At 51.7% G+C, this 127,485-nt stretch overlaps 1 protein-coding gene across 3 annotated transcripts; it reads right to left on the minus strand.

The window, feature by feature from the left end:
- Positions 1-17,218: 17,218 nt before the first annotated feature.
- Positions 17,219-103,737, minus strand: NKD1 (NKD inhibitor of WNT signaling pathway 1). 3 transcript variants are annotated; one of them, XR_009006105.1, is made up of 11 exons: positions 103,559-103,737; positions 103,410-103,442; positions 102,595-102,728; positions 47,244-47,310; positions 31,942-32,048; positions 28,035-28,130; positions 21,857-22,004; positions 21,257-21,341; positions 19,790-19,917; positions 17,943-18,973; positions 17,219-17,691 (listed from the first exon to the last, which is right to left on the minus strand). XR_009006105.1 is itself a non-coding variant. In XM_057534402.1 (10 exons), exons 1-10 carry the CDS (start codon positions 103,581-103,583, stop codon positions 18,381-18,383), a joined length of 1,416 nt encoding a protein of 471 aa, XP_057390385.1. In that variant the 5' UTR covers positions 103,584-103,737; the 3' UTR covers positions 17,219-18,380. The 3 variants fall into 3 exon arrangements, 2 of the variants coding, with proteins under 2 accessions (XP_057390385.1, XP_057390386.1); XM_057534402.1 differs by having other exon boundaries at positions 17,219-18,973; XM_057534403.1 differs by lacking the exon at positions 103,410-103,442 and having other exon boundaries at positions 17,219-18,973.
- Between the last annotated feature and the right edge of the window lie 23,748 nt (positions 103,738-127,485).

Raw genomic sequence — 127,485 nt, forward strand, 5'->3', positions numbered from 1 at the left:
CATGGAGAGCTCCTGGGATGGGTCACACCTCCGGGGTTGTCTCTGCCTGGGTATCTTCCCACCCAAGAGACAGCCCAGAGGAATGGATCAAAGCCCAGGGACTCCTGCAACTCACGCTCCTTGAACATGACAGTCCCATTTTCCAGATTCAGGGACTGAGGCAGCCAGGACCAGGAACGTCTGACACTCCTATTCTCATCTCTTCATCTTGACACACACTCAGCACTTAACCCTCCACCTTGCAGCTAGGAGAGAAGGAGAATAAACGCTGACGTTGACTGTGCCCCTGGATTCAGCCATGCCCGAAGGCCCTAGATATACCTCTTGGATCTTTCAAAGGCCAATAAATCCTTTTTAGGCTAAACCAGGTTAATCTGGGATTTGGTCACTTGTAACCAAAAGAGTCCTGATTATACAGCTGCCTTCAAATATTTGAGGGGCTGTGTGTCATGGGACAAAGGGAACAGCTATATCCAGCCAGCCCCAGAGGTCAGGAGGAAGACCTGTCACAGGAAGCTCACCTTTCTTGGGCCTCCCTAGTTATCTAGGTGGGGTAGAGCCCCTGGAAGCAGTGGGAGGGAAGGCTGGCAGTGTGGGGACATGATGGAGACCAGGATGCATAGGAAACCACAAATGCCAGCGCAAGGTGCCCCTGAGAGAGGGGCTGGTCTTCCAAGAACTGGGGCCATAGATGCCCCAGACCAATGGTTCTCAAAGTGTGGCCTCCGGACCAGCAGCAGCAGCAGCAGCTGGGAATAACAAATGCAAATTCTCAGGCCCCGCCTCAGACCTACTAAATCAGAAACTGGGTTTGAGGCCAGCAATCTGTGTTTTAAAAAGACTTCCAGGGGGTTCTCATGCTGAAGAAAGCTTGAGCACCACTGGTTTAGACATTTCAATAAATTAAATGTGCTCAGTGAAGAGAGCAAATTATTTACTATTGAGAAGAGATGCGGGGAGCCCAGAGCCCAGCTATTGAGTTTTCCGGTTCACAAGCGTCTTGGGGACACTTAGCAGTTATAGATGCCAGTACAGTGGTCCCATGCCTCTCCTAAAGGCTTGCACCAAGCAAGGTGGCAAGGCAAGGGATGGCCACCACCTCCAAATCCCTCCAAGCCCATTTGCCTCAGCCTCCTCCTGGGGGCCCTCCTCCACTGAAGAAACCCCATGAAGCATCCTGCCAGGCCCAGCATATGGAGAGGAGGGCACGGCCCAGAGGGTGTGAGCACAGGGCCGTGGTTGACCAGATGACCCACAGCCAGACCAGCTAGGAGCAGATGCCAGCCAGATCCCTGACCGCAGCCCTCCCTCTGTCCCCAACTCCTTTTCAGTAACTCCACCTCATATTAGTTAGGATAAGGCTGAGTTATCCTGGCAGTAACACACTAACCTGACCTCTCAGTGGCTTTGTACATCGCATATTACTTTCTTCCTCTTGCAAAGTCCAGAGCAAGTCAGGTGACTTTCAAGGATAGTTTTCTTCCTGCAACGTCATCTTAGCAAACCAGACTGCTTTGCTCTTGCAGCTCTGCCATCTCAATATAAGGCTCTAGGGGCAGGGAGGGCTGGGGGGATGGGCACAAGCTCTTAAATCCTTCCACCCGGGTCACTTCCACTGGCAGTCCATCAACCAGAACCAGCCTGTGGCCCCAGGTAGCTGCGAAGGGGCTGGGACACACGGGGGAAGCTGTCGGACACCCCCAGCTGTGGTCCACTCTGCCACCTCCCTGGAATCACTCATTCCTTCACCAAACACCTATTGAGGAATGACTTAGAACCTGCCCGGTGCATAGCATGGGGTCCACCACCATGAATGGGACAGACTTGGTCCCAGTCCTTAAGGAGCTCATGGGGGGTGGAGTGGGAAGATCAAGCAGACCCTCATCGAAGTTTCCCAGGACCCCATTTCTGTGCCCCCTTTGTTACAGCTCACCCTCCTTCCTGACATTAGTCAGTTTTCATCCCTTGACTGAGCCTCAGTTTTCTCATCTGTATAATGGGGATAAAAAGAGAGTAACAGAAGTCATACAATTACAATGAGAAAAGTAAGTCACAGACCGGGGAAGCCTCACAGCCCTGGGTGGTGGAGCCGGAATTCAGACACCATCAGTCTGATTCCATGGTTCAAGCCTCTTCAGTGGCTCTGGTCTCTTCAGACCTCCTTGGGTGAATGACCCCTGCAGAGTTTCCCTCAACCTTTTAAACTTTCTATAGGGAGGGGATTTGACAGCTCAGCCTCCTGGCCAAAGCCAAGGTTGGCCATGCCTAGCCTCTAGCCAACTTGGCTCCCCAAAGGTAACTTGAGGCAACCCAGCCTGACCTCCGAGGCATCCCTGAAACCGGCTGCTGGCTCAGGTCACTCCAGAAGGGCCATGGCAGCTCTCCCACCCGCCAGGCCATGGACAAGGTCAGCTCCAAGCCCCTCACCCCCACTGCTCTTTCTCCAGACTTAGATGCAATTGAAAAGCTTACCACGGGACCAGCAAGGCCACCACTGCCACCATTAGAAACCTGATCCCCAGTTGCTGATTAAAACCAGGAGGGGGTTTTAATCAGCCGGGGCCATATGCTATTTAACTGAAGATGAAAGTACAAATGATAAGCATCATCTCGGAAAGGATGTCGTTAAAGGAAGAGCAGAACAGCAAGTGGCATCTTTTATCATTACAGCAGCCCGTCGCAAAGCTCTCGTTAGGGGCTTTGAGGACCATCTGGGCCCTATCTTCATTATGCAGCGCTCACAGTGTCATTGTGTTTGACAACGGCTCCCGAGCCCACACCACACTAAACTTCTAAATATACAATTAATGCCCATTAATTATAGTTTTCAAACCAGCAAAATGATCCTTCATTAACTTAATCGCCTCTTCTATTTTATCAGGAAATTGTATTCTCTCTTCTCATAATCCCCGCATCTGAAGCCACCCGTTGGCGGCGGCACATGACGCTTGGCCGACTGTTTATGGGACAGCCTTCCTGGCTGTCCCTGGCCATCTCGACCCCCCCGGGCCCGCCCTCCACCGTGAGACGGGAAGCTACCGCGGGGCTCCAGAGCATTCCTACAGGTTGTCCGAGCAGGCGTGGGGTCCAGAGAATGGTGGTGGAAGTGAGGCTGGGGCGGATGCCACCCCCCGGCACCTGGTCAAGCTGGACCCCAGGTCAGATCGAACCGGATTTAAATCAGTGTGTGTGGGGTGGCGGGGTGGGGGGCGATGTGGAGAGGAAACTGTGTGGAGCCCACCCTCCCGGTCACACTAGCCAGCCACTTATGGTATTATTAACCCCATTGCATGAGTGGGAAAACTAAGGCTCACAAAGGGGAAATGATTTCCTCAAGACTGCAGAGCAAGTCGGCAGCCAGGCTGGGACTCAGACGCAGGTTGTCTAACCCCCCAGGAGTGGCCTCACCCTATGTGCAGGCATGATAGCTGGCACTATTGTCCAGCAGATTTCCCTCCCCCTCACCCCCTTAGCGCGGAGGGTGTTCTCCTGCCCCATTGCCTTTGGCTTGGCCCCTGTGACCTGCTTTGGCCAATGGGATGGGAGCAGATGTGATGCCCACCACAGCCCCTGCATCTTGGATGGTCAGGAGATGCTCAGGGAAAAAAAGGGAGGCGGGAGGGCAAGGAAAAGAGAGAGAGAATATCACAGAACACAAGCTTTGCAACCTGATTGGGTCAAATGGCCTAGAGAAATTGTATAACCTCATAGCCTTACATTTTCCATCTGTAAAACGGACATGATAGAAAACCTACCTTATAAAGGGAGGATTAAATGGACAGTGCTTTACCTCTGGTGGGATTTGGATACCGTGGCACCTCAGAGCGCCTAGAGGAAGTGGTTGCTTCCTCACCCCAACTCCGTGGGTCCCCGAGCCCGTCTAGATTCTGTTAAAGCTCTATTACAGTGTTCTATAAATTTAAAGGATCTCTACAGTTCCTTCCCTCTGCTCCAACTTTGTTTCCACAGTCTGCTTTTAAGCCCTATCACCGCATCTCATTTATGCCTTAGTTTACAGACAAGCAGTTGTGATGTGGGGGGAGCGTGGGCGGCTCGGGAGGGGCACATGCCTCAGCCTTGGGGGTCAAGGGGGGCTTGCTAGAGGAGCCAGGTCTCGAAGGGGGAGTGGGGCAGATGCACCACAGACCCAAGGCCACCTGCAACTTCAGCTGCAGCTCTGAGGGACAGCCCAGCAAGCACAGACTCCCGTTGCCCCGGCAGGCTTGCACCCCTGCAAATTTCTGGGGCCCCCTCCAGTCCCCCAGGAGTCTGCTTGCAAGCACACAGCCCAGAAGTGAGGAGGCATCACCCCGAGACACAGTCTGGGACCAGTGAACACATGCTCCAGCCTTTCGTCCTGCAGGTGGACATGCCGGGAGCGCTCCGTACACCTCCCAGAGGTCCACCACCTCCACAGTAAAGTTCTGAGGTAGGATGATGAGTTCCTTCAGGGGCATGTAGCTGGAACTCCTTGTCAACAGCCTAGAGATGGTCATCAAGGCCATGGCAGTGGATGAGATCCCAGAAAGTGAGTCCATGGAGAAGACAAGGAGGCCAAAACTGAGATTGAAGCAATGCCACTATTTTTTAAACTTTTTATTTTGAAATACTTACAGATTCTGCAAAGATAGTACAGAGAGGTCCCATGTACCCAGTTTCAAGGCTGCAATTTTTAAAGGAGGATTAGGCAAAGCCGACTGCTAAAAGCAGCTCAGAGAGGCTGGAGAAAATCCAAAAGGGCTTGATGTCAGGGAAGCAATTTCACTTAGGATTCAGTCTGGTTACAAGGACGAGTGGTTTAAACAAGTGAGAAGTTGATTTCTTCCTCATTTAATAGTCTAAGTGTAGATTCCAGGTCTGGAATAAAAGCCCCGTTCCTCTAAACCCTTAGGGACACAGGTTTCTGCCAGCCACTCCACCATCTCTGGGGTGTTGTTCTTGTCTGAAATGGTCCGAAATGGTGGCTAGAATTCCAGTCATCACATCTGCTTTCCAGGAAGCAGAATGGAAGAAGGAAAGGAGAATAAAAGGGATGATAGGAATAAACAAGCCAGCTCTTAAGGCAGATTTCCAGGAACTGCCACATAAAACTGACTAGAATTTAGTCACAAAATTTAGTGACAAAATAGTCTGAAAACTGTCATCTTTATTCTTGAACTCAAAACCAGAGATCCTATTACCAAGAACAAAGGGAGAATGGATACAGGGGAGCAACTAGCATCCTGTGCACAGAACCCAAGGGTGGAGGGTGTCCTGAAATGAAGGATATGGTCACCATCATGAAACACAGCCAAGAAGTCAAGAAAGGTAGCTACTGTAATTCCCATTGGATTTAGGACAAAAAAATCAGTGGCAACTTGGTGGGGATAATTATAATTGTCCATCTGACCCCAGAGCTCTTGATCCTGAGCGCTTTACTTTTTCCAGAGTTGGCTTTTGTCAGATGGATGGGGCAGAAAGACAGAGGTGATGGAGTTGAGGGTATTGGACAGAGAGTGGTGGAAACCCAGACCACAGGCTATGGGAGAGGAAGCAGGAAGTGAAGATGAGGGAGTGAAAGGGAGCTAGTGTGTTGGGAAGAACGAAGAGCGACCGTGAGAAGGACAGGAGTGAGGACAGAGGGAGGTAACAGTTTTCGTGGCTTCCAGGGTGGGGCACTTCTGGGTCCACAGTGGGACTCAGGAGTGGGTGGCTTAAGACAAGAAAAAAAAGGAGGTTGTTTCCGGGAGGGGGTTGGTTTACAAAATTTAGAGATTGGATCTAGGTGAGTGCTGAAATCCCCTAAGATGCTGGCTGGATGTCAGGTAAAGGCAGATGCCGAGATCCCTTAGAGAAGATCCAGGCACCTTCAACACCACCCCCCCGCCCCAAGTCTTTAATGTTCTCATGGTCCTCATGACATGGCCCCAAACCTTGAACGTTTGCCCATGGATGCCCAGGAAAATGTTCAAACCCCTCACCTTTTCCTGTGAGGCCCTCCATGATCACCTGGCATTGATGAAGATGCTGTCAGCACAGAAACCCCAAGGAACAGACAATGCCAGTGCCTGGCCCTGAGTCCCCCGCGTGAAGCATTTCTGTGTCTGCTAGCCCACCTCCCAACTGCCAGCACCTGTGACGTTTTGTGGAAGGCTCTGTCTGGCCCCCGGAGCTCCCCCTGCCTGTGGTGGGAGCAGCCCTCAACTAATGACTGGCGGAAATGGGTGGATAAATACCCCAGCTTCCTGGCTCTGAGCATAGGTAACTCTGATGGGCGTTCCCCATGGGTTCCCAGCAGAATCAAGCTCTAGTTGTCTTTCCTGCCCTGTCTCCTTCCTCACTCCCTTACCAGCACTTCCCAGGATTGCCCCAAAATAAACAACTTGCTCTCAAAGCCTCATCTCACGATCTTCTCCTGAGAAAAGCCAAACAACTGGAGTGCAGATGCTGAATAGCCACCAGTTACTGTACAAGTGGTAGCTCAGTGACATCCTCTCGGGCCCGGGCTCTCCCCGTGCCTGCTCTGTGGTCCTCAGGCTGGCGGCCAGACGGCTGTCACCATGACGCCTTACAGGCCCCTCAACAGACTTTCCTTCAGGTCTCATTGGCCAGAACAGGGTCACGTGACCTCTCCTGAACCCATCACTGGCAAAGGGGATGATGGCTTTACCAAGACTGGCCGAGACCAACAATACGATTCATAGAAAAGGCTTCCTACTTCTGTGAATTTATTGAAGAAGAAGGAGGAGGAGGAAGAGGAAGAGGAGGAATGGGAGGGGGGCAGTAGAGAGAGAAGAAAAGAAGATCAGAAAAGAGAAGATAAAGAACTCAAATGTATAATGCCAAAAGAACAACTTTACAAGCTCAAAAATTCATATTTGGTTATGTTCTAAATATTAGAACCAAAATGTAGTTTAAAAAAAAAGACTGGCTTAGACTAATTACCTAGGGGCAGAAAGAATATTGGGGTCAATCACAAGGACCAAAGCACGCCCCCATCTTCCCTTCCAGTCTGAGTCTTCCACCATAGATGTGAAGTACTGAAAAGATGGAGCTGGTTGACTCGGAATGCCATTCATTCACTGATTCGTTCATTCAACCAGCGTATATTACTTACCATGTCCCTGCCCTCAAGGAGCGCACAGGCTACTTGCTGGGGGCAGAGGTATGGAGACAAGAAAGGCACAGAGGGCTGAGCGTGATGGGGGCTGGGTGGCCGAGGCATAACCCAGGGGTCCCCTGATTCAGATGCTTCGCCATCTAGAATCCCACCCCCCACACCCCCCCACAGCCCCATCATGCCTGCCTCCTCCAGGAAGCCTTTCCTGACTTTCCCAGGCCCCCAGGCTCTACCCTGCCCCAAAGCCCCCTTGGACTTGGGATGGATCAGGCCCTGGGCTGACATTGCCTTGGATGGCTCTGAAGTGTCCTTGTGTCCGTTTGTCTCGTCTTCCCCATTAAGAGTGAGGGCTCCTAGAGGGAGGGGTCGTGTGTCGCCTGGGCCAACCCACAGCCTAGGCCAGCCTGCCTGGTCCCAGTCTCAGCCCCCATACCTGCCTCGTGGCCTCCGCCTCCTCACCCTATCTTTCCCATCAATTTCTTTTTTCATAAAAATCAATTTCTGTCCCGTTTTTGCCATCTACATAAAAGACTGTGGCATCAATTAGCCTTCGTTCTCTCTCTCTCCGTCTCTTTTTTTGCTTCCTCGTCTTTTTTGGAAACCTCTTTGTAGGGAAAATCTCATATTTCAGCAATTTGCATTATCCACACACTCAGCTTTGAAGTTCTAAGTTATGGTAAGAAAAGGACCCACTTATCTGCCCATAAAAAATGTTCAAAGCTTATAAATTCCCTGAAACAGATGTACATTATCATTGGATTTGCCTTTCTTTTTGCTAGAGCATGCCTAATAGAGTTTCGGCCGCCCCCTGGCCCCCTTCCCCCGCCCCTGTTAGCATCTTGTCTCCACAGAAGCCTGCTCCCCACTGGGCCAGACCGACTTCAAAGGTCCCAGGCTGTCTGTTAGAAGCAAAGCACAAAGTGGGAACATAGGGGCCTTTTAAATCCCCCATGTTTAAGTCAATATCATGCCTCCCTTCTTTCCCCTCTCCTGGCAGAGGGGCATAAGTCAGCCATTCCTTTTCTGCCTTCACAAGCGCCAATTCAGCAATTTGAGGCTTCTGTCTGTCTCTGTCTTTGCCCTCTTGTTCTTCCCAACTTTACTTTTTGTTCCTTCTCACACTTAACGACGTTGTTCAACAGCAGGGAAGGTATTGCTGAACCCAGGTGTAGACAAAAAAGTGGATCCCTAGCACTTTTATGGGTGAGAATGTCATAAGCAACTTGTATGCACCCGGCTGCCCTGTGTCCTATGATGAGGGCTTCCTCTCCAGGCTACTGTTTCCAGTTCCTTCTCCACTAAGCGGCCAGATGGTCATATTCTGTGCCCACCTCCTAACCTATTGTTGACCCTCCCACTTCTTTTTTTTTTTTTTAATTTATTAATTAATTTATTTATTTATGGCTGTGTTGGGTCTCCGTTTCTGTGCGAGGGCTTTCTCTAGTTGTGGCAAGCGGGGGCCACTCTTCATCGCAATGCGCGGGCCTCTCACTATTGCGGCCTCTCTTGTTGCAGAGCATAGGCTCCAGACGCGTAGGTTCAGTAGTTGTGGCTCACGGGCCTAGTTGCTCCGCGGCACGTGGGATCTTCCCAGACCAGGGCTCGAACCCGTGTCCCCTGCATTGACAGGCAGATTCTCAACCACTGCGCCACCAGGGAAGCCCCCTCCTCCTTCTTGATGTTTCTTCAGAGTCATGAGCAAACTCTCCACCGTGGCCCCCCAGACCCTGCCCACCCTGGGCTTCCCTCTTGTCTGTGCTCAGCCTCTCTGGCCTCCATCCATGTGTCCAATGGCCTACCCTCTCTTGCACCTCAGGGCCTTTGTACAAGCTGTATTCCTCTAGCTTTCACCAGACTAATTCCTCCTCATTGCTGAGGTCTCCACCTAAATGTGGCTTCCTGGAGAGGCCCTCTCCAAGCCCCAATCTCAATCAGGCCCCCTCTGCTATTCCCTCACATGTCTCCCCAAAAGTTATCACAGGTGATAACAATATAATTTTGGTGTGACAGCTGTCTCCTGAGGAGACTGAAAGCTCTGAACGGAGGGAGGAAGGAGGCCTGTTTTATTTCGTGCTGAGCATGGTCTTGACACGTAGCAGTTGATCAGTAAGTAACTGAGAGTATGAATGGATAGGGGAATCTGGCGATGAACTTGAGACAGGTGTGGTCCAGGGAAAGGCCACCTGGACCTGAGAAGGACCTCTCTGAGCAGTGAATACCAAGTTTGGGTCACCCTTTGCTCTGACCAGGCTTGATTTTGGCTGCTCCTTGTCACCACAGGGGTGGTCTGACCCCAGACTGACTTGCAGTCACCAAACGGCAAAGCAAGACTGAGTGGGGTACTCAAATGCCGGATCCTTTCTCCACAACAAAAGAAGGAAGGAGGGGAGGGAGGGAGGCAGGAGGAAGGAAAAAAAAAGTCATATGGACCACACTAGAATATTCTGGCATTCTGGCTAGGAATTTCTGAACAAATCACAATCAGATGCTGCTTTTTGAGACTAGAGCCAGAGGAAATGGAATGGGGTGACCTCTGTTAAGATGGCCAAGTACACTGTCCATCAGGAGAGGATCTGGCCTGGGGACAGAGCCACTCAAAGTCACCTGGGACCCATGTCCCTGGTCTGTGCTGGGCGCCCACTGGCTAAGCCCAGGGAGGCTGCCCTCAGCTCTGCACCACCCAGGGCATCCCTGGTACATCCCTGGGTTTCAGTCTGTCCAAAGGCTGCTACCCCTTCCTGGAGGCTGAACCAGCATGAGCAGGACCCCGTGAGAGGGTGTCCCCTGCCTAGTCGTCCTCATGAATCCAATCAACAGAGATGTGCTGAGTGCCGAGAGCCGGCCATATGCTGGATCTGGCTTGGGGCCGGGTGGGCAGGCCAGGAACGTGCTATCGTTCAGGAGCTCAGCAGATATTTAACAAGCACCTATCTTTGCTGGGCCTTTGGGATTACAAAATAATCTTTGGTGAACAAGATAGTACTTCAGTGGAAACAGATGTTAACCAAATAATCAGAGGCACAAACAAGCTTATACAGTCGATCCTGATTACTCGCAGACTCTTTGTGAATTCACCTACTCACAAAAATTTATTTGTAACCTCAAAATCAATAGTCGTGGCGCTTTCATGGTCCTTCGTGGTCATGCGCAGAGCACCAAAAAATTTGAGCCACTAGTCGTGTGCGTTCTCAGCTGACATCAGACAAGGCAACACTCTGCCTTTCCGTTTCAGCTCTCATACTATAAACGTGTTCTTTCCGTGGCCTATTCAGCACTGCGCTGTTTGCATTTTTTGTGCTTTGTGTTAGTCGTGGCTGAAGGGCTGTCTAGTGTTCCTACGAGCAAGAAGGCTGTGGTGTGCCTTACGGAGAAAATATGAATATGTGTGCTAGACAAGCTTCATTCAGGCATGGGTTACTGTAGCTGATGGCCTTGAGTTCAGTGTTAACCAATCAACATTGTAGAATAAACCAGGTGTCTTTAAACAAAAACACAAAACAAAGTTGATGGAAACATTGTGACCAGAGGCTCGCAGGAACCTAACCCTATGTTTCCCCTAAGACCTGGCTAAATCAGTGTTGGCAATAACTTTATAGAGAGTAGACACCGTGAGTAACGAGGCTCTGCTGTAATTACAAACGGGATCAGCGCTGTGAATGAAGGGGACCGGCAGGGCACCCTGACAGCGTGGGCACCTCTTGGCTGCCGCTGGGGCCTTGAGCCAGGCCAGCAGCCCTACCTCCCAGACCTTCCTTTCACTCACATGTCCCTGGACTTGACTGGGGTGATGGCAGAGGAGGGGTAGGACTGGTCTTTGCTAATCTTTGCCAGTGCCCACAGGTTTCTGGCAAGCGAGGGTTGAGTGACTTACAGCTTGTCCCCAGGGACAGGTGTCACACTGTGTTTAACACATTAACGGTAACCTTGCTAAGTCATTTAGCTCGACTGTAACTCAGTTTCCTCCTTTGTTTCCTCACAAGGCTATTCTAAGGATGTCAGCAAATGCAGACTGAACGTACAATGAGGGCTCCGTGAGTGATAGATATGGCGATTTAGATTTCTCTGCAGTCCTAGGGCTCAGGGCCTGGTCCCAGGGGCTGGGCCAGATTCCTGGAGGACAAGGAGAGGCCCAGATGCAGGACAGCCAAGGACTGTTCCTGGGGCTCCCCCCCACCCCCGCCACCCGGGGGAAGGAGCTGCTGGGCACAGCTTTTAGGTTGCCGGTCCAACCACTCACTGCCCCATCCTTTTAGGGCACAGAGCTGCCTCCCCAAGGCCCAGCTTGTCAGAGCCAAGGGCAATCTCATTATGCAAATTCGGGATTTAAGGCCCAGAGTTGGCTGGGTCTTGCCCAAGTTCACACTGCAGGTCGGGTCTGGAAGGAATGGAGTGAACTCATCGAGTGTGGAAGGGAAAAGCAACAAGGCAGGTGGGGAGGTGGCACGAAGCAACAAGGCAGGTGGGGGGGTGGCACGCTGCAGCCGCTGATCAGGGGCTCTGCACCCTTCATCAGTCCGGACTCTACCTCCTTCCCCACAAGCCCGGCGGGGCCAGATTCTCATAACAGTAGCAGCCACGTCCTGAAGGCCTGCTCTGCCTGGCTCTGAGCTGAACGCTTCAGGCCCAAGAGATCATTTAATCTGATCCTCACAACAGCCTAACAGTGAGCTGGATACTCTGATTAGTCCCATGTTACAGAGAAGGAAACGGAGGCACAGAGAGGCCGGGTCCTTTGTCCAAGGTGGCACAGCTAGGAAGCAGCAGGACCAGGACTCACTTCAGGTCTGCCTGATTCCAGTGTCCATACTCTCAACCATGGGCGGTTCTGCCCTTCTGAGCCGAGGCCCCCAGCCTGCGTTCTGTGGTCTGGCTACTGGATCCGGTCACCTCCTCAAACTCCATCCACCAAGCCAAAGCAGGCCTGAGTAGGGGCTCGGCAGGGCGCCTGTAGGCTTGCGAACCAAGCGCTGGTCTGTAGCGCAGCAAAGCAGCACGGCTAGGTGGTTGCACGGAGCCCCTCTTCCCCAAGGCTGGCTTTGACCAGCTGCACAAGTACCTCCCCAGGGAGCAAGGGCCTCAAAGCAAGGCAGGAAGACTGGGAAGGGCCCACTGGCATTTCCCTAAAGAGCCGAGGGAGGAAGGACAGCACGTGATCCCCACACCAGGGCTCACTGTGGACCCGCCCTCGTTGGAGCACAGGCCTTGAGTCCCGCTAGATCCGTCTCTTTGGCGCCTGTAGCTTTATGAGGGGAGGGTGGTAGATTATTGAGGGCCCAGGAGGCAGGGCAGCTAGGAAAAGACCTGCGCTCACCCCCGGAGGGCTGTTACTGAAGTCTCTGCCCTGTCCTCTGGCGTGGTCATGGCCACTTGTCCCAACATCGTGAGGCTTTTTGGAGGTTTCCGGGGGTTGGGACAGGGGCTTGGGGAGCTCCCTCTGTCTCGCTTATACCTCAGTGCACATACTCCCTAAGGCCGGGCCACCGGGGTCCCACCCTGCTTGTGACGAGGCCCTGGGTTTCTCACACTGTGCTCTATGGGCCCAGCTGCAGCATCATTTCCTGGGGTGACAGCATGTTCAAAGCACTGATCCCTGCTCCCACCCCCAGGCCCATGCAATCTCAGTCTCTGGGGGTGGGCCTGAGTCTCTGCATTTAACATGCTCCCTGGGAGATTCTTACGTGCCCTGAAGTTAGGCATTGCCCTCACAGGAGCCCTCTGAGGTCATCTGGGTTCTTAGCCTGGCCACACAGGAGCTTGGAACATCTTGGTGCCCAGGCCAGGGAATCAGCACCATCAGAGGTGGGACCCGGGCACCGGTATTTTAAAAATCTCCCCAGGTGATTCTGAAGCACTCGTAGGACGAGAATTACTGGTTGTGCGCATTCCATCCTGCCCGCCCCCAGCTCCCACCCACAGGCTGTCCTATGCCAAAGTCAAGTCTGGAGGGTCTCGGTCGACGTGGAGATCCTCTTGTCTCTGTCAGGCTCACGGACTGGATGCACCACAGTTCTACTTTATGGAGGGAACGCGGAGGGGAGAGGAAACCCCTTGCGGGGGTGGGCGGTGCTCGGTGGGAGACAGGGAGTCTAGGCCAGCCTCTGCTACTTCCTCCCCTTCTGAGGTCACCTTCTGCTGCTAGGAGATGGACCTCACTCCCATCCCCCCTTCTCATGCTAAAGGAAGATGCTGGGTGCAGAAAGCCCTTGGCAGGGACATGCATTAACCAGTAAAATTATTCAAGGGTGTGAGCCCCCGAGAAGAGGGGGCAGGTTCAGAGGTCTGCTGGTGTGGGAGAAAGTGACAAGATCAAGAGCCAGATCAGAGCCCCCAAATAAGAGGCATGACTGTAGGAAGTGATGAAGCCTTAATGATCGGAGAAGGGTGCCCTTGCACAGCATTTAGGAGTCAATGCACAGCTTTTAGGGGCTGTAAGGCATTTGGCTGAACCGCCTGTATCGGTTCTGCAAAACACAGCCATATGCACACGTAGGGAGCAGGGGTGAGGCTGGGGCTACACCCACGGGCCTTGGGGAGCAAAGGCAGGGGCTGGGAGGGCGGATTCTGGGGCTGGCTGGACCAGGGGCGAGGCCGCCTTGGGGTCTCTGGGGCCTGCAGTCTCCTGTACGTGCTGGTGAAGCCCTACCTTCAGCGAGGAGGCGAGGACGGTAGGGGTGGGATGCCACAGCCCGCTGGCACTGAGCACAGCTCCGGGGCCCCCTTTCATTCCCAGGAGCGCTGACAGGTCTCACAGAAGCCGGGTTATTAGGGCAGGCAGTCCTCCCCTCCTCCTGTCACCTGCAAGGTTGCCTTCCTTCTGGCTCAGTAATGATTTGACATCTAAACACTGAGAATAAAGTGGGGCTGGGTGGGGGAGAGTAAAAGAAACTGCTCCTGGCTGCTTCCCTTGCCAAAAAGTGTAATTGGCATGGCTGGGTGTGAAGTGCACAGCCCCCCGGGGCTCCCCGATCCCCAGCGCACCCTGGGTGATGAGAGCCTCGGCCCAGCTGGCTGCCTTAACCAGACGTCCACAGTGCCAGTGACAGATCAGCAGAACTGGGCATCCTAGCGACCAGCCAGTGCTTTGTGCAAGTGTGCGTGAGGCCGGCAGAGCCGCAAGTGAGGGAGCCCCGGTGCTCAGAGCTCAGGTCCTGGGGAAGCGGGAGCGGGTCCTGCGCAGTGGGTGTCAGATTTGCACACAAGACAAAACTCACCCCCACCAGCCTGCAGGAAAATGTGCTCAAAACCTCACCGAGAAGCATGGTTGACCGTTCGTTCGTTCCATCCTTCCTTCCTCTCTCCCGCCCTCCCTTCCTTCCCTCCCTCCCTCCTTCCCTCTTTCCCCCCTCTCTCCTTCCTTCTCTTCCTTTTCTCTCTCTTCTTCCTTCAACTTCCAATGACTTGGTACAACTTCTTATAGAGCTCATTTACAACCGATCAACATTGAAATCATGCATGGTCTTGAACTCAGCTGTTCCGCATGGGCAGTCCGTTGCCACTGCTCTGGCTTGTGGGCACTGAGACAAGCCAGGCACAAGGATGTACCACGGCCTAGGATGAGACCCACCTGCCTGCAGGAGGGGATGGGCAAGCCCGCGACAGCGCCTTGGACCAAGAGAGGGTTGAGCAGTTGTTAGAGAGGAGGGGGCAGAGCTCTGTGATGGACGCGGGGAGCTCTTCAAATACATTAGGTCACAGAGAAAAAGGGCCTAAGTATGAATACTATGCTACTCCTTGGGTAAAAATAAAAGGGTGTGGTGGGAAGAGGATTAAGCAGTAACTGCAATGTTTTCTTTCTTAAAAATAGATCTGAAAGAAGTACTGCAAAATGTCAGCATTTGTAAAACCTGGGTGGTGAGTTTCACGGTTACACGGTTTTCTGTTTCAAACTTTGAAATATTTTTGGAAATAAAATTGGGGGTGGGGGAGAGGTGAATAAGCAGAGCATGGAGCGTTTTTAGGGCAGTGACAATACTCTGTACGATATTATAGTTATGGATACACATCATTATACATTTGTCCAAACCCATTGAATGTACGACAGCAAGTGTGAGCCCCGAGGTAAACTGTGGACTTTGGGTGATTATGATGTGTTGATATAGGTCCTTCCTTGGTAAAAACTGTACTATCTGTTAAGTGATGTTGACAATGGGGTAGGCAATGCATGCAGAGGTCAGAGGGTATATGGGAAATCTCAGCACCTTCCTCTCAATTCTGCTGCAAATCTAAGCCTGCTCTGAAAAAAAATAAAGTCTTTTAAAAAAATCAACAGAATTTAAATGGGGAGATATCTCATTTAAATGTATTTATTCTTATAACAAAAATGGCAGTGACACTTTCATAGTGCTCCTGTGGGCCAGGCACCGTTTTAACTCACTGAATTCTCACAACAACCCTGTGGGGTAGGTCTCTTCTGATCCCCCTTATAAAGGGGAAGCTGAGGCTTGAGAAGTACACAGAGCTACTAAGGGAAGGAGTCAGGATTTGAACTAGGCGGCTGGGCACCAACATCTGTGCTCACACCACCACGCCACATCCAAAAGGCCCCGGGAAGCTGAGGTCAGGGAAGTCAGAGGGATGTGTACTTCTTCCTGTACACCTTTGTGTACTATTTGAATATTCTACATGTGCACATTACTACTTTTTAAAGTTAGGTAAATTCCAGGTACCAAGAAATAACAGAACCCTGACAGGTGTGGGGCTGGGAGAGATGGCAGGGACCTCTTCTCAGAGGCTGAGGAAACGCTCTCAGCCCACCAGGCCACAGAGAGGCTCCCTGCGTGGACCCAATGCCTGGCTCGTCTCCATGGTTGCAGCAATTCTGGGCCTGGGGCGCCATCTGCTCTGGTCTGCTCAGCACCCCTCCTCTTCCTTCTTCTGGCACAGGCCCCTCCCCCTCTCCACAGGCTGGGCGTGTGACTCCAGGGGAGCCACAGTGATTGGTCCAGGGATGGGTACTGGATCCAAGCCCAGCCAATTAGAATCCTTCCCTGGGCTTGCCCTAGTGGAAAATCCTTTTCCATCGGGTTGTGCGGCCCAAAGCACCAGCAGTCCCCACACCACGACAAAGCATGTCGGTGGAGAAGTAGAAATCCAGAAAGGGAGCCGTAAGAACCAGCGAGTCTCAGCTTCGTTCACATCCTGTCATCTCAGAGCCAGCTCCCTCCCTGCCTTCCCTGGGTTGGTTACTTTCCTCTCCGTTTGAGTTGGTTCCTGACAGACAGAAGCCCATAGCCCTAACCAAGGGAGGCCCAAATCCACTGGTTAAGGGATCCTGGGATAGACTAGAATCCCACTTCTGCCACCTGCTGTGTGGTCTCAAGAGAGTTACTCAACCTCCCTGAGCCTGTTGTGCTCCCTGAGCTTCCACTGGCTGCCTCAGGGTTGTCATAAGGATTAACTGTACTAATCCAGTCCCAGGCACACCAGTAACTAATAAAATTAATACAGTGACAACAACTCAGCACGCTATCTTCAAAAAATAACTCCTTACCAACCACGGTAAACCAACACCAGAGGCTCTGGAAAAGGGGGTGCCAGCTGGGAGAGCAAGTAGCAGACAGGCAGGCAGCTGGACCCACTTTTTCTTCCTGTGTCCCTCCAGATTCACCCTCCACTCTCCTCTTCCCCGGCAGAATGCCTGTGTGACCCCCATCAATAGCTCCCTCGCTCTCTGGCTCCTGGTGGCTTCAGCCAACGGTGCCTCAGCAGGATACAGGCGGGCAGGAGAGTGAGGTCAGGAAGTCGTTTCCCTGTAGGGTCCCCACAGGCTGGCTGCATCCTTCCAGCGAAGGTCACGGCTCCTTCAGGTGCCCCCACCCCTCTGTGTCTGCTGAGGATGACTCTCTCCCATGCCCTCCACTCCAGGGGTAGGAGTGGCACCCACAGTGCCAGCGCAGGATCTTTTTACTCTTTTAGGAGACTTTGCCCACACTATGTAAATATTCCCTTTATTAAGCTCACCCCATTACCCAATTAGAGTGTGTGTGTCATCAGTTTTTCACGGGGTCCCTGACTAGTTGACAGGTGTCCTTTCCCTGGCCTCCCCGGGTCTCAATCAAACAAAATTCTGCTCTACAGAGGACATTGCTCCAGGGTCCCAACTCTGGCCACTGTCTCCATTTCCCTCCACGCTTCTGTACTCCAACAGTCCTCTCCAAAATCTGCCAGGTCCCAAACCTCGAGAAAGGATCCCTGATGAAAGGCAAGTGGCCATTGGCATCTAATGAACAGCGCCCCAACAGGAGGCACACAGGGTCATGTCTGGGCCCTGGATGTGTCTTGAGAAGCAAAGCACGGACTTCTGCACACCAGAAAAGGTACCTGAGAGTGTATATTTATAGAAAGATACATAGAAATGGACAGATGGCATCTATCTACAGATACAGAAAGCTCTGTTAGAGAACCACGTAGGTACGTATATATTTGCCAATGGTAGGACGCCAGGTTTCCACATCTTCGGTCACAACCAACAACACACAATTGCCTGATCTTGGAAAACCACACTTGTTTATGTGGTTGGTTCCCTCTCCGGAGGTTTCCAAAATGAGAAGGCTGGTTTCAGGGGCAGTCTTTAAATATGGGTGTGTATCTTTCTAAAGAAGAGAGGAGGAGGAGAGAAAAAAGAGACATGTATTTTCATGTTGCGCATGACAGAAAAGATGGGACTGGTTTGGGGCAGGGGCGCGATCCCACTGGAAAGGTGTGAAAGATAACTCCAGAAAGGACAGCTAAGCTTTCTAGGTTGGGACATAAAAACACAACAGCTGGGAAGGTCGCGCAGTCCGCCGAAATCCCTTGTAGCACATTACAATCCGTTAAGGGCAAAATAAAATCAGAATCATACTAAGAGGTAGCAGCTGTTTATCTTCTCGGAGATTTCAAGGGTCTCTGGAAGCCGGGCCAGGGAAGGGTGTTCTCCTGGAAGAGACTGGGATGGGGCAGAGTTCTGGCCGAGGGCTTGCCCGGGGCTGGGAAGGGTGTGGAATGGCCTGCGTGGACACCGCAGCTCCGGAGCCCCAGGGAGCCTCTGCCACTACAGGCCACTTCCAAACCCAGAGTCATTTCTTGGGTAAGTTATGCAGTCCCCACGACATATAAATAAAAGTTTAGTTCTGTGTTTCCATATATCTTCTACATGGAGGCTAGCTGAATATTAGTGGAGTAACAATAATTATTAATAAACAATAATCATCATAATAACAATAATTAATAGAATAATAATGCCTTGGGGGCAGGGGGCGGGGGGTCCTTCATATGGTGGGGCAAGGGTGGGGGCGGGGCTCTAGGTCTGGTAGAAGTGGTGGTAATGGTGGTGGTGTTCGTGGTGGTGGTGATGCTCGTGTCTCTGGACCGCCTGGCCGGCCTGGCTCTCATACACCACCACCGCGGGCAGCTCCCTGACGTGGTCCCGCCCCACGACGGTGCCGCCCACGGCTAGGGGCGCCTGCAGGCCCCGGCACCCCTGATGGCTCTCCTTGGCGCGGTGCTTGTGCTTCTTGTGCCCGAGGGGTGCCAGAGTGGGGAGGAGGGCCGGGCTGGCGGCCAGGTGGGCGGATGGGGACACCGCAGGGACAGCAGGTCCCATGGGGGGTTTGCTTCTTGCCCCTCTGGCCACATGGCCCACACCCACGCTCTTGCCCTGGGCCTTGGGGGACCTCACAAAGTGCTTGCTCCCGTCCTGGGTACCACCCCGGAGCCGCTGCTGGACCTCCGAGACCTTGGCGAATGGGGCGTCAAGAAAGTGGAAGGAGCCGGGGTCCACGCCTGGGGGCTTTCGGTGTGGGACGTGGATGGCTTCTGGCTCGTGGGAGCGAGATCGAGCGGGGTTGGAGGTGCGGGGTGGCAGTTCTGACTTCTGGGCCACTGACGGGGAGCCTAGGAACCAATTCAACAAATGTTTAATGAGCACCTACTGTGTGCTGGTGTCACACGGTGCCCTGGAAACCACTCCGCCCCCAGTTCTCCCAGGCTGATAGAGGCAGCTGGTCCTTATCACAGCTAACCCCGACGCCCCGACTCCCCGCCCACTGACTGCTCTCCTCCCTCTGCCTTGGAGGAAACTTTTCTGGAATGGAACTTTGCCATCTGCTAAGTGGGAAAAACTGTTTCTGTGTTAGGTCTTTAAAGATAATTAATTCTCCTTCTGAGAGCTTGGAAAGAGAGGAGACAGGGACATTGTTAAAACTGTCTAAGGTCACTGGAGCACAAAGGAAATCTACAAGCATGTTCCTTAACGTATAGAGGTAACTCAGAGAGGAATTAAACACAGGGGGAAGGGGAGAAGGACGTTGTGGGGAGTGAAATTAAGTGGACTGTGTCTTCATCTATCTTATTAGCAAGAGCTGAGATGTCAAGGGCTGATGAAGACAGAGCACTGTTTTGCTTAACGAAGCCCAGGGTCCTCACTGGAAGAGAGGGGTGGGTCGGGGTGCAGCACCGAACTGTTGTTTTCATTGAATTATAAGCCCTCGGATACTATTTGATTTTGTTCGACTTTGTGCACGTTTTACTTTAATGTTTTAAACGTTTTGAATGCCATCTCCTCCAAGAAGACTCTATACTCTGTCCAGTAAAAGCTAGGCCTTCCCCCTGCCCAAGGGGGCCAGCGAACACCCACTCGCCCACCAGCGCCCCTGCCCGCCCAGCCACGCCCTGCCCTGGCCGCCCTCACCGGTGAAGGAGCTCCCTTACCAGGCCCAAACTGGGACGTGTAGTTTTCTATCCCAGCGAGATCTAAGTAGTGGTTTCTCCTCTCAATGTTCTCATCCACGCAATGGTGGTAGCAGCCGGATTGCTCCAGACGGCTGTCACCCTGGAACCTATCAGGGAAGGCAAGCGAGAGGGTGGGCCCTGGCCTCGCGGTGGGAGCGGTCCCACGAGCTCCTGGGAAGCCACCAGGACAAACCCTTCTGGACCCTCTGTTAATTTCTGTCTGGGTCTTGGGAGCAGGGGAGGGAGGGAGGGAAGGAGTGACCACGTCAGCACTCTGTCCCTCCTTTTCCTCCCCTGCCTGGCCTCCCTGGGCCTTCCGGGAGGACTGGATAGGGACTAAGCTTTGAACAGGCCCAAAGCAAAGGAGAAGGTAACTGGTCAAAACTTCAGGATGCTCCAGAGCCAGGCTTCAAACCATGTGTTTCCTAACGTCTACCTGGCTCCCCACGGGGTGGGGAGAACAGAAGCCCCCAGGCCATTGGAGTTGAGGCTGGAAGACTCCACAACCTGCCCAAAGCTCAGAATGGGCCTTCCCACGGTGGTGTAAGGTGCGAGGAGGGGCGGGTGGGGGAGGGAGGTGACCTTTCTCCCACTGCGGGATTCTGGGCTCCCTGCCCCTCCCCTTCAAGGGCCTCTGTGATCTGCCCACACTAGCTTGCCTGCTCCCCCAGGGCAGCCCCCCTACATCTGTAGCCAGCCTGGGCACCCCCAATTCCTAGCCCTCTCCCCACACCATGCTGTGTCCCTGCTTGGACCACCTTCTCTCTTTCCCCTATGCTAGCGCTTCTCAAGTCCCAGCCATTACCTCTCCGTGTTCACAGTAGATACTGTCCCACATTACTGTTACTTTATATTACTGTTTACTCAGACCTTTTCTTTACCCAGTCTCTCTCTTTCCTTCCCTCCCTCTCTTCACTTCCTTCCTTGCAGTTAAATAACAACAGGTGAAAGATAACTGCAACCTTACAACCCCTTATCCACAATTCTGAAGTCCAAAACACCTGAAAGCAAAGATTTTTCCACAACCCATTTGGCAGCCAAGCTTGCTCTAAACAGATGTGAAGGTAGCTACGGTCTTTCTCTCACTTAGCATGAATATTTATATGTGTCCCTGCAGAAATATCTATGTGCTAAATCCTGGGGTGCTGTGCAGATCCCAGATAGAAATACACTGGGAGCACCTTTCTAAAACTCAACAAATGCATTTGAGTTACCCCAAAGCATTCTGGATGAAGCAACGTGGACCTACATTTAGCTCTTTTGGACAACTGAGTTTGATTTGTGAACCTGCCCTCTGAAATCACTGCCCACCCCCCTACGCCCTGCCCCCCGCGAGGAGAATGTAGACTGCAGCCTCCTGCCTGGAATCCCTTAGAGGCAGGTCCACAGCCGGTGCTCAATCCGTGCTCAGAGGCACTGGGCCGGCTCTGCCCGCGCTCGCCCTACCTGAGGAGGGCCCGCTGCTTCTTCTCCCAGCTTCGCAGCTCCTCGGCGGGCTTGGTCTCCGCTCTGGGCCTGGTGCTCTGCAGGTCTGAGTCCCACCAGAGAAAGAGCCCAGTGAGCAGCTTGTTCCTGCCCCCGTCGGCCTCCCGGCCCTGCCCAGGCTATCTAGCACACAGCCCTTGAAACTGGCCCACAGCAGCTTCGCAATGGCTCTGCGGGGAGGCTTCTCCCAGCCAGGACTAAATAGAGGGGTCTCGCAGCTACCTGCGCTGCCTGATGCCTCCCCCAGACTCACCTCCTCCCCAGACTCCTTAGTCTGCCTTCGAGGCCCCGCCCACCTACCCTCCCCATCACAGAAGCCCTTACTGGGGCTGCTTGCCACGCCCAGGCCCACCTCCGGCGCTTTGCTTATGCAGGGCCTTCCATCTGGAATTCCTTCCCTATCCAACCTTCAAAGACCCGCTCAAATCCCACCTGCCCACAGAGCAGCTCGCAGGAGAGGCCCCAGGACTCCCTCCCACTCCTCCCAGGTGGGGCTCTGACCCTCCCTGAGAGCTGGGAGTGGACCGACTCCCGTGGCCAGCACGGCCCTCCAGCCCTCACCGGGGTGATTGAGAAGGATGCTCTTCTTGCTCTGGCTCCCATCGGGGGCCACGGTGAGCTTCACCCGCAGCGTCTTGCTCGACGTCGGGGAGTGGTTGACGGAGGAATCGACCACCTCGTAGATGGTGTGCAGCAGGCTGGTGATGTCCTGGATGGCAAGGGAAGCAGAGACCCACATGCATTTAAAACAAAGGAATCGGAGGGCCTCCGGAATCTGAAAGGCCGAAACCTCCCTGGTTCCCCCAAGGCCCAGCCTCAGGCAAACACTAGGATGTCAGAGGTCCACAAGGAGGGGAAGCAAGAATGAGGGAGAGGGAGAGTGAATGACCTGAAAGCACAGGAAGGGCCGTGGGCAGCGGGGTTCGGTGACACCGGGGACCTCGGAGGGACTGTGTGCAAGCTGCTTCAGAATACTCTCATCCCAAAGGGAAGCCTCCTGCACTGTGGGTGGGAATGTAAATTGATACAGCCACTATGGAGAACAGTATGGAGGTTCCTTAAAATACTAAAAATAGAATTACCATATGACCCAGCAATCCCACTACTGGGCATATACCCAGAGAAAACCATAATTCAGAAAGAGTCATGTACCACAATGTTCATTGCAGCTCTATTTACAATAGCCAGGACATGGGAGCAACCTAAGTGTCCATCGACAGATGAATGGATAAAGAAGATGTGGCACATATATACAATGGGATGTTACTCAGCCATAAAAAGAAACAAAATTGAGTTATTTGTAGTGAGGTGGATGGACCTAGAGTCTGTCATACAGAGTGAAGTAAGTCAGAAAGAGAAAAACAAATACTGTATGCTAACACATATATAAGGAATCTAAAAAAAAAAAAAAAATGGTTCTGATGAACCTAAGGGCAGGACAGGAATAAAGAGGCAGACGTAGAGAATGGACTTGAGGACATGGGGAGGGGGAAGGGTAAGCTGGGACGAAGTGAGAGAGTAGCATTGACATATACACACTACCAAATATGAAATAGATAGCTAGTGGGAAGCAGCTGCATAGCACAGGGAGATCAGCTCGGTGCTTTGCGACCACCTAGAAGGGCAGGATAAGGAGGGTGGGAGGGAGACGCAAGAGGGAGGGGATATGGGGATATATGTATGCATACAGCTGATTCACTTTGTTATACAGCAGAAACTAACACAACACTGTAAAGCAATTATACTCCAATAAAGACGGTAAAAAAAAAAAAAATGCTATCATCCCTCACGGGTAGAGAATTGCCCCAGGGATGCTATGGGTGCAGAGTTGCACCAGGGACGCTACATCCCCCAGACTTCCAGGCTGTACTGAAAAGCCTAAGCCATCTCCCAGGCACCAGAGAAAGCTCTTATGCTGGGCACCAACAGGTAAACTTGGAGGAGGGCCTCGGATACTGTGGGCGTGGGCGTCAACAGCATCTACTTCTGGTCTGATGAGCACCTCCTGCATGAAAAAAGGAAAAGTGGAAGCGTCCACAAAGATGAACTATTCTGTGAGAACGTGACCAAATCTCATCTTCTCTCTGGGCCTCAGTTACCCCCTTAACCAGAACAGTGCTCTCCAATCCTGATTGGGTGACGGAGGGGGAAGCAGGTTCCCCTCACTAGGTCTCCCTTTGTTGCGGGCACCTGCTAAGGTCCTTGGTCTGAGGGGAGGCTTTCTGCTTTAAATGATGTTGGAAACCTCTGGAAAAGGTATTTGCCCTCTATAGGTCAGGCTCACAGATGGTCGATTATCTGCCCAGAGACTCTTCATGACCACGGACAGACTCAGCCCCCTTTTGCCCCCTCACCCATAAGCCCTTAGGCAGAGGTGACACCAAGCACTGCCATGGCCATGCAGGTAGATGGATGGATGACCAGGAGTGCTGGGGCCAACTGGGGTACTGTCCCCACCCACAGGAGGTGACAGCCACCCAGCTCAGCTGACTTGTAATGTGGCAGTGCAGGCTGAGGGTCATTCCAGAGAAGCCAGAAACCCAGAATCTCTTGTTAAATCTTCAGAATCTTTGATACTGGCAACTAATTAATTTTTTTCAACTCATTCCCCTCTGCCCCCAGCCACGGGCAGCCCCCATTTTATTTCTGTCTCTATGAATTTGACTACCTCTAGGAACCTCATAGATAACCTCTAGGAATCATACAGCATTTGTCTTTTTGTAACTGGCTTCTTTCACGTAGCGTAATGCCCTCAAGGTTCATCCATGTTGTAGCATGTGTCAGAATTTCCTTCCTTTTTAAGGCTAAATAATATTCCATTGTATGGATATGTCACATTTTGCCTGTCCATTCACCCATCAGTGGACACTTGGGTTGCTTCCACCTTTTGGCTATTGTGAATAATGCTGCTATGAACATGGCTGTATAAGTATCTCTTAAAGAATCTGCTTTCACTTCCTTGGGGTATACTCCCAGAAGTGGAATTTCTGGGTCAGATGGTAATTCTACATTTAATTTTTTGAGGAACCTCCATACTATTTTCCATAATGGTTGAACCAATTTACAATCCCATCAACAGTGCGCAAGGGTTCTGTTTTCTCCACATCCTCACCAACACTCATTTTTTTGTCCTTTTGATAACAGCCATTCTGACAGTGTGAGGTACTATCTCATTGTGGTTTTGATCTGCATTTCCCTGATGATTAGTGATGTTGAACATCTTTTCATGTGCTTATTGCCTATCTGTGTATCTTCTTTGGAGAAATATCTAGTTAGTCTTTGCCCATTTTTTAATCGAGTTGTTTGTTTCGTTGTTGAGTTGTAGGAGCTCTTTATATATTCTAGACATTAATCCCTTCTCAGACACATGATTTGCAGATATTTTCTCCTATTCCATAGGTTGCCTTTCACTCTGCTGATTGTGTCCTTTGACGCACAGAAGTTTTTAATTTTGATGTAGTCCAATTCATCTATTTTTGCTTTTGTTGCCTGTGCTGGGCCAGAACATCTGGGGGCTAGCCTGGGACAGTGGGGCTGCCAGTTTGAGACTTGGGCTCCAGCCACTCACTTGCTGGCTCCCTGGGGATCCCAGCTCTTCTGGCAAGGCCCACGGAGGACCCCTCTTCCCCCTTCTCTTTCCCTTGAGCTGCTCTGCACCACCATGATTGCCCACTCTTTCTCATCATCTTAGGAAGCCTGTGAAGGAGGTGTCATTATTTTACAGGTGAGGAAAGTGAGATCCACCAAGATCATCACCTAAGCATCATATACCAGGCCTGGGGCGCTGGTGTGTGATCCCCGAGGGTTCCAGCTGATTCAGGGTCTAGGAACAAGTGTGCTTTTTCTATCCCAGCTGGAAAATCAGCCCTGTTGACTGCACAGGGTCCGGCACGGAGAGGAGTAGGTGCCTGTAAATACTGTACAAGTGAACACCTGAAGGATGAACAGGTTCTTGCTTCTGAGTTGGGAGGCTGTAGCCTGTGGTTTCAGGGAGGCGGGAGCCCGTCTGCCCCAGCACACAGGAACATGCCTGCTGATGGCCAGAGGGTGTGGAGGGGAACGGTATTTATAGCCAGATTTGAGGAGTGGCTTTGGGGCTAAAAATAGACCAGGGGAAACACCAGGCTGGGTCTTCCCTGGACGGGAAGCCAACCTCCTTGCTGCTGGGCAGGAGAAAGAAACCAGTGAAGGCTCTCCCCAGGGGCCGGGCTGGGGCACCCTCCTTGGAAAGCCTCACTTCCTTACGATTCGTCTTGTTAGCAAGGGGTGAAGGAAAGCAGAATGAAGAATCAGAAAGCAGTGTCTGCCTGCAAGGTTTCTGTAAGGTCTCCGAGGTGGGGGGCAAACCCTTTTACGGTCCGCTCCTGAGGGTCCCTCGGCCTCTTCTGAGCTAGAAGGGAAGAGGACGGCTACCAGAGGCTGAGTCGTCTGAGCCATCGCGTGTGTTAGAAGAGGGGAGAGGCCACCACACCTCTGAGAAGCCCAGCCTGGCTGCCTCCTATTGCCACCCCAATTCAGTTCTGTTACGTGGGCTTCAAGCCTGTCATGTGTTCCCCTGTGAAGATAAGGACTCCATTCCCTAACAGGCGGGGGCGGGGGGTGTGGGAAACAGGAGCTCCTCGCTCTGGAAAAATAATAACCCCCAACAAAAAGCATCACAGCTGGAGGGCACTTGGGGGTCTCACCTAAACCATCCCCCATCTCCCCAGGGTCCTAAACCAGGAAGGGTCTCCGCTGCTTCCCAAACACCCAGGTCCCTCTGGGGGCTTTGCCTGCCTAGAATCCGTTCTCTCTTCCCCTAATAACAGCACCCTGATTTTATTTTGTGAGCCAAATCCATCCCCCCTCCCATTTTCAGTCTATGTGACTCACGGGTCAAATAACTTTCCCCTGACTCCAGAATGAGCACATGGACCCAGAGCTGGCCATTAAAAGCATCACAAACTTATGGCAAAAATGACTGGTTCAGGACCAGACATGTGACTCAATCAAAGCCAGTCAGATTCGGTTCTGGAACTCCAGTTGACATTCTGAATTTGGGAGGGTTGCAAACAGCATGGGATATAGACTGAAACTATCAGCCGTTATCTCGCTACTGCCAAGGGGAGAGCCGGCCTGATAATAAAGGAACACAGAGGAAAGAGAACCATGAAGAACAGCTAGTCCTGAAGACACTGAGCCTCTGGATCCAGCCATGCCTGAAGTCAGTACCCGTGGACTGAAGTTTCAGTTACATGAGCCAATAGAGTCCTCTTTTTTTTTTTCTTACTGTAGTTTGTGCTGGGATTCTGTCACTGATGCCCCAAAGAGTCCTGAATGATTAAAATTCACTCACAGCTTCTTCCTCCGACCTGTTCTAACATCCCCTAAACCGCAGCCTGAGGAAGAGGTGGGCTTTTTTTCACCCAGGTCTCCCCTCTGGCAGCTTTTCCTGCACTATCTGCAGAGAAGAAAATACTGAGCCCTGAACCGTGACAGGGAGATAAGAGAGCAAAGCTTCAATTCTCCCTGGGAACACCCTGAGGCCCTCTCGTGCTGGGCGAGAGGTGGGCGAGGAGCCAGCCATGCTCATCTCAGACCTCTCTCCATGCAGATCTGTTACAGGTAGCGCACCTGAACACCAGGGCCTCCTGGGGAGGGAGAGGATGTCAGAGAGAAACAGAACAGAAAAGGCAATAAGGAGGCAGAAGGGATGATACCAAGACCCAGGCAAAAGAGAGGCAGCAACAGTCAGCAATAATGCAGATCAGATCACTCGCCAGCTTAAACCAGCCCTCCCCCGGCTTCCCTTAACACCTGGAATCAAAGTCAGGGTGCTGGCTGGAGCCTGTGAAGCCCGGCGTGAGCTGTCCTGCCGGCTCCCGGCTGCAGCCCTGCCTCTCTGGATACACAGCCACCGCACCAGTCTCCTCTGGCTCCTTAAATGCCCTGAGCGCTCTCACTCTCCCCGGCCCAGGGCTCTGCCCAGCTCAGCGCCCACGTCACCTCCTCCAAGAGGCTTCCCTGGACGCTCCTGCCCATCTCGCTCATACCGCTCTGTTTATTTCCGTCACTGAACACGTCACAGCTTACAACGATCCCGTGACTGTTCGGGCTCTGCTTCCCTCAGCAGACAGTCGGAGCTACACGGCTAGAAACTGCGTCTGTGCTGTTGCCCACTGCGCACCCAGTACATAGGAGGTGCACACAGCAGGTAAGCCATATGCAGACTCAGGTATGTAGCGAGGGCGCGAGGAACCGAGGGAGGAAAGAGACGTGGGGGAGATTTGAGGGCAGAGAGAGACACAGGCATGTAGGCGGAGGGGAGGGGGAGGAGGAACGGGCTCGTGAACAGAGCTGCTGGCCGGGCCCTTGGGGCTGCTCATTCCTGCATCAGTGGGGGTAGGCACTGCCCAGCCCACCCCAGCTCCTGGGCAGACTGGCCGAGGTGGGAAGTGGCCTGGGGTGATCTCAGAGCTCCAGGACCAGAGAGAGAAGGAGGCAGGACAGGACTCTAGGGAGGCCTGGGCTCAGCGCCTGCCTCTTGCCCCTTCTGCAGCAGGAATGGCGCCTCGGCCAAGAGCAGCCCGGCAGCCCTTCCTCTCCCCGTTCACAGGTCTCCGTGACGCTCCCAGCAGCCTCGCTCCTGCCCTCCCCACCTACCCTTAGGAGAAGGGGAAGGGGCAGCTGTGGCGGGCTCATGATGAACGCCCTGCGCCCGAGGGCGTGGCCTGGCGGGAGGCCAGGCGGGTGCACTCACCTCACGGGTGACCTTGCCATTGTTGTCAAAGTCATACAGAGTGAAGGTCCACTCCTGCCGGCTGTCCTCCTCCACAGACACGTCACACTGCAGCTCCTGGACACAAACAGACAACAGACGGACGTGGCTGATCACGCGGTGGCTGGAACACCCGTAGGCCACGTCATGGGGCTGCCACCTCCCCCTGTCCTCCCCAGACTCTGTGTGAAGAAGAGGGTGATGACTACTGAGCCCGCGAGCCACAACTACTGAGCCCGCGAGCCACAACTACTGAGCCCGCGTGCCACAACTACTGAAGCCCGTGCACCTAGAGGCCTTGCTCTGCAGCAAGAGAAGCCACCACAATAAGAAGCCCGCGCACTGCAACGAAGAGTAGCCCCCGCTCGCCGCAACTAGAGAAAGCCCGTGCGCAGCAACAAAGACCCAAAACAGCCAAACATTTTTTTAAAGAAAATAAATTTATTAAATAAATAAATAAATTTATTAAAAAAAAAAAAAAAAAAAAAGAAGAGTGTGATGACCAAGACGTGACGGGCCCGGGAGAGAGGCCAAGCCGGGCGGGGGAGCTTGGGTCTGGGGAGAGGTGCCCGCCGGGTGCAGACAGTCTCTGGGTCTTCAAAGGCCAAGGAAACACAAGGGGGGCTCTGGGAGGAGGCTCTGTGGCCTCAGGAGGAATGCACTTGCACCCAGGGCTAGACGCTACTGGAAGACGCAGGGGTGACTCAGGGAGCCGTGACGGGACACCCAGGGGGGCCACCTGACCTGGAAGGTAGGACAGGAGGGGCATTAAGAGTTAAAGAGTCTGCCCCAGGTGCCAGCCCGGGCTTGGCCCTCTGCAGCTGCGTGACCTTGGACATGGCCCTGCTCTGCTCTGTGCCTCAGTTTCCCCTCACATAAATTATGGAAAATGATGGTATCGACCTCAGAAGGTTGTTGGGAGCATTAACTGCCCTGTCCCACGTCCCCTTGGCCCCCTCCACATTCCCCTGTAGCTGCGGTGGGCAGTCCCTGACCTCCCACCTCAGGCGCCCGGCTTCCCTGTCCGAAGCCAGCCCCAAGGAGTCAAGGATTGAATGCCCAGCAACAACCTGAACAAGGGAGGGGCCGGGCCGGGGGACACACCTGAGCGCGTTCGGAGTGGCTCTCCGAGGGGTCCCAGCGGACAGAGCCCAGCTGCCCGTGACCCGCTCATCAACCCCCCCAATCACGGGCGCCCCTCCTTCCCTGCTGCTCCCTGGGATCACCTCCCAAGTCCTGTCTCAGGGTCTGCTTTAGGAGAACTGGAAACAAGTGCGTATGCCTCTTGGCACAGAGAAAAGCCTAATTAATGGTGGTAGCTGCTATTGTGTTTGCTGGAATGATTAATATAGCGATGACGTCATCGTCATCACTCCCACAACCCGAGGTGTCCAACCACAGGGACTTGGAGCTGGGAAGCAGGAGCTCCGTCACTGGCGGCACATACGCTGGGGCCGGCGGAACCCCAGACAAAGAGATCCAGAAAGGATGGCCGTTTGGGGAAAGAGAATCCACAAGCCTTAATCTTAAAGGCTTAAATGGCCTTTAAGATCCACAGTTCTATGAAAACAAGCAACGACACCCCCAGACACCATCCTGTTCCACGTCTTGCCTCGGCCCACCTCTCCTTCTGCGTGAGGACAGGCTAAGCCCCCAGAGAGCGGAGGTGCCCGGCCTCCCAAGGCTGGTGGGAGTGAGCCCCAGCACGGCATCCCTGCCCCTGGCTTCCACAGCTCAGAGCCGGCTCCCTCCAGCAGTTCTTGGGCGGCCCACGCTGAGTTCAAAGTCGGCCTTCCCTCAGTTGTGACATGCTTGTCTGATACCTGCCAAGTGCCCACTCTGCTCTCTGAGGCACCGCGTCGTGCAGCACAGCAATCGGCCCACACACATGCCTGTACACGGGTGCGTGCTTGAGAGCACACACACACGGACACGTATACGTATGCATATACACCCCCACACATACATACACATACTCACACATACATACATATACACGTGCACACACACACATTCATACATACATGCACACACATACACACACCTACGCGCGCGCGCACACACACACACACACACACACACAGTGTTTACCTGCTTCCCTCTCCCAGCCCCTCCACGTGGCTCCAAAGACAGCTCAGGTTAGAAGTTCAGGAACACGGGTTAAGTAACTACCCCCACCTCCCGTGACCTCTGTCATGTGCACCTTCCTGTCCCCCCAGCCCCGGACCTCTCAGGTGAGTCTTCCTCTGGGACCATGGATGAGTCACAGGCAACAGCCGGCCCCACTCCGGAAGCAGACCCACTTGGGCTTCCTGGGAAGACGTCTGGGTCTGGGCCTTCCCTCTGCCGCTGGGCTTGGCATTGGCTTTGCCAAGCACCCCCAGAAGACCTGCAGGGACCCGGGGTCGGGGAGCTCAGGAAGAAGCTCAGCACCCACAGCTTCTCAACTAGATGTCGCCTGACCCCTCAGCTCCTGCATTCAGGGCCCTTGGCGACCTGTCTTACCCACACTCCTGAGATATCCCCCCGACTCCCTGCACAATGCAGCTTGCTAGCCCCGCACAGCCCGCCGGCACTGCCAAGCCTCCAGGCCTCTGCTCCTCCTCTTGCCTCCACCAGAAGTGTCCTCCTGAGCCCAAAGGCTACCCCCGTGCATCACCTCTCCCAACTCCTGCTCCTACGCCCAGAGGCTCAGCATAGACACTCGCCCCCTCCCACCTCTGCCTGCAGCCGCGGCTGCCTCCTCCGGGCACTGCACCGAGTGTCTGGATTGCCAAAATGCCCATCACTCCGCAGCCCTCCGGCCTCACTTAGGTGACCTCCCTGTCCCCTTCCGTGCTCCCAGATCCCCATCACGTCACCAACTGTGCAGTTACTGGGCCTGGGTCACTCATCTGTCCCCCTTGCCATGCTGTGCTCCATGAGGGCAGGAACCATGTCCAGTTCACTGCCGGGTTCCCTGGTACCTGCAGTTGTCAATCAACACTGGTTGGAAGGAGGAAAGAAAGTACTCATTCTGAACTGAACACCCTTTTAAGCACTTGAGATGCCTTAACTCAGCATGCTTCTGACATCCCAATAAGATAGACATCGCCATTTCACGGGGCGGGGGGGCAAGTGAGGCGGCGGCAGAGCTGGGAACTGTCCCCCATCTGCTGGCCCCAGAGCTATGCCCTAGTGATCTCATGAAGGAAACAGAGGAGGAAGGAGGGAGGGTAAAAGGAAGGCGGGGAGAAGCCGGTAAGCTCCCTGAGGGCAGGTCTAGGTCTTGCTCTCAGCACCTGGCCCTGTGCTTGGTACACAGAAGGAGCTTAATATTCCATTTGGGGAGGCAGGACAGACAGACTGTGGGCTCTGGGCGGGCATGTCCCCTTTGGTGTTGACCACCTGAGTCCCAGACAGAGTCAGGGACCTGCCCCAGGTCTCCTGGTCGTCCACCCCACCTGAGAGTCCCCACATGCTCCCCAGAACAGCCTTGGGAGCTAGAAGCAAAGATTTCTTTCATCAATGAGGAAACTGAGGCCCAGAGAAGAGGGTGGTCACCCAGGCAGTAACAGCAGCACCAGGGCCAGGGTGCCGTCTCCCCCATTCACTCTCCTGTCCTTCCCCCAGGCCACCAGGCCACAGCCCAGGGGCATCCTCTGGCCACCACCCCATGTTGAGAGGGGCCCCAAGCTGAGAGGGGAGGGCAGAGGTGAGTCCCCAGGGCCTGAGCTGAGCTGGGGCGGCCCCAGATGTAGCAGGAGAAACCTCTCCCAGAGGGCGGCTATTCACCCAGGAGGGGAGGGGCCTTCACATCTGGATGGGCCTCAGCTTCCCTCCTCGAAAAGCAGCACCGAGAAGAGAAAACCCTTCCATCCAGGGCCCAGCACCAGGAAAGGAAACTTACTTCGAATTTCAGCTGCTTCTTGGAGCCCGGGCAGGGTTCGCCTGTCTTCTCCATCTTCTTCTCATCTCCACTGGCCAGCCCGTCCGTCTTCTCAGGAGGCAGGGCCACTGCAGGGAGAGGCGAGGGAGAAAGCGTGAGGAGGTGGGTCCCGAGCCTCCCAAGCCCAGGTGCCGGGCTGCGGGGCCACCGGCTCCCTGTGGCTTTGTCCCGAGGATGTCCTCACCACGGCGCGGGGCCCATTCTGCCCTGCCGGTTTGCTGGAGTCCAACTGCTCTGTCCTCTGGCCCTGTTAATGCCCAGGGCTGTCCCAGGGGAGACCCTCTTCCCAGGGTGTCTCTTTGCCCGCTGCTCAGGTCACCCCAGTGGGCCTCTCAGGCCTCTGTTCTCGGTAGCCCAGATAAGCAGCCTGAGGCCACCCAGGGCAGTGTTGGGCCAAAGGGCAAGTGAATGAAGGCAGAGAGGTGCTTTTGGAGCCCCCAGGGGGAGGTCTGGACCACAGCCACTTTCTGCAGTCTCTGCCTTCCAGGAGGACATTGTGGTGTCCTCAAAGATGCCACCTGCCTGGGCACACTGCATGCTACCTGCATGTGGCACACTGGTGGGTGGTCAGGAAGAGGGATAGAAATGGGGAGTGATAGAAATGGAGTTCATTGGGGTAGGTGAAGGGCATATACACGAGCACACACGCACGCACAGACACGCAGGCATGCACACCATGGTATCTTCAGGAGCCAGCTCACCCTGGGCCTTTCATTCTGCCTCTGCTCACCTAGAGGGTCCTCCCTCTGCCAAAGGTATTAAGCAGAGGGTTCTATGGTCCTTGTGTGTCCTCCCAGGAGCAGTGGGAAGGTGGGCACGGAAGCCCGGGGCCGGTGGACAGCATTTTCCCGTGAATACCCCTAAGAGGTGCCAGGGGAGCAGCCGTCATCTCTGAGCTAGGACCCAGCCCAAGAGGTTCCCTCAAATCTTGAAAGTCCCACAAGACCCCTTCAGCCCCTCCTGTCTCTGCCTGATAAAGGGGACTCAAGTTTGCTCAAAAATGTGCTTTCCAAAACAGCCTCACAGCACCTCTCTTTAGATTCCCTCAGCTGCCCTGGGGCAGGGATTCTGTTGTCCTGTTTTACAGGGGAGCAAACGGAGCCTGGCTCCCACTTGAGGAACTGTCCCCTTATGCCTGACTCAGGGTGGCCCAGGAGGGCCATGTAAGGAGCTGAGATGACTGGGCAGTGGCCCCAACCATGGGTGGACTTTCTTGGGAAGTCAGGAGCCTGGAGAAATGCAGCCACCAGGCCAGGAAACTAGGTGGGGGGCTTTACCTCCCCCCCCCAACCCCTGTCCTCACACCGCACTCACACACCCTTGCATACCAGGACCCAGGAGTGGCTGCTGGGGAAGTTCCCCAGCTCTCCTGCTTCGCTTCTGCCCTGTGGGCCCAGCAGTTATCCGAAGCACTTCCCGTGGGGCCCCGCACAGCTTGGTGGCCTCCGTGCATAAAGATGAGGCAGTGACCTCACACTGTGCTGACCGCACTGTTCATCGACTCACTCGGTCCCCACAGCAACCCTGTGAGGCAGTTACTACTATCAGCTCCACTTTCCAGATGGGAAAACTGAGGCACAGAGAGGCTAAGTGCTTTGCTACTAATTGACGGGGCTGGGATTTGAACCCAAGCGACCTGGCTCGTGCTCTCGACCACTCCATGCCATTCCTGGCTCGGTTCAGGAGGCTTGGTGCCAGCCCAGGGAGAGGTTAGTCTCTGCTTGGGTTCTGATGCTCCCGACACTGTGTGTGGCCCTGGGCAGGTCACATAACTTCTCTAGACATCTCAGTTTCCCCACCTGTAAAATGGGGATGAAAACATTCCCCTCCCCAGAGGATTCCTGTGTGGATTCAAGGAGCTATGACTGAAAGGGCTAAGACCCAGCCAGGGCCAGCACACGGGGTCGAGCCATTAGTAGTAATAGTCTGGGGAATGACATCCCGACACATTTAATCTTTTAGGAATCATGAAGTGGGCGGCTAAGCTTTTTAAAAACTGAGGCTTTTGGATACAAACAGACACAAAGCGTCGTATCAGCCTGGGTGGGGAGCAGGACAGGGAGGAAGGAGATAAAGATAAAGATGCTGCAGTCACAGGCCAGACAGGCGGGGACAGGAAGGCCATGGCGGCCAGTGGCTGACCTGGCTCCATCGCAGCTCCCCTCTCGGCTGGGCCTGGGGGCCGAGGCAGCCGCTGCCGGGTGTCCCCGTCCTTCTCTTCACACCCAGCGGGATGCAGGGAGCCCCCAGCTCTGCACGTCCCCGCAGCAAGGCAACAACTCCCTAGAGCTGTCAGGGGGCTCTGGCTAGAGATCACAGACCCTGGCTCCTCCCTGGTCATTTCACAGAATGAGGCCAATGAGAATAAACCTAAAAGATCCGGCTCCTCCGGGGTGGGGGCACTTGGCATCCTCATCACTGGGGTGGTTGTAAGGGGAAGGTCACTGGTGCTGACCGCTCCTGGGGTAGTGGATGAAACCAAGTCCAGCGCTCCCTGCTCCTCCAAAGCAAACACCTCCACGGCCAGGAGCTGTCCCGCTCTGGTGTGACGCCGAGCCCCAGGGAAGTCAGGTGGGAGATTGGCCAGTGACCCAAGGACAGCCAAGCATACAGCCTGCGCCACCCTGACCCCTCCATCTCAAATCTATCGGTGCACTGCTGGGCCAGAGCTGCCACCATCATGGGAAGAAGAAAAAGAAAAAGAAGAAAGAAAAACAAAGGCCAGCTCCATCTTCAAAGCTGCTGCCTCCCTCTGCCGAGGTCCTGGCTGGAGATGCAAGCCGGCCAGCCTTATCGAAACCAAACTTCAAGTTCAAAGGGAAGTTATCAGAAAACCACCTTCAGGTTCAATGTTGCCTTTCAAGTTCCACTTGATAAAACCCAAAGAAAAGAAACCTCTGTCCCTGCTCTCTCCTTCTCCGGACCACCCCTCCCCGACACCCAAACAGCCCGGTCCTTCCTCAGGTCCTCCCCTCCCGCCTTCCTTTCTCCTCTCCCAGGGAGGAGGGGGACATCCCCCTCCATCCCTTATCCTCATCGTACGTCTTCTCCAAAGACCAGGGCTTTGTCCTTTCTTCACCAGGGGGTCCAATCCCTCATCCCACCCTAGCTCAGAAAACCACCTGGACACCCACCCGGGGCCCCTTCCCAGCATGGGGACAGGTACAGGCGGGTAGTAGGACTGGAGCCATCTGCCCTGGGGCCTGGGGGCCAGGAACAGTCAGTGCCCCTTTGTCCCCACCAAAGAAAGTCTTTCTCCCTTTCACTCTCCCCTGCCCAGTGGCCAGAAGAGGTGGCAGATAACCAATCAGAAAGCCATGCAGACCCCAATGCCAGAGGCCTGGGCTGGGACTCAGGGGCCCTGCTTCTCCATCCACATAACCCACTGAAACCAAACAACGAAAAACCGCCACCTGCCCCAGCCACCCCTGTGCAGAACAAATCGCCCTCCCTCCGTGCATCCGTCCTCGGGCACATGGGCAGGTGGGAGAAGGGTGAATGGGGTTCGTCACAGGTTGCCTGGGTCCAATCAACTGGAGATATTTTTGTCAAGAGGGGTTTTAGCACCAGAGCCCAAGCGCATTCCCTGTCTCTTACTCCTGTTCAGCCCAGCAGTTTTTTTTCCCCCCAGAGGTGATCTTTTGTGGGGCATAGTTTCAGGGAGACTCTGATCACTCTTCAGTTGCAACAGTAACAACACTGCTAATTTGAAAGCAGAAAGGAAAGCCGTGGAAGGGGTAGGAGAAAAGGAAAGGGAAGGGACAGAGTGAGGAGGAAGCAAAGCCTTTCACTTGCCTATGAAGTACCCTTGGTGACCTAGAGCAGGGGTTGGCAAACTACAGCCCGAGAGGCAAGCCAACCCACCGCCTGTTTTTGTAAATAAAGTTTTACTGGGACACAGAGACACTCACGTCCATTGTCTATGGTGAAGCAGAGTTGAGTAGCTGTAACAGAGGCTCTAATGCCCACAACACCTAAAACATGTACTTTCCCAGCCCTTTACAGTAAAGCATGTGGACTGTGCCTTAGGTAAGTGCAGCTCTGCACACCTACGAGGATACATCCTTGATAGGCAGGGTGCAGGCTTCACCTGCTGCTCACCTGCTTGACTGGAAATCCTTGTGCAGTCCACAACCTGCCCAACCATACACAGTAGCCATGGAAGAAAGAAAACGTCAACTCTGCTTTCTTAAAACCAGGTCTCAGCTCAAACAAGTCTGGGGCAGCGTGTGGAGCGCCTTCTCTTTGGAAGCTGTTCCCTATCCCTCCTCTCACCACGGCCACGGCCACGAGGAGCCAGCCGGCCGTCTGTGTTTACCAGATGATGGCTCTGTCCCACATTAGCTCCCAACCTGGCATCTCTCCACCCCTAGCAACTGCCAGATTAAATGCATTACTTGACCATCTTCACCCGGCTCCCTTTGATGTTCCCTTCTCAAGCTTCAAAATACCTTTTGGAGGGAGATCAGACAGCATTAAACAGAATTACTAATTAATTAAGCAAAGTTAAATTTTAAACACTGTTTGTTGTGTTAGCCAAAAGCCTGAACAGAACAGACTTTTTTCCTCTGCTGAGATCAAAGACAGTCTCTTCCCTCTCCCCTCCCCCAGTTTAAAAAAAGGGGGTGGGGGTGGGGAGGAAGAGAGAGAGAAAGAGGAGAGTCCTTGAGCACCGGGGAGAGTAGAAGATGCCGGAATGGGCGCAACTCTGATCATGGGTCCCCGACACCCACCCAGGGACCTAATGGGAGGCATCTGAGGCTTATTTGGGACCTCACACTGGGAGAGCCACGGTCACGTTCTCGGGACTGTTTAGCAGTGACCCAGGGAGCAGGATGGCATAGCCCACCCAGCCTGAGCTGTTGACAGCTGGTGCCGCCCAAGCATGAGAAGAAGGGTTGTGAAATGAAACAGATCCAGCCTCCTGAGGCCCCACCCTCCTGAGCAGGAGAAACGCCCCAGGGTTCTTCCCCCCTGGCCCTGGGGTCAGGGTCATTTGGGGTCATTGGGAGACCAGCTCTGAGAAGCCAGCTGTGCACGGTACAACTCTAGGGGGCGCTGTTCACATGCCGGACATCCTAGATTTGTGTATTGCTTGTGACAGTTTTCGGACAGATGGCAGAAAGATGTCTGGAGGAGGGGCCCCTTTTTCCAATTTGTACAAATGCATTCGTTGCTAGCAGAGGGCTGTCTAAACCCATTCAGTCTGCAGTCCTATCTGGGATCTCCTGATGGCTTCACGGGAGCCGGTCACATCCACGCAGCCAGAATGCAAGTTTCTCGAGAGAGCTGGCTCTGCTGGCTGCTGCCTCCTGGGCTGCCCACAGTGCCTAGCACGTACCGTACGTGCACAGAGCAGATACTCCATCCCAGCGAGGTCCACTGCACCAAACCCCACAGGTGGACGGAAGGCAGGCTATATAACAAACACCATGAATTCTGGTGTGATTGAGGCTGCGAACTGGCATGGGAAAGGGGGTGGTTTAAAAGGGGTAGGTCTATTCCTGAATCCCAGACGTCGGCTAAAATCCAAACCCTGGATGATATCAGCAAATGCCAGCTTATTTTAACACAATCCAGAAAGGCCTGGTTGATATTAAACTTTGGAAGGAGAGACAAATTTGAAACATGGTATGATTCAATCAGCCCCACCAAAGACCAGAAATTACTAATGCTGAAATGCCAGGTGCACACCTCTCTTAGCCTGGTTACCTGGCAAGTTCTCCTCAGTTGATACAATGTAAGTAAGATTTAACACAAGCCAGAGCTTCCTGGCTGGAGTTTGGACCCTGGCCTTAATGCAGCCACAGGCCTTTCTCAATTGTCCACGTCCAGATTATCTGCCACAAATATTTTAGGCTCAGGGTGGCTTGCCAGGATGTTTCTGACTCCCCAACCCTCCAAAAGCAGCTGTTAGAGGGAATGCAGATGAATTTTAATATTAGCCTATGCCAAATATAATTAGGAGGGTAAATCTGCTGCCAGTAAAAAGAGAAAGATATCATATGTGCATTCCAGGCCAAATGGTTTCTTGCATTATCTGCATGAGGCTCTCCTCGGGGAACTAGGGTCTAGAGATATACAAATCTGTTTGTCCCTGCACACAGCAGCGGGCTGTACGTGGAAGCTGGTCAAGTTAGTGGGTGCACACATTATTCCATTAAGTCCTCTTAAGAGCACCATGCAGGGTATATTACCGTTTGCATTTTACAAGAGGAAACTAAGTGTAAACAGCAAACTTGATGGAGTCATTTCCCTGCTGCTGTCTCTCAGCCCCATCTCTCCACAGAGCTGCTTTTCCCCACCAAGAGCACTCTTTCTGTCTCTCCAACTCCTGTTCATCCTTCAGGTCTTCACTGTAAATGTCCCTACCTCTGAGAAGCAATGCCCTCATGCCCTCAGGGGCTAGGTTAGATTTCCCTGCTCAGTGATCCCCGATTATACTGTTAGTATCATTATTCATTTGACTGAATACTCCTGCTGCAGCTCCAACATACAGTACAGTGCCTGTCACCCTACGTAGAAGTGTCTCATCATCATTATCATCAAAATGAAACAACAGGAAGCAGCACACTCAAGATCTGAACGCAGAAGGTGTAGGAACAGAACTAAAATCCCAGTTTCCTGCCTCCCCAGCCACTGGTCTCTCCATTCTGTCACACAACAATAGTTAACACCTGTTCCTGCCTGTCCCACAACCGTTCTCCCCTTCTGATAATAGCATCTGGGTTTTCTCTAGGGGGCCACCCCTCCCCCATCTCAATCCATGTGGTTTACCAGGGGCTGATCCCACTCCAAGCTTCCGGGATGCGTCCAGCACCCAGACCCGACCAGCTTATTTCATCCTGATGGCCCTGTGACCTAGCTCAGTGGCAAAGGACGGTTCATCGTGAAGCTGACGAAGCTAAAGCTTCTGGGCCTCTCGCTTGCACGGGCCTCTTCCAAGTTGGAATGTGTTGACATTGGTTGTTTGGTTGTTTTTGTGGCACTTTCAAAATTAGATATTTTATCCTCAGTCGGTTAAGAACACTGTCTCTTCCCATTCTGACTTCCCACACGTCCCCTTGTGTCACATGGTATTGGAGTGAACACGAGCGTTTCTGGAATCAAGCTAAGGGGAGGGTGAGTTGGGGATATATTTATTTAGGTTTAGTGGGAAATATATTGTAAATAGTAAGATATAAATACATATATTTGTATATAACTGGTCCATGGTTATGAAAGAGAAGCACGTCTTCTTTTTCTTAAAGAAGACCCCCCCCAAACTGGATAAGCTTGGGTCCCACAAAATCTATACCTACTTTGTCCAGTAAAGTAAGAATCAAACTTTTGCAAGAAATAATGGACTTGGGAGCTCTCTTTCACCTGCGATGGCTCAGCTTGTAGGATGTGAGCACCCAGAGCAGGGTGGTCATCTTGGCCACCTTAACGGGAGAGACTAACAGAGGACAGAGGGACAGATGATGGAGAGAGAGAGGATGAACTATGTGTGTGTATGTGTGTGTGTTTTCATGACATGGTTTGAGCTCCTGGATCCAACCAGCCCTTCTTAGGCAAGATCTACCCCAGAGTTTTTCAGTTTCATGAGCCAGATCTTAAGCGAGTTTGGGTTGCATATCCAAAAGAACCCAAAGAATCCTGACTTAACTATCCATCACTTGGAGCCCTTGCTTTTCAGGAAAAACAAAACCACCAACAACATACAATTGACCCAGTGCAATACTCTTGAAGAAGCTGGTTTCTGGCAGTTTCCACCAGCAGGTGTCTACTCCTTCCTGCGTTTTTTTCTCCTCACTCCTGCTTCCCCAGGTTACATTTTTCTGTAAGTAGATTTTATTTAAGGGCCAGTTGTGACTGAGGGGAAAGAAGAAAGGGGGAAAAAAAAAACCCTTCCCAACAAATAGCATTCTGGCCTTTTTTTCTCATCAGAGCATAAGGTTGATGGCCACTCTGCTTTGAGGTTTGAATAGGATTGAGACGAAACATCTGTTGGGGGAGGGAGGGGGGAAACGCCGGGAGAGGGAGAGGGAAAGGGAAAAAAGCCTTCTTTGGGCTAAAAATATCATGTCCCTTCCACTCTCCCCCATCCCCGCCCAAGTTAAAACATGTGATGAAATTCAACTTTTAAAATCTAACCCCGAGCTACTTGAAACTATGAAAGCCTCCTCGGTATCTGACACCAGTCAGAATTTCCACTGTTCAAGCTGAGCTTTTATGAAGAACAGACTTGAGAGAAACTGCTGTCACGGCTGAAGCCCGGGCTTCTGGGGGGACTGCAGTGGAGTGGAGTCTGGGCGACTGACACTCACCGGCAGGACAGGCTCTGAACTGAGGGAGAGAAGCCAGCGGGGTGTGGCCTGCCTGCCCCCTCTGTCTGGGGGTCCCTGCTGCTCTGCAGTGAACTCCCCTTCCTCCCAGACTTATGGGAACCACCGGCCAGCCCCACCGATTGACAAGCCTCACCCAGGACTCCCATGGAGCTATCTGTGGCCACTTCCTGAGAAGTCCTCACTCTCTCCCTCTCTCTCTGTCTCTCTGTCTCTCTGTCTCTGTCTCTCTTTCCCCCAACTGGTCCCTGAACTCTAGACTCGGTGTCCACCTGTCTACTCAGAATCCCTATACCTGCATGTCAAACAGGCATCCTGAAACTGACATATCCAAAAACAAAAGCCTTGACTGTCACCTGCCAAAACCTCCACCTCAGAAGTGCCAGCACCATTTCCTTAGTTCCTTAAGCCAAAACTCTAAGGTGTACCCGGGATCCCTTTCTTTCCCTCCCCCACCCCGACCGCCCACCTCCTGTCTCCCAGCCCTCCCCCCTCTCCCCCAGACCCATCCACTTCTCTCCAGCCCCTCAGCCCCAGGCTAGGCCAAGGCCATCACCTCTCCCCTGCACTATCGCAATCACCTCCTGTTTTCATTGCTTCCTTCCTTCCTCGGAATGACCCATCCTTCCCAGAAGCCACAATTAACTGGTGAAAATGGAAGTCAGAATCTGGCACTCTCCTACCTCAAACTTTTCCAACAGTTTCTCTCCAAAAGCAGTGTGAAACCCAAGCCCATGGCCCCATGCTCATCCCCCAGGTCTCCTGCTGCCACGTGGGCCTCCCTTCTGTGCTCCCCTAAACCCCACGTTCCTCCCATCTGGGGTTCGGCTCACCCTTCACATCCTCCTGTGGCAGCTCGTTCCTGGTACCTGCATCTCCGCTGAAATGTCACCTCCTCAGAGAGGCCTGTCACACTCCACCCTTCCCTGGGTGTCACCTCTTCACAGAGCGCCACTCCCAGAACCTTGCGTGCTCACCCCCTGGCTTATTTATCCACTACCCTGCCTCCCCCATGCTGACACCCTGACAGCAAGGTCCGCAGACCTCGTGGGTGGTTCGAACCCAGAGCCCAGCAGGGCCCCACACCTGCAGCAGGTACTCAGTAAATACTTGCTGAGTGAGGAAGAAACTGTCCTCAGTCTGCTGTGTGACCTTGGACAGGTCACATCCCCTCTCTGGGCCTCAGATTTCTTACCGCAAAGGAAGGGGACTAACGGCCTTCGAAGGGCTCCTCTGCTCTGTGAATGGTTGACATCTCATACCTGGGAGCCTGGATGGACTGGAGGGGGGCACACGGGGTCTGCCTGGGGGCCTGACTCCAGTGACTTCATGGTGTTGGCTTCATTCTTCTTGTGAGCACAGTCAGTCCTCCAACGACAATTTTTCAACTTTACAATGGTGCAGAAATGATACACAATCACTAGAAACTGTACTCCGAATGTCAAATCTGGATCTTCTCCCGCGCCGGCGATACGCGCGGTACGACCCCTCTTGTGATGCTGGACAGCAGCAGTGGGTCCCAGCTCCCAGTCAGCCACGCGATCACGAGGGTCAACAATCCACACACTTACAACCACTCTGTACCCAGACAGCCGTTCTGTTCTCCACTTCCGCTACAGCATTCAATCAATGACAGGAGCTATTCAACACTCGATTACAAATAGGTTTTGTGTTAGATGATTTTGCCCAAGTGTAGGCTAACGTAAAGTGGGCAAGGCTAAGCTATGATGTTCGGTAGGTTAGCTGTACGCAATGCATTTTCGACTAACGATATTTTCAACTTACAATGGGTTTATTGGGGCGTAACCCCATCATAAGTCAAGGAAGATCTGTATTTATTGAGCACTTATGGCATGCCAGGCTATGTTGCGCACTGAGAGTGATAGGAGACACTCAGAGAGTCTAATAGGATTAAAGAAGCTTTGAAAATAGGCCTTCTTTGATCTGGACTAGTAAATAATTAACAAACACCAGTTGACTCCTCCTCAAGAAAGAGGAACCCACGAGACGAGAGTCAGGACAGCTCACCGACATGGGCATACCCTGAACCAGGGCTGTTCTCGGGGCTTATATAACCTCGCCATCTTCACAGGAACTCTGAGGGAGGAATACTATGACTGCCCCCAACAAGAAACTGAAGCACAGAGAAGTGAAGTGACTCTCCCAAGGTCACACAGTGAGTGGTGGTAAAGCCAGGCTGGATCTGGGGTCTGACTTCAGAATAAAGGGAGAAGGGTGCCTCTCATGCCCTCCGATGGGGCTGCAGGAAGACAAAGTTCGAGCCATGCAGACTGGGACAGGCCCTGAACTCAGTGGGGCTGGCTGCTCAGCTGTCCGGGTCTCAGTCCGAACACCACTGCTCTGCTCGGCAGGACCAGGGCCAGGGAAGCAGAGACCCCACGGACTCTGCCAGGCGAATCCCGGCTTGGGCCAACTGGGAGCCTGGAGGGAGGGCCTGGCCCCAGTGGGAAGGGCCGCCTGACTCAGGGGCTTTTGGTCCTTAATGAAGGCAGGACTGGGTTCTGTGGAGTCAACTTTCTATGGAAGACGCCAAGCTGGTTGCACTCTGCCCGCTGTCACCTCCAAGCAAAGAGGTCAAAAGACAAGAAACAGGGCTTCCCTGGTGGCGCAGTGGTTGAGAATCTGCCTGCTAATGCAGGGGACACGGGTTCGAGCCCTGGTCTGGGAAGATCCCACATGCCACGGAGCAACTAGGCCCGTGAGCCACAACTACTGAGCCTGCGCGTCTGGAGCCTGTGCTCCGCAACAAGAGAGGCCACGATAGTGAGAGGCCCGCACACCGCGATGAAGAGTGGCCCCCACTCGCCACAACTAGAGAAAGCCCTCGCACAGAAACGAAGACCCAACACAGCCATAAATAAATAAATAAATAAAAAGAGATTTTGTCCTACTTTCAAGACCACCAAAGGACAGCTAGGACCCCTTGCAGTTATAGTCACCCACCTTCTTTATTAAAAAAAAAAAAAAAAAAGACAAGAAACAGCCACGATACTGAGACTCAGAGGGCAGAGGCTGAGGGTGAGAGGTGGGAGAGAGCTAAGACGCTGGGCAGGGGTGAGGACAGCACGAGGTGGGAGACAGAGGGGACCTGGAGAGAAGGGGCCTGCGACCATTTACAGGTCTCTCCCTCCTGACGGGCACAGTACTTCAGTCTTTGCTGGGTCGGGAGGACACCCCCAGACACAGTGCTTCCCGGAGGCCTGACACCAATGTCCACCTCGGGCCACAAGCTACAGGCTGCCACCACCTGTCGTCCTGCCCAACTGGGGAGGTGGGGACGTCGGGTGGGCACTGGAGTGAACTGTGGGATGACCCTCCCCAGTCCTCAGCGCCCTGCTGGGTCAGCAGAGGAAGGTCCCTCTGGCCACCCCGCCACCCCCGCCAGCCCCCAAGCCGCGGGTCCCGCCCTCCACAACCGGCCAGCTCTGGAGCGCGGGACTTTTCATGCTTACTTTGTTCTCTGCACAGTTCAAAAGGAGCTCACAGCCCCAGCCCTAGCTCCAAGCCCAGCCTTAATCTCCCATCCCGAGAGCTCCCAGCTGGCCAGTTAAGGCAGTTAAGACGCTGGATTAGGGCCGGCTTTACATAACAACGCAGGAGCTAAAGCCATCCTCTCCTGGGATGGCTAAAAGACTTCTTTTTATCTTCACGCCTCAGATGGCCTTTTTTTCCCTTAACAGCCCTCCAGCCGGCCAAGAGGCAATGAACTTGGCCGACAGGAAGACAAAGAAGAGATTCAGGATTCAGCTTGCTCTCCCTTGGCCCGAGGCACAGAGGGATACCCGCAGCCCCAGCTCCAGGCCAGGTGGACGCTTCTCCGTGGCCAGACTCGGCAGAACTACTCTCACCAGGCCTAGCCGTGGGGTGGCCTGCCGTCCACAGCCATGTCCTTCATCCTGGGGCGGGAGGGGGCGCCTCGGACCTGGCGCCAATGGTGGCCAGAGAACCACATACGGTCACTGGGGCCAGCATCCCCTCCAAGGAGTCTCAAGGGGCCACACAGGCAGGCCCAGAGCAGTCCCACCCTATTGCTTTATTTACTTATTATTTTCACTTTTTAATTCTGTTATTAGTCTTTCATTTCAAAGGAATATATGATCACATTCTTCTCGTAAAACTTAAAACATTAATTACAGTTAATACTACAATCCTCTGACCACGCTTTCCAAGTTTAGTCTCTTCCTTCCCTGTCCGGAAGGAACTACTGTTTCTGTCCGTCTAGACCTCTAGCTACACAATAATATACATACATATGTGGTATGCATTCATATGTACAAGGAAATACAGAGTATTGTCTGGTACCCTTTTTACATAAAAGATAACATACTGAATATAACACATCGCATCTGTCTGCAACCTGGTCTGTCTTACCTTTTGTGCTTCTGTGTAAGCTTTTGTTTGAAGAAAAGGGCTGGAAGCTTGACCACCAGCAACCTGATCTAACCCCTCAGTTGGGAAACTGAGTCAGGCTAGTGGCTCCCAACCCCTCCCCTCGTCAGTGGTGGCACTAATGTGCCTGGACACCATGAGTGATTGGCAAGGTGCCCAGGCTGCCCGCAAAGCTCGACCTGCAGCTGGTGGGCCGCAGGGACAGACCAAGTGCCACCAATCTCCACACTTTTCCCCGACAGGAGCTGGGACCCTCGGGCACCTCCTATTTATCCCCCATCCATCAACCAATGTTTGTAAGTACCACCCCACAGCAGTTCATCCTCCCTACAAGGCGCCCACGTCCTCTGGGCACCCACAGAGTCCACATCCCCACGCATCATGTCACAGAGGGCGAAGGGGCCCCAAGGTGGAGGGGCCTGGCCAAGAGCCACAGCAAGTCACTGCAGGAGCTGGCAGGGGAGCCAGGGCTATGGGCTCCTAGGCCAAGTGCTCTTCCTACTTCATTACAACAGGGCTCATGCTCTGCACAGAGAGATCAAACAAAGCAGAGAGAGGTGGATTTTGTGCGCAGGCCATTTCATGTCTGCAGGGAAAGATGCCTCATGGGAAATCAGTTACATGACTTCAGACTGAGCCTCAATGGCCAGAGAAGTGCCTCATTTGGGGTAGTGACCAGGGACCCAATGAATGATGAATAGATAGACAGATGGTGAGATAGATGGATGGTAACTGGAGGATGGTTAAATGGGTGAAGGAATGAGTGATGGATGATGAAGAGATGGGCAGAGGATGGATTATGGGTGGCTAGGTGATAGATAAGGGCTGGCCAGCTGATGGATGGGTGACAAAAGAGTATGTAAATGAATGAATAGGCAGTGATGGCTGGGTGATAGGGGGAGCAACAAACGGATGGATGAGTGCTGGATGGGGTGGGTCATGGATTATTGGGTGGGTGATGAGTGAGTGATGGGTAGATGAATGGATAGATAGATGAGAGGACAGGTGGGTGCTTGGATGGATAGTGAATAGGTGGTGGATGGAATAGATGGAAGGATGAATGAACAAGAGGATGAACTTGCTAAGTTACCAGGTGAATGAGCAAATGAATAGAAAATGGAATGAGTGCTGAAGCCCATGTAATCAATGTCTGGGGTCACCTCAGCCTCCAGACCCTACATCCTGCAGACCTTTACCTGACTCCCCAGATCTACTCTAGGTACCAAGCCCCAGCATCTTTCCATGGAGCTGAGGATAATAGCTGAGGCTCAGGGGAGCCCAGGGAACAATGAGAATCAAAGCCACTGAATCCCTGAGTGTAGTCACCAGATCCACAGGCAAGCATGCTCAAGGGAAACACCCCAGAGCCTGGACAGAGCTGTCTCTCCCCCTTCTATTCAGGACCTGCTCGAATTTGAGCAAAGTCTGAGAGATATCTGGGTCTCCAGCCAGCCTCCAACTCCCGGGCTACTGAATGAATCTCTCAAAATAGCGCTTGTCAAAGTACAATGAGCATACAAGTTATCTGGGGAGCCTATTGCAGGGCAGAGTGGATTCAGTAGCTTGGGTGGAGCCAGGGATTCTACATTTATCACAGCTCTCAGGCCCCACGTGGCCACAGTCCTCGGGTCTGGCCCAGGCTCCGCTCCAGAACCTCCCGGCACAGTCTCCTCTCCTCTCAAGGCCCTACAAGCCCTCCAAGGCCTAGATTCCCCCCAGAGACCCCTGGGCACCCAGCTCTCCTAACAGCTGCCTGTCCTGGTCCCAGCAGAGAGGGCTTTACTGTCATAAGGCTGCCCCAGTTTGGTGATGCTCTCCTCTGATTCAGAGTAAAAAAGGGAAACGCTATCCCTTTCAGCAAACGTTTTCCAATCCCATCCGGTCCTTTCACCAACTCAGGGAATCAAGCAGGAAAAGGCCCTCGTTCCCATTCTACAAACATGGAAACTTGGGCTCCGAAAGGGCACATGGCTTCCCAAAGTCAAATCAGCATGCCAGTGGCTGGCCGGCCCTCTGCTCGAGTGTCCTAATTCTTTCTACAATGCAGTGCTTCTCCTTGAAGAAAGAAAGGAGTGAGAGCTACAGAGGAGAGCGGGGAGGGGCTGGGGGTGTTCGTGTGTGTGCACATACCCGTGCTCCAGGGGAGTGACACAAACAGAGAAACACAAGGGCTACTCCATGCAGTGCTTACTACATACCTAATTCTGCTTGAGGGGCCTATGAGTGGTCACTATGATCACCCCCAACGGGGAAGCTGAGGTCAAACAACCTGTTCAAGACCCCACGGCTAACACGGAGCAGGGCCAGGATGTGAGCCTGGGTGGTCTGAATCCACTCCCGGAGTGGACCTATGAGATGCTACACTTCCCTCTTGCTTCTCACCCCACCCACCCCCAACGAGAGTCAGAGTCCTGCCCTCCTCCACCTGGTTTGCAGGTTTTCTGGAGGGTACTTGGGGCATGAGGTAGACCAGATGGCCCTTCCCCACCTCACTGCCCTTGGGAAGAAAGCAATGGATTCCAATACCTTCTAGCCGAAAGTCTTCCTCTTCCTCCTCGCTGAGCGTTTCTCTGAAAACTTCGCCCACGAGCTCCTATAGGAAGAAAAAGTAGGGATATTAAAGGGGTATTGGGGTCAGGTAGGAACCTGGCATCATTACGGTCAAGGTGGCATTGTGAACGTGTGTGTGGCTGGTCGCAAAGAAGAAGGGACCCTGTTCTGATTGGAATTTAGGTCAACTATGTAGATCCTATCACACTTGAAAAGTTAATTACTGCACTACTTTTTAGGAAGTAAGTTATTCTCAGCTTATAGCCCGCCACAAAACATTACACAGGACCACGCTTCTCCCCCAGAAAGGGAGTTCCACCCTCCATCCTGGAAAAAGACAAAGATGAGATCAGAAAACGTCCCTCCTCTATCCCTCTGAGCCAACTTGATGGACTCAGGACCATAGCCACCCCTGTGGGTCCCAAGAAGAGACCTCAGTTTGGATCCTTCCTCTACTAGAGGGTCCCAGGTGGGCTGTCTTGGTGGGTTTATAAAGAGGACCTGGTGTGCTATAGGGCGGGCTCCCTTAACACAAACCCAAACTCTTCAGCACAATATCTAGAAAGCTATAGGCTCTGCCTTCAACTGACCTTCAATCACGCCTCCTGCATCTCCCCCAACACACACACCTTCCAGCTACTGGCCTGCACACGCCTCGCCTTGGTCCCCAAGCATGAGTTAAAAATGTCCGGTATCTCATCCCACGTAGCAGAGCTGCTCCCAATCAGTGGTGAGGCTGCCACTCAGGTGTTGTCAGGCTGGCAAGGGAAGTTTGTTTGGTCCACAGGCTGGGAGGCTGGGAAATTTCTGGGATGGCAATAAAGGTCCCATCTATCTGACCCCACCCCAGTAGGACAACTCTAGGTACAGAGGAGAACAGACCAGCGCTTGTCAAACCGTCTTCTGTATTTATTGGTATTTTGCCAGGAGGAGTAAAGTGAAAAAAGATTGTTTTAAACAAAGGTAAACGAAATCCCTTACTGCAGGACTTACTATGGTAACAGATGCTGCGGATATCTAAGTAGTAACTTATGCTGCATCCCTCAAACCTATTTAGACCATGAAGTTTTGTTTTTCAAAAGCATCACATGGGATTTGTGTTCTGAGGAACCCACGTTGGGAAATGCTCCTCTTTGAGGGAGGAGAGATGAGGTTGGGGGGGGGGGGTGGTCACACTGCTTTATCTTTTTTAATGCCCACAGGATGCTATGGCAGTGCTTCTTGAACCACAAAAAGGCAAGCAATAAAAAAGCCCAAACTCAGCAGCTCTCACCAACTTCTCCTTTTGAAAAAAAAAGAAAAAAAGTATAAAGAAAAAGAAAAAAATACCCTCTTCTTGAAAAATCAGAAGAAAAAAAATCCTGCACTGGAGATGCTTGAAAGAAAAACCAGAGCTCGCCTTGATTAACAAAGGAAAAACAATGCTTTGTATAGCTGATCTTATCAATTGGACACAGCTGGAGATAAGTCTCTTGCATGCATGTTTTTTAAAGATGAACAGCTAACGTTTTATGGATTAGAGATGGTTTTCTCTGTTCTCTTTCTTCTTTCAAATCGTTCTGGGGCATTACACACTCTTTCTTAGAGGTTGTTCAAATGTGGTCATTCAGACTCCTGGTGTCCCATGGACTTCAAAACCAGGCTACTTTATTCCTCGAGTCAGGATGTCTTCTCTCTCCTCCTCTGCCAATTATTATAATCACCAAACACTTCCTGGGCTTGTAAACTGGCTGTTTGTGTTAACAGAGCTGGAGTTGACAGGGGAACTGGGAGACGGTGACAGGAAAGGGCCGCACTCGGCTGGCATCATTAGATGGCTGGGATGCCCCAGCAGCCAATTAAAGCCGATCTTTCATGCCAGAGGAAGACGGATGCCGCTTCCCTGGAAAGGCTGGCAGGCAGCGCTTCCTCACAGGGGCGGGCGACCATCTTCAAGGGAAACGACACACCTGATTGTGCTGGGGCCTTGTGGAGGTTGGGAGCCGGCACTGACCTCTGTGCCACCCTGACCACTCCTGGCAAGGCCGACAGGACCCGTGAGATGGAAACTTTTGGGCACCTGCATCTTTTTACTGGCACACTCAGAGGAGTTTAAAGACTCCAAATGTCACCAGCAGCAAAGCAGCTGTCTGGAAGCCCTATAACTATGCCTCGCGGTGTGTATAACGCACCCACAGTCATCACTCTGATGACGGCTTCAATGCTCTCTGAGAAGAACTGTCTGCTGAGAGGACCCAGCTCTCTGACATATTAAAGATACGTCTCTGCATATTAAAGCAGAGTTCTGGCAAGTTCTGGGGTTGGTTTCTTCCCGCTAAACCTCACCCTGCTCCGTACAACACATCGAAGGCTCCTCAGCACCGTGGTCCGCTGACACACAGTGCAGTGCAGGTGCCCAACTCCGGCAAAAATTCATTTCCTCCACTGACCCAGACAGCCCGGGGCCTGAGGAGTGCCGTGTCTGTGGTCTTCAAGCTTTGAATCACTGCGCCAGAGGCAACGTAAAATGTTGAGTCAGACACAGGATCACATCCTGGCTCTATGGCCACCCTCGCCCTGGATGTGGCGCCAGCCACTGCCTTCTGCGAACCTCAGTCTACTTACCTGTAAAATGGGCATGGTGATAAACCACAACAATAAGAAGACAGCTGACACTTACTGTGCATTTCCTATGTGCTGGGCACTTTATATTATCTCCCTTTATCATCATAGCAGCCCTGCTCTTTCCATCTCTCAAGGAACAGATGCTCATAAAAATGATTTGCAAATTGTAAAGTGAGAGGTATAATTGCTATTGTTTTTTTCTACAGAGAAAGTGCCCCAACCCTCAAGGAATGAGCCAGGAAAATGATGCCAATGACAGTCACTTACATCACCAAGCACCCATGATGTATGAGGCACCGACCAACTGGAATCTTCACCAGAACCTACGGAGAACAGGGTTCCCAATAGCCCTGGCTTTAAATGAGCAGAAGTCTCCAAGAGGGCAGGCGACTGGCTCTGGATCATCAGCAGAGCCGAGACTTGAGCCACCTCCTTCCAGGGCCTGGCCTGAGCTTGTACAGTGGAATCGGGGCTCCCGTGGGCATGGGGACAGAGGTGGCCAAGAGTCCTGGCACTTGCCAGGGACCAAGAATCATGCTTAAAGAAGTGCAAGAAAACAGCCCAGCCAGCAGCTCCAGTGGGTCAGGGGCCAAGTACTCCCATCTGTCCTGCAGGACTCAAAGGCCCCATGGCTCCTCCCCACTAGATTTGAGACAGGGTCAAGCGTCAGCCGGGAGCCCTGCATGCAAGGTTTGGGGCCAGGCCCTCAGGACCATCCTGCAGGAAGGCACTTGTACCCCTCGACAGCCACGAGCCCCAGTGGGAGCCCCAGCACGGAGGGTGCAGGGCATGGAACTGGCGTTGCTCAGACCTTGGTTCAAATACCAGCTCTGCATCACACAAGCCGGTCATCTGGCGGAAGGAGCTTTATCTCCAGTGTGCCTCAGTCTCCCCATCTGTGCACAGGGATGAATGCAGTCACATTGTTTCAGGGTGGGTGTGAAGATCGAGCAAGCCATTTCACGGAAAGTACTTAGCATTACAGCTGATACCACGATGGGGGCTCAACAGACAGTATTTACTGTTTATTACTCCGACTCTTATTGTCAAATGGCTACCAGAACATTGCTGGGCAAAGCTCACCAGACCCAAAGTGCCCCTGCAGACACCGAGAAACACTCTCTTCTCCTGCCTGGTGCACATTTCTAGTGCTTTGCATTTAATCCCCAGGGCAGTCCTTTGAGGTAGAACCACTATTATTCCCACTTTACAGATGACAAAACTGAGGCACATAGAGGTTAAGTGACTTGCCCAAGGTCACACAGCTAGGATTGTGTCAGAGCCAGGATTGAAGGCAGGCTGCCTGGCTCCAAAACCCTTACCCTTCACCACTGCCCTATAGGAAGCCCACACTCGGGGCATGGTATGCAGTGATCTCCCTTACTGTTCTCTTTGTCCACTCAGCCATCCCTGTGGCCCCCTGGGGCCAGGCCCCCTCTGCTCTGGCCTCCAGGACAGTCAGACTCAGCCTCTGCTCCAGGTTCTCATCAAAGACTTTCCTGGATCCCCAGACCTCCTGCCCCGCCCAGCCTCGTGCCAGGCTGCCTCCTGCCTAGTGGCCGGGCTTAGTGGCCTCTCAGGCCATGGGATCCGGACCTGCCTCCCTCCCAAGTCCCAGCACTGCCCCTCCTCTGCCCCACGCTGCGCCCCAGGAAGAGAGGGCAGCTCCTCCGGGTGCCAAGAGTGCAGCCAGCACCAGCCCAGAGCCCAGAACTGCAGGCACAATGCCTTATAAGGCCTCCGGGGACGGGAACCCACATCAAAACAGGGCCTTGGGGAGCGGGCTGGAGTTCGGTTGGGGTTTTTCCTCTTTGTCTTTGAGACTTCATACCCCTGAGCTTAATATCTTTCCCCATCGCCTGCCCCAGCAGTTCTTTGTCAATCTTTCTGTTCTCTAAGAGCTAACAGATGTTGGTGCCACGGGGTTTCAAAGGAAACTCCTGGTGCCCACAGAACACGGCACAACTTATAGATTCCATGAACGCACAGGGCTGGGACATGCCGGGGGAAGAGAAGGGTGGGAGGCAGGACCCAGCCACCCTGTAACCCTTAGATCCAAGCAGTCTGCCCTGGACCTGATCCAGGAAATTCCTGGCGAGCTCCCTCTTCCCAGCACACTGCACAGAGGCAGCGTTCCTGGGGAACCGGCGCTGCTGTGGGCAGGCCCCTCGGAGAGCAAGCTCTGGCCGGTCAGGGCAGGGGGGCTCCATTCCCAGAGCCCAGCCGGACCTGGGAGGCAGGCGCCTGCCTGCCCGCCCTGGGGAGCTGAGCGATAGCAGATGCTCTACTTAACCCCTCTGGGCCCCATTTTGCTCTCCTGTAAAACGGGGATTTCGATGTCAAAGAGAACTCCGTAAGAAAATGCAGACAAAATACCTAGGACGGTGTCTGATGCAAAGGTGGGAACACAAGCATGAACTTCTCTCCTCCTTCTGTAGCACCCTACTCCTGCCACGTGCTCAGGATAGTCTCACATTTTATCTTTGCCAAACCCTAATACCCAGTGATTCAATGTCTCAGCGTCCGCCCTGGGACAACACTCACGCGTGTGCACCAGGGAGGCATGTTCAAGTTCAGTGATGTTGAGGGCAACGTTGTTCCTATTAACCCACAGTCAGAAACACGCTGAACACCCATCAAAGGAAAGTATGCTAGATCTACGCAGTGGAAAACCACGTAGCGGCTCAAAAGAGCCAGGCAGACCTGTACACACTGACACACAGAGCCCACGCCACATGGAAGACACACAGGGTATGATGCTATTTGCATACCCAAGAAAACACCAAACACACACATGTACCATGAGATCACCCACATCCCAATATCCCATGGTACCCAACATCCATGGCTACCCCCAAGGAGGGGAACAAGACGAGATGGAGGAAAATAGGAGTCACAAGCTTCAACTTTATCAGAATTGTTCTAATTTTTAAGATAAGTATATTCATGTGTCACGTGGGTCATTAAAACCTACTTTAACAAAACCGCGCACAATAACCCACTTGACAAAAAAGGGGACTGAGGATCAGCCAGGAGATTAAGTGGCTGGTCCAAGGTCACTTAAGGAGAGAAAGTGGCAGGGCTGGGTTAGGGCCCCCAGGCCCCGGGCTCCTCGTCTTGAGAATGGGGCAGCAGGCCACGACGATGCTCGTGGTCCCCTCGCGCACAGACCTTCTGGGGCTCCAGCCCCCTCCCCCAGCAGGGGGCCGGCTCCTTCTCCTGGGCTACACTCAGGAATCAAGAGTGAGAGGAAAACCAGGGCCGTCCACTTTCTGGGCTTCAACGTCCCCAACTCCAACATATGCCTCTAACTTGTGGACCTTTTATACTTCTGCCCCTGAGAGCTTTCTCTGGCCTCCCAAGTCTGCTCTACCCACAAGGGCGGGGGGAAGGGATAGAGGGTGCTGGCAGCAGCATTAGGGGGGGGCTTCTGGGGGGCCCTGGCTCCAGTGTCAGGAGCTGGGGATTCCCTCCTCCCCAGGGATGGAAGGGAAACAGACTCACTCTTCCTGGACCTGATTTCAGCAGAACCCAGATCTCAAGGGGCAGCTTCCAAAGAGAAATGGTACCTCCTCTCAAATGAGCAAAATGGGGCAGAGCCCTCAGCCACTCCCCTGAGGACACCGCAGCCTCCCGTGGTCACAGGTCACCCGTGGGCGCTCCAGGCCCAGCACCTGTCCCCCAGCATCCGCTAAGCCAAGTGGAGTCATCCCAGGATCTTTCTCACGGGAGCTGGCGGGAAAGACGTCTTCTCTGGTGCCGAGGCTGCATCTAATCTCCTCTCCAGCTGCAGGAGAAGGCCCACCCCAGGAGAGAGCTCCCACAGGGACAGATAGAGGCCAAGGCTGGGAGAGGGCGCTCGCTCACGGCCTCAGGCCCAGCCTTCTGTAACAAGTAGGCTCCCGGAGGGCAGGGATCCGGGTCTGTTTTGCTCTAGGACAGGGCCTGATGCATAGTAGATAATAAATATCTGTTGGATGAATCCTGAGTCAGGCCCACCCTCAACGGCCTTTCCTGGGGAACGACAGTTACAGAAGCCACTAAATTGCCCTCCTTGTTCACACCAATTCAGGTTACTTACAGCCGGAAGCTCCGACCCCCAAAACCCCCAGCACGAAGCCACAGTCTCCTAAAACCTGAGCCCAAGATTCCCAGCCAAGCTTGGAAGCCAGAGGGAGGAAGCTGCCACCGCCTGCTTTGCTGCAGCACCTCCACGAGTGTCCCCAAGCCCAGCCCCACCGTGGGAGCCCAGCGAGCTGTGTGGAGGAGGGGAAGGCGGGCCCGCAGAGCTGGCCCGCGGCGTGTTTGGCCTGCGAGGACCAGGACTGCAGGACTCCAGGGATGTGAGGCAGTAATTAAAATTCCTCAGATTTCTCCCTGGCTGCCTTTAATCTGCTCGAGGTGTAATCCCTGGGCCCACATCCCAGGGACTCCAGCCTGAGCTTGCTTCCTGGACTTGAAGGATTGCTACTGGGGAAGGTGGACGGTGGGCAGGGAGTGGGACGGCAGGGAGGACTTCTGACCCTTGGTGCCAGACTCTGGCCACCACATTCCCTTCCTCTGAGCCCCAGGTCCTAGACCCTACAGGGTACAAATAATCTGAAGATGGGTTTGTCCCGTCCTGGAGACACGGCCGGCCCCAGGCAGCAAACAGCCAGCAAAGTCCACTCCCTGGGCTGTCACCCCAGCGAGCTGTCAGCATCCATAAGCCATCGTCCCATCTTCCCCCGGAACTGGGTCCCACTTGGGCTACCACGAGAACTTCATACTTTTCTTTAAATTGGCTCTCTCTCTCTTTTTTTTTTAAACCCCGTCTTGCTGTAAGCAAGAAGATCAATAAAATCGTGGGTGTGATGTCCTAGTTAGAGTTGGGGTTTTAAAAGATATCATGCATATGAAACAAATACAGGACCATTGAAATACAAGATGTCCACCACTGACCTCAAGTCCCATCCCCCCTGCAGAATGGGGAACGTGCTCCGGGAACCACAAGGTTTAAGGAGCCCAAAGCTGAAGTGTCTGCCCACCTCCACTCTGAGCGATCAGGCTGGTTCTGACAGGTGGGAAGAGGGGAGGCACCGGGCGGGTGAGGCAAGCAGCTGGTGAGGTTGGATGAAAGAACGTTCTCACGGCCCAACAGATGCTCCTCCCCACCCCCAACCACAGGCCCTCCTTCTCGAGCTCATGCTTTTGGAATGTGATTTCTGGACATGGAGAAAATGGCTGATGCCAGCAGAAAATGGCAAAGTTTAGCATGACCCAGAACGCGCCCTAACCTCCGGCCCCCGGGATTTCAGAGCTCTTCGGAGGAGTTGACCCAATGCAAGGCAGATTGTCCAGGCTGGGCGGAGAACGGGGCTTGCTGCTGGGTGACTGGAATTTTCCTACAAGTCAGTGTTCAAAGGAGTTTCTACAATGGAAACCAGGATCCAACGGGCTTGTCAGGGCGTGGGAGTAACTGAGGTCACGAATATAAAGGACTCAGTGATAATCATAACCAGCATATCTTTGGTTAGGGCCCGGCACGTGCCAATGCTCTGCTCAGCACGTTAGGTGCGCTGCTAAATGCTCCAAACAGCCCTACGAGCTGGGTGCCGTTGTCGCCCGACTTCAGCCACGAGGAAACTGAGGCTTAGAGAGGTTAAGTGACTCACTGGACGGTCTGATTTTGACCCTGGCTCCTCTGCTGTGCACTGAGTGACTCTGTACAGATGATTTCACCTGCCTGTGCCTCTGTCTCCCCATCTGAACATGGAAATGACGGCCCCCGCCTGGCGGGGCAGCTGCCGAGGGGAAACGGGAGCACACACACGCCAGGCAGTCAGCATGTCGTCAACACAGCTGTTCCTTCTCTCTCTGGGCCCGCTCTCTCATTCTCTGCCCTCCCATCCTCTTCCACCCCCGCTGTCTTCGGGACGCCGTACAGCTGATCAAAGCCGGACCCAGCAGGGCCTCAATCACCCTACGAGGCCTCAAGCAGCATCCCCGCCAGGCTGCCTGCACTCAGCACCTCTCAGAGTCTCTGCCTCCTGCCTGGCCGCTGGCCAGCCGTGCCACCGCCAGCTGACCCTGCCACGCGACTGGTCCGCCATGCCACTGGTCGTCACACCGCTGGCCTGCCACACCGCTGGCCTGCCGTGCCCCACAGCCGAGTGCTGATAACGGGAGAGGCCAAAGGGGCTGGGGTGCGCCTCTGATGGAGCAGCTGGGCCTGCCTCTGCCAGCAGCTCCTGGCCTTGGGACAGGCCCCAGGTCTGCTGCCAGGGTCCAGCGCGTGTGCCCTGCCGAGCAGGGTGGCCGTGAGCCAGGCCGCTTATGACAGACGGCGCTGTCGTCTGTTGAGCAGAAAACGGGGCCTCCCCAGACCACGGGCCACTCGTTGTGGGGAGAGGTTGTATGCCCTTGCCCGGGGCCAAGGCCAGCCCAGTCGGGGGCCCCGTGCGGCCAGGGGACCCAGGGAAGTGTGGTATTTCTCTCAGCCTTGAGAGTGAGACGCTTAGCCTCTTGCTTCTGCTAATTGAAATAAATAGATGGAATAAGATCCTCTTGTTTCGAATATCCAGAGTCCTCATCATTCTCATGACAGAACCAGAGAACAATGGTTTGGGCCAGACTCTGGGACCGTCCTGCTACACACACACAGGCGCGCGCACACACACACACACACACACACAGCCCACCCCATCTGGCCCTGAAGTTCTTGCAGGAGTCATCTTCCTGCCCCTCTGATCCTAGCTGACACCAGGCCTGCCTTCCTCTCTCCTGGTCCCTCACCACACCCCCATACCCCAGCTTTGACGACCCCTCACCATCACTCTCACCAGCTGGACCGCCTGCCTCGGGGCCTCCAAACCTTGCCTATGCTCTTTCCTCTGCAGGGAGAGCCCTCTCCGCTTGACTGCCGGGTGAAGTCTTACCCCTGCCCCGCTCTGGTGTGACTGCTGCTTCCCAACATCTCCGCTCCACCGAACTGGGGCAGAATCAAGGGTCACCCCTCTGGACTCCCAGAGGACTCAGTTCATTCAGGATCTTAGTTGATGATGTGTCGCCCAATCTGTGCCTCAGTGTCCACATCTGTAAAATGGGCCTGTGACCCAGGAGTGCCCTGAGGGTCACACAAGAGGTCGCCATAAAAGAACAGAAGAGTTAAAGACACTGGGAGCGAGGGGTCCCAGGGTCCATAGTGCCGTCAGGTGGGTGGGCAGGTGAGGAACAGCCTAGAGTCTGATCCCATTGTCTTTATAAAGAAAAGAGGCATATTCTCCGGAATGTTTCCGGAAGGACACGCAGTAGTAGTGGCTACTCTTGGGGAGCTGAGGAGCCGTCCCTCCAGCTGTCCAGCTTTCTAGACTGTTTGGATTTTGTATTATCTCTCTTCTTTCTCTTTCTTAAACCGAGAACAGGCAATGTTTTTTTTGTTGTTGTTTTTGTTTTGGGTTTTTTTCCTTTTTTTTGGCCACGCTACACGGCTTGCAGGATCTTAGCTCCCTGACGAGGGATCAAACCCGTGCCCCCTACGGAGGAAGCGCAGAGTCCTAACCACTGAACCACCAGGGAATTCCCTACATGCGACGTTTTTCTATTAGAAAGAAATTAAAATTTGAAATTAAACTTGTTCCATGAAGAAGAATGACGCAGCTCCCCTGCCTACTTGACAGCTCCATCAAGCCGCTGGGCCAGCATCTCAGACCTCACGTGTCCCAGCCCTGCCCCCGATTTCTTCCCTGTGTCCAACTGGGGCAGCTTCCTTCTTCCTGTTGCTCAGGCCAGAAATCCGGGAGTCATCCTGCCACGTCTCTTCCAATCCTTCTGTTCAATCCACCGTACATCCTGTTGGCTCTACCTTCAAAAGGTACCCTGACACCAGGTCCTCACCTCCTCCACATCCACCCCGTGCTCCAGGCCATGCAGAGAGGCCGTCCTCCCTCGCCAGGATGATGACGATCATTTTCTATTCTCTGCACCCACCTCCCACCCCATTCTCCAAGTCCTCCTAATGCCCCGCAAAGCCCCACCTAATCTGTCGCATCACCTCCCTACCCTCATCTGTTACTTCTCCTGTCACTCTGCCCCAGCCACCCAGGCCCCCTTGCTGTTGCTCAAACATGCTCGGCACTACCTCAGGGCCTTTGTACTTGCTGTTCCCTCTGCCTGGAATTCTTTTGCCAAATATCCCGTCCTCCCACCCCTCCTTCACATTTTCATCACCATCACCTCATCACGTGGGTGAGGTCTTCCAAATCCCCCTATTTATTTATTTGTTTGTTTGTTTGTTTTTGGCTGCATTGGGTCTTTGTTGCAGCGTGCGGGCTTTCTCTAATTGTGGCGAGCAGGGGCTACTCTTCATTGCAGTGTGCGGGCTTCTCATTGCCATGGCTTCTCTTTATTGCAGAGCACTGGCTCTAGGCACACGGGCTTCAGTAGTTGTGGCATGCAAGCTCAGTAGTTGTGGCGCACGGGCTTAGTTGTTCCGTGGCTTGTGGGATCTTCCCGGACCAGGGCTCGAACCCATGTCCCCTGCATTGGCAGGCAGATTCTTAACCACTGTGCCACCAGGGAAGTCCCAAACCCCCCTATTTAAAATTGCAGCGCCCCCTCCACCCCCTCACCCTCTTCCCTGCCTCGGTTTTCTCTGGGGCACTTACCACCATCTGACACACACATCAGTGCCTGACAGGAGGCGTGCAACGAATACGTGTTGACGACTAAACGCGGCTCTGTATTTACTGACTCAGAAAGACATTCCCCGCATTTTCTTGAAAGAGAAAAGCACTTGCCAAAGAGCAGAGAGAACCCGACTGCATCTGCTAAAATTATCTGCATGTGTTTCCATGCAATGTAGTCAGAGAGACCCATCTGGAGAGACGGGCACCAGAACGTTCCCAGAGGTTTGTTCCTGGGTGCCGGATTCAAGGTCGTCAGTTGTTTGCCATCAACGTGCATGAGGACTTCTACGATCAGAAGTAATAAATAGCAAGGCATTTGGAAGAAAGCACATGAAAGCAAACAAAAATGGGCGCGCGAGCCGGTTCTAGAAGGACTGGTACACGGAAGTGTGCCAGCAGCGTCCTGGCCCCAGCAGATGGTGAGGTTTGCAACTCTCCAGTGAACTGGGTGGTTTTCTGGTCCTAGCTGGGAGGGAAGGTGGAGGCGCTGGGCTTCTCTGCACCCCAGACCCCACCGCTCCCTTCCCCAGCCACGCCACACTCACCCACCATGAAGAGACCATTGCCAGAAAACCGCCACTTCCCACTGCCTTAGGCTGCGCACACATAGGAAGCCGAGGGGCTGGCAAGACCCCTCTTTGTGGTCATGTAATGCAGACAAGGCTTTGATTCCAGAAATGGCATGAGGCCAGCTGAGCATGTCAAACTGGGCTGTCACTGGGAGTGGGGGAGGGTGGCAGCTCCCTCCTCCCAACCCAACCACTGAACACCAAATTCTGCTGTTTCCATTCTCAGGCAAGGAAGGGAGGGCAGGAGGGAGGGAGGGAAAAATGTAGGTTTGGGGGATCAGGAGGGCAGCCCCCGCTGGTCTGGTCAGCAACCCACGTCTAGGACTACTGTCGCTACAGAGTGGTCCTCTGGGAAGTCCACGGAGGTCTGGAAGATGCTGTGTGGCCAGCATTCAAGGTCTGAGGATGCTTTTGGGTCTGGGGACAAGAAGGCATCCACGGCAGTCACTTCATCCATCACACCTGTACCTTGTTCCTCTGCAGCCTTTGGGTCTTCTGACTCACCCAACAACCCTGGGAGGTCAGTAAGGGAGCTATCACCCCCTTTTACAGATGAGGAGACTGAGGCTCTGGGAGAGGCGGTGAGAACGTGAGCAGTTGGGAGGTACAGGACCTCCTGGGAGGAAGGCTCTCGGGACAGGACACCTGGTGTGTGCCTGTGTGTAGCGAGAGAGAAGCCTGCAACACACACACACACACACACAGCCTCCTGGACCACAGGTGTTGGAGCCAGACTGGAACCCTCATTCAGAAAGGTCCAAACCCCTCTAAGAATGTCCCCCCAGAAAAACTCCATACAGATAAAATTGCACATTGAACCTTTTTGCGAACTTTAGGTTAAGAACTCTCAGAGTACAGATGGAGAAACTGAGGCCTCAAAAAGTGACAGGATTTGCCCAGAGTCACAAAGCTGAAGAGTGGCAGAGCCATGATCAGATCCAGAGCATCCAAAACCAGCAGCAAAAGAGGCAGCAAAAGATCAGCCCCCACAGGGGCCAGAAATAAAGACCAGAGCCCCTCAACTCCACCGGAGGCCGGGGAGTGAGCATTTCCGTGAGCCAGGTTCCATGGTCCATGTAGTTTGGGGAAGATCCTGGGTTCTGCTGGGGAACTTCTCAAGCCTTTATAGACTATTTGCATTAGGAACCCCCTCAAGGTGTCCACCACATGCGGGATTTCCCTGACTTCTCTAGATCCTTGGATGTAGGCTCACCTCTCAGTCTCTTTTACCCCCCAACCCTCTCCTCCACTGTGCAGTCCCCGCCATCAGCCCACACCTGGGAGGTTTCTTCAGAGAACAGCCCTAGGGCTTTGTCTGTGGGGTCAAAGAACCCCAAACCCCACAGCCCGCCCCCACCAGGTAGCCCTGCGCCAGTGACCGCCTGGAGCAGAATGAAAGCCCAGCTTCCACACCTCCAGTGGGGACTGACTCTGAGCCACAGTTTATAGTCCAGAGCTCCCCACAGGGTCAGGCTAAAACCAAGACTTTGCCTGCAATTGCACCTTGCTTGCCTTCTTCCCCTTCTCTGCCCTGTCTCCTCCCCTCCCGTACTGGTCTGTCCTGGGAGTGACAGAGAACAGGCCTCCATGAATCACTGGCACACAATCCTCGTCTCAGGCTCTGCTTCCGTGGTACCTGTGGACCTAAGCCATCTCTCCACTGAACTACCTGGGTAGTTGGAGGAATCCTGACACATTTGGTGAATTCACACAGAGCAGACAGGCCTGTTAGTCTCGGACAAAGGCATCACCCCATGGCCAGGCCAGCAAGGTCAAGTACCAGGGGCCTTAATGTCAGGGTTCAGACTTGAGTGGCAGGTAGGTGAGGGCAGACATTTTTTTCCCACCCTCTACCCACCCCACCCCCACTTCAAGAAAGCCTCCCCTTCTTTGAGGCCTAATTCAAGTACTGGGAGCCCTCTCTGAGCACCTCACCCCCCAGGACTTCTCTTGCTGACTACCCACAGCTCTCAGGGCAGCCTTCACAGATGGTGCCTTCAGGGGGAGTCCAAGGCTGAAGGAAAGCTCTTCGTCCCTTTCATCACCTCTGCACTGGGCACCTGTGACTTGAACCACCTCCCCCACTCCCCTCAGCATCCACTCCTCCTTCTTCTGGCAACACTCTGATTTTCTTTGGAGAGGCACGCCTCCATAGGCTCGCCAGATTTCACAAATAAAAACACATGACCCTCAGTGAAACTCGAATCTCAGATTCAATAATTGTTTCGTATAAGTATGTACCATGCAGTATTGGGGATATACTTATATTTTTTAAAATGTGTTGTTTATCTGAAATTTAAATTGAACTGGGCACCCTATATTTTATCTGGAAACCCTACCCCTCCACCATTTTCATCCAAGAGGTGTGGACAGGGCTGATTTCTCCCCCTAACCCAACAAGAATGGACACATGTCCCAGGCCCGACCAATGAGAACTCTGCACATCCCTGGCCACAGGGATTGGCCAAGGCTGGGCACATGACCCAGGAAGGCCAGAGAGATGTTCTGGGATTGCCCAGAATATCTGCTCTCTTTCTGGTGACATTAATGAGATGTGAGGGTAGGGATCTGACACTGAGGAAAACATTTTACCTCCTCACAGGGAGAGTCTGTCTAAGAAAAAAGCCATCACAGAGGAAGAGAGAACCAGGAGGTGAAACAAAAGAAAACGTGTCCTGACAACATTGTCTGAGCACCTGGATCAAACTATGCCTGAAGCTAGTGCTTCCCCTAGACTTTCAGTTACATGAGCCACTAAATTTCCCCTTTTTGCTTAAGCCAGTTTGAGCTTGTTTTCTGTCATGAATGAGTCCTGCTCAATTCAGCCTCCTCTCACCCTACCCACCCCTGGCACAATGCTGGGCACACAGCCCATGATCAGAGAGTATTTCAGTTGCATATGTCTGTAACTTTACACCTTACTGTGCAAGGTTGTGTGGGATTATGGGAAAGCCTGGGCTTTCAAGTCAGGCAGGCTCACTTCCCATCCCAGCTCTGTCCCATCCTCATTCCAGGGCCTTGCACAAATAACTCAAGTCTCATGAGCCTCAGTTTCCTCATCTGTAAAACAAAGATACTAGTACCTATACATGCCATGCCCATATAATTTCACTGCCCAAACCAGGACACTTTTGAGAGTGAAAGGGGGCAATTTTAAGAACCAGGCCAGGACAATTGGAGTGGTTGGAACTGTCTTGGGTAGACAGGCCAGTGGTAGCCTGACCTACAGCTGACCTTACCCACCTCCACCTGACCCACGGTCAACGCCTTCCCTCCTGTGCACCCTCCCCTCTGCCCAGGACACTCCCCCCACTCTCTCCTTCTAGCTACTTCTGCCTCATCTTTAACATCCCCTCTTGGAGAAGCTACCCTGAGGCCTCCAGACTCAGTATGGTCCCCCACTCTGTGTCCCCCGGCCATCTGTGACGCCCTCGTTGTCCTTAGTGGTCTGTATGACTACTACTTGTGGATGGCCAGTCTCCCCTCGTGGCTAAACCCATCAAGGTCAGGGACTGTACATTTCTTCCTCATTACTGAAGGCCCTACAGACCTGGCACAGTGCCTGGAACACATAAAAAGACAGCCAAAAAAGTAAACAGCTAACCCTCCTTTTCCTCCTCTCTGCAGATCCTGTATTTTCTCTGCGTTGATAAAACCATCCTGGGTGAGATGTCAAGCAGGGCCAAATGGGACTAGGACCACGGAGTAGGGAGGGTGTGGGGCAGGGGCACGGCCTACCCCCAGCCGGCCAGGACATGCTAATAATGATCTCAGAGCCAGTGACTCTGGGGACAGCAGTCCCAGGAGGCCCCGCCCAGCTCGGCAGCCCCTAGGCGGTGGCGGCGGCAGCTCACTGGCCCTGCGACAGCTTTCACTGATCTGGGGCCAGCGTGGACTGGACCTAGGCCGGTTGCCTATTCCAGAAATCCAGCCCTGGCTCCTGTTCAAAACACAGGCCCGGCGTCTCCCTGCAGCCCCGGCCAGCTCTGTCCTCGGCAGCGGCCGCCAAGTCGCTGCCCAGAATGCAAACTGGGCAGGTGCAAAGGGCCTCTCCAACCAGGGACCAAGGCCGTGACATCGCACACACAGCCCGGACTGTTCCGCTCATGAGCAGATGGCGTCCCCTGGGGCTGCTCAGCCCCTTCCCACACAGCAATCCAGACCTACCCTGGGGCAGCCTCCTCACTGATTTCTTGGTCCAGCCAGGCTCCCAGCCTGAGGTCAGCTACCTGGAGAACACGGCCACACTAGCTCCTTGACTCAACCCCGTTCAGGTGGCACAGCAGCGCTTTATTTTCACAGGCTCCCTCTCCCTGCTCTACAGCCCTCAATGGCTCCCTGTTCCTGACCAACTCAAATCCTGCTGTAGTCTTGCCCTACCTTCCCAGTCCTGCTCACTGGGAGACAAGTGGTTACGGGCGTGGGGGGGATACTAGCCTGGGAGCTGTGCATTCTGCCTCAGTTTCCCCATTTGTACAAAGGGGGCTCCAACAGTCCATGATTCCATGGGCTCACGATAGGGCCCATCCAGCCAGGCCCTGACCTCCGTCCTTCCTCTGCTCTTCAGGCCACCACGAAGGGCTACTGTCCACTTGCAAAGCCACTGGTCAGCTCTCAGGAGCAAAAGTGCCTTGAGGAGAAGGAAGGAGATCTGTGGGATCTGAATGCTTCCCTCAATCAGATTCTGGATCAGCCCAGCACGTAGCTCCCCCAGCCCCACATATCCTGCCCCAGGAGTGAGAAATGGACAGCTCACAGACTGAGAAACAGCAAGCACATGAAACACCCAAGGCAGGACCCCAGCAGCTCAGCCTACGTGCACCTCAAAAAATAATACTTATCAAGGTTAATCTCACAATAGGTTGAGTCCTAATGGCCACGAGCTCAGACGGTGTCACAGGTACCAGCAGCATCACTGAGTGGGGTGCGGCCCAGATTCTGGCCCAGTCTTCCCCAGGTTTGGGTCTTGGCTCTGTCACCTACCAGCTGTGTGATGCTGGGCAAGTTGTTACCTTCTCTGTGCCTCCGTTATCACCTTTGAATTATAGGGAAATAATAATACCTACCTCAGGCAGTCACTGTGGTGATTAAATTCAGTAATATTTGTAAAGTACTTAAAACTGTGCCTGGCTCATCAGAAGCTCTTATATAAAGGTTTGTTCAATAAATAAAACTAAAGATTACAATAAAATACATAAAGAGGTACTCGTCATAGAAAAGAAGGACGATTCCCCTCCCCACCAAAAGGGATGACTGTTTGTGAATATCTTTAGTATTGGTTGGCTTTGACGTATAGGAAGGTATAAATGTCCGTGGATAATTTTGCTTCTTCCGTTGGGTGTATGCCAGCCTTACATGAGGTACTGATATGTTCTTGTATTATCTGTACAAGCACAAAAGGATCGATATGGGGAGATGAGGTTGGGCCCAACAGTCCTGGAAAAGGTTGGGCCTCTTCCAGAAACAGGAAGGCTAGACTGGCAGGAGAGGTTACTTATAATGCCAGGGTCAAAAGAGGGATCCCACGTGAGCCATCTGCGCAATCCCTTTACAGGGGAGCAGGAACGGCCCAGACTGCAGTCACCACCTCCCAGATGAACCCTCAAGGTAGCTCCACTAATTACAGGATGGTGCTAGCAAGGCAGAGCCCTGCCTTCATAGCGCCCCTGACCTGGCTGATATTCCGCAAGGCTAGGGGAGGGGCCTGCAAGCCCCGGCCACAAGGGGCTTCTGCCACACAGCGCTACTGGGCACACTGGACTGCAGAAACGCAAAATCAAACAAAACCCCAGGAGTTTCTTGTAGGCAGCCCATAGTTTCTTTGTTTTTTGTTTGTTTGTTTGTTTTTTTAATCCATTCAGCTACTCTGTGTCTTTCAACTGAGGAGTTTAATCCATTTACATTTAAAGTAACTATCAAAAGGGAAGGATTCACTATTGCCATTTTGTTTCCTGTTTTCTGTTAGTCTTACAGTTCTTTTGCCCATCTTTTCCCCTCTTGCTGTCCTCTTTCCTGTTTTGTTGAATTTTTGTGTGAATTTTTGTATTGTTATGCTTGTACTCCTTTGTCTTTTTTCTTTTGTGTAGCTCCTCTGGGTATTTTCTTTGCGGTTACCAGAGGGCTTACATAGAATATCTCAGTTATAACAGTTTATTTTAAGTTGCTGAAAACTCAAGCATACAAAAACTCAACACTTCCCCCACCACCACCACACTTAACATTGTGGTTGTTACAATTTACATCTATTTATATTGTGTATCTATTAATATATTTTCTAGTGATAGGTATTTTTAATACTTTGTCTTATAACTTCTGTACTGGAATAATTTAAAGTGACTTACCCACTGTCATTACAGTATTCTGTATTTGGCTATGTATTTATCTTTCCCAATGAGTTTTATACTTTCTTATGCTATGGTGTCACTGTTGAAGGATTCCTTTTAGCACTTCTTATAAGGCAAGTCTACTGGCCTCCCTCAGCTACTGTTTGTCTGGGAAGGATTTTATCTCTCCATCATTTCTGATGAACAGTTTTGCTGGATATAGCATTCTTGGTTGACAGGGGTTTTTTCCCTTCAGCACTTTAAATATATCAAGATCTCAAAGATATATTAGCATACCCATGTTCATCGCAGGACTATTCACAGTAGTTAAGATGCAGAAACGACCTAAATTTCCTTCAGTAGATGACTGGATAAAGAAAATGTAGTATATACATACAACTGAATATTATTCGACCTTTAAAAAGAAGGAAATTCTGCAATATGCAACAACACAGATGAGCCACACATATGAACATTATGCTAAGTGAAATGTCAGTCACAGAAGGACAAATACTGCATGCTTCCACTTATATGAGGTACTTAAAATAGGCAAATTCAGAGAATCAAAGAGTGGAATGGTATTGCCAGGGGCTGGGGCAGGGGGAAAGGGGGAGCTGCTAATCAATGGCCATAAGGTTTCGGTAAAGCAAGATGAATGAGCTCTAGAGATTTGCTGTACAACACTGTACCTACAGTCAACAGAAATGTATGATTGGACACTTGAAAATGTGTTGAGGGTAGATCTCATGTTAACTGTTCTTACCACAATAAAATAAAAATTTAAAAATTTGTCTAGGGGCTTCCCTGGTGGCGCAGTGGTTAAGAATCCGCCTGCCAATGCAGGGGACACGGGTTCGAGCCCTGGTCCGGGAAGATCCCACATGCCGTGGAGCAACTAAGCCCGTGCGCCACAACTACTGAGCCTGCGCTCTAGAGCTCACGAGCCACAAGTACTGAAGCCCATGCACCTAGAGCCCGAGATGCACAACGAAGAGTAGCCCCCGCTTGATGCAACTAGAGAAAGCCACGCGCAGCAACAAAGACCCAATGCAGCCAAAAATAAATAATAAATAAATTTTAAAAAAAAATTTGTCTAAGGTATAAATAAATAAACAAATAAGAAAACCCCTTAAAAAGCCCTATTAAGCCACAGGTAAAGTTTAACATTTAAAAAGGAAGTGAATAAAGTTAACTGTTTGGTATACCTGGGTGACTGGTTCAAGGAGACTCATTTCCATATTCTCTCTACTTTGTGTATGATTGAAATTTTCTGTAATGAATACTTTTTGAGAGGTTGGGAGGAAGGGCAGCTTAGCCTGAAGACTAAGAACATGACTTTGAATCCTCCTGGGAGAAGAAGCCAGGCCCAAGGCTCACCAGGCATCAGTGAGTCAACAACCAAGGTCCTGTGATGCTGGGTTCTGAGAAGATGCTAGATTTCTTTTAGGCACAGTGAGATCACAGCAAAGCAGGAGGGGCTAGATGTTGTGCGGCACTGACTATGAGCCAGACACCATCCTAAGAGCTTCACACTGACTAACTCATTTAACCATCATAACAACCGTGAGGTAGACATTGCTACTTCCCCCTTTCTACAGGTGAGGAAACTGAGGCCTGCAGTGGTTAAGAAACTTGAGCAAGTGGCTAAGAAGTGTCAGCCCAGGCCACGTGGTGCACGAGGCTCTGCTCTAACCACCATACTGAACTGCTGTTCCATGTCAGCCCAGAGCAGATCGTGGTCCAGCAAGGTCAGATATAGAAACAACAATGGGTTAAAGCTGTAGCATCACCATAGCTTTGGAACAGATTTCATTTTAAGTGCAGAGAAAATTTGATAACTATGATATCCACTATTAGGGTATCTGATCTGTCATTCTACTGTCTACTCTCAGCCCCACTTGTTTATGGGAATTCAACTTGAAATCAGCATTTAAATCTTTAAGAAAAATTGGCTCCTCGCTTAGACATGTAAGTTGAATGAACTAAGCAGTAAAAGTATGAATGGGCGTAGGTGCCCCCTCTCCATGCACGCAAGTCATGGGGACATTAGGGAATCCCATCAGCACCAGGGTGCTGACCCATCACCCACACCGGGCCTGCTTCACTCACTACCCGCCTGAGTTGGCCACCCCTGCCCTGAGGAAATCTGCTCTATTGGACCCTCTGGGACTCCCTCTACTGATTCAGCTTTGGGCTTAGTCACATGACACATCCCAGGAGCAGAATGATGTCCAGAAGCAAGTCATGTCTCTCAGAGATCCTCAGGTTCTTTCAGATCCATCAAGATACATGCAAACTGCAGGACAATTTTTCCATAAATCACTAGTTCAGATTCAGAAGCCAGAAGACTAAAGCCATCTTGATATTCAAGATAATACTTTTTCCCCCCTACACAATACAATGTTAGGTTGCATTAAGAGAAGTATTACCTCTGTATCATTGGAGGTGATGATTCTACTCTCACTAGAATAGGATAAACCCTGCCTAGACCCTTCATATGTGAAGAAATGGGCACACTAGCCTTGCTAGTCAAAGGGTGGCCTGAGGACCAGCAGTCTCCACATAGTCTGGGAAGCTGTTAGACATGCAGAGTCTCAGGCCCCACCTCACCTACTAAATCAGAATCTGCATTTTTTTTCATGATCCTTATGCAATTCATATGCACATTCAAGTTCAGGAAGCCCTAGTCTAATGATAACCAGAAAGATGACTGCGTAGTTAGAGCTGATATTTATTTACTTAGCAGGTACCAAGCCCTGTTTTAAGTATTTTACAATATTAACTCAAGTAATCCTCACAAGCATCTGACGCAGGAACTATCGCAATCCCCATTTCATAGATAAAGAAACTAAGATTCAGAGAGGCTAAGTAACCTACTCCAGAGCACACAGCTTCAGAGTGGCAGAGCTGACAGCACAATGGTGAAGAGGTGGAAACTCAAGCTGACCTGCAGGAGAGGGTGGGAGAGTCTGGCTTCCTCCCTTCAGTAGAGGGAGAAGGTCAATTCTGGGTGCCTCTTAAAGGCAGAGCAGAACCCATGGCAGAAAGGACTCAAACATTCTATCCTTCTAGGAGCTGGAGCCATCCAACAAAGAAAGAGGCCACTTGAGGTGGTGAGCTCCCCATCACAGGGGGGCAATTCAAGCAGAGGCTGGGTGGCCTTCTGTCCAAAGTGCACTGGAGAGGATTCCTACTTCATGAAGGAGTCAAGTCTGATGGCTTGGACTTTCCTCTTTAATCCCAAGGCCAGGAAGATGTTTCCTAAATTTGCTGGAGGACTGGAAGGTGAGAATGCCCTCCTTCCCCACCAACAGCTGGCTGTGGATAATGATCCATGGGAACCTAGGAAGTCTCTGTGGCCTTATGAGTCCGAACAGATGATGGGGCCTATTGTGACCCCTCTGGCCCAAGCACCTTCCTCATCCTAGACCCAGACATGTGGCACTGGTTGTCCTCAGAGAGCAGGTAGAGCTAACTGACCCCTGGCTGGGGATGGCAGGGGGCGTGGGGAGACACCCTACCCCTACTCTGAAGCAAGGCGATACCTCTGTGGCTCAGTGATTCGAGCTTTCACCCAGGGAAAGAAGCCCCCATTCCCTCACCCATGGGCCAGGGCTGTAGGTAAGCAGACCCCACTCGCTGGCATCTTCAGGTAACTGCAATTTGGACTTGGCTCACAGAACGTGGTGAAAATGTTAAACCCTGATGGGAACTTATCTTCTAAAAATGCCAGAGCATGGAAATCTTTCAGAGGGACACAGACCTGGCCTGAAGGCAGCACAGCCGAGGCTCAGAGCCTGACCGCTGGAGCTGAAGTCACAGCTCCCCGTGTGAATGGACCACTCTGGGCCTCAGATTCTTGTCTGGAACATGAGGATAGTAACAGCATCTATCACATGAAACACACTGAGAACAGTGCCAGGCACACAGTAAGCACTGCGTTGAAACACAAACACAAAAAAGTGGACCAACACATCCTTGTAATACAAAGGAAGGGTGAGCTTTCCTGGGTATGTTCATGAAATAGTGCACTCAGTGAAATAACGAACAAAAACACTTGGCATGTTGGGGCACACGGAAGTCTCTGCGTAAACGGTGGCTGTTATCACTGCAGATCCTGCTGCTGTCATTTTTATTACTATTACCAGATTCGAAGGAGAGAAGAGAAAAAAAGTCGACACAGATCACAGTGTCCAGCCCAGGGGGCTGGGTCACAGAGAGGAAGGATGGGAGACCCTGACAGCTGAGGAGGGCAGCGCGGGGAGGAGGGAAGGCCCTGCCTGGGTAAGAGCTGGGCGGTTGGATCTTGGAGGCAGTGAGGCCTCCACAGAGCCAGCTCCTCAGGCCTTAGAAGTCAGGCCAGCTTTCAGTTCCCGGCATTCCGGCCCTAAGTCCCCAGTCAGGCCCACTGCCCAGGGCGCTCAGTTTCTTCCAGGGCCCGGGATGTGCTTCCAAAGCAGCCTCATCTCAGACTTAGGCCCAGAATTCTTTGGCCGGCAGGGACCTCGCCTCCACGAGGCTGACATAGCCCAGCTGCTAGGGCGCCTTCTCCTGCACTCCCACCAAGGTCCCGCCAGCTCCTGAGCGGACAGGACTGGAACCGCCAGTGTCCCCAGGCCCTGCTTCAGCCACATGTTTGGTACAAACGCCAGCGAGGGGCTTTGGCCACCCCTCCTGAGCCCTCAGTGCCTTTATAGCGGCAGACACCGTGTGGTCAAAGTCGGAATCTAAAGACAGGCATCCCCACCCTGGAACAAAACCCCATGAAAGGCCAAGTTTTAAGGAAAAAGAAACAAAAAAGAACCCTCTCTGTTATCCAGAGCAGGAGCCTGAATCTACCACTGTCCGTGATTCTTCAAGGGAGCCAAAGAAACTGCCACCACCTGGTCCCACCGCAGGTCCATTCATCAGGAGGCTCTGTGCAGCCAGCCCGTGTGCACCCAGGCCCATGTCTGGGAGCTCAGTCTGGGTGTCTGGGACTTGTTACCATCTGCAGATGACAATCCAGAGCCCTCAGGGATACAGGGGCTGCAGGATGGGGGCTAGGGTGTCACAAGGCCCCTGCCATCCACAGTCAGGGACCGATGAACTCAGCGGGGGCCACCCTAGGTGGAACAGACCACTCGTTCATTCATGGAGGTCAAAGATGAGAAACCAACCAGCCCCAGTCGCTACCAATTACAATGTGCCTGTGACCTAGGGTTACTTCTAAGTTGCCCGATAATTATGATAATTGCTGACATTCACTAAGTGCTTACTCTGTGTGCCAGGCATTGTGCTACATGCTTTCTACTTACCTTCTTTTTAAACCCTTGCAACATCCCTTCTGTTATTATGCCCATTTTATAGATGAAAAACCTGAGACACAGGCTGAATAATGACGAAAGTTACACATACATTTAGAAAGTGGCAACTCCAGGGCCTGTAGGCAGGGAAAAAGACCCCTCAGCCCAGCTGTGGCAGGCTGATTGCATTAATGGCCCGATTTGTTCACAGCCCCCTGCATGCACCCCCTCTGGCAGTGTCCTCCACACTGACTCTAAGTTTAGCCATGTGACTTGCTCTGGCCAAGCGGACTGTAGCAAACATGATGTAAGCAAAGACCTGATTAGGCCCTTGGTGTTTCCACTTCCTTTCTTAGATGCCGGTCACTATAATGAGAAATGTCTGGGCTTGCCTGCTGGAGGAATGTGACATGCACGTGAAGGAGAGTCAACTTGTCCCATACAGTTCTTTTCTAGACCAGGCAGCTGCCAGTCAACCAGCCAACTGTCCTCAGAAGCACAAGTAAGCCCAATCCAGATCAGCCCAGCCCAGCCCAGATCAATAAAACTGCTCCAACCAATCCATAGATGTGTGAGGAATAACTAATGGTTGTTTTAAATCACTAAGTCTTAGGGTGATTTGTTACACAGCAGTAGCTCACCATATATATATGCACACATACATATTCTCTCTTACTGCCTATTCTCTTTGACAAAGGGAAAAAGCCTCCTGAGATTAACAAAGTGAATAGTAATGCTATTGTAAATGAGAAACCCGTTTAAATCAAGGGGTTGATGCTAAATGAGGGACTGTCAATGAGTTTCTGTTTTTAGATGAGCCTAGAACTCTTGACAACACCCATGAAGGGATCAGGCCACATCTGCAGCCGTGACCCTCATCACTCCATCACACCTGTGCACCGTGTCCCCTAGGTGGAACCATTTATTGCCCCGCCCCTGCTCTCTTCCACACTCATGAGGCAATGCTCTAGCACGTGCCAGGGGACACATCAGCTTTCTCCCACGCAAGCTGATGTTAAGCTACAACTCTGTTTTGGTTCTCTGTTGTGTAACAAACTGCCGAAAACGTAGTAGCTTAAAACTGCCAGTTCCTTATCACTCATGATGCTGTAGGTTGACAGCCCTCAGCCAGGCGGCTCTGCTGATCGTATCTACGTCTCTCACGTGGCTGCCGGCAGATGGAGGCTGCGGCTGTCGTCACTGGGAGATCAACTGGGCTGGAGCACGTAAAAGGGTTCAGTCCGTGAGTCCGTGTCTGGTCCCTTGGCAGGCATGGCTGCAGGGCCAGGCTCAGCTGAGACGCTGGGAGAGCCAGCCTTCTCTCTTGCTCCTTTCTGCCTCCAAGCCTCACTCTCTCTGTGTCACCTCTGCACGTGGTTTCTCCAGCCAGGCTGCTGGACTTCTCACAGGGCAGCCTGGAGCTCTCTAAAGCACGAGAGCAGAAGCTGCCAGGCCTTCTTAGATGTTCCTTCCAGTGCCTTCTACAGAGTAAAGCAGTTAGAGGGCCTGTGCAGATTCAAGGTAGGAGAATAAACTGTCGGGGGGTGGGGGGCGGGTGACAAAGAATTTGCAGCCACTTTCATCCATCACAACCTCCTACCTCCTACACGCGGCCCACTCAGCCCAACACCCGGGTCAGCAGCAGTCCACATCCTGAAGTGCAGCGGTCACACATCTTATACCTTCATCCACACTAGGCAGCAGGCCTGGGATGGGTCTGCAGCATATACATTGAATAAGCAAATGGGCATTCCCACCAGAACCACAGGCAGGTCTGGAAAGAATACCAAGGCGAAGGCAGCGGGCTTTGGACCCCAGAATCCCTGCTGGGTCACCGGAGGCCCCTGAGGTCCTGTCCAGAATGAATGAGTGAGATGACCCGTGAACGGGGCTGTTCCCATCCCTGCATACACACGGGGACATCTGGAAGGTGTGAGGCTACCACGTTCTTTGCAAAGACCTCAGTCTGGAAATGGGTACCTGCAATACCTAGCCTCCCTTGAGCCCTGGGACAGAAAAGAATCTCATCTTGGCAAGAGCTCTAGGCAGAGGCCTGAAGGACTGCTGTAGGGAGGGCCGCCCCGGGAGAGTCCTTAATCGTTTAACTAAAATCACATTTGAGGCATAATTAGCAGATAGCTCCAAATTCATGATCTGAGGCCCATCGGCGCAAATGGACTAATTAGTTGAGACATCCTTGGGCGGGCAACGCACTCTGGCCTTCTCGGAAACATCCCAGGGAACTCAGCAGATCAAGGCTGGCATCTGGTCCACGAGCTGCCTCACTATGGCTGGGCAAAGAGACAAATGCATTACTGGGCAAGAAATACACCTTACAGCATGCATAGCTCAGGGAGGTCAACCAGGCAATCTCCCTACCCCCACGATTCCACCCTCCCCAGAACCCCCTCCTCCAGCCCTGTAGGCTCACAGAGACCGAGAGCTGTTGCAAAATTGCCCAACATCATCGTGGATCAGAAAAACAAGTCACCAGCTCTGTGGAAGCCCACAAAGTACACAGAGCCACAGACCCGCCACAGAGAGCGGGCACTGGCTGTTCAGCCAGCTTGCCCAACCCAAGTTGCTTCTGAGCAAGTGGCTGGGGAACGCACATAGCAAGGAGGACTCGAAATCTCAGCGGGGAGCTTGGGAAACTGGTCCCCAAATTGAAGGGACACTGAGTTATACTAAAACCCCATATTCGAGATTCACAATGCACCTTAGCACAACAAAGGCTCTGAAAAGTCCTGCAGTAAAGAAACTTGTTTAATTCGTTGTTGTATCAATTGTTGCCCAAACCTATTTTAGCACAGGATCTTTTTACCCCCAGAAACCCTAGTGGGGTACTGTATTTGGGAAATACTGTCCTACAGGAAGCACAGGGCATCAGCATAGGGCAGATGTCTTAGCCACAATCCTATAGGAATTCAGTTATCTAAATAAGTGAAGTGGGCCAGGTTTAATATTTGCATGGGAAACATACAGAAACTTTCATCTCCATGAAAAGGTGAAATAAGTTCTCTCTCATTTGTGTTAAAACAAAGAACCATCTTGGTTCACCTTTGCCTCCCATCTCTGATAGAAATGTGTTTTCTATGAGAGAAATAGAAATATTTATTGAAAAGAAACATATCTCTACAGGAAAACATATGCAAGAGCAGCGACAAAGGGCAAGAGAGAGAGAAACAGGATTGGTGGGCGCTACTGGGCTCTGGCGTGAGCCCCCCAGAGCCCCGGCCACTCTCGGCTCCAGCTGAATGTTGCCAGGCTAAGAAGTTGATGCTAGTGTCACCACATCACAATGTTGTACACCTGTAACTTATGTAATACTGTCCATCAACTATACTTCAATTTTTAAAAAGTGAAAAAAATAAGAAGAAGTCAGAAATCTGGACTTCTAAGTGAAATCCCCCATTTTTAGATGTTGGTTCTATTTTTTTTTTTTAATTGAGTGGGTCAAATACAACATTCCTGGGGGCTAGATTTGGGCCACCAATTTGCAATCTCTGCCAAAAGGAAGAGAGTAAAATGTTCATTAACCTGGTGCTATCACCTGTTTCCCAAGCTTCTCTGGCTAAGGCACCCTTGGGAAGCAGAGCTGTAGGGTTTGAGTGTCCTTGCCATCTTGGGTGCTGTCCCTTGCATTCACGCAGCACGTGTACTGCATTCCCTATGTGGACCTGCTCTTATGCCAGATGCAGTGAAGGCCTCCCAAAGATGTGGGCTTTGCCTTTGCAAAGGCTCCACCCCAAGCCCTGGGCCCTCTCCTCTGCCTGGGCTCACCCTGACATATGCGGCAAGGGTGAGCTATGAGCCCAGCACACAGTGGGAGCCCAGAGTGGCCGGGCCATCAAGAGGACCCTTCATGGCATCATAACGCTAAGGTCCCTTCCAGAAATGGGATCCATTCTCAAACCAAAAATAAAAACAAAAAGCCCACCTGGAAATACTTAACAAAGGAAGGCTTAGCTCAGGGGACAGGCAGAAAACCTGGGTGTAGCAGGTCAGACTACAGGAGTAGGTGCACAACCACGAGCTTGCTGGATCCTCAGAACGGCCCATGTGATAACACAGCCAGGGCTTTCTTTGAATGCTTATTTACTTATTTTCACAGATGAGGCCCATGGATGTAAAATGACTTTTCCCTAGGGACGTGGCAACTCTTGCATTCCCAACGGGTGGAGGCGTCACGAAAGCAGTGACCAGACACAGCCTGTGCTGCAACCAGCCTGGTTCCCCAAGTTGCCCAGGAGGACCCAGGCCTGCAGGAGGCTTCCTGGGCATTTTCTGAACCATAAGGGAAGGTATATTTGTCTCATACATTTCTCAGAATCAGACGGACAACCACAGCAGTGCAAGAAATGCATGCAGAGTGGGCATCCAATTGGAACCTGAGTGTGAGTCTCTCAGCAAAGCGTTAGCAGCCCCCCAGGGGCAACACCACTCCACATGGGAAAAGAGGCAGATAATTCTGGAGCATGGAGCTAGACACAGCCAGGTGAGGAAATCGGCAGAAAAGGAGGCCCAGGCACAAACAGCCCCGGCAAAGGGCACAGGACTCAAGCTGGGATGGTGGCAGAGATGGACACCTGTGCCCAAAGAGTCATGCTTCCCCTTCTACCATGTGGGGTTTTCAGTGGGAGGTGGCTGCCCAGACAGGACTACATTTCCCAGCACCCCTTGCATCATGGGACCACGTGATGACACACCAGCTCACAGCCAGGGATCTTAAGTAGTGCATAGTTTTCCACTTTCTCATTCCCTGTCACTAGCTGGAAGCAGAGGACCAGAGAAGCAGATGAATGAGCCACAAGATGGAAGGAGCCTGGGCCACTGAATCACCACATGGGTGACAGTCAACTTCTAACTAAGATACCTGTTTTTGACTGGTACATGAGTGTTAAACAAAATTCTTATGTGTTAAGCCACTGTAATATCAAGGTTTACATTTTTGCTACAACAACTAAGGTTACCCCATCTAAACCAGGAGGAAGAAAGAAAGGAAAATGCCATGGATTGAGAAAAGAGATCCTCACCAGGGTGAGCAGCTCAAGGCCAAAGCAATACAGAAAAAACTCACCTTGCTAAGTCAGATCAGCCACCTCCTCCTACATGCAGCCCTCCTGAAAGCCCCCAAATACAGGTCAACTTTAAGACCCCTGGGTGCTTAATTACACCTACTACCTTGATCAAGAATGCCTTATGAAGACTTATTTTGGAAAAAAACAATAGCTATTTTCCGAGTGTATTCAGCCCACCCACCCAATGACCTGCTGGAAGGGTATTCCCACCATCTCCATCGACAAGTGAGGACCATGGGGTCAAGAGATGCAATGACAGGTCCAAGGTCAAGCAGCTGGGAGAGGTAGAGCTGGGCTTTGATCTAAGCCCCTGTTCCTTCCATCAAGCCCTCCTGCATTTCACACCTTTTCCCACAATTCACTCTGTGCACCTCCCACCACACTTGGTACCTCCTAAAGGGGACGCTGAGGCCATGCCTCATGCAGCCTCATTGTGCTCAGGGGGGCCCTCAGCAGTCACTGCTGGGAGTCATGTGTCAACCCACAGTCTCTCGGGCCAAATTCTGGTGTCTCCTGAGCCCACCTGGGAGGCTCACATCCAAATCTAGCTCTCTAACCCAGCTCTCCCAACAATCTTATTAGTCACTAGTTATCAATATTTAAACCAGGCATTATTATCACTGGGGTGGGGGGTCTGCATCTTCTCTGCAGGCTGCGGGAGGGGAGGAGGGGTGAGTGGCCAGCTGTCTTCATGTGATCTGACATGGGGGGTAGGGAAAGCTGCTCCTCCCAGCAGCTCTGGGGCATGCTTAGCAGTACACACATCTGCCAGCCACCAAGCAGCCATTTACCCAGGGCCGCAGCAGGGCCCTGGGGGGAGTGAGGGCAAATTATCACATAGTTCCAACTTTGAACAAAAGGCAGGAATAAGCCCAGAAGCTAGCGACCAATCTCAGAAACTCAGAATTGTCTAGAAGCCAGAGGTGGGTTTGGTGGGAACTCTGCAGCCAAGTGGAGCCCACATGCCCGCTACAGCAGGATGGCACTATGGAGGCCAGATCATTCTTTGCTGTGGGACCATCCTGCGTACTGTAGGAGGTCTAGCAGTACCGCTGGCCTCTACGTACCAGATGCCAGTAGCAACACCCACCCAAGCTGTGACAATCAAGAACACCTCCACACATTGCCAAATGTCCGCGATCCCATTGAGAAACGCTGCTCTAAATTAGGCTGTGACCAGTGGTGGTCAGGCCAAAATTTAAGCCTCGTGCTTTCAGATCTTCCATCTTCTCATACCTGGATTCTCACGTGAAATGTCCCAGTGTTTAAATTTTGGCAACTAACTAATTAAAAAGAATCTGCTTATGCTGTGAGAGCCAAAAAACGTGTGTGCAGGTCACCGGCCGAGCCTCTGCTAAGTCTAGAAGGACAGTGAGAAAGGACATAACCCACTTCCCAACACTGGAGGCCCTGAGCTCCCGACAAGCCAAGCTCAGACCCCACAGCCTGGAAGAGCCCTCCTCCTCCTCCAAAGGTGGAGACGGACGAGGAATCGAGTTATTTCTGGGGAAATAATGTCACCACCTCACCCGCTTTGCAAACACCCTCTCCCAGGAACACAGACTGACAAACCATCCCCAGAAGAACAGTTTCCCTTTGCAGAAAAACTGAGAGAATTTCCTCACTCGCGTCCCTACCCCCGACTTAGCCCCCTCTCCCCAAAATACGGTTACCCTCCTGCCGATGTTTCTAGAGCCCAGGCCCTGTGTGGTTCTGGTCTATGAAGCAGATACTTGTGAACCACCCACCTATAACAACAGCCAGCCTCTGGGCACTGGTGAATCTTTTAGTGCCAACATTCCCCCAGAGGACCAGGCTCTGTAGCCCCTAGTTAAAGAACTTGTTCTAAGCAAGTTTCCTTTACTTCGAGTGAAAATCTGGGTTACTAGGGGGAGGGAAGTGGAGAATCTAATAAATCTTAGAATATACTTTTTGGCTAAAAGAAAAAAAAAAAAAAACCCTACTTACTGGTGTCATGAAACAACTTTCCAGCTCTCTCTGAAGAGAGCGGGTTCAGAAGTTACTATTGTATTCAAGCTGTATTAAATCAAGCTGTGAGCAGCACCGGGGTTATGCTTTTAAAGAATGCCCTGAGCCAATTCTGATGTTTAAAGGGAAAAGGAAAAGTTTCCAAGGCTTCCATAAATTCCGACGAGAGGAAGTTTCAAACTTGGGTGTTCACAGTCCGTGGCCCCCACGTGGAAACAGCTTGGTTTCATGTATTTGGTTTTCCTGTTCAAACTTGAGGGTCTTTTAACTTTGTATTTTTACAGGGCTCCAAAGAAAAGGGGGAGGGAGCCATTAGCTCCCTGAGTGCCAAAGAAAACCCCGGAGCCTCCCTCAGAGGGCCTCTGCCTGAGGCGGCTGCGAGGCAGGGGTGTGGGGAGGGGACCCCCTGGTCCTGGCACACCCCCGCCGGCTCCTCCTGCCCGCTGGAGGCCAGGCCTGCGGGGCCAGCTGCTAATTAACTCCAAGAAGATCAATGCAGGCCAGAGCGTGTGAGTGGAGACCAGGCAGGACAGTCATTTGGCCATGGCTGGGCTTCGGCCGCCGGCAGCAGAAGGAACAAAATGGAGTCTTTCCAAAAACAAGATGAGGACCAGCCAAGAGCCGAGGAATCCTAATTTTAGTCCCTGGAGGGAGACGGCTGTGTCTGCTCAGCCAGAGCACCAGTGAGGCCCAGCATCCCTCAGAAATGTCAACCAAACCAAACAGGCCCTCCCTGGACACCTCAGCCCCAAGCCCTGACTTCAAGGAGCTCACACTCAGCCGGGAGGGCTGACTCACACACGCCAGTTTCCAATCCCCAGCCCCACTCTCCAAGCGCTGCCTGCCCAGGAGGTGGTCAAGGTCAGTGTAGGATACCCATTTGACAGGCAGGAACACTGAGTCCCAAGAGAGGCAGTGGTGAGGCAGAATGAACATGGGCAGTCTTGAGGCTGGATCCAATACACAGTCCCAGCACGCTGTACCCATGTGACCTGGAAGAAGGCGCCTTGTCACTCAGAGCCTCAGTTTTACCATCTGTAAAATGGGAGTGAGAATGCTTCCCTCAAAAAGTTGTGATAAGGCACAAATAAAATGTGGAGAGGTATATGTATATACATACACATGTATGTACGTATGTGTTAAAAAGTGATTCCTGGGCCGCACCCCAGATATAGAGGATTGACAGCTGTCCTTCCCATGGCCAGATACCCCTCCCCCATCTGGGGTAACAGCACCCTGACACGCCTTGGGCTGCTGCCTCCTCTCTCTCAATCCCTGTGGCTGTGGGCCTGACCTGTTTCCAGAAGGGTTCTCAGACACCTACTGAATCAGAATTGCCAGGGGTTGAACCCAGAAGTGACTTATTTGTTTAATTTCCCCAGGTGCACAAGAGGAAGCCTTAGGAACAGCTGCCAGAAAAACTTAAGACGGCCCAGAGGCTGTGCTCATAGAGGGTGTTAATCCCCCCAGGAAGCTGCACATCTGCAAAGGGTCTCAGATTCCAAAGGGCTGTCAGGATGGGACCCTCTCCCAGACCTGAGCCAAGATGAGAGTCCCCGAGGGGAGCTCCTGCGGGGCAGAGACCAGGCAGAGTTCTGATCTGACCTGAGAAAGTACTCGCTGGCTCTTCCCCCCATGATCCGCCTTCACCCCCCAGAGCAGATCAAGGGAAGGATGGATGTCCAGGGTCTCCAAACTGAGCCTTCCCTTGTCCCCTTAACCTTTGACCATAGCCCCTAGGCCTGAGAGGGGAAACTGGGGACATCCACCCTGCCACAGGGCAATTTCAGCATAAGGAGGTCTCCATAGCAACCCTCCAGCTGGAGAAACTGAGTTACCTGGTGACCAGACAGGGTGCAGGGGGACAGTGGCGGGACAGCGATAGGGTGGTACTGAAGGATAGGGCTGGGGCTTTTCCAGCAAGGAGGGAAATAACAAACATTTGTCCAGAGGGGAAAAAAACTTCCAGAAAGACTTTTCCTTCTTCTATCTCCTTCTCCCTCATAAGAAATCTTGAAGGGAATAGTTAGTAGTTATAATAAGAGCAGCTTTACTGAGCACCATCTATGCCAGACCACGGGGGTTCACGACCTTGCTGAATTCATACACCAACCACAAGAGGGAGGGTCAACTGGTAGTCCCATTTTACAGGTGGGGAAACTGAGGATTAGGAAAGATTAGGAAAGTTGCCTAAGGTCACACAACTAGTAGGTTAACAGGTCCCAGATTCAAACTCATGCAGTTCCAGAGCCCACTCTCCTACCCTCTTCTGCATGGGCACGTCAGCACCCCTTCTAACCTCCACATCCTCTGGGCTCAGCAGAGACTGGCTTTGGATCCAGCTCTGCCTGACTCAGAGGCACACTTGGGCCCCAACACCATGCTGCTGCTAAGCTGGTTAAGAGGAACTGAGGGGGTGGTGAGCACCCATTTTTAGGGATGGGCTAGCTGTGCACAGAGGATTTCTTTGTTTCCACGGTCCCACTGCAGACCCCCTGAGCCCCTGCCCTGCTAGAGCACTAAGGAAGGGAGTGGGGCACATGACCCTGCAACACCCAACCTCCAGCCTGCCCCCAAATAACATGTAGGGTGGAAGAAAAAGCACTGGTTAATTGACAAAAGTTGTCCACCTGTTGGCTATTCAGTTGAGGGTGGGGAGGAAGAGTTGGGAGTGACCTCCAGGTTCTGACCTGAACAACAGGTGAACAGAGGGCCAGTCACTGGGCCAGGGAGGTCCCTAGGAACCTTCACAGGTTCCCTAGGGAGATGAAGAGGGTAGTTTCAGACAGCTTATGTCTGGATGTGTGAGTGACACTGAGAGGAGGTACCAAGCCGTGGTACCCAGGTCTCCAGTCCACCTGAAACTCCCAAGGCCCCCGCGCAACCCCCAAAGCCGCCACGTACATACAGCCTGGGTCCACCCAGCCGCGCAGCCGGCTGTCATCCTCATCCTAGCTGCCTTGCTGACCGGCCTCTCTCCATCACCTCCTCCCACAGAAGGCAGAGCCTCAGCAACTGTGTCTCTCAAATCATGATCTCAGAAGAGGGAACTTGGTTTAGTTATTGGAAGGCTGCCATCTGCAGTCCCCAAGCCAGGGCCCGTGTCACTGACAATTTCCAATGCCTTGAAAGGGACCTTTAATCCAATTGTCTGTGTCAAGCAGTCAATGGGCAGCCCCTCCTTCCCCGTCCACCTTCCTTCCAGCTCTCCCTTTGAAGGCAGCCCCGGGGAGGAGCTGCCCAGCATAGCCGTGGCCCAGCCCTGACAGCTGCACGCCCGCACGGCCAGAAGGGTCTGCCGGGAGCCCGGAGAAGACCACCGGTGACCAGCCCTCGGTGTGAAATCCCTCAGTGCCTGGCACGGTGCTGGTACGGCTGGGAGTAGGGGGAACACATCATTCAAATACTCTGCAGCCATGCTCCTCGCTCAGCATGAAGTGCTGCACAGATGTTACAGTCCCCCCGGCAGCAACACATTTTCCAGATGGAAAAACCGAGGCTAACAAACCTTACGGTCACTATAAATTCTGGAAGTGGAAGTCCTACTGCGTTCTGCCTCCAGAGGGCTCGCTTACTACATATCAATATGAACCACGGTAATAGATGCCCTATTGATTGCCTGCTCTGTATGTGTCAGGTCCTAAGTGTTTCACGGGCATTCTCAATCTACACAACAGCTCTATGGGGTACGTATCATTTCTCCTCCCATTTTACAGATGAGGAAACAGGGGCACAGAGAGGTTAAGGAACTTGCTCAAGGTCACACAGCTAGTAAGTGGCAAAGCCAGCAACTGCATCAGGTCTGGCTGTCTCTGGAGCACTTCTCATTCTTTATTATCTGCCCCTACATGAAATTTGGGTATACCATAGGTATACTGTTTGTCTATTTGTGTGTATGTGTGTGTGTGTGTATACACACACACACACACACACACACACACACACACACACACACACACACACACACACATATATATATTGGGGGCAATATCATCACCATTGAGAATGGACTAGAATCTAGACCGGTGCTGCCCAATAGGAATAGAATGCAAGCCACATGTGTAATTTTAAATTTCCTAGTAGCCACATTAAAAAGAGAGAAAGAAACAGGTGAAATTAATTTTAATAATGTTATTTAAGCCAAAATATCAAAAATCTTGCCATTTCAAGATATCATCATTCTTTGTTATCATCGTAAAAATTATTAAGGAGAAATTTACATTCTCTGTTTTAACACGAAGCCTTTGAAATCTGCTGGGTATTTACAGCCCAGGCCGGCCCTATTTCAAATGCTCAACAGCCATGTGAGGCTAGTGGCCACATAGTGGACGGTGACCCCCATGTCCTAACCACTCAGCTAAAGCAATACTGTTTACCTTCCCCAAAGCCTTGAAAATGATTGCTCTGAGGGACTTTCTCAACCAAGGAACCCTTTGGAGAGTCACCACCACTTCTAACCAGTGGGTCATACCTACTGTGTCCTTAGACCTGCTATGAACAAGACACCAGGCTAAGATGCTCTCAAGGAGATATGAAGATGACTAAGACATGGCATTTGCCCTCGAGCAGCTTATAATTTAAGAGGGGGAGCGAAATAGTTACCAAACCCTACTGCACACCAGGCCCTGAGGCTTCCCACGTATTATCTTTTCATCCTTCCACTCATCCTGGGCGCAGGGGGGCAGGGTTTGATATTACCATCCCATTTTACTGATGAGGAAACAGATTGAGAGAACATGGATCTCGTCCAGGGCCCTCCTATCTGACTTGGCCAACCCAGGGCAGAACACAAGAGGTATCAGCAAAGCAATGGAAAGGCTTTTAGCAACAAGGAGGGCAGCCTTGAGGGAAGGCTTTGGGGGGGTTATGAATGAACGATGGAGGCTACATGAGAAGGAAGAAGGAAGCCAGGTTCTGAGGATAAAGAAGGGGCATGTGCATTTGCAAGGAATGAAGAAGCAATGCATGGATTCCTGGCGGAAGGCACAGCACAAGAGGACCCCTAAGAGGCAGGAATTCTGGGAGCTGAGATGCCTTAGCAAGTAGCCCCCAGTAGCCCATGTGCAGGGCATTGTATGAGAAGAGGCCAAGTTCAATCTTCCAGTCGTGGAAAAGCACCCATTGCCCAACTCACGGGCCATAATGTCAGAGGAATCCCACTTCCCAAAATATTTACCAGAAGGCTCTGGGCACCAGACTCCATTCTATAAACTTGGGTACCATTCCAAAGCTGAAACGATAGATCTCCCGGAGAACAAGATAAACTCTCCCTCACATTCTAAATAATGACAGGGAGGTGAGGAAGAGAATGAAATAAATCAACCCTCTCCAACTGCCCAACTTAAAAGGGATTATGCTCAGAAGCAAGGAGAGGGCAAGGATGCCGTCTCCTTATCAGACACATGGCTACTCCAGACACAAACAAAACTCTTGGCAGGCATCCTTCTTCCACATCATGGGGGGAGGGGGGAACAAAGTCTTAATCCGCAAAGGCCAAACCCATCCTCCTTGAATACAGTCAAGCCCATATTGTCTTCCCCTAATTTCCAGGAGAAAACAGTCCCTTCCATGAGCTGAAGTACAGACTAGAGCTCAAGGAATGAGGCTCATAAATCTCCAGTTTGCTGGAGTGACCCAGATTTCCAATCCCCCACCACAGTATCCAACCGGAAGTCACATTTGGGACCAGGAAACATGCCCACTGCACTCCAAGGCACCAGCAAAGGATGAACTGCAGGATGAGTTGGTCTGGAATGTGGAGGAGGAAGGCCCATCTCCCTCCCTCTGACAATCACCACTGGATATCACAGATTGAGTAAATGAGAAAGCGCTTGACATAGATGATCGCGTTTAACGCTCACACAAGCCCGTGTGGTGGATAACTTTGTTATCCCCTATTTACAGATGGAAATGGAGGCCCAGAGGGGTGAGGACCCAGAGTCACACGGCCGGTAAATGGCAGAGCCAGCTGACCCCAGGCTTGCTCTCCAGCTGGGGGGCTCCCACACTGGCGTACAACCCTGTTTCTTCCTTTCTCCGCCATGCACTCCCAGGTCAAAGCCCAGGTCTGATCACCTCCCTTCCCTGCTCTATAGCTTACGCTCCCTTATGCCCGTACAACGAGCCCCAAATCCCCAGGGAGGCACACCCAGCAGCCCCCCAGGCACCCACACCATCTCATGTCACCCACTCCCAACTCCAGAAATGCAGCCCGGCCTCTCAAACAGCCCGTCCAAGAAGCGGGCTTCCTAGCATAATATTTTCCTCCCACAGAACGTGAGAATAAAGGGCTCTTTGCTTGTCTCCTGAAATCACTGGCTCTCACCAGAAAGCAATCTTCTGCCCAGTAAAAATATTTCTGTAAAACTTGGTAACTCTATCTGTGGTTCCTTTTCTGAAAGTCAAAAATCTTGGAGAGTGAAACATGGCAGGGACAGACTTTATGACAAGCTCATGAAGTCACGTCTACCCAGACATTCCCTCCTTAACGCTGTGATTAATTGGCTGTTAACCGCAGGGACTTTGTGTCTTAATACTCTCAAAGCACCAGTTTGCATTTCTACAGAACAATACCCATCACCCGAGACCTGGTGTCCAGCCAGGCGGGCAGAGGAGCCACTGGCTGGGGCTCAGGGGCCGGAAAGGGCTCTGCTGATATCAGGGAACCCCTGCAGGCAGGCATCATGCACAGGTGAGCTGTCACCTGTGGCCTGTCCATGGCCATGCAGGAGGCACAGTTTATAAAATAAGTGAGGGGTGTCCTAAGATCAGGATGTAAAAGTGCTCACAACTAACCCAAACTAACCCCAAGATGCCTGGATAAGTCACTGAAACCTCCTTGGCCTTAGTTTGCCCACCTGGAAATGGCAAACAATCACTCCAGGGAACTCTTGAGTGAACAAAGATGTTCTCTCTGAGCCTCTCCATCCATCAAACAGCAACCAAGCCCCTTCCAGAGGCTGTCATGGGCCCCAGAGAGATGGTGTGGGTTCACTGGGAATCTTCCAGAACATATCAGCAGCTCCAGAGGCCTTATCGGACTACTGAGTATGTTTACTGAGTGCTTACTGCATGCTAAGCCTTAAATCACAACATAAGTTATTTCACTTAATCCTTGAAATGACTCCAAGAGATGGATACTTTTTTCCTTCATTTTACAGGTAAAAAAAATTAAAGCCCACAGTGAATACAGTTCAGTACAAACCCAGATCTGAAGACCAGGTCCAAAGCTCTGTGCCCCCTGGAGTAGATAAGACCCATAGAGGAAAAAAAAAAAAAAGTTAAATAATGAGGTTTTAAAAATATCCATACAAACTGAGGCAGAGGTTCTTAACCTGGGGGCCCTGAAATTGGGGGTAAATGTGTAAGAGCACTTATTGGAGGAGAAAGACACCATCCAATACAGCAGATTCCCAAAAGGGTCTTATTACCTACCCACTAAGGGTTAAAAATCACCTATGATCATAATGGAGAGGCTAGGAGCTTGAAAGGAAAGCTGTGACCCATGTGGGCTGCACGGAGGAGGCAGCAAATCACCCAGGCTCTTCCAAGATCCAGTGGCAAGGAATGGTTCTCCCCGGAGAGTCAGCTAATTGTCAGACTGCCTTGTTCCCACCCACGCTTGCCAGCTGCTGACTGGAGCTGCGGTCGGTGAGTCTTATACAACGCACAGATGTTGGTTCTGTCCACCCAGTATGCATTCTGCAGCCTTTTCCTCACAGGTGGTTTTTCTTTAGGGAACCACCCCCTCACTCCCAGCCCTTGAGGTTTGGGGGAGCTGATCCCAGCCCCTACTCGAGGGTAGCCGCATGACCCAGAACCGGCAGAGGCAGAGGGTTTGGTTCTGGGATGGACATGTGACTCAAGTCAAAACAATGGGAGCCAGATGAAGCTTTGGCTGAAACTCTCTCTTCTAGTTGGAGATGGAAGCCCAGACCGCTGGGAGTCGAACTGCCACTACCTGGGGAGAGTCTGCCCAAGAATGAAGCCGACCCAAAAGAAACCAGAGCTGAGGGCAGAGTTGGAGCTGGGACCCAGCTGTCCCTGAATTCAATTCACCCTCCCAACTTCCCCGTTACACAGGCCAATAACGTGCTTCTGTACGAAACAGCTGAGATGGGCTTAAAAACCAAAGGATTCTGACTCACCCACACAGAGAAAGGTCGCACTTACTTAACCACAGACCCCCCTGAAGTTGCTGCCCTCCTGGATTTTGAAGACCCTGGCCTGCGGGAGAAACTCTGGCTTTGCCAGAAAAGAAGTAGAACCATGCCTGGAGCTCACATCGGGTGTGAAGTGTGTGTGCTGGGGCGGCAGGGGTGTGTGCAGAAGCACAGCTACAGAAATGCACCACATTGATCTAATAGTCTACTTTAGACTATAGGCACAAGCCCATAAACAACCTAGATGCCCAACAACAGGGAATCAGTGCAATGAAGTATGGTCCATCCCTACAATGGAAGGCCTTGAGAGCCATGAAGAACAATAAGATTGAAGGGCAATTAGATTATATGCACTGATATGGAATGATTTCCAAGATACACTGTTAAGTTAAAAAGGCAAGGTGCAGAACGAGATTATAACATGCAACTTAGGTTAATAGAAAATAAAGTCTCTATCACTTTCTTATGCATCCCCACCTCAAATGAATTTTTCAATTAACCTACAAATACCAGTGCTTCCCAGTCTTATTGGCCAAGAGGACTGCTTACTGTCTGTGTAGGGATAAGGGCCCATACTCACAGAGCACGGCTAGAAGCACCTCCAGGAACCAGAAAAAGCAGATGCCTTGGGAGAGGAGTGCTGGGAGGCCAATGGTATTGGCAGAGGTGGGAAGAAGGCTTCCTTTTTATTTTTATTTTTTTTTAATGATTATTCTATGTTTATTTATTTATTTATTTTATTTATGGCTGTGTTGGGTCTTCGTTTCTGTCCGAGGGCCTTCTCCAGTTGTGGCAAGCGGGGGCCACTCTTCATCACGGTGCGCGGGCCTCTCACTATCGCAGCCTCTCCTGCAGCGGAGCACAGGCTCCAGACGCGCAGGCTCAGCAATTGTGGCTCACGGGCCCAGCCGCTCCACGGCACGTGGGATCTTCCCAGACCAGGGCCCGAACCCGTGTCCCCTGCATTGGCAGGCAGACTCCCAACCACTGCGCCACCAGGGAAGCCCAGGCTTCCTTTTTATTACATACCCTTTAGTACTGTTTTGAATTTTTTTCCTTTTGTTTTTCACCGTGTGCATGATTTTATTTACCAAAAGAAAACTGGCGAGGTCCCTTTCTCATAGGCAGGGGAGATGCAAGCGGAGGCTCTCTTCAAAGGCCAAAAGGAGGTGGAATTTGGAGGGACAGGACCTCCAGAGGCTATGTGCCCTCTGGCCAAGCTGCTAGGCCTCCCTGAGCCTCATCCACCAGGCAAATGTTCCTTGAGCGCCCACCATGTGCCAAGCAGTGCAAAAGGCCCTGAGGACGCAGCAGTGAGACACACAGAGCCTGCCCCATGGACTCTGCAGTCTGGTCTCAGTTTCCCCATAGTATTAATACTGACCCTGGCCAGGTTTCTGCAAATAGTAAATGCCTGACAAATCACTGTGAGTAAGGCTTTGCCAACCATAAAGCTCGAGATGAATGCTGCCTCTGACTCCTGGGGAAAAGCTGGTCCCACTCAGTGCTGAGCCCCAGCCCCACGAACGGGTTCTGCCTTCCAGCTCCTCAGACCAGAGCCAAGGGGACAAGTCCTCACCCACGAACCCCAGAAGCAGATGCCAAGCAGGCCCTCCAAGGTTGAGAAGGCTAAGAAGGCCCCAATTTATGACACCAGGAGAAGGTGCACCAATCCACCTACCTGGGAGACCCGCCATCCTTCCCATCACTGACCACAGCAGTGGCCAGCCTGGGCCTCCTCCCTCCAAGCTCAAGGGAAGCTGTGCCTCCCAGGAGCAGGGTCTGGAGAGGCTCCAGGGAGGGTTTCACCAGTGCCTCCTGGGGGCAGAGCTCGCCTTCCACCATCACCTGCTGCAAATAGCCCCTTCCACCCGCCTCGGGATGGGGGTTAGCCTGATGCACTGCAGTGCTGCATCTCCTCCGCTGGTCCAGAGCTGTGCTATCCAGGCAGAAGCCACTAGCCCCACGTGGCTATTTAAATTTACATTTAAATGAACTCAAATACAATATACTTAAAATTCAGCTCCTCAGTCCCAGTAGCTACATTCAAAGCACTCAGTACCCACAGGTGGTTAATGGTTCCCATATTGGACAGTGCAGACATAGAGCATTTCCATCATCACAGAAAGTTCTATCGCTAGGCTAGATATCCCTTTAACATCTCCCTCCTTCCAGTTATAAAAGGAGGGGCCTGGCCGGTCTTGAAAAAGATGCCAGGTATCAATAACTGTCAGCAAAGTTCTAAATCCACTTATAGGGGGTAAGGATCCACAGCCATAGGGAACTGCGCAGGAGACAGAATCACTGACTGAGAGCGTGTCATGAGTCAGGAACTGTGCCGGCTTCTCCACTGGGCCACACACTCGATCCCCACCCTTCTACAGATGGGGAGCACCATCCCTCCCTCCGCCCTAACCCCTCCAGCTCCCTCCCACCATCACCTTTCCTACAGGGTCCAGTCGCCCAACACAGAGAGGCTCTGATTCAGAGGGCTTGCAGAGGGAGGGGCCCCTAGGTCTCAGCATTTTAAACAGCACTCGGAACTTCAGATGTAGGTGGTCCTCGGGCCGTACCCTGAGTCCATCCCAGCCCCACGTCCCCTTCCAGCCACCGGCTTCTCTCTCCACCCCTTCCAGAAAAGCTTGTCCCGAGACGTATAGCTGATTCACTTTGTTATACAGCAGCAACTAATACAACAATGTAAAGCAATTATACTCCAATAAAGATGTTAAAGAAAATAAAAATAAAAATAAAACGTATTGGCTCTTTGAAAAATATAAAAGTAGTACATGTTCATTGAGAAAAAAAAAAGTCAAACAATGTAGAAATATATAATGTGAAAAGTGAAATTCCTTCTCTCCTCACCACCTCCCACCACTTCACTCCTCAGGGAAACAGACTTTGACAGTGTATTATTCCAGATCTTTCCATGTGCACCTGCAAATATATAGAGACATAGGCCTGAACAGACCTTTGTATAGTGCAGAAAACGGGGCCACATTACACTGATGTTTTGCCCTTGCTTTGCTCATTCAACAGCATCTCAGGGCCTCCTTCCTATCAGCCTGTGGCCCTCACTCAACCTGGTTTTGCCAGTTGCAGAGAGATCCATGGAATGGCTACACCACTGTTTATTAGCCTGTCTCCTGGTGATGAATATTTGAGTCGTTACAAATTTTCCTTCTTCCAAATAATGTAGCCATGGATGTTCTTACAAGTATGTGCATCTGCTCCCGTGTAAGTGTTCCCCAGTCCCTTCAGGACCCATGCCAGTCTCACCTCGGCTGCCATTCCACCACGACAGCTCCTGTCAAACCAGACGGTGACCATCAGGACCCTAAATCCAATGGACACCTTTCAGTCCTTTTCCTTACTCAGTCTCTCAGCCGTTTCTCTCCGGGAGACCACATCCTCTCTGGTACACTACTTTGATGGCCCCCAATCAATCACACCTCCCAGTATGTATGCCCCTTTGTAATCCCTTCCCCTAAACCTGGGCTGGACCTGTGACTTGCTTTAACAAAGAGAATGTGGCACTGCCAATTCCAGGCCTAAACCTAAAGAACCTGGCAGTTTTCACTTCTGCACTCTTGGGAAGCCAGCCACCGTGTAAGAAGTCTGATTACCCTGAGATCGCCATACTACGAGGAAGCCCAAGCTAACCAGTGGTGAGGACACCTGGAAGAGAACTGAGGCCCCAGACACATAAGCCAAGTGGCTCTGTGGCAGGTGGCCCCTCGCTGTTTGAGCCAACCCAACTATGCACATGGAGATGGAGATAAGTTGCCCCTGCCAAGCCCTGCTCAAATTGCATAATCTTAAGCAGATCATAAAACATCAAGTCAGTGAGTTTTGGAATAACTTGTCACACAGCAAAAGATAACCTAGACATCCACCTTTTCTTTACTACATTCTGAGAGGAGGAAGCCAAGGCCAGGAGAGATCACAATAGATACCTAATAGCTAAGCTGCGGCCACCCCCAGGCTCAGGATTCCCAAAACAATGTTCTGTCCAGAAAGATTTAGTTGCCAGGGTGCAGCTGCTGCTTGTCATGTTCAGAGGCTAGTTTCTAAGGTGAGAGGACACGGGGGTCCCCAAGGGCCCTCTTCATGCCCTAAGCAAATGGAGTTGATGAACAAGACAGCAACCATGGCAATCCTGGGAGAATCTGTTCTCACCAAAAAGTCAACAAACCAAAAGGCCCTGAAGCCAAGAAAGAAAACTTTGGCACAGAGAGGTTAGGGAACTTACCCAAGGTCACACAGCTAGTGAGAAGCAGAGCTAGATCCTGAAACCAGGTATTCAGACTCAGAGTCTAGGACAGTGACCAAACACCAGTGTTTTCTAACACTTTGACAGTGACCCACAATAAGAATTATGTTTTATAATGGGCCTCTGTATATATGGGTTTGGGTATAGATGTGCGTTTAGATATACACATATCTATCTATAAATAGATCTATTTATCAGTATGGATACCCATGTCTATATGTCCATATCTATCTATCAATCATCTATAGACATGGCTATCCACACCTATAAACTAAACAGAAAGTTACATAAAGCAATATTTACTATTACTATATAGGATATTCTCTCATATTTTTATTTTTATCTATTTCATTTTTTTTAATGCTGCTCACTACATGGATTTCATAAGCCATGAATGGGGTTATAACATACTGTTTAAGGAAAAAAAAAACTCACCTATAATGATTTAAGATAGCTCTAAAATCAGACTGATCTGAATTTGAATCTTGCTAGAACAAGATTCCACTTCCAAGTCAAGTGACTTTGGGTAGATTTCTTTAAAGCCTCAGTTTCCAGGACTTCCCTGGTGGCACAGTGGTTAAGAATCCGTCTGCCAATGCAGGGGACATGGGTTCGATCCCCGGTCTGGGAAGATCCCACATGCTGCAGAGCAACTAAGCCCATGTGCCACAACTACTGAGCCTGCGCTCTAGAGCCCACAAGCCATAACTACTGAGCCCGCGAGCCACAACTACTGAAGTCCACGTGCCTAGAGCCTGTGCTCTGCAACGAGGAGCCACTGCAATGAGAAGCCCACGCACCTCAATGAAGAGTAGCCCCTGCTCGCCACAACTAGAGAAAGCTTGTGCACCACAACGAAGACCCAACGCAGCCAAAAATAAATAAATAAATAAATAAATAAATAAATATTTTTTAAAAGCCTCAGTTTCCCCAGCAGTAAAATGGGGATAATAATAGTACCTGCCTCATAATGGTGTTGTGAGAACTGAGTGGTAGGGACAGCTCTTGGCCCAGGGCCTGACATACAGCAGATACTTAATGCTGCACCTATGGTTCAGCACAGGGCTCAGCATACGCAGGCACTTAATAGTCACGCTGAGGCTGCCACCACAGAACACTGAAAAAGGAGGCACGTACCCAAGACTGACCGGGGTAGTGGGCTCCTCGGGATTTCCAGGGCAGGGGAGCAAGATAAGTGCTCCCAGCATGCACTGAAAAGACAGCCTTGTTCCTGGTTTGTAGTAGTTTTCTGACATCATCTTTTTGCTTTTGAAGTCTATCTAGATCCCTAGGGGAAAGAAGGGTAAAACAAGGTCAAGGTCAAAAACTACCCTGTAACAAGGTTATCTCTGGAAGCCAGGCCTGGAGTGGCCTCAGTACCCCAAGGTAGCACGCCCAAACCTACACAGTGGAGCTGCCATCAGTCAAAGCCTCTGTGAGAGGGGCCCACCAGCCTGCGCAGACTTCTGTAGTTAGAGATACTCCCTGGGCCTGAGCCCATTTGGGAGGTTCTGGTCTTCCCCAACCTCACCTGTAGCCTGAGGGTGGCCAGGCCCATCCTGCTGCTGACAGGGACTTTTATGCTCTGCCCTACCCTCTCCAGGGCCCCAGCTCTGTACTCAAGCTCAAAGCCAGGGGCTTGGGCAGCACGTGGCAGACCAGACAATCAGCTCCCGGCTGACACTACTTCATGGGACCAGGACGTTCTCCCCAACCTCTCACCCAGCCAGAAATAAGAGAAGCTGGAGTGATTGGACATCGATAAAAATAAAACTGTGGAAGAAGATTTGCAGCAGGTGGACAAAGAACCAAAACAGGTTGCAACATATAGCATCTCGTCCCGCAACCCCCAAGAGCTACCCACCCCCGTTGCTGGACCGCGTATTTCTGCCTGAACAACTCAGAGACTGGGTTCTGCCCTAAGCCAGACACCCAGAAGTGGGTTGAAGACTCTCTACTTGCCAGTGGTGCCTCCTGGCCTTTGCACTTCCCAAACCCTTTGTCTGAGATGTTTTTACTAAACCTTTCATCACCTGGCTATTTATCCTTTGGGTCTCAACAACTTAACTCCCCAGTCCAAAGTAGAACCCTCCTCATTCTCTCTCACCACACCCTGTTCTTCCCCTTCATCACATTTAGCGCACATCTGGGTGATCATCAGCTAACCACACGAGAAAGCTGCAAGAGGAGGGGTGACGTCTGCTTTATTCTCCCTGATTTGCCAGCATGAACTCATTTCAGTCCTCGAACAACTCCATGAGGTAGGAACCATGACTACCCACTCCACCAGATGCGAAAGCTCAGGATCAGCAATGAGCCGTCACATGGCCCAAGGTCACTCGGCTGGGGAGAGGTGCAGCGGGAACTTGGACCCAGGAAGTCTGATTCTGAAAAGCTCTAAACACACTCCTGACACCTACTACGTGCACATGCTGGGCCTCAGTATAAAGTGGCCCAAACCACATCTATACTGTACTTACCCCACCTGCCCTCCCATCCTGTTCCCCGGCAACTGAAACGTACTATCCATGACTCCCCAGCACCCAGCCTTGGCTTGGGCTGTACCCTCTGCCTTGGAGGCAGCCTGAATCCGCTCTGCCTTGGCTGGGCTCAGGACTTAACTTGCTGAGCTCGTCTCCTCATCTGTACGCAGGGGAATAATACATGTAAAGAATGCATGTAAAGCATTAGACACTTTTAATATTCCCTTGTACGTACTATTATCACTAACATGTTCATACTCCACCAAAATCTTGTAGGTCTAAATCAACAATCACAAGCCAGGCCAAATCCAGCTGTCTGGGTCCACCCAAAAAAAGTGTTTTTGAAAAATTTTATGTAGTTGATGATAATTTTTTTAATTAGAAAAATTTCACATAAAAATCCAGATGGCTGGGTTCTCTTAATTATAAGAAGATGTGGCAATACCAGGGCCACATTCCCACATGACAACAATTGGCTGGGGCTGAGGGACGCTGTTCTCTTGACTCAGGGCATGTGCTCCCCAGGGCACCCTAGTCCCCCCACCTCCCAGGTTTCTCCCTCCCAGCCTGCTGCGTTCATGAATATGACTTCTCTGGCCTTTAGATTCTGACCCCTGGTCCCAGTCTTACCGTCCTTAGAGCTATACTGACATGCCACTTCCTTCAAAAACACCTCCCCGAATCTCCATAACCCTGTGTCTCTTCCTGGTCTTATAAATGTAAGAGCGAACTTGTATTGGGCACTTAGGGTGCGCCTGACATTACAACTGTTTTACAATTTGAGTCCTCACAACTGCCCTATGATGCAGGTACTATTATCATCCCTGCTTTACAGATGAGGAAACACAAGCAGAGTTGATTATTCTATTGCCATCCCCACCCCCATCCATTCCCCACCCTCTCTGTACTGCCCTGTGCCCCCAGGAAGCTGACCCTCTGGACCAATTCACTGGAGCTTTCTGGCCTCTGGCTTCTGAATTCAGCCAATGCGAGGCCCCGGCAGGAAACGGGAGGATGCGAGGAGATGGGAGTTCGGGTACTTCTTCTCCACTCCCTCACTACTTCTGTCCCGTGTCTCTGACTGTGGTTAATCCTCCATCTTTATAGCTTCTGCCTGGTCTCCACCCATCGTCAGCTGTGGTTCCTACAGGGATCCAATCCAAAATATCCAACATTTCCTCCCCTGGCCCTTTCTACCTTAGGGGTGGTAACAGCTTCCCACTGTTGCCAGGGACCATCCGTCCCTGGGTACCTCAACCCCCCATAAAGTATCCCTGAACCCTGCCCATACCTCTGGAAGCTAGTTTCATTTAAACTCTCTGGAGTGCATCTGTTTCCCACTAGACCCCTGGCTGACAGAGGTTTGACACTATGCCCAAGGTCACACAGTTAGAAAATCGTGCAGCAGGATCTGAACCCAAGACATCGGGCTCCAAAGTTCTCGCTCTTTAAGCACCACCCTACATCGCCTGATGTCCTAATCTACTTCTCCTGGTCCTTCACCTGCTTATGGCCTCCTCAAGAGTCCCCTGGGTGACACTCGAGAACCAAGCACTGTGCCTGGACAAATACAGACCTTCCAGAATCTCTCACTGAGCCCACAGAATACAGTCACTTGATTCCTCTTTATCCTCCAAAGTATTTTTACAAGGGAGAGCCCATCCCCACATTCCTTCGTCCCCCAGATCACAGGGCTCACCTCTTTCTTGCTGGCCCCTCACACAGGCTCTTCACACACTTGTCTCCCCTCTGGACAAAGACCAAGCTCCATAACATGGCTGAGAAGGCCCCCAGGCCCAGGCTGTGACCTCTCTTCCGCCAACTGAACTTCAACCAGCATCTCAAATGAACCACCCTCTTCTCTACAGGGCTTTCTCACATGTGGCCGGTCTGTCCGGCAAACACTCATGGCTGTTACATGCCCTCTCCCCTTGTCTTGCTCACCACCACCCCTCCCCCCATGCACCTTTGGGCTTAAATTACAGCTCCTCTGACACTACCTCTGACCCTGGACCAGTTGGTACTTCCTGCTCTAGAGCCCCCAGAGCATCCTCTAACATTCCCTGAACATTGTCTTCATTATTCAAGAGCTACCTCCCCAAACCATGAGCCAATCAAACACGAATATCAATGCAAAGTAAAATATTAGCAAATCAAATACAGCAACATTTTAAAGCAGCAGTCTATCATGGCAAAGAGGGATTTAATTTAGGAGTGCAAAGAAAGTTGAACACTAGGAAATCTAGTTATGTAAATCATGCATACAAATCATACATTATATTAGCAAAGAATCACCAGCTCCATCAACACTCCAACAGCATTTGATAAAATTCAATAATTATTCCTGGTTTTAAAAATCCTAGCAATCCAGGAGATGAAGAAAGCTTTCTTAACTAGACAAACAATGAACATCATACTTAATAGTTATTAATCAGTTGAGGAGATTCTAACCAATGCAATAAGATAAGAAAAATAGATGAGAGGCAAAGATGAAAGTTTAGTTCCACTAAACTCCAAGTTCTATGAGGCAGGAACTATGTTCTATTCCTCATAGTTTCTACAACATCCTACGCATGCTCAAATATCTGTAGAATGAACAGCCACCCAGATTAGGTCTGATTCCTATTAAATGTTCTCAAAGCACCCAGCACTTCTCCTTTGAGGCATAAATCACAGCTTAGGTTGTGTAATTTGTTTTTAAAAATACTTATCTTTTCCTACTAGAGTGTAAGGTCCATGAAAACCAGGACCATGCTCTACTGACAGAGCAAATGTATACCTGGCCTAAAGTAAGTACTCAATTTCTATTGCACAGATGCATGAATGACTTGAATAGAATGCATTTAATACATAGTTTCTAAATTATAATAAATGATTTTATCCTACTTCTCAGCCAGAAGATCCAAAGCCCAGAGAAGGGGCGGGGGTGGGGGGGGGTCGGGGATCCTTCAGTTGATGCCACACCGCTGTGAAGCCCACCCACTACCCTGGGATCCTCTGAAAGCCGTCAGCCACACACAAACCGCAGCCCACATGGCTCAGCAAGTAAGGAAAGTGAAGCCCAGAGCAATTCCTTGGAGCCCTCTAAACAAACACACATACAGGACGCACCCTGGAGGGCAGAGCCGCCTGGTGAGAGCTCCTGTGTGCCGCCCTTCTGGGTCTAAGGATGACTTCAGTGGAGGGACCTGAGGCTTCCCTCGCGAAGCCCCGTGACGGGTACCCACATGAATAAAGAGCCCCCTCTGCTTTCCCGGGAAGTTATCAAAGAATTACTTATGTCTCTGGAAATGCTTGTTTGGAAAAGGTTCTCCAGCCCACCTGGGCTTGGCAGGAGCGGCAGCATCCCCAGGCCTGCCCTCTGGGGAGGGATCAGGCTTTCCCTCCAGCTCCTGAAGGAACTCGGCCATTTTTCATGCACAGAGTCTGAAGCCAGCCATAAAGAAGCAGGCAGCTTCCCAGGATAAACGGAGCACGGTGACATCAAAGACTGCTTTCCAGATTAAACAACTGAGGCCTTCAGCTCTCTCTGGCGTTTCTTCCAGGATATTCTGGGCTTCTGCCTCAGTTCTCCCTCGGATGGAATGGCAGATATTTTGTTTGTGAGAGTCTGAATTTTTTCCTTCTTCGGGGAGGGGGTGGGGAGGGAGGAGGCAAGGGGAAGGGAGGGGGAGAGAGAGCCAGAGGAAGAGAAAGAATGTCTGTGAGAGACAAGAGCCACAAAAAGAACATGCGTGAGTGGAAATGAGAGCGGTAAGTCAGGGAGGCAGCCGGAAGTTCCTGCTTTGGAATCCAACGAGCGACCTAAAAATTCCAAAGTTGTGAACCTACAGCCAGTGAGTGAGGCTGCGAGAACCCCCCGAGCAAGGAGGACTGAGGGGTCCCTGACTCCCCAGTGCCTGCAGATCTCTTCGTGGGCCCCTGCCTCTTGCCCAGAGAGTCAGGCTGCATGCCCCTTCCTCAGACACATCTGGTAAACTGAGGCAGGAGACCCTCCTCCCTCAGGCACAGGCTCACAGCAGTTCTGGGGCAGGATGGGTTCTCTCTGGGATTGGCTTGTCACTGCCTCTTGCCCCCTGGTTCTTGGGGTGCCTCCCTCTGCCAATCCCACCGCTCAGACTGCCACATCCCACCACGGCTGGGCTTCTGACCCTCCTCCCCCGCAGGGCAGCAGGGGCCGCCCCTCCACCCAAACAGCTGGAGTAATGCCCCCAAGTCCCTGTGCATGATGCTGCATGCGAATCAGCTCTGCAGAGCGCACTGGCGGCTGGGGCAGCAGGTTGGCTGCGCTCCACCCCACTCACCTGTCCAGAGGGAAAGGTAGCTCACACGTGCCAAGAGCCACTAACATGGGGGGCTTTGCAGAAAGAATGAGCACCAGAGACAGTTCCAGACCCCACAGGCTGCAGAGCCACTTGGAGCCCACAGTCCCTTCTCAGGGGCCCAACCCAAGCACCGCGCGTTGTCCACGGACACTAGCGAGCAAGGGGTCTCCCCCAGCTCCCACTGCACAAACCCATCCCTTCTTCCCACACTTTCTTCCTCACTGCCTCAGCTTCTCAGGAGTGTCACTGTCTGCCAATGTGCCTGTGGCCACGCTTATTCTTTGTCTCCTTTATTAGACTGGAAGCTACAGGAGGACAGGCACCACAGCTCTGTGATTTGCCACTGTAGCCTCAATGCCCGGCACAGCTAGGGAATCCATAATTAATAACAATTCATTATTGATCATAATTAATGAAGAGCTGAGTGTCTGAAAGAAAAGGCCTGATTCCACTCTTCCTTTTATTCCTACTTCCAGCTCCACCTGGCTGGGGAAGAGAATCTGGGGGAGGAAGAGGCAGGGATGGGGACTTAATCTATCTCCATTCATTCATTCATTCATTCATTCAGCAAATATATCATGAGAGCCCACCATGTGCCCCAGGGCTGCCACAAGGAAGATGGACTCCTCAGAAAGTGATTCTTCCATTGCTGACAGCTCAGCCTTGCTGCTTTAAGCCCTCAAAGGGACAGTCTGGCCCCTGAGCCCAGGGGCCCAAGCTTCCTGTTATGAGGAGGAATTGACTCTGTCTGTCTACCCCCCACCTTCTCTCCTCACTTCTGACACTCCCACTGGGTGAGGGGATGGAACATTCCCCAAGGCTAGGAGCTTGTGGGACATGCCGAGGTTGTCTCCTGGTTTAGCTTCCCCCTGAGTTTGTGACAGTTTGTACAAGATATGAATGTAGAGGGTCTGTTCCTGAGTTCGAGGGACACAACACACACACAGCCTGACTTGGGGAACCAGTGTCCTTCTCAAAGAAGAAAAGTTTTGTAGGGAGGATAAGACATTCCTCGAAACCTCTACCTGAGACCCCATCACAGAGATGCATTAAAGTACCCAGAATGACACCCTTGCCCACCTCCCACCTTCCTGAGGGATCCAGACCTACCAGAAACCAGAAGCCCCACCTGGCACTCTGCCCAGCTCCAGCTTGCCCCAGCTCTCCTCCCCATTCCCCAGGGGTCCAGAAAGCTGCCAGGTGGGGCTATGAAGCTGGCCTGGCAGAGGGCACCCTCCGTGGAGAACTCAAAGAAGCCAGTGAGTTGAGGTCCAAACGCCTCCACTAGCCTCAAAGCAAATCATCTTTTAATTCTGAAACACCAAATATTTAATTTATGCTTTACCTCAAATGTCAAGTCCACCTCCCGGCACATAGCTTTGAAACCACGTAAGGAGGCCTAACACTTTCCATATGGTGAAGACATGGGGCCTTTTAATTGTGCCAACTGGTATCATTCAAGGGTAATTCCCCTGGAATCCGGCACTCAGGCAGCAGCTGGGCCGGCCTCCAATCTCATCACCCAGCTCCATACATCCCCACGGGCTCCATCAGGGCCTGCACCCTCCCAATCTTCCCCAAACATCAAAATGCACTAGGTGCCCCCTAATCAAATTACCAAACCGCCTGGCAGCCACCTTTGATCCAGAGGCAGACTTGCCTGCACCGAAGCTCTCAGCCTGTTTCTTCAGGCGGCTCTGCCATAAAAGAACAAAAGGACCAAACTGGGGGGTGGGGGAGGGGAATGGTCTTAAATCCAGTTGTACACATTCATATATGCACACGTGTGCACACGCTGCAGGAGCGTACACAGACACGCAGATTCTGCTTCTCTGAGTGTTCTCCTATCAGCATCTCTGTGTCCATTACGCTACTCCATCCATCTACTAAACTTGTTAATTTCACCCATTATATTTTCCAGAGCCAACATTTTCAATTGGTTTTCTTTTGTAACTGCCTGTTGCTGCTTCATGTTTCTAATATCGTCCTTTATCTCTGAGATTATTATGCTTATTTTAATTTCTAATTGTTTAGCACATTGTTGTCTGGCATACAAATTGTTCACCTATCAGTCATCTTCTGCAGTACTTGTACAGCTCACATTTCTCATTATTTTTCTCCTCCAAGCTCATATTCCCTTGAAGTGCAGCATGTACCCACTGAAAGGGCAGAAGCCCGAGCCTGTATCCCTCCAAGTGAGGCTACAGAGTATGGGGGAGGGGGAGCCTCTGGTTTCATAATATGGGCCCCCACCTCCACCTCTCCCAGGGCCTCAGGAACCTGCCAGTACCTTTCTCCCCACATTCTACTTTCAGTGAAGAGTTATATCTGCCAGAACCCTGCCAGGGATGAGCATGTTATTATACCCATTTTGCAGATGAGCTAATTAAGGTAGACAAAGATAAAATGGCTTATACAAGGTGACAAGCTACTGTGGCCAAGACTGACCTCATTTAGTTTTGTATTTGGGAGGGCAGGCGTGGGTTAATTGCCGGTGAGGTCACCCTCTCATATCCCAGGATCTTGCATGAAACTCAGACCCAACTTAAACATTTACTAAGCTACTCAGGCTCCCTCAGAGAGGAAGAGGGCAAGCAGGGGCCCCTCATGCTTCTGCCTGCCCCACAACCTGCCTCATCCCAAAGTACTCGGCAGCCGGCCAGAGTGCCACCTCTCAGGAATGAACAAGTGCGACCCCCTCCAGGCAGATGTTCTGGTGTGGAACTTTACCACACATGGCTTCCACTGTCCTAGAAAGTCCTCCAGAATGGGAGAAAACCAGCGTCCACACCAGCCGGCTGGCAACTTTACAGGGTTAGGAGGAGGATTAAGATAATGTAAGCAAAGTGCTTGACACACACAGGCGCTTAATAAATAGTAGTTATTGTTGCAATAAAAATGCTGGTTGGATGAGCCACGAATGTGTGCCCCGCCACTTTGGTGAAAGGCCGGGTGACCGAGTGGACACAGAGGCCAACCCCAGGACGGGTCTGGGGCTGGTGAGGGCACCTCTGCCAGCCCTTGGAACTCAACACAATTTGGAGCCCACGCCCTCCTACATCCTGATGAGATAATGGAAGAACCTGGAGTCACCCTTTCCGTGCCACTGGAAATCACAGAAATTAAACAGACCAAGCGTTGCCTACTGCTATCCTGTTCAGTATCTCAACATTTCCCAAATTTGGGGCATTCCGTTCTCATTCACAATTTTGACCAGTTGTACTTAATATTTTTCTCAGAATTGACTTTAGACTATCTCTTTCCACTTCGCTTCCTCCTAAGCAATAATATCTGCGAATTCAAGGGTTTTATGTCCCAGTTATTTATTTTTTTCTGGTAAAAAAATAAAATGTAACTATTAAGATAAGAAATATTCCTCCAGGTACCACTTGAAATCACCTCACAGGCCTCCACAGTGCAGCCCCACACCCTGGGCTCACCCTGACTTCTCCCTGGGCCATCCCCACCTCTGCAGGCTCAGGGGCGAGGCCAGCGGTGGTGGGAACCCAGGCACCCAGGTCCCAGTCACCAAGCACAACTCTCAAGGCAGCAGAGACTCCCTCCCCTTAATATGTTGGATGGCAGGTCCCACGCTCCACCACCCAACATATGTCATGCTGATGGCTCTGTGTCTCACATCTTCAAAAGTGCTTTGAACAAACACTAATGACCCCTCAGCATTTCTCTGAGAGAGGGGGCTGGGAAAGGAGGGGGCAAGCACCATCCCATGCTGTCCTCAGCTGGGGGAAGAAACCAGGCAACAAAATTCCGTGACTTTACCAAAGCCACAGTCTTAAGCTGGGGCCCCCTCCCTACCCTCCCTCATTTCCCCCAATGGCAACTTTTACTGGCTCACATTCCTCTTGCTGGGAACACTACTATTTAATTAAAAACGACAGACTTTTGTTTTCCTCTCCTTCCTTCCTCCTCCCTCCCATCCTCCAGGACTGGATGCCAAGGAGACCTACCAAAAACATGCGGGTAACATTTGTTATGGCTTTGAAGATAAAAGTCAATTGAAGTAAGCCCTTGCTGTATTTCAAGTTTCCCCTAAAGCATGGAGCAAGCTGCCTGGCAGTTTAGGAAAGAAAAAAAAAAAAGCGGGGGGGACTGCAAATAAATGTCATTCTGCAGGAATACTTTGTAAAAATAAACAGGCTGAAAAAACCCAAAACTTGATTAATGGAAATCCACTCAGTTGGCCTCTGTCTTCAGCTGCAAATGCATTTGTTCATATGGCTAAATCGGATCATTTTCATTGGGCTTTAAATAAATAAGGAGATCAAAAACTAGAAATGGTAGGGGAAGAAAGGGAAGTTTGTAGTTCTGTTTTTAAAGGGCCCCAACTGCAGTGCCCCCGCCCACCAAGTTTTGGCCTTTCCCAGGGGACAGCAGCTCCAATTCTAACCCAGCCAACAGATGAAGAGAAATGGAGAAGAGAAGGCCCCCAGCTCAGCAGTGGCAGTGGAGGAGGAGATGGGAGCTTCTTCCAGATGCAGCGGTTATTTCATACGTGCACAAGAGTCGACTTTATCCACAGGCCTCACCTCCTCCAACGGGCTGCACCCAGTCCAGGTCCCACCACCAAATACACACACACACACACACACACACACACACACACACACACACATCTGAAAAGTCCACTGGCCCCTCCCCAGCCCATGGACAAGACCAAAGAACTAACCAGACCTGAGACTCAGTCTGTTCTCCTCTAAGTTAAAAAAAAAAAAAAAAAAAAATTAAATGTCACATCAAAAAGTTGATTCATCCTTTGATCCTTGGCTTGCTCGAGTTCCACGCAGACCATCTGAAAGCCCTGTGCAGAGTTCTGGAGCCCATAGGACATCTGTGAACACCAGTGCCAGGCCAGGAGCTGAGGCTGGACTCACTCACTCCCCTGTCACATCTACTGCTCCCCTAGGAACAACTCCAACCTCAGGGACCCACTGGGGGAAGGCTAGGGGTTGGCCCAGGCTATAGCAGAATGAGGCCCTCTCTCTCCTTGTGGGCCAAGCCAAGGGGTCTCCCAGATCTCAGTACCCCCCAAATTCTGCCCGCCACCAGATCACAGCCGGCTCTACTGGGGCTGCAGGGCAGATGGTACTGATGAACGTCACACACTTGGAACACATTCGGAGACCGGCACAGTCCTGCCTTCCATCCAGACACCCCCAGATGCCTTCCCTCTTCCCTAGCCCCAACTCCAAATCCACCTTTGAATGCTGGCCACGGAAACAAGGTAGAAGTCAGAGCAGCACCCCCCCCCCAGATCCCTCCAGCGCAGACAAGCTTCCCCAGCAACTGGACCTGCACCACCACATCACCTAGGACATTTCCCCCCGGGCAGCCCTCTGCCCCCAACTGAACGGGAGACTGCCACCTGTGTCACCAATAAGGTTCCCCAAGGCAGGGGGTGTACAGGGTCATATTGGTGGGGCAGGGGCAGCTGAGAAGGGATTTCTGGACTTAGAAGCTGCGCCGAGGGGGTGCTAAAAGTTGGGGTGCGGGGGGTAGGTATGGAGACGCATCTCTGAGGTTGAAAGGGATGTAGGTGGGGATCGTACCCGCGTTCCTCTGCCAACGGTGCCAGCCGCCCGCAGCTGTCGGGATCCGGAGCTGCCACCCGGGCAGCGCTGCCTCCCGATCCACTCCTCAATGCCTTTCCGAGCCCAGGCGGCGCTCGCAGCGAAGCTGTCACCTGAGGCGGGGACGACACGAAGCCCCTGAGTCTGGCCCCTAGGCTGAAAGTTACCCGAGAGAGGAGAGAAAGAGTGGGCGAGGCAGAGGCAGCAGGGCCCCGGAGGGTGTTGGGAGCCGCGCACAACCCGACAGAGGGACGCAGGTAATCAGGAGAAGGTAGTTCAGCGAAGCCCCAAGAGCAGGGATCCAGAGCGGAGCCAAGGGGTAAGCAGGACCCCAGGAAGACGCGTCTGGGGATCCGAAGAGCGAGCGCCAGAGGCCAGGACTGCGGAGGGGAGGGATGAACACGGGGTGAGGGGAAGAGGGGAACTGAGCGTCAGGAGAGGGGGCGCAGGAGCCAAGATCTCGGGAGAGGGGGCTGAGGGCCAGAAAGAGAGGGCGCAGGCTCTTGGAGAAGGGGCTTAGGAGCCTGAAAAGGGGGTGCAGTGAGTGCGGGGTCGGGGTACCGCAATAGGAGGGGTTGAGAGTCAGAAGAGAGAGCACAGGATAGCGGGGAGGGGGTAGGATGGACAGAGGAGGGGACACAAAGTCTGCTCCAAGGAGAGGGTTTGTGGGACTGGTGACTGGAGTAGCGGGTGGGGGTGGCCCTGGTAATAAGATCCGCGGGCTAGGCCATTCCGCCGCCGTCCGCGGTGCTTCCCAGTCTATCCCCCCCGGTCCGTGCCCCGCGCGCCCCTACCTTCCGGGCTCTCCCTGCGCTTGCACACGGCGGCTGCAGGCACATCGCGCGCGGCGGGAGCCAGAAAGAAAGGAGAAGCAGAGAGTTAGCAACCGCGAGGGCGAGGGCGGCGGGGACCAGGGGGCCGGCACGCGGGCGGGGACACTGACCCGGCTTGGAGTGAAGTTTCCCCATGCTGGGGGCGCTGCGGGAGGGGGCGTCCCTAAGCCATGCGCCCGGCCCGCGGGCCCTGCGGCTCGCCGCGCCGCGCCTCGCTCTCCTCCTCCTGGAGCAGCCCTGAAGCCGAGCGTATCCCTAAGGGTCGCCGCGACACGATCCTGCCGCCGTCGCCGCGGCCGGACTGACGCCCGGGCGCGCCGAACCCCCAGCCCGCCGCCGCAGCCTGCGCCTCCCCGCGCGCCCATTGGCCGGGCGCGGCGCATCAAAGGCGAGGCGGGACGCGGAGGGAGAAGGCTGTGGGCGGGGCCGGCGGGCTGTGGGCGGGGCGTGGAGAGGCGCTGCAGGGCTGGACACAGCGCCCCCCTCCAGGCTGCGGTCTCTGACCCGGGCCGGGGGCTGGGGACCCGGGACTGGGGACCGGGGGTGGGGGGGTGATGGGAGGCGGAGGAGCTCTGGCCAGGAGGAGTATTGGAACAGACACCCCCTTGGGTCCTGCCCGCTCTACAATAACCGCTCCTCTGGCTCACAGGGCTGTGCGTTCCCTCCGCTCTGTTTTTCCTGGCAGCGGGCAGGAGGACTCAGCGGCTCCACTTTACAGGTGATGAAACTGAGGTCGGAGAAGAGACGCTGCTTGGAGCGCCCACAGCGTTGCCCCTTCAGTTGCACGATCGGACTTTTGCAGAAAGTGTTCGCTTATTACCCGCCCCGTGCCCGCCCACCTTCTCCTCCGACTCTCTACGTTTTGATTTGGTTGTGCAGGAGAAGCCCCCACTGAGCCTCCGGCCAGCTGTGGACCCAGCCAACTCCCGGCGGCTACAAGTGTCCGAAAGCCACGAGTTGCCAGCCAATCGCTGTCCCCGCATCCCGGGGCCCGTGGGTGCCCGCCGGGGGTCGGGGCGCGCTGCCAGCTGTGCAGCCCGGAAGGGGGTAACCGCTGGGTCTTTGATCTTCCTTGGTTTCCGCTCCCCGCTGCAGTTCGCCAGACCAAGGGCTTGTTTGTTTTGTCTGGGGAGGTCTCTGCGGAGGGGAGGGCGACATCAAGGGGTTCCACTCCACCTTTGTGGTTCTCAGAGAGAACGCCTGCTCTTCTAGGGACGCTGTGGGCCTGTTAAGTTCGTCCTGCTACTCGGTAGCCTAGGCGTGGGAAAAGAAAACTCTGTGCTAGGACTGAATTCTCTGTGTGGGCCTCAGTTTTATGGTCTGTAAAATGGAGGCTTAATTCTGCCCTTCTTGCCAACTCCTTAGAGGGGCACTGCCGAAAAGGAAGATAATGTGAGCAACATATGTAATTTCCAAATTTCCTAGTAGCCCCGTTTTTTTAAAAAAGTAAAAAAGAAACATTAAACTTATTTTAATATATTTTCTTTAACTTGATATATCAAAAACGCTTTAATTTCAACTTATAATGAGATATTGTACATTCTTTGTTTTGCACTGTTTAAAATCTGGTGTGTATTTTATGTTTAGAGCACATCTCAACACAGACGGGCCACATTGCAAGTGACCAATAGCCATAGGTGATTGGTGGCTACTGTATTGGACATCATAACTCTGGAGCATCTACGTGTCTCAAAAGGATATTGGGGGGCTTCCCTGGTGGCACAGTGGTTGAGAGTCTGCCTGCCAATGCAGGGGACACGGGTTCGAGCCCTGGTCTGGGAAGATCCCACATGCCGCAGAGCAACTGGGCCCGTGAGCCACAACTACTGAGCCTGCGCATCTGGAGCCTGTGCTCCGCAACAAGAGAGGCCGCGGCAGTGAGAGGCCAGCGCACCGCGATGAAGAGTGGCCCCCGCTTGCCGCAACTGGAGAAAGCCCTCGCACAGAAACGAAGACCCAACACAGCCAAAAATAAATAATAAATAAATAAATAAATTTATAATTGCTTGTTTAAAAAAAAAAAAAAGGATATTGGGAACTGCGTGGCCCTCCAGAGTCATAAATCCCTTCACCCAACAGTGTCTTACTTCCATTCTCCAAACTTGCTTTCTACACACCCATTTGTGTGGAAATGAAGGCTAATCTTATAAGCAGGTACATTAACGCTCATAGCAGGCTGGTTTCATTTGAGGAGCGCTGGGACCCCCCAACATTATTATTGTCCATGTTATATTGCAGTTCTCTATTCAGTACCTACTGTGTGTCAGCCATTGTCCTAAGTCATGTATAACTCTTACAACCACTGTTTGATGCAGGCTCGTACTTATTCTACAAAGGAGGGAACTACTAGGCTCAGAGAGGTGAAGTCACGTGCCCAAGGTCACACAGCTAGTCAGTGACCTGGTTAGGAACTGAACCCAAGCCTCTTGATTCCATTGCCCATGTTGTTTTTACTACACCAGGCTGTCCCAACACTGTCCAAACTTAACATTCCACCATTAGAGAGAGACTCACCCATCTGGAAACAAATACTGATTCAGTGCCAGCTGTGTGCCAAGCACTGTTTTAGGCACTTAAGATACATCAGTGAACAAAACAAACAATCCCTACTCTCATGGATCTTGCACTCTACTGGAGGAAGACAGAGAAGAAACAATAAACATAATTGAACGGGCAAACAGTATGGTAAGTTAGAAGGCATCACCAGCTATAGCAGTGGTTCTCAACTGTGGGCAGTTTTGCCCTTTGGGGGACATTTGGCAATGTCTGAAGGCATCTAGCAAGTAGAGGCTAGGGTTGCGGCTAAACATCCTACAATGCACAGGACAGCCCTCCAGAACAAAGAGTGATCCAGCCCCAAGTGTCAATAGTGCCAAAGTGAGAACTCCTGAGCTGCAGGAAAATGGAAAAGCAGAGCAGGATGATAGGCCTCAGAAGTAGGAGGGAGGTGGGGGGCTCTGTGTGTCTGAGTTCCAGTAGGAGCTTTCCTGCAGACCCCTCCAAAGGAAATGGAATTCGGTTGGGGGGTGCTCTCTGTCTCTCTCACCCCCGCCCCCCGCCAGCGCCACGGTGCATCTAAATCAAAGCAAAACTCTGAGCGGTCTTTCTCACAGTGCTCAGAAAGTTGGTTACTTCCTTAAACCGGTCATGGCTTTCTTCTTGCATGAGAAAAAAGTATCCCCTCTTCCCCTTGGGAATTTCTTTTTACAGTTCAAAAAGAGATAAAAGCAAGAACTAAAACTCTGCAGTTACCAGTTTTAAGTCTTGGGGGAAGTAAATCCCAAATGTCCAGCCCAGACGCAAAGGCCCCCCTCCACCTTCAGCCTGGCCCTTCCCAGCCCAGCAGGCGCCTGGGACTTCGCTGCTATTGGAATCGTGACACGCCCACCCCCACCAACCTGGTCCTGGGGGGAGACACAGGAGAGGTGGTCCTGGCAGTAAAACCTCAGCCTGTCCAGGGCTCTGAGGAGGGGCTCCCCAGGGGCCACCAGCCCAGTGTCCACCTGGGGTGGCTATTCGGCCTTTGCCGGTTTCCTGCCGCACAACTCACTGTCTTTTTATGTGTTTTAATAATTTATCTGGCCCACTTCTTGGGCTGTATACTTACAGTGACACATCTTTTTCTTTGAAGATTTCCCATCCTGTAGGGGAGGAGAATGGGGAAGGAAGGCAAGGAAGAGATAAGAGAGAGATTATAACAGAAACGGGTTTCATGGGGCTTGAGATTTAGCAAGGCTGGTTTAGGTGAAATCTGTTAGACGTGGAGTTGGGAGGTTTAAAAAAAAAAAAAAAATCACCCTGGTTGGCTGCCCCATGCTTGTCCCCAAGATAAGCCATCTGCTCTGGCCCCCTTCAAATGCCACTTCCTAGAGGAAGCCCTCCTTGACCTTCCCATCTGAAGAATTCTGACCACTCTGAAAGAGCCAAGGTCCCCTCCCCTCTCTCTCCACTTGGCACTCCTTATTTTTTAAGGATGGAGTTAAATTTCCCTCCTAGAGTTTGGGCTCCTTGAGGTGGGGTCTTGTCTGACTCACATCTCTAGATGCAGTACCCAGCATTGCCCATAGGAGGTGCTCTATATGAAACAAGAGGAACCGGCCCAGTCCCATCTCTACCCTGTGACGCGTTGTGATCACTAAGAGGGTGGGAGGGCTTCCAAGAATATGATCTGGGGTATACTGAAGAAATAATGAATGCCCAAATTGTGCTGGTTCCCCCTAGGTCCCGGGCGTTGCTTCATTCCACAGGTCCCTGGTGAGTTTTGGCATTGCTAAGTGCCAAACCTGGTTTGGGTGAGAAGAGGAGAGTTAAACTATCCTGCATGAAAAAGTCACAGGAACTTTCAAGATGGCAACCAGGAAAGGGAAGGAAAGAGTGGCAAGGGAAAGAGTATGAGAAGAGAGTGATGAATATAAGTGCCTAAGAGGGGGCAATCCAGTGAGATAGGGGCAGCTGATTCATTTTCAGGACAGTGAAGTCTAAAATGTGATTGGCAGTTGTCACTCGCTCTGCTTTGTTCTGTAATCGCCCTTCATCCCTCCAAATCTTGGCAAAATCCTAACCACGTCTTTGGGGTAGTGGCAGAGGACAGAATGAAGGAACCAGAAAGACAGCCCAACATAGATCATTTGTAGGGCAACAGGTCACAGACAGTCTTCCGAGTGGAGATGTTCATCGGGAGGAAAAGATGGGAGCAAGAGGCAGCCAGGAGGAATGCCAGCCCCAGCATCAGTCCTTGGAGATGAGGTGGGGGGAGGCTGGGCTTCCCCCAGGACAAGGGGTAGGGTCCTCAAGCCACTCTGTTCAGGTGTTAGAGGAAAGACTCCCCAAAGACAGCTACTTGAGCCTAAATGAATTGCATTTTTGTGCCGCCGACATTTCCCAGGTCAAGGGTGTTTCAGCAAGTTCAGAATGCAGGCTTCCCAGGTGACCTCGGAGGAGAGAGAGAACCAGCCCGGCCTCATCCTGCCCCTGCTCTCCTCCAGTCCCTGCCTCTCTGCTTCTCTCCAGGCTCCTCTGAGAAGCCCTTCCAGTCACAGCACCACTCTGTCTACTTCCCAACTTCTTTCACAAAAGGGAGAAAGAAACTCCCATCTTTTTAAGACTTTGTTTTTCAGTTACAATCTGGGCCTAATCACCCAGATGCACACAGTCTGCACATCCACAAAATAGAAGGAAGCGTCCAGCACTATTCACTATTTGCTGAAACGGGTTCCACTGAACACCAGAATTATGAGATGCTCTTATTGTGTGAAAGAAAGGGCTCCGTAGGAAACTTTGGGCAGCCCTGGCCTAGCAAAGGGAGACAGGTTCCTTTTCTGCAGGACTTGTCAGAACCTTCAGTGAGTAGCGAAGCTTTGTGATTCTCCAAGAGGAGGGCATCCTAAGGAGTGTTTTTCAAACTCACTGGACCGGGGAAATCCTTTATAAGAGGTGCAAGTGAAAACAGATGTTCATGGAACATGCTTTGGAAAATGCTGGACTAGGTGACTTCTAAGTTTCCTTCTAATCTGAAATTCCAAGTACTAAATCCAGGGACCTAGCCTAGGAGGGTGACAGGAAGGAAAGTTCACTGGGGACAAAGCCAGTGTGGGGAGGCTCCCTGAAGGAGTACACCCACGTGTTCATGATGTGCATTTAACATGTCTCAGAACGAGTACGTCCACCCCCAGGCCTCTGAGCAATCAGACACCTCCCATGCGTGAGGCTCCATGGGGGGCTTCTTAAGGCCAAAGCTCAAGGCAAGAAGGAAAAGCATCACTGTTACAAAGCTCATGGTCAGTTTGCCTGCCTCACCTGCTTTCCCTTCAAGCTTAGCCTCCCCTCCTGCCTCCTCCTCCTCAGTCTCCATCACCACCGCCACCTTCTCCTTCCATCCCACAGAGCACAGCTTCAGGGTGGCCCTGCTGCCATGTTGGTACCGCATGACCTCTTCATCCCCTGGCCACAGCTGATTGGATGCCTGACCCATGAGCCTGACCAATCAGGATCTTTTTGCAGAATTTGAAGAGCAAGGCCCAGGGCCTGGGGTCTGTTTGCTGGTGGTCTCTGAAGCTGAAGGGCTCTGTAATCCCAGAGGCTGGAGCAGCTGCTTGGGAGTCCATGTGGGCTGATGAACAAGCAGAAAGAAGCAGGAGTAGGAGCAGTAAGAGACAGGCAGAGACAGTAAACCAGGCGGAGAGAGATGCACAGACAGACAGACACACAGACTGTCTTGGTCCCTGATACTACCTGTTCCCATCTCCTAGCCTTCCTTGTTAGTTCTGCCTGTATGTTCTGTTCTGATCTTGGGTCCCTGAGAGACCCTTGGTCCCTCTGTTTTAGGCTGGGGTCAAAGAACCAAGATGAAGGTTCCCTGGAATTTAATATGCATATGAATCCCCTGGGATCGTGTTAAAATGCAGTCTGGGGTGGGACCTGAGAATCTGCATTTCTAACAACCTCCCAGATTAGACTGATACTCCTGGTCTGTAGACTGCATTCGAGGTTCTAGAAAGTGAAGGCTTCTCAGCAGCTACTAGGGTTATAGAACTTGCTTCTTCATTGAGTAAGTAGCAGTACTGGGCAGGAGAAGGAGAGACAGACGTCAGGGAGGAGGGACCTGAGAAATAAATGTGTTCTCTGTTATTAATTAAGTCATTCAACAAAGATTTGTTGAGGGCCTAATTTATACTAGGCTGTTATGTTAACAAAACAGACAAAAATAAGTTAGTGAAATATACGGTGTGCCTATGGGAAAAATCACGTAAGAAAGAGGGAGATGAAACACCAGGGGAGGGGTTGCAAACTTAGGTAGATGGGTCAGAGGGTAGCCTCTAAGCAAAAATGTGAAAATGAGGAAGGGAACCATAAGGACGCCAGGGGAAAGCAGGTCCAGGCAGGGGGAGCAGCAAGTGCAAAGGTCCTGAGGTGGGGACATGCCAGGAATATTTTGGGAACAAGGAGGCCAGTGGCTCTGAAGCAGAGAAAGTGGGGGGGAGGGGAAGATGAGGTTGGGAGGTGACAAGGTAGATCATAAGAACCCTGTGGGCCTTGGCAAGGGCTTCAGCTTTACTGGAGGGAGATAGGCGCCGTTAGAGGATTGTGACCGGGAGTGAAGGGGCTGCTGGGTTGAGAGCAGAGTGTGGATGCAGGGCTGGTGGCAGGAGACCAGGCAGAGGCAAGGAGATCAGCCAAGAGGAGATGGCAGCAGCCCTGGCAAGACATGATGGTGACTTAGACCAGGGTGATGGCAGTGGAGGAGGTGAGAGGTCGGAGGCTGAATGCATTTGGAAGTTAATGGCGACAAGTAGCTAATACACTGGCATGGGGTGGGAGAGAAAGAGCAGAGTTAAGGAAGTTGCCAAAATCATTGGCCTGAGCCACTGGGAGAAGGAAGTTGCCATTAACTGAGATGATGAAGCCTGAGCGGGGAGCTCTCTGCAGAGCAGGGAAGCTCAGGGCTCAGTTGGAACACGTTACTTTGAGAGGCCTTTTGGGTATCCGAGCAGCCAGATCAAGTAGGCAGTTGGATCCATGCGCCTGGAGTTCAGAAGCTGCAGGTCGGAGAGCTACACCTGGGTGTCCTAAACCTCGAGAGGGAATTTAAAGCCTGACGTTGGATGAGATCCAGTGAGGAGAATGAGTGCAGACAGAGAACAGAAGAGGGCCAAGGATAGAGCAAATTTAGGGACTGGCAAGTATCTGCCCGTCTCCTCGGAATCTCAGTGGCTCCGCGACTTCTTGACCCCCATCCAGTTTACATGGGCTGCCCTCCTAGAGAACCCCCTGCTCAGTAAATCCTTCTCACACCTGCTCACCCCACCCCTGAAGCCCTAACCCATCCCCCCCACCCTACCCCCACCCCCCGCTCCCCAGAGCAGGCAGGATTCCTGGCTCAGCATCTCAAGTCTCAAAGCAGTTCTTTGTTCAAACCAGCCCTAGAGATAAACGAGACAATGTGCGTGAAGCGCTCCGGGCGTCCAGCTCGGGACCCGGTGGATGCCAGCTGTCTCTGATGAGGCGCTTACAGCAGAGCACCCTGCCCTCCCCAAGTTAGCCATGCCTACGCCTGCCTCACACCACCGCGGGCCTGGCCCACAGTAGGGGCTTTAGAAATTTTCGCCGTAGGCAGGAATGACTGAGCAAACGGGCCCGTCTGACCAGAGGTGACACCGTCTCCCACGGCATCTCCCGGAGTTCTCCAAAACCCCCTCCCATGTCACTTTTGTTTCTTCTGACTCGGTGCCCAAGAGAAGGTCGCTGCTTCCCTATTGCTCCAAGCAGCTTTTACCCGCATCACACCAACCCCCAGCCAAGGCAGGAAGGCAGACGGAGGTGCTCAGACACCCCGCCACCATCATCCCATCTCTCCGAAACCACTGGGATGAGTGTTTTCTTCTCCACAGAACGGAGAATTCTCCACTTGCATCTTCCAACAGAGAGCTGGGGTACATCTCCACCTGGCGCCTCTTTTAACATCATTGTCTGCGGACTTCTCTGGGTGACAAGTATCTTTGTACTGAGCCCCCCTCCTCGGTCCCTCCCTCTCTCCCTGGGTTCTGATTCTTTCTCACAGGCTTCCGTCTGCACAAAGGGACCATTGAGAGGCAGGCCGTGGGACGCCGCCTTTGATCTGGGGTTCTAATAACGTGTGTATGTTTGTGTCCCAAAACAATGCAGCAGCCTCGCTGGATGGATGGAACCGGGGTGGGGAGGGGGGTGGGGAGCAGAAGAAGAGAAAGTCAGCAGGATGGTTACAGTGGAGGCTTGGCCGTGAGCATCAGCACGTTGGCTGGCACATTTGGAGAGAACCTCTGCTGAGTCTGTCTGGTGAGGTACACTTGTTACGCGGGCAAAAGCCCTGGCACGGCCATGATTTGCCAAACCCAGACCTGAGAGGTCACCGGGACTGCCCAGGAGCTCCACAGAGCTAGTGGCCATGGGTTCGCCAGGGGGTCAGGAAACACAAAGGAGGGGTTTGGACAGGTAAAGCTGGTGGCATCTGCCTAGTCTAAAGGGACAGCTGCAGCTCAACGCCAGCCCAAGGACCCATAGTTGCTGGATCTTTTGATTTTTCAGGAGTAGCTGCAAATCCAGGATTCTAGGTGAAATCTCCAAATTTTAAAATATTAGCAGCTAACTTAAAAATTTTTAGGTCATAGTGTAGGCCAAATGAAACATGTGTTCCTCCAAGGATCCAGCCCCTGGGCACCAGTTTCACCCTCTGCTTAGGTAAATTCATCCAGAGAAAATGTACATTGGAGACAGGCAAGGTGGGGGGAAGGCAATAATTCAGACCAGGCCCAGGCTCTCTCCAAAAGGGGAAAAGAGGGGAGATGATGGCAGAGTGGTGCCTCCTGCCCCAGTGTCCCCCAAACACCCTCTCTGCCATCAGCATTATTCCTCCAATCTCTCATCACATGGGTACCAAGTCCCTCCAATGTGCCAGGACTGGGCTGGGTGCAGGGGATACAGGAACGAATCAGAAAGGACTCTATAAGTCCAGGCAAGCAGACAGAAGTATGGCAAGCTAGGCTGTGCTGAGGGCTCACTATTGCCAGGCTCTGTGTGAAGGGTTGTATGCATTTTGTTACCTCACAGAATCCTTACAACCCCCTGGGGAGGAGGGACCTATGATTACCATCCCTGCTTTATAGATGAGGAAATGAGCTCAAGAAGAATAACAAAACTTCTCAACAAAGTGACAGAGACTAGGTTCCCCACTGCCTGCCAGCTGAGCCCTTGCCTGTGACCACTACTATACACTGACCTGCAAGATGGATCATCCACGTTTATGCCACATAACTCTTAGTGTTGTGCAGTGTGTAACCTGTGCAACTGTACATGCCAACCCTGTGGTAGAACAGACAAATTACAACAAATTAAGTGTTCATCAAAGTATATATAAAGCCCAAGAATGCTGAGGCTGGGGCCTCCCCTGAGAACCTCTTCCCAGCACAAATCTTGCTCCTGGAGAAGAAAAAATTTCCTCCTTTGCCCAGACTTTCCACCTTCCATGGGTACCTGAAAGAAGGCAAGCAGAACATTAGCACATCCTGGCTCCAATATTTGCCCTCAGTTTTCTCATCTGTAAATGGAGATTATAGCTAGGAAGTAATTCTAACATCCCTGAAACAACCGGAGAGGGATTCTAGGCTAAACAAGGTAGCTCTGCCTTCTTCACCTGCCAGGTGGGTAACCTTGACCTGCTGCTTACCCTTACTTCCTCCATCTATAAAATGGCAGACAGCACCCAGCTCAGGGTGGACTCTCGGTAAGCATCAGCCATCGTTAATGTTGCCTAACTTTTATCATCATCATCACCTCTGTGACCTTCCACCACCGGGACCATGCTCCGGAGGGGCCACGCGCCCCTCCTGCATAAAAGCATCCCATGGTTCCCGCTCCCATCAGGCATCAGACCAACTCTTTCCAAGAACTCACTGGGCTGCACAGCACAGCTGACCTTTCACGTTTGCAACATAGGAGTCACGTGACGGAGCTCCCAGACAGGGTGAAGTGGGATGGGGCCCGCCGTGTCAGCTGCCCTCCATCCTGGGGTGCTCTTCTCCTGAAGAGGGGGGCTGGGGCAAGGGCTGAGACTTCTCTATCCATTGCCTTGGGTTTCTCCAGGGAGGACGCTGAGGAGGAGGGCCGGTCAAAACCCATTATCCAAGGTTGGCAGGTCAGGCCACTGGCCTCAGAAAGAAAAGGAGAGAGGAGGGAAAGGCTGAAAATTGGGCCTGGAAACCCCTCACCCTCTGCTCCCTGCTCCTCCCCTAAACCCTTAACCTCCCTCTTTGTAGGAGGATGCTCTCGGGGGCCCAAATGGCTCAGGGAACATGCAGAGGACTAGTAAACCTTTAAAAAGCTCCTCGGCCTCACTAAAATCCTGGAGAATGGGAGCTAAACAGCAATAAAATATCTTGAAAGAGATTTGAACAGAGGAGAGCTGTAGTTCTTCTCAAACCCAGTGCCCCCTTTATACAAGTCAACATTTTAATGCACATGTAACATTCTGAATATCTCTGACTTCAGAGGAAAATCATTCAGATTTCAAAAAATTTTAAATGCCAAGAAAAATGCCAGCTTTTCTGTTCTTAAAAATTAGCAATATGTGCCGGCATGTCGGAAGCAAGTGTTGGGATGCCCGCTCTCCCTCTCATCTGCCCAGGCCTCCTTGAGCTCCAGCCTCTGGCCAGCTCCTCAGACACCCAGGTGGCCTCCTGACTCTGTCTTCTCGCTGCCGCTCCACTCACTGCTCTCCCCACTCCGGCCTCCTGCTCATCCTTCAGCCCCAGCCTGATGTCACCTCTTCCTCTATAAACCAGCAGTCCTTCTCCTGTCTTAGTCCCCAGCTGGAGCCCTGGGGAGTTTGTTCCTTCAACCCAAGTGACTTAATAATACACTTACTCATCCCCCACTCTCGCAGCCCCCGGATGGAATTCTGGGGCCAGCTGTTAACATACTAATCAGAAAGGAAGTGCCGAGGCTGGGGCTCGCAGGATGGGGATCCATCCCACGTTTAAGTAGCTACCCTCTGAAGATCAGTCCCAAACCAACCCCTGGCCAGAGGACCAACTCCATGTAGCCTGTGGAACCCGTGTGGTGACAGACTGTCTGCTCTGACCACCCCATCCACCATACACTGGATGCTAAGTTCAAGGTGATCCACTGAGGGGCTGTCATCCAGCTGCCCTACACCCAGTGCAGGACAGGCACCACGCTGGGTGCTCTAGGCAGTGCTGAGACAAACCCATCCTTGGGAGATGAGCACACAATAGTATCGATGGAGGTGAATCATGAGCTAAGGTATGGGAAGGCTTAGCACAGAGCCTGGCAAATAGCAGACACGTGGTAAAAGGGATCTCATCATTATTATTATAAGAACACTAAAAAATAATGTTTTCTTTAGGACTTTTTGGTTGTAAGTGACAGGGACAGAAACCCACTAAAACTAATCCAAGCAAAAAGGAACTTTATGGGCTCACATAACCCAGGTTCTGGGAGGACAGATCATGGGCAGCTTCAATTTATAACCTGACAACCTTGGGTTGAGAGTGAAAAAAGAATTATTCTCCCCCTGCTCAGATGAGAAAAATCCTTGGGAAGGACTCTGATTGGTCTAGCTTGGGTCATGTACACATTCCTGGACCAATCACTGGAGGAGTTTGGTGGGTCCAACTTGAGTCCGATGGCCAACCTCTTGGCCAGATGGACTTGATTGGATGGGGAAGGTGAGTCTCAAATCTATAAAATAACTTGCCCAAGGTCACATGGTCTATAAGTGGTGGCCCAGGGGCTCAGTCTAGGAACATCTGCCTCCATAGTTTTCCTCACATCTAATCCCTTTCTTTCTTCAGAAAGAAGAGAAAGATTGACCACGCACAGGCACTCAGGTTTCCCCAACTTAGTTGGCTGCCTGCCTGGGCTAGTCCAGCTGCGTCCAGAACCAAGCTCGATCTTTGGAAATGTTTTTAAATGGGTGAACTCGACCTCTTGAAATTGACCCCTGGGAAAGCAAGAGGGAAGACAGTAGAGACACAGGAATGAGAGACCGAGCAAATTGAAGAGCAGGTTAGCAGCTGTCCTTGACCTTGAAACAGGTGACTTGGAGACCAGAATCCTCAGGTCTAAAGGAAAGCTGGTTTGGTGAGGGAACCAGAGGGGAAAAAAATACTTTAGTGAAAAAAGGATAGAAAAATATATATCAGACCTGACGCAGGGCTGCCCTCTGAGGCCTGGTCTCGATGTCGAGAAAGAGGATTTTTGGATTCTCTCCTGTTGAGTAGAACCATGAGCCCTCCCTCTCCAGATGATCATGGGCCTCCAGAGATAGAGGAAAATGATGAAGTGGACGTTGCCATCAAGACTGATCACCTGGGTCAACTGACACCACTGGGAGGAAGCCAGGTGCCACCCTTGAGGGCAAATAATTCAGTCTCTGATGATATAGGCAAGAAATTTACTCTTCAGAATAATCAGAGGCCAGTCTCTGTCCCTCTTCCTGACCTGCTCACACTACATCTTAGTTGGCTTCTGCAACCTTCTTCTCCCAGGAGCATCCAGTATTTTTCCTTTCCTATGTTATTGCTATCCAAACTTACCTCTCCTGTGGCCTCTTCATTTACTGCTCTACAAGGAGCCCGGCTAATCTATCTGATGCCACTGGAATGATTGTAGTTGTCCTGGGTAAAAGTGCCAATCACCTTTCCTTCCCAGGGGACACACTTAATACATGACAGAGGGATTGTTCCCTAGGCTGGTCCTAGGGTTTGAAGTGGCCACCCCAATAAATCCTCATTGCCAGGCTTTCTGGGCATCCCAAGTCTTCCTTCCATGACCAATGAGGTGCTAGCTCCTGTGCATTCTTCTGAAATCTCCCTTAGATCTGCATCCCCTCCCTCCACACTGCCACTGTCCGGGTGTGACTGATTAAAGATGGTCACACATAATTTGTCACTCTCCCTATGGAGCAGAGGTGTTTATTTTCCTCCTTGAATCTGGGCTGGCCCTGTGACTGTTGAACCAATGGAGTGTGGGAGAAGTGAGCCTTGCAAGTGCTGGGCCTAGACTTTAAGAGGACAGGCAGCTTTTGTTTTCTCCCACTTGGAATGCTCACTTCTGGAACATTCCCTCTCAGAACCCATTTGCAATGCTGGAAGCCCAAGCCATATGGAGAGGTCATGTATCTCTGCAAGTCAGCAGCGCCAGCTCAGCTTCGAGCGGACGGCCAGCAACAACTGCCAGCCATGGGAGTGCGCCATCTTGGCCGTCTAGCATGAAAGAGTCCCCAGATGACAGCAGTCCCAGTCGACATCACATGAACAGAAGAACTACCCCACTGAGCCCATTCAACCCTCAAAATCACAAGAGATAATAAAATGGTTGTTTTAAGTCACTGAGTTTTCTGGTGGTTTGTTTCACAGCAATAAGTACCTGAACACCAGGATCAAGCTTTCATCTTTCCTGTTGGAATCATTTGCTAACAAACTGATCTCCCAGCCTCCACACCCATCTATTTCCCAAGGCTATTTTCCAGACCCAGGACTGAGGGTGCCACTCTTCTGCTCAGAAGCCTTCAATGGCTTCTCACTGGCCATAACAATAGTACTTAGCCCTTGGGAGTGCACGTCAGAATTACCAGGGCATCTTTATCAAAATACAGATATTTCATTCAAAGGCTTGGAATCAGGGTATCAGATGGTGAAAAAACACCCCTGGTGTGGTAGATTAAATTATTTGCCAATGATTCTTCCTTGCCTACCTGTACCATGAGTCCCAGTGAGCAGAGGGAATGCTCCCACACCAGTGGACTTGGCCATGTTTTTTATTTTGCCCAATTGAATATGGACAGAAGCAACACCGTGCCAGTTCCAAGACAAGGCCTTGAGAGGCACTGCATATTTCCACTCCTCCCTCTTGCACTCCTGCCATTCCCCATGAAAGAGTATGCCCCAGATAGCTGCTACCCTTTCAGCCTGGGTCCCAAAATGAGAGACATACAGAACAGACCTGAATCCAACCCCCAGTGTGGACTCAAGCTCAGCGAATTCTAGTCAAGTTCATCAGAGTCACCCCAGCTGATTTGCAGACCTGTAGTGAGAAAAATAAATCTTTGTTGTTGTATGCCTCAGGGGTCACTTGTTACACAGCATTATTGCAGTAATAGCTAACTAATACATCAGGTGATTCTGAAGTACACCCCTGGTTAAGAACCACTGACCAGAAGGATAAAGTCACAAATGTTTAGCCTGGTATTCAAGACCTTCCTTGGTCTGACTCCCAATTATCTCTCTGGCCTCATCTCCCAGCTTCCTCTTCTGAACCAGTCAAGACTCTGGATGCTAAAACAGAATCCAACCCTGATGAGCCCTAACAGTAAAGGGACTCAGAGGTACCTGTAAAATCAGATTGAGAAAATGGGCAGAAAGCAAGAAAATCAGGCAGCTTGGGCCAAGGCCAGAAGAGGCATAGTCAAAATGGGAGCACCACTGGTTACCTGGACTCTGGGCACTAGATCTTTAAGCCACTGCTTGTAGAGAGGGAATCTTTGGCTCTCCTGCTTCTTTGGAGAGGGAAGCACCCCATTGGTGCAGCCACACCCTAGCTGCTACTAGAGAAAGAACAGGTGAGACTCCTAAAGTGGACAAGGTCAGATTCTAGGCATCCAAATCCCCACAAACATCCTCTGAACCTCCACACTCCCTGCGAATAAGATATGAGTTCACATTTGCAAAGCGCTTGAATTTTTCTAGCATATAGTAAGTGCCATATGAATGCTTCTCAAATAAATATTGAAAGATATAACTTCTAGGCCATGGGCTAAATCAGGTCTTTTTGATTGCCTTTTCCCAGTTCAGTAAGTTCAGATACTTTCAAGCCTATCTCAGAAGTCACCCTTGCCTGAGGCCTTCCCTAAGCCCCAGGTGGGAAGTGGCATCTCTTTCCTCAGCATCACAACCCATTTGATCTGCCCTTCTGTTCTGATGTTGGGCAGGACCTGAAGTCATCTGTGACCTTGTGAGGCCTGAGGTCTTCCCGGGCACTGAGGTCGGTGCCTGGTGCCTGGTGGGTGCTGAGGAAGTACTGGGAGAATGCCTGAGCAAGGGAGCCTTTTGCCAACTGTGAAAGCCCCACCTGCCTCTAAACCCTCAACATGTGGGCAGCAGGAACACCATTTGAGCTTGGGCTAATATACGTATGCAGCCTGGCCCAGCCCAGGGCTTGCTAGTGAAATGCCACAGTGCAATAGACCTCTGGGTCTAAATCCTTAATTCCTCAGGCTGGGATTTCAAACGAGTACTCCTAGCTTTTGAGCTGAGCACAGGGAGCCTCCTACTTGGAAGTGCTTTGCAAATCGGCAGCTCCTAGAGGAGAGTCCTGGAGCCACGGGGTAGGCGGGCTCTGACCCAGAGGCAACCAGAGACCTCAGCCAATGTCCGTCAGTCTGGGGGTATCACTACCCCAGCTCACGCAGCTCTTACGACTACAGATCTCCTCTGTGGGAGTGGGCCCAAATTACCCTCTGGAGGACTTTGTTTGATATCACATCTTTGCTAGATAATACATCCTGGCTTGGGTATCTGTGCCCTGATACCTTCCCTTCCTGGCCTCACCTGCCTAACCCCCTACACATTTCCTTCTTTTGAAATCTGCTTCTGGAAACCCGACCTAAGAGAGAAGAGAGGGAGGGAAATCAAAACAATGAAAAGCAGCTATCATTTATGGAATGCTCACTCTACTTCAAGATCTTCTCATGAATTATCTTTTAACTATCTCAACTACCTTGCAAGGAATCTTTGTCCCCATTTTAGAGATGAAGAAATTGAGTCTCAGAGAAGTTAAGTAACTTGCCCAAGGTTATATCGTTAATAAGTGTTGAGCAAGGTTTTCTAACTACTATATGTACTGCCTTCCATTAGAAAGATGCCATCAGTAGAGTCTAGACACATATCTGTAAGTTCAACTTGAGAAAAAAAGCCATAACCAATCCATCAAACAAACATGGATAACAGGGCACATCTATGGGAGATGGAAGGTGTGATGGTGATTGCTTTTGTCTGTCAGGCACAGCTCCCCCTCTTCACCCCATCTTTTTCTGGTATCAGATAGAAGTGGGCATACAATCAGAATTCCTTTCCCCAGACCTGGCCCTTGAACTCAGGGGTGGAAGGTGGCTGCAGCAGAAACATCAGGTGACAGACACTCCTGTTGCTGACATCCTCTGAGATAGAACTTCCAGATCCAGCTGTTCAGCCCCATCTTCAATCCTCTGAGCTACCCCAAGATTATTCCGATAAAAGTCCCCAAAAGGCTCAGGTTAGTCGGAGCCCATTGCTCCACTTTGTCAACAAGACACCTCGAGTGACATAGAAGTTGGTACCAGGAGTGGGGTGTTGAAAGGGACCTAATTTAATTTCCATTAAAATATGGAATTGGTAAGTATACAAGCCAATAAATGCCCCTTTGTTATGTAAGCAAGTATGAGTGAAATTTTTGCACTTGCAGCCAAGCAGATCTCGAGAGATGTGAGAAACAGGATGGGAAAACCCCTTCCGTGGATGACCTTTCTTCAGCTACATCTCTCTGCTTGTTCTTTTTGCTTGTGTGCTACAGGTTTGTTTCATTCCTTTCCTATTTAAAGTATGTCAGTGCTTTGCAAGGTAACACAGAACGAGGAATCAGGTGGTCAGCTCAGGCAGGGAGTCACCTGATGTGTCCAGGAGGGAGCAGGGAGAATTGAGTGGCTCAGCAGGAAAGCCATGGGCCAGGAGGGGGACAGTTGGCTCTAGTGACACCCTTGACTTGCTGTGAGTCACTGGGCAAGAGTCTTCCCCCTCTGGGGCTCAGCTCCCCTTTTATAGAATGGGGGGTATCTCTGAGGTCTCTTCTAAATCCAACAGGTTCAGATGCTTGGGGTAAACATGAATGCACCTGGCCTAGATCACGTGAAGAGCCTGACAAGGTAAGGAGAGTTAGTTAATGCCAGGGTGCTGAGTCTACTTAGGCCTCTCTGGGCTTTCACTTGAGAATCTCTTGGCGTCCGAGAGCCTATATGTGCCACATTCTTGCTCTTCCCACATTCTTCTCTCCTGATCCTACACCATACCCATTGTAGCAGAAAGAGTTATCTCTACTCCAGTATCCACTCTCCCTTACTTGCTTTAGTAATAGAATGGCTGCACAGCTACAGACACCATTTTCCCACCTCCCTTGCAGCTAAGCTTGGCCCTGTGTGAGCAGCACATGAGCAGAGGGGATGTGTGTTTGCCCTTCACCTTGTCCTTCCCTCTTTTTGCAGGTTGGGACATAGACATGGGGTAGAGATCCAGCTTCAGCCGTGGGGATGGGCAGAGAACAAGATGGAAGTTGCTTAGGCCCCTGACCCACTTCGTGGAGAGCAATTGTCCTCCACTCCCAGACCACCTCCTGACTTGAGTTTTACCTGAGAGAAATAACCTTCTACCTAGTTTAAGTTGCCATATATGGGGGCAACTGTTCTTACAGCCGCTAACCTGTGCCCTAACTGACAACTCCTCCCCCAGTTCATACCAAATCCTCAGACACTTTGCCAGCCATGGCTGAGGAGCTAATCCTCACCAAAAAGAGAGGAAAAGAAGGAGAGAACTGGGGGCAGGGAAGAGGGAAGGCTAGCATTTATTGCATACCCACTCTGGTCCAGGCATCCATTATCTTGAAAGCTTGAATTACATCATTGGCAACAAATACTGTCCACTTTTTTCCTTGAAGTGACAGGCACACTTCATTCCTTTTTGGGAAAATGTCTCCAATACTCAAGTCTGAATAACCATAATTTCTCGCTTAGTCGTTTTTTCCCAAATAAAAATGGTGTTCAGTTAGATCAGCTCACAATTCAAACCATTGCCCAAGTACTTCTTTTCAAGACAACTACTGTACTTCAGCAGGAGAAATGCTTTATGCATTTGGTCACACAGAACATGAAAATGGCTTGTACTCAAGGGTCAAGAAATTAACAAATCAATCAATTTTCCTGCTTCAAGGACATTCTTACATGATGACTGTCTCTTTTTCTGTTTTTTTTGTTTGTTTGTTTGTTTTATCATGAGTGCATCACAGCCTGATTCATGCTCCAGCGCCAGAAGGTTTACCCACCCTCGCTCTTGAACAATCGGTGCAAATGTCCACCCAGTTAAAAGGGCAAATAGCATCTCAGTATTATTATGAAAATAGTTCTGACCTTGTAGACTCCCTGACAGGGACCCAGGCATTCTCAGACCACACTTTGATACGCACTGCCTTTCACTATTGTGCCTGTTTCCATAAGCATACAAATGTGCACGCACACGCTCACACACACACACATTCACAGCTTCTATCATTTGATTTTTAAAAGGGCATTTGAATATCAAAAAGAAGAAGGACGTCATCTCAGAAGAAAGGATAGCCCGTTAAACTCCATGCATTTAGATTTATGAACAACTCACTGCGCTGTCCTTACTTTGCTGGTTTTGCCAAGGCCAGGGGGCAGATGTTGGCATAGAAGACGGGTGTTTAGAAACCGCCTCCAGCCTGACACACCCCTTCTCGTACAGATGAGAGAAATTACGCCCCAGAGGGCTGAGTGCTAGCAGGGGCACAGCTAAACATGGTTCAATGGGGCTGGACCCTGGGTTGGCCTCCAGACAGGCACCAACTGGCAGGAGGACCCCAGGTAAGCTCTTACACCCACCCCATCCCTCCCGGGAGATCTGGGAGCAGAATAGCCCCCCTGGAAGCCCCCAGTGAGGCATGTGTGGAAGTGGGTTGTGTCTGAAGGGGGTGAAGATCTCACTCCCATCATGAGCCTCCTAGAGAATCGGTTTGAGTTATTAACTAGCTGACACTGCTTGGCCCTTGCCCATCTCCCTTCCCCACCCCCCTCCCCCCACCCCCATCCAGCATCCACTGTCACTTTGTAGGAGTTGCACGGACTCACATACCGACTCATGCACACGGCACATGTATATCTGTCACATACCTACGCCTCACACTCACATACTCCCCTCTCCTCCACCACCTCCACCCCTAATCACGTTACTTACGTCCTCTCTCCCCATCAGGCCCACAGCCCTCTCCTCACTACTCCACCATTTGCCTCCTGGGAACACACAGGAAGACCATGGCCCGGGGATCAGGGCCGCCACCCCAAGCAAGTCCCTTCCCCTCCCTGGGCCTCAGCTTCCCAGCTGTAAGGAAGGAGAGGAGGATTGGAGAAGATATACCATCCCTAAAGACCCTGCCAGTTCCAATAACCACACTGGTCTACGAATGGGAGAAGGGCATTTTGAAGGCCACCCAAGCAGCCCGGGGAGGTTTAGGGAGAAGGAGGCCTCTAGGAGACAAGAGGGGAGGGGTGTGCCAACCGGGAGGTATAGGCAGCTGGGACCACCCAGGATGGGGGCTCTGGGATTGGATGTGAGGGTAAGGGGGAACACTTGCAGGCCTGAGGGGTGGGATGGGGAAAGCACAACAACCAGGGGTGCAGGGGTGCTAAGGTCTCATGAGTGGATGGTGAAATTGGGTTGACCCTCAAAAGTCCCCACATTGGCACACAGAGTGGCTCAAGTCTTTCCCTGTGCACAAACCTTTCCGTCAGCAATGCCAAGCCAGCGAGCACAGGGACAAATGTCCATCTCTTTTTTAAAGAGTTGGCTTCTGTGGGCAGTGGTGATGGTGAATTGTATGTGTCAACTTGACGGAGCTCCAGGGTGTGCAGACATCTGGTCAAACACTAGCTTGGGTGTGTCTGTGTGGACCTTTCTGGATGAGATTAACATCTGAATCAGGGGTACTGAGTAAGGCAGATTGCCCTCCCTAATGTGGGTGGGAATGCCAGATGGAATTTGCCAACAAAGGAGCCTTATGCACCCAGAATCCTGGAAAGGGCAGAGACCCTCTTCACTGTGCTTTGAGTCTGCTTGGATTTATGCTCAGCAACGTGGCTGGCGTGTGAGTGGGCAGAGGTATGACTTTGTGAACCTAACTCAAAAGTTTGATGGATTTTAAAAGTCTGTGACCAATGTGAAGAGAAACACACATGTGTGTCTTTCGGAAGCTGCCTCCAGAGTGACCTCCTGGATTTGCTTATGCTTGCTCAGAGAGGAACTGGCTTGACCACACAGGCTCAAAAACCTCCTCTGTTTCAAGAGCTAGATCAGAGTCACAACTCCAGAACCGCCTCCCTGGAGCCCTCTCCCTCCTCCACCACCAGGAGGATGGGAGACAGCTGCCTTAAACTCTTCAAGAGTTGCTTTTCATGTCACGGAGGAGACAGGAACAAGGTTAATACCCCCATTACATCTACTCGCTGGTAATGCAGTGGATATCAAGTCATACCAAATTAGTTGAAGTTAATAATTAGAAACTGAAAAAATAAAATAAAAGCTAAAGGAATTCCGTGTCAGGGAAAGGATTGTCTTCTATTTTATATACTGTAGATAAATCCAGACTGTCCTTGGACATTTTCCCCACAAGTAGGACCTTCTTTCAGGGAGGGAGGGGGAGAGGGAAAGAGCAGGGAGAGGCACGCTTCATGGCTTGGGTGCCAAGAAGGAGGAAGACCCTTCACCCCAGGAAGTTCCTGCCCAGGGGTCCCTGCCCACATGGAAGGGAGAAACCTAGTCTAGGGAAGAAGAAATATTCTCCCCAAGGCTTTCTCAGGTGAATGGAATCACCAATTTAAAAGGGGGAAAAAACAAAGACCAGAAAATCAGACCAAGTAGCCAGAAGCAAGGTAGTAATGATGACAAGAGGGTGGAGTGGGTAACATCGAAGACATTGAGGGTCCAGCTCCTTGAGTTCAAATACCTGCAACTCTGTTTGCTAAATGTCCAAGTTACTTCAAGTCCACCCCCTGCCTCAGCTTCCTCATTTATATATACAATGAAGATGATAATCATTGTAATCACTTCGTCAGGATGTGTAAGGATTCAGTGGGTTCATATGCATAGAGCCCTAGAATAGCGTCTACTAAGTAAATACCTATTCCAGGCTGTCATCTTCAGTGTCGTATCCTGAGGTGGTAACATAAGGACTTCAAGGGTCTGGAGGACCCACATTCCCAGCTCAGTCATCTTGCTTGGGGGATACCATTCAACCCCTCTGAGCCTCAGGTCCCTCATTTGAGAATCAAAATGACCGCTTTGCAGCATTATCATGAAGAAAAATGGAATGATGGGAACAGGCAATCCCTAGACTGTAAATGGCATCCCTAGGATTGTGCAGTGCACAATCTGAACAACCGTCTGCAGCAGCCCTGATGATGAACGTAAAACAGTTGGCACGTTGGAGATACCACCCATGTGCCTCCGTCTGTGTAAGCTTACCTACCAAACCATCAGCCTGAACTCAAAGTCTTTCCTGTGCACCTTCCTCCGTAATGAGTACGGTGGATGCCAACGCTGAGGAAGAATGGCCATCTCCAATTTGTGAGGGCTCCTGCTCTCAAGGAACAAACGTTTCTAGCAGGAAATAGCCCGAGTCCTGCTGTAACACAGAACCAAACTCCACGGGTCAGGCCCCACAGAGCGAAGCAACCCACAGCAGGTGAGGGGGGGGACAAGGCTGGGACAGCAGAGGTGTCTTCCCTACAGGAAGGTCACCAGGGAAGGTCTGGACTCCCACGCTTTGACGGAAGGAAGGCGGTCACTTGGGTGGAAGGGGCAGTGTCTGCAAAGGTGAGAAGGAGCATGCTTCAGAAAATAGGCTCCTCTGGGTGCCCTTCCGTATGCACCCAGGAGGGTCCACCCCACACCGACTAGGGGTGAGGCGGAGTCCTGGGACGGACTCTGGGCACTGGCCCCTTGTCCTGTCCTGTACCAGTCGGTTAATCCACTTCAAATGGGACAGCTCAGGGAGAATCCCGAGTGACACCATTGTTCTATTACCCTTCATTACCGACACTTAGATCTTTTATTTTATTACAAACATTCTTTAGCCCAGTCACGGGCTGATCTCCTAATTGGAGCTGCTGCCTCCACCCCCGCCCAGATCAAAGCCGCCCTGTTTGTTTGTGGAGGACGGAGGATGAACCGTCTTGCCGGCCTTTGAACATGAAGGCCCCTTTGTCTTCCAGCTGAAGTCATCCCTGGCACCAGGAGGGGAGGGGGTCTGGGGAGGGGTTGCTGTAGCCTGGCCAGAGGCTTGGACCAGAGCTTGAGTAGGGGACAGCCTTCAGAATAAGACCCCAAACCTCCCTGCCTGCCTCCAAGGAGGGCTTTCAAACTGGCAGCCCCCCAGGAAGGTCTTATTTGACCCCCATGGTGATTTTTTATTTAAATATTTAATTCAAATATTTTTTTTAATTTTAATATAGCAGATGCTTAAATATTTCTTAAAGAAATAGAGTAGTTCCCTTCTATTTCCTTTCTTTTAAAGATCAGAATACCTGGCAATACTGGGCCTCTGCAGAGGGAGTGAGCTAACCAGCTTTCTAAAGGTTTTTCCCTCATCCTAGCGGCATCCATGGGGCATTTCAGGTGACTTTTTTTTTTTTAAACTGTTGCTTTAAACTACTGTTTCCCCTGAAGTTCCTGCTTTTGTATCCCTTGGCCCACCAGAACCTAAGCCCTGTCTGTGGAGATGGTAGGGTGTAGTGGGGAAACGGTTGTGCCCATTTTACAGATGGGAAAACTGAGGCCCCGTGACATTCAAATAACTGGCCTGAGGTCACACAGAGGGTAATGATAGACTTGAGAAGTAGAAATTACAAGACAAAGGGAATGAACACTTATTTGTCCTCTCTTATTTTGATATTATGGCCAATATAACTATTTTGGAAGAGAAAAGCACAATGAAAGTGTCTTCCTGTAATGTAGGGAAGCTTGAGGTTAACACGGGGTGTATTATTGTGCAAGGAGCTGAGTAGACATCATCTACTCTTCATGACAATTGTATGAGCTGAGTTATAGTTTCTACATTTCACAACTGAGAAAACTGAGTATTTGGAGGCTCAAGGACTTGCCCAAGTTTACCCAGCGGGTACAAGGGTTAGACCCAGGTCTGCCTGTCTGGGTGGTTCTGTTCTGGGTTCACCATGAGCTGCGTGGTTACTTCTCAGAGCCTCTGATTCTCCTATAAAACATGGGGGCCGCCTGCTCAGAGGACAGCCCTTCCACCCAGGACTGGACCTCCCTACCCCCAAGGCACCCGCAGCCTTGCTTATCTCCCCCCCACTATGCCCTCCCTCGCAACAGCCAATTGGGCCAGAAGTGGACACCTGACCCACGCTGGGCCAATTAGTTCCTTCCTCCTGGGGAGAGGAGATTGGAGTCCAGTTGTGAAAAGCTGTGCTGAGGTTACCAAAACTGGACCACAGGCAAGCAAGATGATGAAATGTCTGAAAGGAAAGAAGGATGAAGCTGATGTGCAGAAAGAAACAGATGCTGAGCCCAGATGGCCCCAGAGAGCCGAGGGAGGAGCCTCAACTCTCTGTGTACAGGTCTTGCAGCCTCACCCGCCCCTTGCCCTTTGACATCACCCTGTATCCTTCCTGCGGAGCATCATTTTATATTTAAGGTGATTTGAGAGATTA

Source organism: Balaenoptera acutorostrata, chromosome 19, assembly GCF_949987535.1.
Source record: "Balaenoptera acutorostrata chromosome 19, mBalAcu1.1, whole genome shotgun sequence".
In the NCBI taxonomy this organism is placed as follows: domain Eukaryota; kingdom Metazoa; phylum Chordata; class Mammalia; order Artiodactyla; family Balaenopteridae; genus Balaenoptera; species Balaenoptera acutorostrata.

Bases quoted from the DNA above. Each gene is read 5' to 3' on its own strand.
- NKD1 (XM_057534402.1), bottom strand. From the start codon at position 103,583: ATGGGGAAACTTCACTCCAAGCCGG. The intron at 102,729-103,409 runs GTAGGGGCGCGC...TCCCCGCCTCAG, and splicing joins GCGCAGGGAGAGCCCGGAAG to GTGACAGCTTCGCTGCGAGC. The intron at 21,342-21,856 runs GTGAGGGCTGGA...GGTGGGACTCAG, and splicing joins CATCCTTCTCAATCACCCCG to ACCTGCAGAGCACCAGGCCC.